At 42.9% G+C, this 144,179-nt stretch overlaps 1 protein-coding gene, 2 non-coding genes and 1 pseudogene across 3 annotated transcripts; 3 read left to right on the top strand and 1 right to left on the bottom strand.

Annotated features, from left to right (window-relative positions):
• The first annotated feature begins 37,704 nt into the window (after positions 1-37,704).
• LOC150009292 (small nucleolar RNA SNORA44) lies at positions 37,705-37,835 on the top strand. The gene has a single exon (XR_016511557.1). It is a non-coding gene; the product is annotated as a small nucleolar RNA SNORA44 (small nucleolar RNA).
• A 10,669-nt stretch (positions 37,836-48,504) lies between these two features.
• HAPSTR1 (HUWE1 associated protein modifying stress responses) lies at positions 48,505-73,463 on the top strand. The gene is made up of 4 exons (XM_090277024.1): positions 48,505-48,910; positions 49,469-49,549; positions 58,923-59,198; positions 71,085-73,463. Exons 1-4 carry the CDS (start codon positions 48,685-48,687, stop codon positions 71,327-71,329), a joined length of 828 nt encoding a protein of 275 aa, XP_090133150.1. The 5' UTR covers positions 48,505-48,684; the 3' UTR covers positions 71,330-73,463.
• Positions 73,464-97,938: 24,475 nt separating this feature from the next.
• LOC150009290 (mitochondrial import inner membrane translocase subunit TIM14 pseudogene) lies at positions 97,939-98,307 on the bottom strand (annotated as a pseudogene).
• A 39,753-nt stretch (positions 98,308-138,060) lies between these two features.
• On the top strand, positions 138,061-138,207 carry LOC150009289 (small nucleolar RNA SNORA57). Its single transcript, XR_016511543.1, has one exon. It is a non-coding gene; the product is annotated as a small nucleolar RNA SNORA57 (small nucleolar RNA).
• Positions 138,208-144,179: the final 5,972 nt, after the last annotated feature.

The following is a 144,179-nucleotide window of genomic DNA, read 5'->3' as shown; positions in this document are numbered from 1 at the left end:
TATGATGTGACTTGGTGTGGTCCTCTTTGGGCCTAGCTTGTTTGGGACTCTCTGTGCTTCCTGGACTTGTATGTTCATTTCTTTTGCCCAATTCGGTAAGTTTTCCTTCATTATTTTTTCACATAAGCTTTCAATTTCCTGATCATCCTCTTCTCCTTCTGGCACCCCTATGATTTGGATGTTGGTACATTTAAAGGTGTCTCAGAAGTTCCTAAGCCTCTCCTCATTTTTTCAATTCTTGTTTCTTCATTTTGGACTGGTTGACTGTTTATTTGTTCCTTATGTTCCAAATCATTTATTTGACCCCAGTTTCCTTTTCTTCACCATTGGTTTTGTGTGAATTTTCTTTTATTTCACTTAGCATAGCCTTCACTTCTTCCCTTATGTTTTTGCTGTACTCAAGCATATCTGTCAAGGCCCTGAGCATCTTTATTACCAGTGTTTTAAATTCTTCATCTGTTAGGTTCGCTATCTCCTCATCACTTAGTTCTCCCAGTGGAACCTTGATCTGTTCCCTCTTTTGGGCCATACTTCTCTGTCTCCTCATCTTGACAGGCTCCTGTGATTATTTGCCTCTGTGTCTTAGGTAGAGCTGTCACACCTGTTATGTTAAAGTTGGGGACCCTTAGATTTTCATCATACAGGGCGATCTGTTTCACCACGTTGTGATGCTGTATGTGAGGGAGGGGTCAGAAAGGGAACAATGCCACTTGCTCAGCATTTGCCCCTTTTCCAGGCACTTCTTGCTCTTTCGTATGAGACTGGTGCCTCTCCAGCTGTTGCCCTGGCTGTCGTTCCTGGAATAGGTGGGTCTGCAGAAGTTCTAGGACTGTGGAGGCCCTTTAAACAAGCAGACTCTGCTGAGAGACCAGCAGTTTCTGCCTCTGCCCTAACTGCCACTGGTCTGTACAGTCAGAAGCAGTGAGGCTTGATTTTCCGCAGCGCTGGGACCATGGGCTGCACGGTTTGGTCAGGAGCTGGAATGCTCCCCAGGTGTCCTTCCCAACTTTTAAAAATGTGTAACTGTGCTTTCCACTGGCCTGCCACTACCGCGGCTGCTGCCACCACCACCCTGCATTGTCTCTGCCCTGGTTCCGCCCCTCTTACCTGTCTGGATGAGTATTTCTTCTTTATATCTTTGCTTGTTGGACTTCCATGCATCTTGATTTTCTAGAACTTCTTGTTGTCTCTAGTTTTGTGGTAGTTGTATTTCTTCTTAGCTGTGGAGGGAGACCCAGCGTATCTGTCTACACCTCCATCTTGGCTGGAAGTCCAGTATTTCTTCTTTATATCTTTGTTTGTTGGACTTCCATGCAGTTCGATTTTCTGGAACTTCTCCTCATTTTGACAGGCTTCTGTGTTTGTTTGTCTCCAGTTTTGAGGTAGTTGTATTTCTTCTTAGTTGTGGAGGAAGATGCAGCGTGTCTGTCTAGGCCTCCATCTTGGCCAGAAGTCCAGATACGGTTTTTGTTCACATCTACATCTACATAAAGATAAAGAGAAATAATTCCTATAGGCAAGACCCACTGATGGATGCTAAAACTGGTGGGCAAAAGATGAAGGACAACAGAATAGTCTTTTTTATGTTTGTGTTTATTTTTAGAATTAAATGACAGTTTTATTCAAGAGTCTTAAGATTTGCAAATTGAAGGGGGGAAAAAAAAAAGAAGACAAAACAAAACACTGCCAGGTAACACCTAGAGAGGAGAAGAGGAAAAAATGGTAACTTCACACAGTGGAAAAACTCAGCAAACACCAATTTAATTAAGAGATTGGAGTTTACATCATCAATAAAAGACATGTTGACATCATGTACCCCTGATACAATACATCGAGAAGGGCATGGCATTACTTCTGTGATGTTCATACCCTAAATGCATGATCTCGATCTAATCATGAGACTGAAAATACTCTACAAAATATCAGACCAGTACTTTCCATAGTGTCAAGCAAAGTGACAAGGAGAGACTGAGAAACTGTCATTTCCAAGAAGAGACAAAGGAGACAGGATGAGTAAATGCAATGTGGGATCTTGGATTGGATCCTGGAATAGAAAAAAGACATTGATAGAAAAACTGGTGGAATCCAAACAAACCTCGTTGTTTAGATAATAGTATTGTACCAATGGTAATTTCTAGTTTTGGTCATTGCCCTATGGTCATGCAAGGTGTTAACCTTAAAGAAAACAGGTAAGGGTAAATGGGAACTCTGGGTTGTTTTTACAAGTGCTCTATATATCTAAAATAATCTCAAAAGATTTTATTTCATTGGTCTAAATTAGGGCCTAGACATAGGGATTTTTTAAAAAAGAATCTTTTCCATGTTGTGTTTCTAATGTGCAGTCGAGATTGAGATTCTCTGTTCTAGGTACTAAATCATTATGAAAATTATTTCACAGATTACTTTTATGATTCATTTTTTAAAAGATACAGCAAGGGGATATGTCACATCAGCTCCCATAATTTGGTTTCTAGTTTGAAGTATTTTGATAAAGACAATGAACTTTAATGGAACAAGGTTATTATTACTGAGCAGTGACTGAAACTTGAGATACCGAAAAATGTGAAAATAATACTCTTAACCTTTTAAAAATACATCTGACCAACATTGCAGTTAAAAGGAAATAAAAAGAGAAGTGTCCTCAAGTGTCGCTGGTTCGATTCCCAGTCAGGGCACATTACTAGGTTGCACGTCAGGTACCCAGTTGGGGGTGTGAGTGAGAGCAGTGATGCTTCTCGCCCTCTCTTTCTCCTTTCCCCTCTCTCTAAAAATAAAATAAACAAACAAATGAATAAATTATTTTAAACAAAACAAAAAAAAGAAGTGTCCTGTCGTTTTTCCCTTTTCTTATCTATATAATCCATATAAAGATACACTGTGAATACCTCCCAAATAATGCACAATTAGCTTTACATCAGTAAAGTTCACAGTTGTTAAAAACAGTTATGTATCCTGACTGTGGTGGCATATAGATGAATCTCTACACCTGTGATAAAATTTCATAGAATGATACACACATACACAGAATGCATGTAAAAACTGGTAAAAGTGAATAAGGTTTGTAGTTTAGTGAATAGCATTATACCAATGTTAATTTCCTGGTTTTGATAATGAACTATATTCATTTATGTAAGATGTTATCATTAGGGGAAGCTGGGTAAAAGATACATGATAACTCTCTAGTATACATATTATTTTTATTTATTTTTATGATTTCTTTTCTGTTTGTCTATCTGATATATTTTTGCAACCTCCTTTAAGTCTAAAATTATATCAGAATAACAACTTTATTGAAAATGGAGATAACTGAAAAGCTACTTCGGGCATGGGAGCTCTGATATAAACAAAGAACAAATAGCAACCCTTCATTGGCTTCCCGCTGCCTTTGGAATTAAGTTCAAAGCCCTTAGGATGGCATTCAAGGCCCTTTCTGACTTAATTCTGACAACTTTTCCCAGATCATTTAGGGTCTGGAACACACAATCAAAGTGTGTCATCAGTAGACACCCTAGAAAACCCAGGTGGTGAAAAGAGAGTTTGAGTCCCTCAATGCCAATACAAGAGCTGGGCTGGGTCAGAGCATGGATCATGTACACAGCTCTTCAGACCCAAAGCTCCCTTTTATTCTTTTATTTTATTTTATATTTATTATTGTTATTTTTAATCCTCACCCAAGGATATGTTTATTGATTTTTAGAGAGAGAAGAAGGGAAAGAGAGAGAGAGACATCGATGTGAGAGAAACATTGATCAGCTGCCTCCTGCTTGTGCCCTGACCCAGGACTGAACCCACAATCTAAGTATATGCCCTGACTGGAAATCTAAGCACAAGCTTTTGGTGTAGAGGACGATACTGCAACCAAATGAGCCACCTGGCCAGGGTTATTTTATTTAATTTTTTAATTTATTGATTAGAGCGAGAGAGAGAAACATTGATTTGTTGTTCCACTTATTTATGCATTCACTGGTTGATTCTTGTATGTGCCCTGACTGAGGATCAAACTCGAAACCTTGGTATATTGGGACCATGCTCTACCAACTGAGCTACTCAGATAGGGCCCAAAGCTCCCTTTTAATACAAATACATTATAACCTCACTTTACTATACTGAACTAAAATTCATGGACAATGTAGTCTCTCTCTCCATATTTTACAAAAATGAATGCAATGCCCCAACTGTATTTTTAAAATATTTCATCAACATTGTTTTTATTTTTTTTAAAGATATTATTTATTTATCTTTAGAGATGGGGAAAGGAAGGAGAAAGAGAGGGAGAGAAACAGTGATTGCTTGTCTCTAGCATGCCCCAACTGGGGACTTGGCCTGAAACCCAGGCATGTGCCCTGACTGGGAATCAAACCTGTGACCTTCCAGTTTGCAGGCCGGCACTCAATCCAGTCAGGCACACCAGCCAGGGCTGTTTGATTTATTTAAGTATGTTTTATTGATTATGCTGTTACAGTTCTCCTGATTTTTTTTCCTTTGCCCCCGCCCCCCTGCCCAGTACCCCTTATCCCTCCAGCAATCCATCCCTGCCACTTAGTTCATGTCTGTGGGTGATGCATGTAAGTTCTTTGGCTTCAACCTTTCCTATACTGTTCTTAACATCCCATTGTCTATTTTGTTCTTACCAATTATGCTTCTTGATCCCTGCACCAGTTCCCCCTTTCTCCTCCTTTCTTCTCCTCCTTATCTAACCTTCCAAATGACCCCCATACCTATGATTCTATTCCTGTTCTGGTTGTTTGCTTAGTTTGTTTGTTTGTTTTTTTCTGTTTTGTTTCTATTTTTTAGATTCAATTGTTGATAGTTGTGTTTGTTGTCATTTTAATGTTCATAGTTTTGATCTTCTTTTTCTCAGATAAGTCCCTTTAACAAATCATATAATAATGACTTGGTGATGATGAACTCCGTTAGCTTTACCTTGTCTGGGAAGCACATTGTCTGCCCTTCCATTCTAATGATCACTTTGCTAGATAGAGTAATCTTGGTTGTAGGTCCTTGCTTTTCATCACTTTGAATACATTTTGCCAGTCCCTTCTTGCCTGCAAGTTTTCTTTTGAGAAGTCAGCTGACAGTCTTATGGGAACTCCTTTGTAGGTAACTCTGCTTTTCTCTTGCTGCTTTATCTTTATCTTTAACCTTTGTCACTTTAATTACGATGTGTCTTGGTGTGGTCCTCTTTGGGTTCAACTTGTTTGGGACTCTCTGTGTTTCCTGGACTTGTATGTCTATTTCCTTCACCAAATTAGGGAAGTTTTCTTTCATTATTTTTCAACTAAGTTTTCCATTTTTTGCCTTTCCTCTTCTCCTTCTGGCACCCCTATGATTTGGATGTTGGTACATTTAAAGTTGTCCCGGAGGTTCCTAAGTCTCTCCTCATTTTCTTCAATTCTTGTTTCTTCTTTCTGTTTCAGGTTAATGTTTATTTCTTCCTTTTGTATCAAATCATTGATTTGAATCCTGGCTTCCTTCCCATCATCGTTGCTTCCCTATGTATTTGTCTTTATTTCACTTTGTATAACCTTTACTTCTTCCTTTATTTTGTGGCCACACTCAAATTTCTTTAAGCATCCTGATCACCAGTGTTTTGAACACTGCCTTTGATAGGTTGGCTCTCTTGTTTTTGTTTTTTTGTTTTTCCCCTGGGGTTTTGCTCTGTTCTTTCATTGGGATGATATTTCTTTGCCTCCTCAATTTGGTAGACTCCCTGTGTTTGTTTCTGTGTACTGGGTAGAGCTGCTCTGATGTCTGTGTCTTGGTAGTATAGCCTAATGTAGTAGGTGTCCTGTGGGGTTCAGTAGCACAACCTTCCCTACCATCCAAGCTGGGTACTTGAGGTGTGCCCTTCGTGTGGGTTGAGTACACCTTCCTCCTGTAGTTGAGTCTTGGTTGCTGTTGGCAGATCAATGGGAGGTATTTAACCAGGCCAGTCAGCTGCAAGGACTGGCTATGACCACTGGCCGTCATCCTCCACCCTCTGTGGAGGATCAGCTTTGCCAGGACAGGATGGTGGCACTCCAGTGTCATCTGTAGCTGTCCACTGAGTGTGCTGGCCCTGGGGTTTCCTGGGTGGTGCAGACCAAGGTCAGTTATCATCTGTGTTTTGCCCAGGGCCATGCTGCCTGAGCAATAAAGCAATCTGAGATGGCTGCTACTTGTGCTGGGCTTGGAGATTTCCATTTGAAGCCAACTGTTACTAGTGCTGGGCCTGGAGCTGACTGAGGCCAGCTGTTGCTTGTTGGAGAGGATTTAAGAAGTTGTGAAGAATGAGCCAAGACCAGCCAGTCATACAGAAAAGCAGCTTGGGCGGGCCCATAAGTTGTGTGGCGTGGAGTCTCTGGAAATCTTCAAGGCAGGTCAAATAGTGTTAGCTAGGTTGATGGAGTCTCAGGTATGGCATCAGCTTGCCGGCTCTGTGGGAGCCAGGTTTAGAAAAGAGACAACGGCCTCTGCTCTCCTTGATGTCAGACACTTCGCTTTCTCCCTGTATACCACTGGTGTCTTTCAAGCTGCTACCCTGGTGCTGGAGCTCAGAGGGAGTGAGTCTGAGTAGGTGAGTCCATGTGTGGGTTCTTTAAGAGGAGCTACTTGGGGCTCCAACAGTTTCTTCCACTGACTCTGTCCATGCTGGTCTTTGCAGCCAGAAGTTGTGGGAACTTACCTCCTGGCAATGGAATTCTGGGCTCGGGGGCTGATGTGGGCCTGGGATTCCTCATTCCTGAGATATCCCTCCTGAATTTTCATCCACCACATGTGGTTGAGGGACCAGCCCTTTCCACACCTGTGCCTGTCCCACACATCTTGATGGATATGGTTTCTTTAATTCCGTAGTTGTCAAGACTTCTATTCAACTCAATTTCTGATGTTTCTGGCTGATGGTTGTTCTATACTTTAGTTGCAATTTTAATGTGGTTGTATGAAGAGGTGAGCTATGTCTGCCTACACCAACATCTTGACAGGATCCTCCAACGAACTGTATGTTTTTTTAAAGATTTATTTATTTATTTATTTATTTAGAGGGGAAGTGAGGTAGAAATAGAAGGAGAGAAACACCAATGTGTGGTTGCCTCTCCCATGCCCCCAACTGGGGACCTGGCTCACAACCCTGGCAAGAGCCCTGACTGGGAATTGAACCAGACATCCTTTGGTTCGATGACCAACACTTAATCCACTGAGCCACACCAGCCAGGGCCAACTGTATGTTTTAAAGAAAAGTAAAAGAGAGCCATTTATAATAAAAATAACATGCATTTCTATAAGTAAATGTTCTAGCACATCTGCAGGTTGGCTTTTGAACAAATAATTCACATGGGGGTTAGGGGCATAAAGTTGAAATTCTGTGTTTAAATTTTGACTCCCCCCAAAACATAATTACTACTCAAGAAGACTAAAAGAAGCAGTCAGATGCTAAACCTGCAAAGTGACAGGGGTATATTGTGTAGCTACTCGAATATCACATTTCGGGATGTGAATTTTTAAGAGGGTAGATGGCTCCTGGTAAAATTCCAAACAAAATAAAGCATGATCTTCTCAAGGTACATGGTAGCTAACTTCCTGGAATATTCAGTGTATAGGAAAATAGTACAATATAGACTTTGTGATTATACATTATAGAAGTAGGTTCAAAGCTTATCTTCTTTTTTTTTTTTTTAACCATTTTCATGAAGGTTCAATGGGAGATTTGGCAGTTGCATGGGAGCATGGGGCAATTCATTCTGTAGCACTATCCTATGCATTGCAGGACACTTAGCATCCCGGCCATTGCCTGCTTAATGTCAGTAGTTCTCCAATAATTGTGGAAACAAAGAGGGCCCATCAAATTTCCCAAATGTTCCTCTCCAGAACAACTTGCCGTTGAGGACTAGTGTTCTAGAGCTGTGCTATCCCATATGGAGGCCACTAGCCACATGTAGCTAATGTGCCCTAAAATGTGGGGAGTCTCTGAATTGAGATGTGCTGATGGTGCAAAATATACACAGGATTTAAGACTTGATGTGCAGAAAAAGGAATGTAAAATATGTCATTAAATAATTTAAAAATATATTGAAATGATAATATTTTGGATATTTGGGTCAGGTAAAATATTAACATTAACTCCACTTTTTTCTTCTTACTTTTTAAAAATGTGGCTACTAATTTACACTTGCACATATGGTGTGTCTCCTACTCCCATTGGGCAGTGCCGATCTGGACATGGCTGTGAGTGCGGAGCGCAGATGTGCAGGCGGTATGGGGCCACAGGGGTAGGGCAAGAGGAAGGCGTTTTGCCCTTTCCTAAGGCCCAAGTTTAACTACACTTATAACCACAAATCTCTCTCTCTTTTTGCTTTTCTTTTTTATTTGGGCGAAATTCACATAACGTAAAATTAACCACTTTAAAGTGAACAATTCAATGGTATTCAGTGCATTCTCAATGTCGTGCAACCACCACATCTGTTGAATTCAAAAGCTTTGAAAAAATATTTTTAAATTTATTTTTAGAGAGAGAGGAAGGGAGGGGAAAGCACTGTGAGAGAGATACATTGATTGATTGCCTCTTGTGAGGGGGATCTGGCCCGCAACCCAGGCATGTGCCCTGACTGGGAATCAAAGCAGCAACATTTTGGTTCACAGGCTGGCACCCAACCCACTGAGCCACACCATCCAGAACTGAATTCCAAAGGATTTTAATCACCTCAAAAAGAAACCTTCTACCCATTAAGCAGTTTCCCCCCATTAAACTTCTGGCAACCACAAATAATGCATTTTGTGTTTATGGCTTTAGCTATTCTGAATATTTTATATAAATAGAATCATGCAGTTTGTGGACTTTTGTGTCAGGCTTATTTCATTTAGCATAAGGTTTTCGAGGACATCCACATTGTAGAATGAAGCAGAACTTCATTCCTTTTTGTGGCAGAATAACATTTCATTGTGAGGACACAGCAGGTTTTGTTTATTCATTCATCCATTCATTTCCATCTTTCAATTATTGTGAATAATGATACTCTAAACATGCACGTACATGTATTTGTTTTCAATTATTTTGGCTATACACCTAGGAGTAGAGTTCCTGGGCCATATGGTAATTCTGTTTAACGTTTTGAGGAACCACCAAATTGATCCCACTGCAAATGTGCCATTTTCCATCCCCACCAGCAAGTCACGAGGACTCCAATTTCTCCATATCCTCACCAACATTTACTTTTTTTCCTTTTAAAAATATACATCCTAGTGGGCGTCTCACTGTGGTTTTGATGTGCAGTTCCCTCATGACTAATGATGTGGAGCATCCAACTATAGCTCTTTGACAACAAAGTTTTGCAAATCTCTTCAGGAAAGTAGGTCTTTGTCTTCCTCAAAAAGACACAAGTCTCTCCAAGGTGCTTGTTAGGAACTGAATGTTTATGTATCCCCCGCCTACAATTCATATATTGAAATCCTATTCCCCAATGTGATGGTATTAGGAGGTGGACCTTTGGGAGGTGCTGAGGTCATGAGGGTGGGTGGAGCTCCCCTCTTACCACATGGTGTCACAGCTAGAAGATGGCCACCTACAAATCAGGAAATAGGTTCTTATAAGACACCAGACCCACCAGCACCTTGATCTTGGACTTCCCAGCCTCTAGAACTGTGACAGATCAATGTTCGTTGTTGCAGCCACCCAGTGTGTGGTATTTCTTTTAATCCCTACCTAGGACACTTTTTTCATTGCTTTTGGAGAGAGTGGAGGGGAGAGAAAGGAACAACGATGTGAGAGAAAAGCATGGATTGGTTGCCTCCCAAAAGCGCTGGACTGGGATTGTAAGCCCCAGATTGGGGATCAAACTGCAACCTAGGTATAGGTATGTGCCCTGACTAGGAATCGAACCTGCAACCATTTGGTTAAGGGATGACGCTTTAACCAACTGAGCCACACCAGCCAGGGCTGGTATTTTTGTTATAGCAGCTCAAATGGCCAAAGTGCATATGGTTGCTATTCCGGCCCACTTCTTTAGTAAAAGGCAAAAGATTTATGAGATCTCCAACCCACTTCTTGTTTTCACACTTAGCTGGGAGAGAGCTGACAGTGGCGGCTGTGGGTCTGTCCACCTTGTGACTTGGGCTCAACTCTTTGCACCCACTCTGCAGGCCCTGGCCGAGAACCTGAGGTCTCCAAGGATTTAGTTTATCTATAGAAAAAGGTTGGAAGACACTTTTGCAAAGGGGAGAAGAAAAAGGAAGGAGGGAAGAAAGACTGGGGTGTCCAGAGTGGTTAGGCCTCCCAGTTCTGCAGAGGAAGCAAGGCTGTGTTTCAAAGCTGCTCAAGGATGGTTTGCAGCTCTGGGAAGGCGTCTGCAGGGTAATGTGCTATCACAGTTGATGGGGATGGTGATTATGACAAAGGGCCCATGGTGGGGTTAGCTGGGAGGCCTGCCAGGAGCCGCAGGTAGCAAACCTCTTTCCTGTGGAGATCGCCTCTCTCAGGGGATAGGCTGTCTTGACTAGGCGTACCCGCGGTGGCGTGGGAGTGTCCCACAGCAGGTAGGCATCACCATGCCATAAAATGTTGTAGAGCATGTTGTAGAGCAAAACAGGGAGCTGCGGTGGTAAAGGAGGCCTGAAAGCCGGTTGGTGAGGGAGGGGTTTGACTACACCCTAGGGATCATGGGTGGACCAAAGAGGTGCCTGAGGAGGGTCAGGTGTGCATTTCTTAAAAATGACACTGGCTGTAGTATGCAAAGTAGACAGCAGGGGGCGAGAGGAAGACAGCAGAGGTCATCTCTGGGAGTAAACCAGCAAAGATGTGTGCCCAGTCCTATACTAGATGCCTCCACAGACAAGCCCATACAAGATGTGGCCATGGCCCTCAAGGACATACAGCTATGACATGCCAGGAGACACGTGTTTATTGTTCCTGTGCAGCAGTAAGTAGAAGGGGAGTGAGTTTCACATTTGTTCCTTATTGTGACACGAATAAATAAATAGCCAAAAAACAAGGCAAATCTGTTGTAAGGGTGTTTTAGCCCCCGAGGCCAGTTGGCTGAATGTAATACGTGGTCACAGGCATTTGTTACCTAAATACCACGTGTACAATTCTCCCTTGATGGAAATATGTGTACTTATAAGGACATGACCATTTATGCCTGTTGATTCACCTCTCTGAGCTTCAGTTTCTTCATCTGTGAAATAGGATTATAAGATTATCTCCATCCTAGTACAGTTATGAGTATTAACTGAGATAATGTATACAAAGTGCTTGGCACAGTGCACACAATGTTAGTGATTATTTTATTGCTATTATTTTTTCTTGAATAAGAATATAATCCACATATGTCATTCATTATTAAGTTATTACTCAACCACATAGCTCTCTCTCCCCTGACTGTGAGTTCCCTGAGGGCAATCTGCATGTCAGTCATCTTTGTAACTACCATGCACATAAATAACTGAGGACCAGGAATGGGCATTGTGGGGCAGGGCACAAGGGAGAGCCATGTCCCTGTCCACAGTGCTGAATCTTAATGGCCTGGGTATTAATTGTGATGCTTCTTCTCCAACCCATTCACACTGTGCTGTTTTCAGAGATGCCCTCAGGAGTTCTGTACCACAGTGGCCCTGGCTCCAGCTTTCATCTCATCTCTCAGATATGTTCACGGAAACAAGACAGGTAGTAAAAAAGTGTGTACCGCATGAGCTCACTGTTTAAAAACACACAATGTGCGCACATTCATTTTTGTAGAACACGTACTATGCACACACAAATTATCCAACATGTTTAGAGAAACATATAGAACAAGCTATACCAAAGTATTAATGGTGTTTATCACATTAGGGTGGGATTGGCTTTTTGACAACCGTAGGACTGTACTTTTAAACCTATACTCTGATATTTTTTTGGTTTGTTTTAACTGTAACTTTTATTTTTGTCATAATACTTTGAAAATAATGTTTTTAAACCAGAAAATGAAGTTAATGGGGAAAAACTGTGCAATAGGGCTGAGACCCACTTGCAGAGTCCAAAGGTGAAAAGATCACCTTCATAATGAAATGTCAGCCCCTGACCTTTCAGGAGACAATGGATTTTGAAATTTTGTTATATGTGTGTATCTAAGCACCCCTGAGAGGGAAGGGACTTTAGAAACCAGAAAATCCAGCCCCCACCTCCCATTTTACAGATGAGGAAACAGACTCAGCCAGGGGAAGGGAAGAAGCCAACATTACTTGTCGAATCAGAGGCAGGTATGGCATTAGAACTCATCCTCCTGGTTTCCAAGCAAACCCTGCTTATCAGTTTCCTCAGGCTGCTGTAACAATGTGCCACAAACTGAGTGGCTCAAAACAATAGAAATTTATTTTTTTTTAAGAATTTTTATTTATTTACGTTTAGAGAGAGGGGAAGAGACGGGGAGAGGGAGAGAAATATCATTGGGTGGTTGCCTCTCATGCACCCCCAATTGGAGACCCGGCCTGCAACCTAGGCATGGGCCCTGACTGGTAATCGAACCAGTGACCCTCTGGTTCACAGGCCGGCTCTCAATCCACTAAGCCACACCAGCTGGGGCGAAATTTATTCTTTTATGGTTCTGAAGAACTGAAGTCTGAAATCAAGGTGTCCACAGGGCCATGCTCACTCTAAGGGCTCTTGGGAAGGGCCTCTTCCTGGCTTTTGGGCGTTGCCAGCAGTCCTTGGAGTTCTTTGACTTGTAGATACCTCACTAATTTCTGCCCCCCTTGTCACAGGGCTTTCTTCCTGTGTGTGTCTGTGTCTCTTTTTATGATATTCGTGATTGGATTTAGGGCCCACCTTAATCCAATATGACCTAATCTTAATTTACATCTTAATTTCATCTGCAAAGACTCAATTTCCAAATAAGGTCACATTCACAGTTACAAGGGTTTGAGACCTGAACACATTTTTCTTGGGCAGGGGACACAATTTAACCCACCACACCCTATTTCAGCCATACCAAAATGCCTCATTGTTCAATAATAACTATTACTATCCATATCTTCTAATTTTCACTGAATACTTGGCCATGTTGCAGGCACTGTACTAAGTACTTTATATGCATTATTTCATTTGGTTCTCTCTAGATTGTAGGCACTATGATTATCCTGTTTTACTGATGAGGAAACTGAGGCCCAGAGAGGTGAAGCAGTTTGGCTGGTATCTCATCCAGTTTGTGTGGCAGATTATAATTTCCTAAGATGGTCACAGCAATATTTCTAGTCCCATATGCCTTTCCAGAACCTTGTGACTCCCCATTAAGAAGCAAAATCTATTTCTTCTCCATCTGAACTTAGGCAGGACCTTGTGACTACCTCAATTAATAGGATATGGAAAAAAGTGATGCTAGGTAACTTCCAAAACTAGGTCATGACTGGTGCTGCAGCCTCCAACTGTCTCTCTCTTTCAGGATGCTTGGTCTTGGAATGCAGCCACCATGCTGTGAGGAAGCCCAAACCAACCACATGGAGAGGCCCATGAGGAGAGAAACTGAGGTCCAGTCGTGAGTGAGGGAGCCTTCAGATGACCCAGCCCCTAGCCTTCAAGTCTTCCAGCTGGGGCCCCAGGTAAGGAAAAGCAGCATTATGGCTGTTGCACTGTGTCTGAATTCCTGACCCACAGCATCTGCAAACATAATAAATTGTTGTTTTATGACACTAAGTTTGGGAGCACTTTGTGTTGCAGTCATAGCAGCTGGAGCAGCTAGGAAGTGGGAGAGTCAGGGTTGGAAATTTGGAATCCCAAGCTTTGTCCACTCACTTCCACCCTCCCCTCCTTGTTATCTGGTGAAACCCTGGTATTATCAGCAGCTAGCAGCCTCCTCTCTCCCAAGCTGGGAACCTCTGACTAGTCCTATTTGTTTGGAAAAGAAAAATCAGAATCCAAAGACAATTGTTCACAGGATGTGCCAAAGCCTCTTGGTGACAGCTGTGGTTCTTTTCACAATGTAAAGCCACCTGCCCACTTATCACTCCCCCTTACCCGTGCAAGAAAGCCAGAGGCAAACAAAAAGTAATAAGAACATCTTTCCATTCCTGTCACCCATGCTGTTTGCTCAGATCACAAAGGTTTCTTTTACAAAAGAAAAGAAAAGAAAAAAAAGGTCTCTAAAGATCTGCTAGGCCAGGCATTGCCTTTTCTGTGCCTAATTTGCCTCTGTCCGGAACAACGGGGCTCATGCCTTCCATTTTCTTTAGCGTTTTAAAAAATCGCACTTAACTTCTGGACAGGTCTAGAAGCGCATCCATGCACCTTCAGGCTGGAGAGGCAGGTTGGCCTGATGTGAATCTGTTTTGTTCATTCTAACCATGTGGATTGATGAGGACTCATTGCAAGGTGGGAAATAAAAAAAACAAAAACAAAAACAAAAACCCCAACAATCTTAACTTAAACTGTTTAAAAATAATAATAATTAAAACAAATGTACTCACTTTCACAACCAAAAGTTCTAGTGTACATAGTTTGCTTTGGTTGAGGCTGGATCAGCGGCTCAGATAATACTGCACTCCTCAGCTTTGCCTTCTTGGTGGTGTCTTCTTTTTCTGGTTCTTCTTGGGGACCCCTGGCAACTTCAGGTTCTTCATAGCACTGAACGAAATGCAGAGGACTATAGAGCTTCTCTGCCCAATAGCACTAAAGCAATCAAGGAATGGAGGCTTGCTTTCTCTGGCTGGTTGTTCATGGGTCAGGCTCTGCCCTAAGCTTATCACCCTGGCCTGGGCAATGGAGTGCACCTGTTGGCTCCCTTTAAGTCAAAGGCTGTGAATTTGACTACACAAAATATTGGTGAGAAAGGGGACACAGGGCATGTTATCATAGGAAAGAGGAGAGGATTTGGAACATAAGCAGCCACTACAGGGTGGAATTGGGGTACACTGAAAATCGTCGTCGTCGTCGTCGTCGTCGTCGGCAGCCGTCCATCTCGAGAGACGATGGCGTAGCTTCTTGAGAGTCTATCTGCACTGCCGAGAATGGCTGTGCAATCCGATTCGGGAGTGACAATCCCTGCCGCACTTGGTACAGGTGAAGGCAGATGGCTGTTGTTGCTGCTGTTGACGCTGCTTCCGCCTCGATCTTTTCTGGACCGCCTCCTCGTTGCGCGCAGCCTCTGCGCGTGACGTACCTTGCCTGACCGCGAGCCTCCAGGCTAGGCGGTCGTCTGCTTGAACTTCCCATGTGTTGAGATTGATGGAGCATTGTGTCATGTCCTTTTTGCAGATGTCTTTGAACCGCAGTTTTGGGCGCCCTGTCATCCTCTTGCCTTCTGCTAGCTCGCCATAGAGGAGGTCTTTGGGGATACGGCCTGCATCCATTCTTTTGACATGGCCGAGCCACCTGAGGCGTCTCTCGCTAAGAACTGCATGCAAACTGCTCATATTGGCTCGCTTCAGCACCTCGGTGTTGGGGACCTTATCCTGCCAGGCGACATGCAGGACGCGTCGCAGGCACCTCATGTGGAAGCTGTTGAGTTTCCTTTCGTGCCTTGCGTAGGTGGTCCACGTCTCGCTGCCATAGAGGAGAGTGCTGAGTACGCAGGCTTGGTAGATGCGCAGTCTGGTTTTCTCAGTGAGGCTGGAATTGTTCCACGCTCGCCGGTTCAGTCTGGCCATAACTGTGGCTGCCCTGGCGATTCTCCGGTTGACCTCCAAGTCGACTGACAGAGAGCTCGAGATGGTGGACCCGAGGTAAGTGAAGTCGTTGACAACCTCCAGGGTGTATCCGTCGATGGTGATGCATGGGGGAGTCCCCGTGCCTTGAGCCATAACATTCGTCTTCGTCAGGCTGATGGCTAGTCCGAACTCCTTGCATGCGTGGGAAAGGCAAGTGACTAGCTGCTGGAGTCCCTCTTCGGAGTGTGATGTCAAAGCTGCGTCGTCGGCGAAGAGCATCTCACGGATGAGCACCTCTTTGACTTTGGTCTTGGCTCGTAGACGGGCCAGGTTGTAGAGCTTGCCATCGGATCTGGTGTGAATGAAGACACCCTCGCTGCAGTCCTTAAAGGCGTATTGGAGGAGCATGGAGAAGAAGATTCCGAACAGCGTAGGCGCGAGGACGCAGCCCTGCTTTACTCCGCTGCTGACTGGGAAGGCCTCAGAGGTTGCGCCGTTGTAGGACACCGTGCTGTGCATGTTGTCGTGAAAGGACATGACCACAGCAAGCAGATGTGGTGGACAGCCAATCTTCCGTAGCAAGCTGAAGAGTCCGCTTCGACTGACCAGATCAAACGCCTTCGTGAGGTCAATAAAGGCGAGGTAGAGTGGTTTATGCTGCTCGTGACACTTCTCCTGCAGCTGGCGTAGGGAGAAGATCATGTCCACTGTTGATCGGCCAGCTCTGAAGCCACACTGGGACTCTGGGTAGACGCGGGAAGCAAGGGTCTGCAGGCGGGCAAGAGCGACCCGGGCGAATACTTTGCCGACGACGCTGAGGAGAGAGATGCCCCGGTAGTTGTTGCAGTCGCTGCGGTCTCCTTTGTTCTTGTACATGGTGATAATGTTGGCGTCTCTCATATCCTGGGGGATGTAACCCTCCTTCCAGCAGCGACAGAGTAGATGGTGGAGCGGCTGTAGCAGGACTGGTTTCCCGCTCTTTAGGATTTCTGGAGGGATTCCGTCGCTTCCTGGTGCTTTCCCACAAGCAAGGCGGTCGATGGCTTTGCCGAGCTCTGCCGCAGTAGGTGGGGTGTCTAGCTCCTCCATGACTGGTAGGTCTGGGATGGCTTTAAGAGCAGTGTCTGTTACGGTGTTCTTCGTTGCGTACAGCTCGAGGTAGTGCTCGGTCCACCGCCGCATTTGCTGTTTCTGGTCAGTGATGACCTCACCTGTCTTGGACTTAAGGGGGGCGATCTTGGAGGGGATTGGGCCTGTTGCCTTCTTGATACCCTCATACATTCCTCGTGCGTTGCCTATATCGGCGGCTTCCTGAATGCTTCTGCACAGGTTTAGCCAATAGGTGTTGGCACAGTGGCGGGCGGTCTTCTGGACTTTGTTCCTGGCAGCCCGTAGAGCTTGAAGTGTACTGGGAGTGGGCGTGACCTTGTAAGCCAGTAGGGCCTTCCTCTTAGCCTCGATCACGGGTTCCATTTCTTCCCAGTGAGCCTCGTACCAGTCAGCGTTCTTCCGGTCTTTCTTCCCCTAAGCAATAATGGCGGAGTTGTACATGGCGTCGCGGAGACGTGGCCAATTGGATTCGATAATGTCATCTGCCGCCACTCCCTCGCCGAGTGCATCTTCCATCTTGTTGATGAATTGCTGGGTCTTAACTGGGTTGCTGGCACAACTGGTGTTGATGCGTGGGCGACCCTTCATCTTGGAGTGGTGCAACCTCTTCGGCATTATGCGCACCTTGCTTACCACGAGGGCATGGTCCGTGTCGCAGTCTGCACTGTGGTAGCTGCGGGTGAGGAGGGTGCTGCCAATATCCGTTCTTCTGGTGATGACGAGGTCAAGCTGGTGCCAATGGCGGGAGCGGGGGTGCCTCCATGACACCTGGTGGATCTCTTTGCACTTGAAGAATGTGTTTGTCACGCACAGGCCGTGGTGACACAAGAGCTCAAGCAGTCGCTGACCATTCTCATTGATCTTTCCTCTCCCAAAGTTTCCAAGGCAGGTGGGCCAGGCCATGTGGTCGGCTCCTACTCTTGCGTTGAAGTCTCCAAGGAGATAGAGAGCGTTACTTCTGGGAATCTTGGATAACGCTTCGTCCAGTGCATGGTAGAACTGTTCTTTCTCTTCGGTGGTGGCGCAGAGGGTTGGGGCATACGCGCTAAGAATGCTGACTGGGCCGAAAGTTGTTGACAATCGGAGGGTAAGTAATCTCTCTGTGCCTCCTGTGGGTGGCTCTATGGAGTTAACAAGCGTGTTCTTCACAGCGAACCCAACACCGTGCTGTCTTGGTTGGTCCGGAGACTTCCCTTGCCAGTAGAAGGTGTAGTTGGTTTCTCTGATAGTTCCGTTGTCGGCCAACCGGGTCTCCTGTAGAGCCGCAATGTCGATGTTTAGTCGTGCCAGTTCCCTATCGATGACAGCGGTTTTCCTGGCACCCTTGATCCACGGAAGGTCTGCAGTAAGTCCGGGGCACATGGTCCTGATGTTCCAGCTAGCGAGGCGAAGAGCCGGAGGCTTCTTTCTTGTTGTTTGCTTGGAATTAACTGGTGCGGGTGTTTTGTGGCCCACTTTTCGAGAGGCGCCTCTCTGATCCCCACGCACCCAGTGGGGCAGGTGAGCCATGGCGAGACGGTAGCTGTCCAGTGAGGTGCGATGACCTCTCCCACCGTCAGAGGAGACCCCTGGCGCTCGTTTCCTTCGCCAATCGGATGAGCTTATAACTGGTATCTGTCTCCTCCCGTGTTGAGTCGACATCTTGCGATGACGCTGGAGTGTCCTCTCAAGTGAAACTGAAGCTACAGAGCCTGGGCAGGGTGATATGGAGGGTCTGCTGTTGCCCATGCAGCAGACCCCCCCTCTCTTCGCAGCTGAAGGGTCCAAGGGAAAGACAAAGTCAATACAGCTTGGCTTCAGGTGCGCCGCAGGAGTTGCCGGTGTTGACTACAACGTCAAACCGCCTTAGGGACTCCGGCTCCAGATTTTCTGTCGGGGTTTACTCCCTTAGCCTTTCCCCTGAAGAGGTATGCCGCAAGGCAGCGGAGGTTTTTTGGAGTCAGAGTTTTCCTTCTCTGATTTTAGAGATGTCCTTCCTCTTTCCTCCTTTACAGTCTTGAGGGCAGCATTTACAGGCTAAAATAGAAAACTGGCAGTGTAACCTTCTAAGCAGATACTACCAATACCGTGCTTGGGTATACTCACCCAACAATAAACATCTCTTAAATGTCCTCCAAGTGCCATGCCTCGAATTAGTAAATGGCAGTGCAATGGCAGCCAAACACTGAAAATAAAACTTCAATATCCACAGCTCTAATAGAATCTAACAGGTCATTCACAGAAGATAATAAAGAAATGGTCATTACAAACATTTGAAAAGATGCTTGAGCACATTGGTCATCTGGGAAATTCAAAGTAAAACATCAAATAAGATATAAATTTCCCACCTCCCCCATCCAGTGGCAACATACATCCAGTTGTAGACAATATTATAAATAGAACCACTTTAAAATGAAGCTGGAGCTGCCATCTCAAAGGAACTGCTTTGCATATCTTATGTCTCAAACCTGTGGAATGTTAAAACAGGACAAAATAACCTTTGGATTGGGCCTAAGCAACCTTGCTTCTCAAAAACACCTGTTTGTAAAGATAACAAGAAAGCAGTTATGACTACTGGACTGAAAATTAAAAACATTGTTTAGAATTAGCGTTATTCTGTTATCTTATCTGCACCACTAGAAATGCCTTCCTTCTACTGATGTAATTGTTCCCCTTCCCTTTCTTATAAATATGCATTGCCTTTGTCTTCTAATGGGAACACTATGTATTTGGGCTTCTGCCTGAATCATGCTTCCTGAATAGCTATTCCTATCGATTTCAAATAAATGCTGGTTGCCTCTCACTTAAAGACACCTTTTATTTTTAGGTTAGCTCAATGTCGAAAAGCATGTGAGGATTGAGTGCTTCTGCACTGATGATGGGGTGTAAACAGAAGAATTCTTTTGGATAGACAATCTAAACAATATTTCTCAAAGGTTTAAATTATCAATTTTAGAAATCCCTAGAAATACAAGCTATGAGTGCCCAAAGACCTATGTACAAGTGATGATATCCTCTTTTTCTGGTGTTAAAGCTTGTGATCTTTTTTTTAAAATTAGATTGAGCTAGTATTTGAAATAAGGCAGGTATGCACAGGTTACTGCTGGTGCCGTTCAGCCAAGACAACCTCATAGCAGGAGCACTCCTCAAGGTCTTACCACTGCCAGCATTCAGACATTGCTATGGCCTCAATTCTTGCATCTAGATCTGCATGGCTCTCTGGGGACTGCTGGCCTGTACCACATCTGGGGTTTCATCTAGGTCAGACCATCCCAGCCAAGAGAGCAGAGTTAGGATGAAAAAGGAGCCTGGACTATGTGGAACCCCTTGTGTCACCCCTGGCCTCACCCCAGTGAAGAGCTCAGGGGGGCCAAGAACTGAAGGAGTGAACAAGTCAGCATAGAGGAAAGCGGAAGTGATGACTCAGCTTTAGGTCATGATTTCCCTCTGCTTTCGCTTCTTAGTCAAAGGTGATGAGTCATCATTGCCTTCCTGCCTTTGATTTTCAGACTTCTCACTCATTCCAGAAGGGTGTAGGAAGTGGGTGAAGGGAAGCTCCCTGCAGTTTGAGCTGTGCCCCCAGATGGCCCCAGAGTTCAAATTTAGTGTCTGCTACTTACTAACCACAGGACTTTGGCAAATCACTCAGCCTGTATTTCCCCACCTGTATCCTGGAGATGCTAATGCCTATTTTGCTAGGTTCCTTCACCTAATCAGTATTTACTGAGCATCTCCTGTGTGCCATGCACGGGGGATGTGGTAGTAAACTAATCAGACAAACTCTCTGCCCCCATGAAGCTTATATTTTAGTGAGAAAAAACAAAAATGAACAAATAGGCACATACAATGTAATGTCAGTTGATGATAAACATAGTGAGGAAAAATTAAATGGCTGAAGAGAGGGTTAAGGGGGCTGATGGAGACAGTTCCTATTAAGTGTCTAGCATACATTCTGACACATAGTAGGACTCAATAAACAAATATGAATTCCCCTCTTTGCAGTTTAGGAAGTAAGCGCCAGATGGTTTTCAGGACTGATGGGACCTTTCCTCCGCACAGAAGTTGCAAGGTGACTCCCACACATGGTTCCCAGCCACTGGGGCAGTGAGGAGGAAAGCCGTGCAAGTGAAATATATATTTTTCATTAAGGTGAAATTCACATAACATAAAATTAACATTAACCATTTTAAAATGAAAAATTTAGTGACAATTAGTACATTCACAATGTTGTGCGACAATCACCACTATCTAGTTTCAAGACATTTTTAGCATCCCAAAAGAAAACTTTGTACAAACTAAGCAATCACTCCTCATTCTTCTCCCTCCCCAGCCCCTGACAAATGTTTGATTGCTCAGAAAAAGCAAAAAGGGTTTGGGAGTGCCAAGGCACAACAAATACATTCATTAAGCAAAATTAGTACAGGTCTTAAATTCTAGAGGTTACAAACAGCCTGGCTGAGGTCATTCATGCCTAATTATGGTGCCTAGTAATTACCTTGACTAATTAGAGCAAAGGTTTTGGAGTATGTTTCTATTCCCAGACACTGAGTCATCAGCAACCCAGAATAAATCATTTCCCTCTATTTGTGTCTTGGATCATCCACATGGAAGCACAGGCCAACCCCTCAGGGAAGTTCCAGAGGCTTCATTAATTAATATTTGGAAAACAGTATAATTTGTATATGTCAGGCCTATACAAACATGACATCAGTATGTTTTGTATGTTGGATTCATTTATTTAATTATTCAACTATGCTCCAGGTGCATTTAGTATTTATTAAGCTCTTAGTCTGAGCCAGGCCCTGAGACAAGAACTGGGGACGTAATCGTGAACAAGTGAACAAGACAGATGAGCCTCTGTCGTCATAAACTTATAGACTAGTGGTGGAGACAGATGATAAATAAGTAAAGCAACGCATGAAATAATTACAAACTCTTAAGTACTATGAAGAAAACTAATTAGAACTCTGCCACAGATAGTTGCAGGAGGGGTCTACTCTTGATAAATGATCATGGAAGTCTTCTTGAAGGAAGTGATCTTCAAGCTGAGACCTGAACTATGGGAAGGAAACAGCCAGGTAGAGTTGGTGCTCAGTATGTGCGGAAGGCATGAAAGAAAGGAAGCAAAACAGAGTGGGTGAGAGTAGTAAGTGGTAGTGACACACACAGACTTTCAGGGTTTGAATCCTGCCCTGCCACTGACTTATTGCATGCTCTTGTGCAAGTTATTTGCTATTTTATTTTTCACGCCTCAATTTCTCCATCTGTAAAATGGGAACTATAACAATACATGTTTCATGGGGCTCTCAGGAAGACTCAGTGAATTGATATTTGTGAAACACTTACAGCTCTGCCTGGCACGGATCCAGCATCACGCATACACATAAGGATCCCAGAGGCTATCGGTGCCATCGTATTCCTCACTCACCTGACCTCACTTACAGCTGCAGGGAAGATGGCTTCCAGTTCTCTCAGTGCTTCCATCTCTCCTCCTCTCCACTTAGGAGAGCTCTTCAGCTTAATCAAACACTGGCTTACCCTGGAGATGGAGGAGAGTTAAAGACCTTAGAGTTACCCCCACCCAGTGAGGATAGACCTTGGTGGCTAAATGTCTCAGGCTCTGCACCCTGCATTGGGGCTCCTCTGACCTGTACTCCACACAGTCTCTCAAGGGAGCCTCAGTGAAAGTGAGCCCCTGTTGCCCACCGAAAGAACTTGCTAGTAGTACCCTCTATTGGTTCTTCATTTTCTCTCTCATTTCAGTCGCTCTCAGCGCTTCCTGGAATCACTTCCTAGGGCTGGGATGAGGCAGGCCACATGTGTAGAGTGTAAAATTGAAAGAGGTGGCCCTGGCCAGGTAGCTCAACTGATTGGAGCATAGTCCCAATGCAGCAAAGTTGTGGGTTCCATCCCCCATTGGGGCACATACAAGAGTCAACTGGTAAGCCCTGGCTGGTCTGGCTCGGTGGCTTAAGCACTGGCCTGCAAACAAAAGGGTCGCTGGTTCGATTCCCAGTCAGGGCACATGCCTGGGTTGCGGGCCAGAACCCCAATTGGGGACGCACGAGAGGCAACCACACATTGATGTTTCTCTCCCTCTCTTTCTCCCTCCCTTTCTCTCTTTAAAGTATTAAAAAAAAAAAAAAAAGTCAACCGGTGAATGCATAAATGGGTGAAACAACAAATTGAGATATTTCTCTCTCTCTCTCTACCTTTCTCTTTCTCTCTCTACCTTTCTCTTTCTCTCTCTATTAAAAAAAAAATTAAAGAGGCAAGAGGTATAGAAGACATCTGGGCTTTAGTCTCGGAGCCATGCAAACCTTAAACAATTTTCAGCAGGCGGTGGCCTGAGCTGAGTTTTTCAAGTCCCCTCTATCCCACCTACTGCATGGAGCACAGCTTGGAATGGACTATCTATGGAAATGGACCAGTTAGGAGACGCAGAAACCTTCCAACTACTTTATAGAAACATGCGCTTTTACTCCCAAAGCAACCCCATTTTGAACACAGGAAATCTGAGATCAGAGAGATTAAGTGATATGCCCAAGGTCACAAAGCAATTACCTGTAAGGTTCTAGGTAAAATACAACAGAACATGGCATGGAACATACTTATACTAAAAAATTATTTATTGTTTATCTGAAATTCAAATTTAAGTGTGCTATACATTATATATACATATGTATATATGTATATATATATATATATATACACACACCCCCAAATCTGGCATTCCTAATTACACACCAAGCCAGGATTTTAGTCCAGGTTCTGGCTCCAAAGTCCTGGCCCTTTTCCCATACTGCCTAGACTCCAGGGCAAGGATTTGCTCTGGCTCACCTTCATATCCCTCCTCAGCACCTCACTGGGGCCTTGCCAACAGAGAGCAAGCCCCAGCTAATGTTTATTGAGTGAATAGACAGAAGGATGTGTGGTGTCAGAGAATTTGGGAGTCTTTCTGGACTCTTCCACTCATTGTAGTTTTTGAAGTTCATCCGCATTGTAGCAAGTACAATATTTCTGAAGTTTCTCAGGCTGCAGATGCTGTCCAGGGCAAAGACTGTTCTCAGAAACCCACTCCAGTGGCTAAACCAATATTTCTCTTTAAAAATATTTTTAAAATGTGTATTGATTTTAGAGAGAAAGGAAGGGTGGGAGGGAAGGAGAGAGAGAAAGAAGCATTGATTGTTTGCCTCCCGTATGTACCCTGAACCTAGGTATGTTCCCTGACCAGGAATTGAGCCCCCAACCTTTTGATTTATATGGGATGACTCTCCAACTACCTGAGTCACACTGGTCAGGGCTAAACAAGTATTTCTCTTCTCCTAACCCATTTTCTCCCCCCCAAGGACCAAGTGCCAGCTATACTAAACTTGAGGAAGAGGGAAAATGCATGGGGATATAAGGCATGAGATGCTGAAATAACCCAGTAGGTTACCACCAGATACATTTTAAATACATCTACCTCTCCTCAGGCTCCTCTGTCCTTTTCATCATAGCCCTCCTAGTCCAGAAACCACCACTTCTTGCTGTTCTCCCAGTTTCCACAAAAAACTAACGAGAAAAAATTTTATTATGGAAAATTTCCAAAAATATACGAAAGGAGGTAGAACAGAATATGAACACAATGTTAACAATTCATCAGCTCATGGCATAGTTTCATCCACTCCCCAGCCTCTGGGAATTTTAAATTCTTCCTCCCCAGGTTTCTTTTCTTTTATTTTTATTTTTTGTTTTTAACCTCAGGGACAGGATAATCTGACTTTTCATCAGTTTACCTAGCAGATGTATTGCCTTTTGTGGCATAAACTTTATTACAAGATTCCTTCAGGACTTTGCTTTTGAATCCAATGTTTAAAGACCTAAAAAAAAAAATAATAAAAAAGCCTCTCTTTTGCAAATCTCCCAAAAATCAAAAGCCTTGGCTTCCAAGATTATTATCTCTGCCATGAATTTCAAAAGACTACTTAAAAACTCTTCAAAGCCAAGAACTTAGCTTTTTGGAGCTTTCATCTTTTGAATTTGCTTGGGTCAGGCTTCTCCAAGGGTTGTATCCAGACTGATTGAGTACTCAGCCTCAGTACTTGGTTTTGTGGAGAGAAGGGTCACAGGATTTCTTTTAAAAAGGGAACAAACATAACATTGCTACGTGTGCAAAAAAAAAATTACCCATTGCTATTTTTATTGTTAAAATATAATTCTAGTGAATTTAAATGATTTCTTAGAATGTTCACAGGTGTGAGGTCAACTACCCTGTTTTCCCACGTGTTTTAATTTCTTCAAACTACAATTCCATATAAACTTTCACATGACCCTCTCTAGTTTGGGGTGGTTATTTTTTTTATTTAATGTGTCGCTCTCTTAGGGGTTTCTTCAAGAGCAGCTTCTCAGTGCTGTGCAGCAGTTGTGCACACTTGTAAACCAGTGTCCTGGATGTCACTTAAAGTTCCATGTGACTTGACAGTCCAATGCTCCTGCTTAGCCTTGCATCAACTGATTTCCTCGGTCACAAGCATTGGCATTAATGTTGAAGTTAGTCACCTGTTTTTTAAAAAGTAAGATTTTTTTCCCAGGCAATTCCACTGAAATCTCCCAATATTTTTCGACATCAAAAGTCTCTCAGAATCAGGACTCAGCCAGACAGGATAAATGAGGCCCAGACATGATACAGACAAACTGAAGGGGAAGGAAGGATGGTCAGTGGTGAGGGCCACTTGCTGAGAATAGAATTGCTGGTGTTTATCCTCACCTCACCTAACAGCTTCCCCGGTGACCCGGAATGCCACAGATGGGCTGGGTTTCCAAACGGGCAGTTTTCCTGGTGACAAAATCAGAATAGCTTGTGTGTCCTTATAACCAGAGGCAAGAACCCTTGTTCTTTTTGTAAGTGGCCCAAATGATCGCAGTTGGGTGTACCCTGATTGTTTTCTCAACCAACATTTTATTTTAGAACAATATTTTAGACTTACAAAAGAGCTGCAGAGATTTTTCTACATACCCAACACCTACTTTCCCCTATGATTTTCTGGTATTATAAACATCTTACCTTATTATTATATTTGTCACAATTAATTAACCGATATTGATATATCATTGTTAACAGTCTATACTTTGTTCAGATTTCCTTATATGTTATTGAATGCACTTTTTCTGTCTCAGAATCCCATCCAGGACATTACATTAAAATTAGGTATTATGTTTCCTTCGACTCCTCTTGGTTGTGACTATTTCCGAGACTTCCTTTGTTTTTGTTTTTTTAAGTTAATCAAATTTTTGCCATCATTGAGTGCTAACACAATTTTTTAATTTATTGACTTGAGAGAGAGAGAGAGAAACAGAAATAACAATGTGCTGTTCCACTTACTTATGCATTCATTGGTTGATTCCTGTATGTGCCCCTACCGGGGATGGAACTGAAACCCTGGGGTATTCGGATGTTGCTCTAACCAACTGAGCTACCCGGCCAGGGCCATGTTTTGTTTTTAAATTGAGATATAATTTACGTATTATAATATCTACCCTCTAAAAGTGTTGAATTTTAGTACATTCAAAAATCGTGGTATCTAAATCCATAACATTTTATTCATCTCCATAAGAAACCACATACCCATGTGGTCACTCCCCATTTTCCCCTCCTCCCAGCTACTGGCAACCACTAATCTACTTCCTGTTTTTATGGATTTGGCTATTCTAAACATTTCATAGAAGTGGAGTCACACAATTTGTGGCCTTTTATATCTGGCTTCTTTCCCTGAGCATAATGTTCTTGAGGTTCATCCACGTTGTAGCATCTATGAGAACTTCATTTGTTTTTATGGCTGAATAATATTGCATTGAATGAATAGACATATTCCATTCATTACTTGACAGATATAGCCACTTTTGGCTATTATGACTTTCTTTATAGTTTCAAGGAGTACCGCTTAGGTATTTTGTAGAATGTCCTTCAACTGGGATCTATCTGATGTGTTTCTCATGATTAAACTGGGGTTATAGGTCTAGAGAGGAAGACCAAGGAGGTAAAGTGTCCTCATCATTCATATGGAGAGTGTATGCTACTAAAATGATTTCTCACTCTTTTTTTAATCTTCACCCATGGACATGCTTACTGATTTTAGAGAGATGGGGAGGAAGAGAGAGAGAAAGAGAAACATTGATAAGTTGTCTTTTGTATATGCACCAGTTGGGGACTGAACCTGCAACCCAGGCTTGTATCTTGAACAGGAATCCAATGCACAACCTTTAGGTTTCTGGGATGACACCCAACCAACTAAGCCACACACCAGTCAGGGCAGATTTTCACCCTTGATGTGAACTTTGATCACCTGACAGAGGCAGTGTCTCCCAGGCTTCTCCACTGTTAAAGTGCCCTGATTTCAATACACAGTCACATCAATTTCCTCTTCACTTTGATCATATAGTTCTATTCTATTATTAATTTTTTGCTGCATAGATGTATTAAAAGAAAACCTAGTTTTAACTTATTTAACTTTAAATAAAGACCTTTTATTTTCTCAGATAGAAGACATTTAATTACGTAAAAAATGTCACAGGGCAGTGATTTGCAGAGTTTTTAACAAATATTTAATAACCAGTGTTGGTGAGGATGTAGAGGTGGGGTAGAAGTGAAGACGGAAGGAAATTTGGCAATTCACATCCAAAGCCTTGAAATGTGCCACCCACTTCCATCAATTCTACATTTAGAACTTTATATGAAGAAAATAAACATGTACACAAAGATTTGCCCCCCCAAAAAACAACCAAAACAAACACAAAAAACAAAAAGACCAATCAAATTTATTGTAGAATTATCTGAAGGAAATAAAAATTGAAAATAACCAGACTCCAAATAAGAATTAGCTTTAAAATGGACACAACCCCACAATCCATTGCCAAACAACCATTTAAAAGAATATAAAGACAGAAAAAGAGTATCACAATTTATTAAGTAGAAAAAAATGATTAAAAAGTACATATACAAAAAGTCTAATTTTGTAGAACAATCATATATGTTTTTGCAGAGAAAAAATAATGGAAGGATATTTATGAAAATGTTATATTTGTTTTTCAGGTGAGATACCAATTGTTTGATTGTTTCTTTCTATTTACTTGTATTTCCCTACAATTAATATGTTTTGATTTTATGATAAGAAGAATTAATTTTAATTCAAAAAAATATTTTTAAAGATTTTATTTATTTATTTTTAGAGAGAGGAGAAGGGAAGGAGAAGGAGAGAGAGAAACATCAGTGTGTGAAATATCAATTGATTGCCTCTTACACGCCCCCAGCTGGGGACCTAGCTCACAACCCAGGCATGCACCCTGATGGGGAATCCAACCAGCGACCTTTGGGTTTCCAGGCTGGTGGTGCTCAATCCACTGAGCTACACCAGCCAGGGCCTAAAAGTTATTTTTTATTTACTATATTAAATGAAGTGATTTCTGTGTGTTTAGACATTAATGTGAACTTTAGAAAGAAATCTAACAAATAATTGTCTCATTACATTAGGCCAAGCCCAGCTCTACTCTTTATAATTTGTATCAGCCATGGTCCCTACACCAAAGAAATGGCCACTCAAATTGGGTGCTTTGCAGAAAGTGCAATAAAAGGGATCATGTTTTACACTGAGGTCAGTGGCCTCTGAGTTACCACTCCTGGGTTGGAAAGGGTGAGGAGAGAGAGTGGTCATTAGAACACAGAAAGGGTAGCCCTATGGAGAGAGGGTTTAACGTAGATCCTGACGGGGACCAACCTGCTGCAACCCCACAGGGAAGGAGCTGGGGGCAATAAATACCCCAACTCATGTCCCTTCCTCCCTTTGTCCTCCTTCTTGGGTTCCCCATTGTCTGAGGCTACCAGAAATGACAGGGCATCACAGTCTTTTAATGTGGGCCCAGAGCAACATGAGGCGGGGGTCGTGGGGACCCCTGATTTATAGCTGGTCAGTCAGAAGTGCTTGGAATTAGCATCTGAAGTGGGAGGAGTCTTGTGGGACTGAGCCTTTCACCTGTGAGGTCTGACCATAATTCTAGGTAGTTAGTGTCAAAGGTGAATCGCTGTTGTCCAGCGAATTGGAGAATTGGTTGGTATGGGAAAATCCTCCACACATTTGGTCTTAGAAGTGTTCTATGGGTAGAAGCAGATATTAGGGACCACTTTGTGTCTCAATTTTTCATCTTAAAATAAGGATAAAAATACCAACCTTATTGGGGAATTGTCAGGATCAAATGAGTTAATACACACAAAGGATTTACCATAAATATTAAAACATGGAATCATATATGTGGCAGGGGATCTTTTATTAAAATGTTATTAATTTTGAGGAGCTTGGCTCTGCAACATTAACGTGAAGATAAGGGTGCTTAACTCCTGATATTGGGGTCTGCATAACTCCTCCGTGCCATTGAAATTTACACATTCTTCGATGTCTAGTTCTCTCTTTCTTCTTGGCTCTGTGAAGACACCCATTCCAGTCCTCTTGAGTTAGGCAGGGTCATATGATTAGCTGTGGCCAATGGAATATGATCAGAAGGGCTAGTCACTTCCTTCCTGAGGCAGCAAAAAGCCTCTGCAAGGTTCTCCAGGCTCATCTTCCTGTTTGTGGTGGAGGCCTGGTGTAGAGAGGGTTGAGTCACAAGACAGAAGCTGTCTGGATCCCTGAGTCACTGCGCATCATCCTGTGGTGGACAGCAGCTCTGGAGGGCCACCTGGACCCAGAGCCAGCTTTGCCTGAGCAAGAAACAAACTTTTGTGATATTCAGTCAATTAGATGTGTTTGTTACTGTTACTGTTGTTTGCTCATTCACAGCAGCACAAACGTATCCTGACTAGTGTAACATATTGAGGGACGTTTCGATAAAATAAACAGATGGTTTGTTCCAAGAATCCAGGACACAGCCCCTCACATTTTTCACCCCGGCTTTTTTCTAACAAGCTGCTGCTGCAGCTGCTGGGAAAAACCAAGGAAAACACCCTCTGTCAACTGTACCAGCATCATCATTCTATGGCCTCTGGGGAGGGAGCGATGATGCTAATTTTTTAATAAGAAAAGAAAATGGTCTTATAAAATGGTTCTGATCTGCCAGGCCACAATTACTGTGCCCTGGTTTGGGCAGAGCTGTGGAACGGGCACATATTTGTATTCCCATCATGTTTGCATCTGTTTAATGTAGTGGGCAGCCTCTAAAGGGGTCCCTAAAATCTATGCCTCTTTTTACTCACATCTTTGTGTGTGAGCTGGATTTACTGATTTGCCTCAGGTGAACAGAATACAGCAAATGATAGACCCCACATCTAAGAGTAAGTTATAAAAAAAGTGGCTTCTGTTCTGGGTGTCCTCTTTCTCTCTCTCCCTCTGCTGAAAAGAAGCCAGCTGCCAGGTTGTGAGCTACCCCAAGGAGAGTTAATTAACATAACTATTACCCAAACTGTTTTCTTTCCCAAAGGGGATTACAACCATCACAGCACCATTTATAATTCCCACCCTTCCCCTCCACCTCAGGCAATCTTTAATCTATTTTCTGTGACTATTGATTAGTTTGCATTTTTTATCATTTTATATAAAGGGAATGAATTAGAAAGCACTTTGTGGTGGGGGACGTTTGGCTTCCTTCACTCAGTATAATTATACTGAGATTCATCCATCCATGTTGTGTTGGGTACCAACAGTTATGCCATCTTATTGGTGTACCACAGGCTGTCTGTTCACCTGTTGATGGGCATTCGTGTTGCTTCCAGTTTTAGGCCATTACAGGTAGAGCTGATATGAATGTTCATGCATAAGTATGGCTTTCTTTTCTCGTTGGTAATTATGTAGGAGTGGAATGGCTGTGTCTTAACCTAAGTGTATGTGGAATTTTAACTTCTGGGCATTTATCCAAAAAATACAAAAACACTAATTCATAAGATATATGCACCCCTATGTTCATTACAGCATTATTTACGATAGTTAAGATATGAAAACAACCTGAATGTCCATCAGTGGATGAATGGATAAAGATGTGATATATGTATTAATATATAATGGAATAATACCCAGCTATAAAAAAGAATTAAATCTTGCCATTAGTGACAACATGAATGGACCTTGAGGGCATTTTGCTAAGTGAAATAAGTGAGATGGAGAAAGATAATACCATGTTATTTCACTTATATGTGAAATATAAAACAAAACAAATGAAAAAACAAAACAAAAACAAATTCATAGGTACACAGAACAAACTGGTGGTTACCAGAGGGAAACAAAACCACTGCGGGCAGTGGGAAAAAGGGGTTAAGGGAGTCAACTGTATGTTGTTATAGAGCAGGGCCCCCCAAATCCCCAGAGCCTGCAGTTGGGGGGTGGGGGGAGGTGACAGCTTTCAAGATGCCTTTGCATATCTATGGCTGGTAGCTAGTGTCTTAGTTATGCAAATGGTTTGGTTCTTCCAAGGCCCCAAGGAGATGGGAGGGGTTTTGCCCATAGAATAGTGATGAAAAGCTTATGGGCCTACGTAAAATTTTACAAGTGGCTGCAATTAGTCACCCTTCCCACTGCCTCACAGGACACAGTCAGCAGTCAGGGATTTAAAAATTAGGCAGCAGGCATTTTGGCTGGGAGAGCCACGTATTTTGCAAGGAGGCTGGGAACTCCACGTGGTTCAGAATTAAGAGCTAGAGAACACCGTGACACAGGCAAAACTTCCCCTATCAGGCTCGAATGGTTGGGGGGAGCTCCTGGCAAAACTGAACTGTGTCTGGGAAGTAGGAAAACGGTATCTCTGACGTTTCTAAAACTAGCCTGGTTTGGCAGGGAGAGGCAGAACTAAGTGTCTGTGGGTGTTTTAAAGAAAATAAGACTTAAATGGCAGAAATCTGCCATTAATCTAAATCTGTATAACTTTTAAATAAACAATTATTTTTCTTTTCACCAAATTCTGGTATTGAGAGTTATGCTTTTGGCAGCAGGCAATTGAGCCCCTCATAACTGAATAGCTCGTGGGTCCTGTTTCAATTGAGGCAGCCCGTGGGTTCTGTTACATAGTGACTGATGGTAACTAGACTTTAGGGGGTAGTCACTTTGAAATGTATACACATGTCAAATTATAATATATTGTACACCTGAAACTTACATTATGTTATACACTGCCAATTTTACCTTAATAATAATAAAAAAAACCTTGAGTTATTTTTAAAAGCGATTTACCATTTTACATTCCCACAAGCATTCTATAGGACATTTTACAGCCCTGGCACTAACACACTAAATAAATACCAGAGGTCCCAGTTATTATGACAGCTTAACCCCCAACTCCCTTTACAAATGCCCCTGGGATGGAGCAGTGATGCCACAATTGAGAATCACTAGTTCAGAAGCTCCTTTGTTCCAGTGGTAGGCAAAGATAAGCCCCCATTTAGGAATCAAGGGAGAAAAATGTATGAACCCAAATTTGTGAACTCAATTTACAGTAACCCGAAGTACAAGATGGTTACAAGAATGTGAGGTAACTGCCAGTGGTACATCTTGGCTTGACCATGCACTTTGTGGTTCTTCAGTTTCTGAAAAGACCAAAATGCTCTTATTTAAAGAACTGAAGTTTATGTGTCATGGTGGTTAGAGCCTAGAGTCAGATGATCCATTTGCTTTCTATTTTCAACTTTCTCTCTGGCCCTGTAGCCTCCCAGAGCTCCCTGGGGTAAAAATAAGTGGTGTTCGGTAACCCTGAGCTGAAAGGTGGTACTTAAGTCAAAAGTACACCTGAACTCAGCTAATTTTCACTAATCACCTACCCCAGCCATGGATCAGCCAGAGGGGAAAACATCACTATGATGCAACCACAACATGGCATTGCAGGATGCCATCCATGCTCATATAGTTTTTTGATTTCTGAAACCTTTGTCCACAGCCCCCTATTAAACTGGAGTTTGCCTCAGAATCCCCTGAATGGCTGGTTAAAACACAGATTGCCTGGTCGCACCCCTAGAGATTCTGATTTCATGTAGCTGGAAAGGTGCCTAAGAATTTTCATTTCTAATAAGTTTCCAGGTGGTGGTCATGCTGCTGGTCCAGCAGCACTCTGAGACCCACTTCCGACTGGAAGCCTCAATTTAAAGTTCAACCATGGCAGTGACCTTCAAGCAATGTCATTTTGCACCCCCCCCCAAGGGGACAAATCTTGAAATATTTTGGTTGTCATAACTGGTGTGTGTGTGGGGGAGGGTGGCTGCAACTGGCATCTAGTAGGTAGAAGCCAGGGATGTCCCACAATACACAAGACAGCCCCCAACAAGAACTTTTTGACTGCTTAATGTCAATAGTGCCAAGGTTGAAAAACCCTGAACAATAGGGGAATGCTTAATGAAATTAAAATAATATTTTCAGAGGGAATAAATATTATGTAGCCATTAGGAAGAATGCTCCTTAGACATTTTTAAAACTTTGGGAATTGTTCCTGATATGATATGAAAAGAAAAAAAAAAAAGGATAAAAAGAGTATATTCAACCTGTCAGCTATTAGATTAAATTTTCTTTATACTTTATTACATACTTGATCTTATTTCTTTTTTTTAAGATTTTATTTATTTACTTTTAGAGAGAAGGGAAGGGAGGGAGAGAAACATCAGTGTATGAGAGAAACATCAATTGGTTGCTTCTTACATGCCCCAAACCGGGACCTGGTCCACTACCCAGCATGTGCCCTGACTGGGAATCAAACTGGCAAACTTTTGGTTTCACAGGCTCATGCTCAATCCACTGAGCCACACCAGCCAGGGCTATCTTATTTCTATGCTTACTTACATATCATGTGTTTTCATTTCCTGGGATGTAAGCTCTCAGTGTACTTTTGGAGAGCGTTAAGTAGTTGGTGGACACACAAGTGGGTAGACCTGATGTCTTGGAAGTATAATCAGTGCTATGCTGGTAAATGTCTAACAACTGACTCTATGAAAAGAAAACCCCTCATTTGTAGTAATTGCCAATTTCCATGGTGAAATGACTTCCATCATGGTGATTTCAAGCTCCCTTGTGATGTCACTAAAAGAGGAGTTGGTTAAGTGTACAAAGCTGGATAGCTAAGTCCATAGGAGCCGGCACCAGCACACCACTGGGAAGAATTATATTAATAAAAAAAAGGCTGGAAGGAGAAGTGCTAAAATGTTAATGGTAAAGCAGTGGGATCATGCATATATTACAAACGATTAAGCTGCAGCTTAATAACCAAATGAATTTAAAGGGATGGCTCTTTGTCTAGTTTATGTCCTCCAAAAAAGAATGGAATAACATGGCCATTATTATGATGTGGATCTCAATTTCTGGTGTCTATCCAAATTCCAAATTCCTGACAGAGAATCAGTTGACGCAATCTTATAGCAACAGTAGTGGGAGTGGGGGAATGATGCATATAAATATTCAGGGCACAGCGGGGCATATAGTGTAGCTGTTCGGGTTCTGAACTGCGTAAAGGCAGCACATCTGGGGTGCCCATTTACATCATAGACACATATGAATTTGTATAAAAGAATGTAGGTGAGCTGGGAGGTTTTGGGCTTCTGAGTCCTGAAGCGGCAGGGGAATAACCTTCGTTATAAACCCCATGGACCAACAGTCATGTACACACTCTGGAGAACACACAGACACATGGTCCTGTTATATACACACATGAGCTCATCATTTCTCAGAGGCCCAATTCTACCCCCTCAACCCTTGTGCTGAAACTGACATGGTTGTTTCATCTGGAGGAGAAGGGCACTAGGGTATTGAGAATGCTGGTGAGACATGTAAGTCCTAGGATGTCTTCAAGTATGTAAAAATGAGGGCACGTTTGACCCTCAACCAAGACTGTTGCCCACGTGGCCACAGTAAAGTACTTAGAACAACAGAATTTGAGATATTCAAGAGAATTAAAAACATATGTTCACACAAAAACTTGTACACAAATACTCATAGCAGCCTTATTCATCATAGCCTCCAAAGTGGAAACAACCCAAATATCCATCGATGGATGAATGGATAAGCAAAATGTGGTCTATCCATACAATGGAATATTATTCAACCATAAAAAATGAAGTACTGATGTACATGCTACAACATATATAAATTTCAAAAACATTATGATCAATGAAAGAAGTCAGAGCTAAAAGGCTACTTGTTTTATGATTTCATTTCTATGAAATATCCAGAATAGCAGATCCATAGGTAGAAAGTAGAAGAGTGGTTCCCAGAGGATGGGGGTAGGAGAAACGGGTAGTGGCTTCTAATGGGCATGGGGATTCTTATAAGGGTCATGAAAATGTTCTCGAATTAGATAGTGGAGATAGTTGCCCAACATAGCGAATATACTAAAACCACTGACCTGTACACTTTAAAACAGTGGATTTAACAGTGTATGTATTATATATGAGGAAGGTGTATTTTGTTCTAGTTTGCACATAGGCTGGAAGCATATGGATTGATGGTGGTCCCCAAAAGAAGGGTTCTAGGAGTTCATCTTGGTGACCTACGCATGGGATGGTGGCAGGAGTAAGCTTCTCTTCTGGATAGACACTGTGTGGCAGAGACGGTTAGCGCCTGCTGGTATCTTCGTGGCATTCACTATACCTATGAATGTCATCCCTCTGTTAGCACCTATGGTACTTTGACTGATGCCATGCTCTGGCTGCAGAAATGTGCTGAACCTGCTCATGGGGTGGCTGGAAATGCTGGGACATTACCGTCACCCACCCAATCTCAACCAATGATAGACAGAATCCCAGCTTCCTCATTCCTGGAGATCCTTCAAGAGATTGAACCCCAGCTGCCCATTAATGCACCCTAAGTTGGCTCCTCTCCTTCCCTGCTTCCCTTCTCTGTTCTGGGGTCACTTCCCAAATCAACTACCTGCTCTCTGATCCTTGTTTCAGGTTCTGCTTCTGGGAGAACCCAACTTAGGTATTCAAAAAATTCTTTTCATAGTAGAGACATTATTTTTTTCATCAGAAAATAAACATTTTTTTCAAGTCTTGAGATATCTAAGAGCAATCACCTCATCTCTGGAAGAACATTCTGGCTGAAGGAGAGGTTGAAGGTATTTATCTAGTGCCCGCTATGTGCCAGGGACTGTTCTAGGGACTGGAGATGTAGAGATAAACAGGGCAGCAGGCAGACATGTCCTCTGCCCTTATGGAACACTCTAGTAAAGGGATATGGACAAGCAAGTAAGAAGATGAGTATATCTTGTTCATCCCAAGATTGGTAAGCACTATGAAGAGAAATCTGGGTGAAGTGGTAAAAAGTGATGCGGGTCTGATTGGCCTCGCTGGTCAGGGAGGGCTGCTTCAAGGAAGTGACATTTAAATGGAAACCTGAATGACAAGAAGGACCTGACAGAGGCTAGAACCTGTGTTGTGAGAACAGCCAAAAGTGCCTTTATTCAAGATGCAGTTTGTGGACCAGCGACCTTGGCATTGCTAGTTGCTTGTTGGAAATGCAGACTCTCAGGTCCCAGAGCAGATCAACAGAACCAGACTGCATTTGGACATGATTCCCAGGTGATTCGTGTGAGAATCACAGAGCAGTGCATCTCTGTGTGACTGCTGTTTCAGGATGCAGGCTGCAGTCAGGAGTGTGACTCTGTTATGCAGGCATCTTGCCTAATGAGAAGCTAGTTTTCTTGCGACACCTGCGTTGGCAAACAGACCTGAGCCTTTTTGTTTTCAGAGCTGTGCCACTTTTAAAACATTTTTCAGGAAAATCAAGGATTCATTTAGCAGCCAAAAGGGGGAGACATGAGAAACACAGTATATTATGAGGCGCCTTTCATGGTGATCACTATTGTGCTGAAGTGTGCCTCCAAACCAGGCTGAGTACCATTGACAAAGTTGCATCAGGGTGGGAAGGCTATAGGCAGTCTTTCTGAAAATGCATTTAATTGCCTGTGATTCACCCCTCACATGACAAGCAGGATGAGAGACTACCTTTTTAACCTGAGTACTGCATTACCTGATAACCCGCAGCAATTTGCAGCTATAGTTCCAGGCTGAGGATTAGCCATAGAAGGAATACGCTGTTATATTGGGGAAAGGTTGCATAAACAGTGGGTAAAAGCAAAGTGAAAGCACACATAAAAAAGGAAAAACCCCTCAAATCTCCCCAAACTACAGAGTACAGTATTACATTTACTTAGCACTGTGCAAATAATCATGAGCATTACATTATATAATGACTAATGAATTGTGTTCAGCTGTTGGTACAGAGACCTGACCACAGTTGCTTATATAAACCAGAGGTTTATTCCCTCTACTTAAATAAAAGTAAGTCTAGAGAAAGCCCAGAGATGTTCACAAATTCATTGGAGACTTCCTCCTTTCTGTTCCACCATCCTTAGCATATGGCTTCCTTCCTCAAGGTTACCTCATGGTCAAAGATGGCTGCTACAGCCCTTGCTATTTTGTTTGTGTTCCAAGCAACAGGAAGAAGGAAGTAGCAAGAGCAAGAGAGCATGCCAAGTCAGTTCCCCTTAAATAGCTTTCCTGGAAACCCCACCCAATGACTTCCTTTTATTATTTCATAATCCTCCCTCAATTGCAAAGGAGGCTGGGAAATGTAGTCCTTAAGCTGGGTTCATGGTCCTCTTGAATACAAGTTAGGCTCTGTTAGTAAAGAATACTTGTGGAATGGATTGGGGATGGGTGAATGTGAAAGAGGGTATGGGGGAATAAGTGGTAATGGAAAAAATATAATTAAAAATAACGTAAAAAATTAAAAAAAAAAAACTTGTGGAATGGATATGGGGAAGGGACCTGGCTAACTCTGTTATGGATATAATATTCCATTATATACTCAGTTTTGAGAAACTCTTAGGAAAATTTCTCCCATGAAATCTTAAATTCTTTGACCCTTCTGGACAAAAGTTTTTTCTATCTCACAGATAATAGAGTCGGAGTATTTCCTATTGTTTTTTAAAGCTGGTAGAATTTACTTGCCCAAGGTAAGCTTTATTTTATAAGAAGAGTAGAAGAACATAAGCCTTACAATTTCTGCTAAAAATCTCATCCTTTAAAATTTAACCATGTTTCAGCATGTTTCCAAGGGCTGTGGCTGGTTGTAGCCACGGGATCTCCAACTGCATGCGAGAGCAACCTGGAGAGACTTTGACAGCACAGGTCAGCATAATACCTGCAGCTGCCACTTGCCTTTCCTATAATATAAAAATAAAAATAAAAAATAAAAAAATAAAATTTAACCATGTTTGTGCTGTATTTTTATTTAAATAGAGTTTAGAGAGAAATGTGTCCTTCAGTTTACCAAATGAGGCAAGAGAGTTTTGACTGGGTTCAATCATAAGCTTGCCATTTCTGTCCCAGGAAAGGAAGTAAAAAGAGATAAGAACACATCTCTTTTCCCACTCGCTCCCATACTTGCCAGAACAGTCACCTTGTTGTCATTGTACAAGATGACTGTGGAAGGTGAGTGGTGGACCCTCTGGGTCTACTATCATCTCCAGGTGAGCCATGCCACCTTTAAAGTCTAAAGCTGTATGAACAGTCAAAGAATTTCACCTTCAGTAGAGAGCTGGATGCAGCATTGGTAAGATCTAGATGTCGTGGTTTTAAAATATGTCCCCAAATTCTGTGACATTCCTCCCTTCAAAAGGTGGAGCCTAATTCCCCCTTTCCCCGCTCCCTTTTGAATGTGGCCTAGACTTAGTGCCTTGCTTCAAAGGAATAGAATGTGGTCGAATGATGCTGTATAGAGTTCCGAGGCCAGATCATAAAAAGGATGGCTTCTGCCTGGTGTTGTCTCTCAGTTCACTCACTCTGAATGAAGCCAGCCAACATGTCTTGAGGACACTCAGGTAGCCTCTGGAGGACCTGGGAACTCACATCAACAGCCAGCATTAACTTGCCAGCCATGTGAGTGGTGCTATCTTGGAAGTGGATCCTCCAGCCTGAGTTAAGACTTCAGATGACTGCAGGCCTGGCCAACAACTTGATTATAACCTCATGAGAGACCTCCTATGTCAGAACACCCAACAGAGCTGCTCCTGAATTTTTGTTGTTTATTATTGTTTTATACCACTAAGTTTGGTTTGCTACACAGATAACTAATACACTGAACATTAAATATTATGAGAGGAAATAAATGGAGAGAGCTATTCCTTGGCTGGTTTCTGTCTCTAGGTTTTTGCCTCTAGGTTTCCTGAAGCCTCTCATTTGTGATTAAAATAATCAAGTGGGCCCTGGCTGATGTGGCTCAGTTGGTTGGAGCATTGGCCTGTAAACTGAAAGGTTGCAGGTTCGATTCCCAGTCAGGGTACATGCCTGGGTTGTGCTTTCAATCCCTGGTCAGGGTGCGTACGAGAGGCCACCGATCAATGTTTCTCTCTCTCTTCCTCCCTTCCCCTCTCTCTGAAATCAATAAGCATGTCCTCAGGTAAAGATAAATAAAATAATAATCAGTAAGTGGATGGTCCAGGGTAGAGGAAAAAAATCATATTTGATTCCAGAACATCTGAAAATAGCTTAGCCACCCCATGATGAGGTAATTACATGAGTACTACACTTGACGAAACAGAGGAATTTTGAAAATACAGATTCCAGAGCCCTACTTCTGGGGACCTGATTCCATAGCTTTGATTGGGCCCCAAGGACCGATATTTCTAAAAAGCCCCAGGTAATTCTGAGGAGCAACAATTCACATATTCTAGAACCATATCTAGGCTATTACAAAGCCCATTCTCCTGATTTTGGGAGAATTTTCTAGAGGAAAGCATTCTGCTCAGCTTTAGGTTAGCTATACCTCATTGTTCATTCCATCATCCCAGCTCACTGAAGGATCAGATGGTGGACTAGGAATATGCGACTTTTCAGTGATAACGTTTGGATTTTTTCCTCTCTAAGGGACCTTCTCACAGTCATCCCCTTCTTGCTGCCCTTGCTTCAGCAAGGCATGGGGATTCTGGAGACAGACTGCCTGAGCTTCTATCCTGGTTGTCTTGCCTACAGGCCATGTGGTTTTACATGAGTTATTTAACCTCTCTAAGTCTTGGTCTCCTCATCTTAAAATTGATGGATATGGATCAGGGTTTCTCAACTTCAGTACTACTGACATTTGGGCCAGATAATCCTTTGCTGTGGAGTTGTTCTGTGCATTGTAGGATGTTTAGCAGCATCCCCGGACTTACCCACTAGATTACAGTAGCACTGCCTCCCCCCTCACTATGACAACCAAACGTTCTTCATGGAGTAAAGTTGCCCCCAATTAAGAACCACTCATCTTCATTTTAACCCATTCCGGAATAAATGGAAACTTCCTGTGTTAAAAAAAAAAAAAAAAAAAAAAAAAGAACCACTCATCTAAGTCACTTAATTCTGGGCATATTGCTTACTAAATGATAATCATGATTATTTTCTCTTTTCAGATTGCAACACTAGTAGATTTAAGCAATGTTTTGTTTCCTGTGTTTTTTTAAAAGACGCTACTTGCATTTTTGTGGCAAAATAATTTTTTTAATTTAGGAAAAATGGTGAATCAAATATTATGTGAATTTTAGCTCACTTAAAAAAGGTATGTGAGCATCAGCAGCAAAAGAAAAAATAGCTAGATTGTACTATTAAAATTTCTACCTTTTGTGCTTTCAAGGATGCCATTAATAAAGCGAAGAGATAAGTCACAGAATGGGAGAACATATTTGCAAATCATATGTCTGATAAGAGACTGGTATCTAGAATATATAAGGAAATGTGAAACTCAGTAATACAAAGACAACCCAGTTAAGAAATGGGCACAGGACTTCAATGGCTGGAAGAAAAATAAATGACCAATAAGCACATAAAAAGATGCAGGCTATCAAAGGGGAAGCAGTGTGTAACTTCTGATGTTGTGTAGCAAAATGGATAAATTGTATTCTTTCCTCTGCCAAAACTTAAATGTGCAGAACTGGCCTTCTTGTATTCCACTGCAAGATAATTGGAATGCAGGACTTGACTTCATGTCAGCATTGGTCCTAAACTTGGACAGGTAATTATTAAAATATAAACAAAAACAAAACCATTGCTCTTATTTAAACATGTTTGTTCATTTGTATGCTGCTGAACCTTAAAATAAAAGATTTTTTTTGTCTTGTTCTTTGTATTGCTTTTTTTTACTTACAATATTATTTTACTTTCCTAATTGGCCCTTGAGTCTAACTTTGGCCTTTCCTGGCAGTAATTAATCTTTGAGTCCATTTTGCTGCCTCTGTGATGAATGCATGCATTATCACAGAAAAGCTACTGGTAGCATGCATTCTCTTAATATTTTGGGTCAGTAGTCAGATGAGGAAAAAGATAATTTTAACTCAATTATGTTAACAAGTAAATTTTGAATGTGGAAAGCCTTTCTAAGTCTGATGCAAAACTCAGAAGCTATAAAGTAAAATACTTGCCTACCTAAAAAAGTTTTGCAAGGCAAGAAAAATGAAAAACCATTAACAAACAAGCAAACCCACGACAACCTGGGAAGCTGGGCTAATCAAAGTACAACCACAAGGATAGACCCTTTTTCACTTATTTGATCAGCAAAGTACAAAGTATTTTATGATAACTCTCTATTGACAAGTCTGGAGAAATAGCACACTCATATTTATTGGAGGCAGTGCCCATTGCTTTGCTTTTCTGAAGGGCGTTTTGGAAGTCTCATAAAATATTTGAAGTATCTACCTTTGACCACAAAATACTACTTCTGAGGGTATATATTTGCACACGTATACATGTATACACAGGCAAGGATGTTCATTACAGCATTGTTTATAGTAACCGAAGACTGGTATGACCTAAATTCCATCAATAGGGAATCTGTTTATAATCAGTCCATACACTAAAGTATTTCAAAATATTTTAAAATAATTTTTACCCTGATGTGGTGAGATGTCCAGATTGTGTTAAGGGAAACAAATTTGTATAATAGTACAAATAAATGATCACCTTTTTATTTCCTTAAGGGGGGGCATGCATGTATACAGTTATACATATACCACATGTGACCTACACAGCTTCCAAAAATTACAAGGTATTTCTTGGAAATTGGATTGAGGAAGATCTGGAATGAGGTAAATAGAATTATTTTTACTTTTTTCCCTTATATTGTTCTGTACAATTAGAATTCTTCAGTTGAAACATGGAGTACTTTTGCAGTAATAATAATGAAACCAGTGAATACAGAAAAATACAGAGCTTTCATCAAGTGATTCTACTTTGTGAAATTCATTCAAAGGAAGTAATTGAACAAGTATGCAAAGATGAATGTATGAGGGTGATGAATATATGTTGTAGTAGTAAAACACAGAAAACAACCCAAATATCCTTTAGTAGAGAATGGTTAAATGCATTATGATGTGACCATACCCTGGAATGCTATGTGACTATTAATAAGAAGGAATGAGGCCACTATATTATTGACATGGAAAAGATGTCCTAGATATATTATATTGCAAAATGGAAACTAAAAGGTAGGTTTCACAATAAGCTATGTAATAGATTTTTATATTGAAGTGTTTACATATATATATTGTAAAGTCTGGAAGAGTTTAAAAAATGAAAGAATATGTTAATCCGTTTTTCTTGAGCCACCAGTCTCTAGTAACTTTAAATGGAGGTAAAGCTTTCAGATCTTAGCTGAAAGATGTCATATTTATATTCTTTCATACAGGGCTCCCAATTCCAAGGTTGTGAACTAATCAATGAGCACTTTCCCTTTTCACTCTTCAATCAATCTTTTAATATGGAATTATGGCTTCTTCATTGTAAATACAATATATATTTGCTAAGTTGATTCAGAAATGCTAAGAAATCTATAAATTAACTGGAAAGATGTGGCCTAATTTATATGTATTTTTTTGCAATAAAAAAGAAAAATTTATTTTATTTCATTCTTTTCTGAAAACTGTCTCATATAATTTATATCTTCTGAGTTTTTGATTTCTGAGAGTAACTCTTTGGCAATGCCTTTTGCTAACAAAGTCAACTAAGACTGCATGTACTACTTTGAAGCCTAGAGCATACTTTCCCACGATTTATCCAAATTGCCTCTTATAACAAACTCCTGAGAGAAGCCAGCAGATATCATTGTCACTGCATTCCAGATGATGAGCTTAAAACTTAGAGAAATTAAACAATGACTGAACTCAAATATAGAGTAATTAGGCAAAATTCCAAACCAGTTCTGCTTTCTCCATTACAAATTATTTCCAATGTTCATCACACCATGTGTATTTATTTGAAAATTGCAACATGGCCGGTGTGGCTCAGTGGATTGAGTGCCAGCCTGTGAACCAAAGAATCACTGGTTCAGTTCCCAGTCAGGGCACATGCCTGGGTTGCAGGCCAGGTCCCCATGGGAGAGACAACCCATTGATGAATCTCTTGCACATCGATGTTTCTCTCCCTTTCTTTCTCTGTCTCTTCCTCTCTCTCTAAAATAAGTCAATAAAATCTTTGGGGCACTTCCGGTCAAGATGGAGGAGTAGACAGACATGCTGCATCTCCCTCCACAACTAAGAAGGAATACAACTACCTTAAATCTAGAAACAACAAGGAGTTCCAGAAAATCAAACTGCGTGGAAGTCCAGCAAACAAAGATATAAAGAAGAAACACTCATCCAAATAGGTAGAAGGGGCGGAGCAGGGGCAGAGAAGACATGGCAGCAGCAGCAGGCCGGCAGAAAGTGCAGTCACATGTTTTAAAAAGTCAGGAGGGACACCTGGGGAGCATTCCCAGCTCTTCACCGGACCTACCAGCTCTTGGTCCCAGCACTGGGAAAAATCAAGCCTCATTGCTTCTGACTGTGCAGACAAGTGAGGGTTGGGGAGGAGGCAGAAACTGCCAGTCTCTAAGTAGAGTCTGCTTGTTTAAAGGGCCTCCATGGTCCTAGAACATCTGCAGACCCACGCACTCTGGGAATGATGGCCAGGGCAGCAGCTAGAGGGGCACCAGTCTGGTGCAGAAATCAGAGAGGTGCCTGGGAAAGGGGCAAGTGCTGGGCAGGTGGCATTGTTCCCTCTGGGACCCCTCCCCCACATACAGCGTCACAACGCAGTGAAATAGGTCGCTCTGTACTGACGAGTCCCTAAGGCTCCACCCCTTACAACGTAACAGGAGTGACAGCTTTACCTGGGACACGGAGGCAAACAAACACAGGAGCCTGTCAGAATGAGGAAACAGAAGTATGGCCCAAAAGGGGGAATGGATCAAGGTTCCAGTGGGAGAACTATGCGATAAGGAGATAGCCAACCTAACAGATGAGGAGACAGACAACCTAACAGACACAGAATTCAAAACACTGGTGATAAAGATGCTCACAGGCTTGACAGATATGCTTGAGTACAGAAAATCATAAAAGAAGAAGTGAAGGCTATGCTAAATGAAATGAAGGAAAATCCACACAAAACCAATGGTGAAGGGAAGGAAACTGGGGTTCAAATCAATGATTTGGAACATAAGGAAGAAAAAAATAGTCAACCAGTGCAGAATGAGGAAGCAAGAACTGAAAAAAATGAGGAAAACTTCCCAAATTTTGTGAAGGTGATAGACATACAGGTTCGGGAAGTACGGAGTGTCCTGGGCGAGCTGGACCCACAGGGGACCACGCCAGGATGCATCATGATTGAGATGCCAAAGGTGAAAAATAAAGAGAGAGTTCTGGAGGCAGCAAGAGAGAGGTGGAGAGTTGCCTACAGCGGGGTACCTATAAGACTACCAGCTGATTTCTCAGAGGACACTTTGCAGGCAGGAAGGGACTGGCAAGAAGTATTCAATGTGATGAAAGGCAATCTGCAACCAGGATTATTGTATCCAGCAAGGTTATCATTTGGAATGGAAGGGCAGATGAAGTGCTTCCCAGACAAGGTAAAGTTAAAGGAGTTCATCATCACCAAGCCATTATTATATGAAATGTCAAAGGGACTTACTTAAAAAAAAGATCAAAACTATGAACACTGAAATGACAACAAACTCACAACTATCAACAACTGAATCTAAAAAATAAGAACAAAATCCAACTAAGCAAACCAGAATAGGTATGGGGATCATTTGGAGGGTTATCAGCTGGGAGGTGGGAGGGGGAGAAATGGGGATATGGTGCAGGGATTAAGAAGCATAATTGGTTGGTACAAAATAGACAAGGGGAAGTTAAGAATAATATAGGAAAGAGTGACGCCAAAGAAGTTATATGCATGACCCATGGACATGAAGTAAGTGGGGGTGGGACTCCTGGAGGGAAGGAGGGTACTGGGCAATGGAGAGAAAAGGGGAAAAAAATTGGAACTACTGCAACAATATAATCAATAAAATATAGTTTAAAAATAAAAGAAAATTGCTATGATTTTCTGTTTTGCTCCTTTTTAATAATTAGTTGATATACAGTATTATATTAGTTTCAGGTGTATAATATAATAATTCTAACCGTTTGTGAGTACATGGATGGACCTAGAGGGTATTAGGCTAAGAGAAATAAGTCAGAAAGAGAAAGACAAATACTGTATGATCTCACTTATATGTGGAACAACAACAACAACAACAACAAAACAACCCCAAAACAAACAAGCAAAAAACCCCCCAAAATCTAATGAACAAACAAAACAAGACAGAAACAGTCTTAATGAAACAGAGAACAAACATAGTTGCCAGAGGGTAGAGTTGTAGGGGGATGGGCGAAAAGGTGAAGGGGAACCAGACCTATAAACTTCCAGTTATTAAATAACATAAGTCATGTGGATGTAATGTCCTTCACAGGGAATGGTCAATAGTATCATAATAACTTTGTATGGTGACAACTGCTATGATTTTTGAAATACAGGTCAACATTTTTTTTTTTTTTTTTTAAAGGGGAGCTCTTTCTCAGGTGCCTTGAGTGATACTTTATTGAGTGATTTTATGTACCGGTATGGTACTCAGTTCTTTCCTCATTTATTCTCATTTAATCCCGAGAGCAAACACTGAGCTTCTGTCATCAACTCCATTTATGATGCTCAGGGAACCTTAGTAATTTCCTCAAGTTTACTCGTTTAGGAAACACCTGTACAATTATTGAGAAAGCCAAATGAGATGGCACCATCTCGTCACCAGAAAGAAAATGTAATTCAGTCAAATCAGATAATTCTGGGCTCCTTAAGCCTTTTCCACTTCTGAGCCTTTGAGTTCGTGGGTCCCTTTGTCTCTTTCTTCCAGGAACCTTGTCTGTGCTTCAAGGCCCAGTGGAAAAAACAAAACAAAACAAAATGCTTCCTCCTCTGGAAAGCCCCCCCCCCCCCAGATTCCTATCAATGGGAAGTACCCCTTTATCCTCCTCACTAATCTGACACTATGTCCTCATGGCATTTAGCACATGCTGCTTTTCACTGTGGCCTCCTGTGAGCCTCATCCCACAGCCCTTGCAGGTTGGCCATGAGCACCCGCCTAGTGTTGATATGTAATAACGTTACTCAGGTTTCAAATTGCAGTTTAGAATTAAAAAAAAAAAAAAAAAATCATCTGCCAGTAGCCTGGTCTCACAGAAAATATACTAATATCCATGCAGATTAACCTTTTTTGCTGTAAATATAACTGAATATTTTTAGATTTCTTTTACTGTAATCATTATTGAAAAAATTATTTTTGTAGTATGGAATAAATTGTGCTTTTGTAGTGCCTGTACAAAGTTGGTGGGCCCTAGGCTGTGTGCCTCTAGTACTGGATGGACAAAGTTCCCTGCTTGCTGTGCCCTCCCACTTTGGTAGACCTGATGAACTTAGGGTTCCCTATAACCCCTACTTCTGTCTGGCACATCCTTTCCACCATGACCTCCATTTCTCCCTTTCTTCCTAAATCTTATTTGTTTCAGATTCAAACAGGAACAAGACTGCCAAGACTTTTGCTCTAAGAACTTACTTTTTGGTGAGAGGAGCATAAGTAAATAAACATATCAATAGCAGATCGTTCAGAGTGATACGGGGTATGAAAAAAATAAAAACAAGCGATAGGAGAGAGTGAAGACGGCCCTTTAGAGAGGCTGGTCTGTTAAGGGTTCTGGGCTTACAGGCCATTTGAGCAGAGCCCTGAGGATGGGGGAGGGGGAGAGGGGATTTCAGAGAGAGAGAACTGCTAGGACCTGAGGCAGGTAAGAGACCAGTGTCCAGGAGAACAGGAGGAAGGCCTGTGGCTGAGCAGAAGCTGAGCAGAGGCTGGCGAGAGGAAAAGAGGAGGTGGGGCCAAGTCCTGCAGGGACTTGTCGGTTTCGGTGAGGAGGTTAGATTTTATTCCAGACGTGGTGGCTTTTAAACCAAGTTTGTAGGATCGCAAGCTGGCAGCTAGTGGGAGTTGGTGCTCTAGGCCGGCTACTGTACTCCAAGCCCCCAGAGGTCTAAGGCCCCGCGCCACTGTGTAATCTAGAGGGCCAGTTTTGCCTCTGCGGTCAACGCCCATTTACGCGGCTGCTTCCTTCTCAGAACCTAAGCTTCAGGGAGAGCTCCTGACTGCTACCCCCGGCCATCCTCCGCGCGCCCAGCCCAGCAACTGGTCCGCAGCAGAGGCACGACCTCCGTTCTGCGGCAGGAATGCCAGGACGATTGCACAGGGCAGGTGAAAAGAGTGGCGGGCACAGAACTTTCGCCTTGTAAAAGGGGCCTTTCACTCGGCTTGGCCACGCGGGTTCCGGCGGGAGGAGGCGGCGGCTGGCGCGTGACGCACGCAGCCGCACGTGGCCCAGGAGTGTGCATTTTGGGACAGGTGCGGGGGCTGCTGCACTCGGGAAGGCGGAGCCGTGCACCGGCCTCAGCACTCTCTCCCGTTCCAGTTTATTCTCGGATTCGCTGGCCCGCTGCGTGGCAGCTGTGGTCTAGTCCAGAGACGGTGTCCTCAAACGGCACTGGGTGCCTGCTGGGACAGGTGGAGAGCCCCCCGCCACGCGCTGCCCCTGACAAGACATAGGCGTCTGGGTCGCCCGACAGGCCACAGGGCCCACTGGTCTGCAACCTAAATGTTTTTATTTGGGCTCCGAGGCTCAATTTGCCCATCTAAGAAATGGGACACTGAAATAAACAAGCACTCTGCACACTTGGACACAGTTCTATTCAATTTCCCCACTTTCCTTCTTCTTTTAGAAGCCCAAGTGGCCGGACTAAGCAGGCTGTCACCCACCACATCCCTCAATCCCTGCGGCGGTATGGCAGGAATCGACTTTGCGTTTCCCGGGAGTTGGAAGCGCCGTGAGACCCCGCCGGGGGTGCGGCCGTTTGGCAGGGTCACATGACTCCCGCTGGACGTCCCCGGGCTGTGGGGCAGCCAGCAAGTGCGCATGCGCTCTCCTCCCCCGCCCCCAGCTTGGGTTGGTTGGCAGGGTGCAACCACTGTTAGCCCCTCCTTTTTCTATGACTTGATCTTTCTTGACATTCACTCCCTTCCCCTCCCCCCTCCCATTGGTTGTGTGAGGTAGACAGGTCGAGGAGCCAGTTACGACGCAACATTGAGACGCCAGCACGCGGAACCAATCGGACCGGACCAATGAGAGCCTTTGGACCAGAGGCGCTCCAATCAGACAGGAGGGCTAAGCTCGAGTGGGCGGTGCTTCCTCAGTCAGCTTGTGGGCGGGGGAGGGCGGGGACCTGCAGCCGCAGAGGCGTCGACGGCGGCGGCGGCTGCGTTTTTCTGTCTTCGGTGTAGGCTCGACGGCGCTGGCAGGCCTACCGGGACGGATCGGTAGTCAGTGGCGGCTACCCTAGGCCCGGAGGGCCGCGGCGCCATGGGGCGGCGGTAGAGGGGCTCAGACGTTAGAGGCTGGGGGCGGCCGCGGTCGTCCGGCCCACAGCGAACTTCGGCGGGGCTCAAGGGTGGGGAGGCCTGGGGCGGGGGTCGTTCCGGGCAGCGCGGGGTTGTGGGGCGGGGTTCGCAGGCCGTCCGGCACCAGGAGGCCTGGGCCGCCGCGAGGAGTGCCGCCGGCCGCTGGGCCCCGTCGCCAGGCCGCTCGACGACGACGCTCCCGCGGGAGACTAGCCTGAGGAGGACGCGGCGGCGGCGGCGGCGAGGCCGCGGGAGGCCGCGGAGGATGGAGGAGCGGAAGGAAGAGAGCGAGGCGGAGATCCAGGAGCATGGACCCGAGCACTGGTTCTCCAAGTGGGAGCGGCAGTGTTTGGCCGAGGCCGAGCAGGACGAGCAGCTACCCCCGGAGCTGCAGGAGGAGGCGGCGGCCGGGGCGCAGCCCGAGCACAAGCAGCAGAAGCTATGGCACCTCTTCCAGAACTCGGCCACCGCTGTGGCCCAGCTCTACAAAGGTGAGGGCTGCCGCCGCCATCTTGCCGCCGCCGCCGCCGCCTCGGGCCTGACCCTCGGCCGAGAGCCCCGGAGCGGCTTGCCCGGCTCCGGCCGCCGCCCCGCCGCCCCCTCCTCACAAGATGGCGGCGCGGGAAGCCGGTCCTCGGGGGAGGTCTGGGGCCGGCGCGGGGGGGTGTCTTATTTGGGGGCCGGCCCACTTGAGTCTGTCAGATCCCCAGACCCGGCTGCCGGGCGCCCCCAGGCCTGGGAGGGCAGGGGAGGAGCCCCTAGTCACAAAATGGCGAAGGGAGGAGGCAGGGCCTTTCCTATTGTGCTTGAAGGCGGCCTCGGGGCGGGGACTCAGAAGGGGGCACTCCTTGGGCTGCAGCTCGGTCTCGGTCTGCACTACAGAGCCCCGTGGCTGCCTTTTCCACGCTGCCGCGACCCCTTTCTTGCCTTCTTCCCTGTCACTGGGATCCCGAAACCCATGAACAAAATGGCGAAACCTAATATGGCCGTGCCGGCGTGATTGACACTCAAATAAAATTTCTTTCTCTTTCTCTTTACCACTCTTTCAGACCGAGTGTGTCAGCAGCCAGGACTTTCTCTCTGGGTTCCCTTCCAAAACGCAGCCACCGCTGTCACCAACCTCTACAAAGGTAAAGATAACCTTGCTGCATTGCTGATTAAGGGGAAGGGCATCCTGCGTCAGGGTTTAGGCCCCGTGCTCTAGTTGCGTTGGCCACCTTTACCCGGACCTAGACTGCCGGAGTGGTCCTCCTCCTGAATCCAACCACCAACCCCAAATATTTTGTACCTTGGAAACTCCGGTGGTGGTCTGGGTAGCTAGATCAGAATTTTCAGCTGGAGGCGATGTTGACCTCCTCACGCCCCCCACCCTGGGTACATTTGTAATGTCTGGGCATTTTTGAGTGTCATCGCTGATGGGGGAGCTCTGAATATCTTGTACCGCGCAAAACCGTCCTCACCCCCACGCCCCAAGTGTCAATAGTGCCGAGGTCGAGAATCCCTGAACTGAGACTGGGTAAAAGGAGCTTCTCTTTGGAAAAGACACCTAAGGGAAGAGTTCATGGTTTTGTGCCACAGCGAGGTGGGGGGTGGGGAGACTTGTAAGCACTTCGTGGAAAGGAATCTTGAGAGAGGCAGTTTAGAGCATGATAGTGCCTTGCACTAAAGTGCGTTGAAAAGCAGCTAATTGAAATAGTCTGTGTCCGCTTTAATGTGTTGCTCTTCACTAGCAACTTCAAATACTCGTCTTAAAAATTAACTTTATACTTTATCTGCTTGCACGTTGTTGGCAGGAAATCTGTGGTCCAAGTGTGAGTAGAGTTGTGTTTTATGGTAATGCCTTTCTGGACTTAAATTTCCCCCCTCTCTGATGACAGGAAGATAGGTTAAGTAAATATTCTTGCCCATTGTGCTCTTTTAGTGATGATTGGTTGAGATTTTGTTCCATACTGACTGAAGATTTGGAAATTTGGGTTTGATACTTTCTGGGGAGTGGCGGTGGGGCAAGGTTCCTATGGAAAAAGGATTTGATTTTGACTGTTAGTCTTGATAAATATGTAATAAAATGCTTTCAAACTTCTGGTAGCTGCTGATGACAGTAGTGGAACTTAAGTGCATTTCAAAATTATCAAAATAGGCTGTGGAGTGATTCTTAGATTCTTATTCTTGTGTAAGAATGTGCAAATGATGGGAGCATTCTATGAGAAAAATATTCTTACTCTGAGATTTCTTGGTTAGAATTTAATTTTAAGGAATGAGGAACTAATGGTTCAGGCGTACCAGGAAAAGGGAAACATAATAAATGGTGCCCTAGTGGGCAACTTTGATTTTATGTGGTTGAGTTCCTTAAATCGACTCCTGAGTAGTTTGCTTTAACATCTATCAGTGCTTGAGGGTCTTGAGCATTCTCTGGAATGGCTTTTGGTTTTATCCAGACAGAATTTTGAAATTAGACATAGAACTCTTTTTTTTAAAAAATAAAAACAACACTCATTTCATGGAGTATAACTTACATGCAATGAAATGAGACTTTTAAGATGTAAGCTAAGTTTGACAGCCATCTACTGTTAAGAAATAAACCATATCTCCCTACCCTAGCCCTTAGCAAGTACTGATGTGATTGTTGTGTATATGGTTTTTCCTGTTTCCATAATTTCATAAATAGAACCTTACAGTATGTAGCCTTTTGTGTCTGGCTTCTTTCACTTTCCCTTAATGTTCTGAGATTGATCCATTTAGTTCACATTGCATGCATTAATAAATAGCTTAGTGCCTTTTTTTGCAGAGTAGCGTTCTGTTGTATGGTGGTACCATGGATTATTCATTTGCTTATTGCAATTGCTGTTTGCCGAAAGGGGAAGGCAACACTTTTTTACTGCCTTCTACGTGCCAGGCTCTTTGTCTAGGTCATACAAAAATAAGAATGTTCTCTGGCTTTTTTTGGTCAGTTTTTGGTGCTTTTGTGTACGAGGTTGTTATCCCTTTAGGACTAAACTGGCAGTTTTCTTCAGTGCTAATTCTTCATGTAAAGAGATGCGCTCAGAAGCTGAACTTTGAAATTTCTGGTTACTTGATTTGAAAATGTTGCTTATAATTTACTAGTTTTCTTTGTTCAGGAAACATAATGAGAAGCATTTATTTTTTTTTAGACATCACATGAGGTTCTTGCATTATTGCAATTGGTGGATGTTAGACTGAACTACTCTTAATTTGTATTTTTTGTTTTTAAGTGCATTTTTACCTGATAGAAAAGGTAAGTTGCGTTTTGTGGCATTTGGTAGTGTAGCAACATTTTTTTAAATCTGATTTAAGGAGAGTATCCATCGTGCTCTTCAGTTAAATTCTTCCTCCTTTTCAGGATGTGGTCTTCAGAGAACACAGTTCAACTACCAGAACAATTGGATAACTTAAATATTGCCAGTAAACTTGGCAAAGCAGTGTCACAGACATATGCAGTATTAGTAGTGATAAGTTTCAATCAGAATGTTCTCAGTTCTGATTCATACTTAAATGTAGATTACAAGGGGGGAGTATTTGTGGGGAATCCCTTTAAGTGGGCAGTGCTCCTGTATTTTGTTATTATTAAGCACTTAATATAGCAAGCTAAAAATGGCTCATTTTGCAGCCTGGGGATGTCTTGGCACATTCACCAACTTCTTGATGATCTCTAAATGAGCACATTGGAAGGCCAGAATTGAGGCACAAGCTTAAGAGAAGGGTCCCTTTTGATTGCCATGGCCTTCTGAAAAATGGAACATTCAGTTGCTTGGGTAGGAATGTATCTGGAAGGGTTTGGAGGAAAGTGAGTTGGGTTGGCCCCTCAGTGTGGACAGAACTCAACAAAATGGAGTGAATGGTTCCTTTTACTTAACAAAGAAGGGGAAGAAAAATCCTGATTGCTGATTCTTGTTTTTTTTTATTGATTTGATAGCCCTAAAGAGGGTGATGTTTGTTCAATATTCAGTCATATTGTGTCTTCCTTGCTTAGTGTAGTACATTTTTTGATGTCCGCAACTAAAGAAGGGAGTGAAAAGTTACTGAGGTGGTTTTAATGTAGCGCAGCTTGATACTTACCTGGGAAAGACTTGGCCAAGCCTGTGTTTGCTGCTTAAATCTACCACCCACCTGCCACATTTCCTTGGGTGACAGGTTTCCAGTGTGTTTCTTGACCCTTAATTAGGAAAGTACAAATTCTTCTTATCTAATTCAAATTCCTCCTGCTTGGGGCTACTTGCTCAATAGAGGTTGGACTGGTTGTCCTCTAGGACAAGGCCGTTCTAGGGAGCCTCACATGGTTAGACTTAGGTAGATGCTGGTCCCTATCTCTTCAGCAGCCCCTATGAACCAGTGTTTGATCTTACCCCGCAGAGCCACTTTGTTTCTCTGAGCTCGTTAATATTTTTCTTAATTCCTTTTATTAATGATGTGCCTCCTTTGTTTGTCCCTTCACATTTTAAAACTGCTTCTGAAACTTAAGTTGTATGCTAAGTTCTGTCACATGTAGACAGCTTTCTCTTGGTATTGTTTATGTTAAAGGTTTATGTTAAATATGTTTTTGGTCTCTCAGTGAACAGCGTTTGCCTCAGGGCACATCTGTACTCAAGTAGTTATTGCAGATGGCCAACATCTTTATGGAGTCTACTGCTGGTTATCTGAGTTCAGACTTGAGACTGTTACTACATAGTTTATTGTTTGTCTACAGTTTTTTTCTCGTGCTGGAATAAGCTTTGTGGTGTGTACTTCCCTTCCTCATTTTCCCCTAAATGTAAATAAAAGTTTCACATGAGAAAAATAGTGTGATGCATTTAAGTCCTTATTTTTGAGACATCTTGGTAGCAAATTCTGTTTATAATAATGTCTCACTTCATTGGGCCATTTTGGACCTTTCTGTAAGCTGAGAGTGAACTGAACATAGTGAAAAATTGTTGGCCAAGTGGTGAGACAAAGCAATCGCTACTTGGTGACAGATATTAGGATTTCAGTTCCTTAAAATTTCTGGAGCTCATTTGTGACTCCTTCCTGCAAAAAGACTATTATTGAACTTTTAGACTTTGTATAAGATGCTTTGGTATGGATCACAATTAGAAACTGTCTTAAGTTGTATTTAACTTATAAGGAGCAATAGTAGTCTCAATTATCCTAATATTGTCTTAAGATTCTGTCTCTAAGTTTTTATAGAAGACAGTCATTTTCTTAATTGTAACTTCTTTGTAAAAGGATGTTTTGGCTGCAAATACCAGAAAATTGCAAGTTAGTCTGGCTTCAATGGTATGGACATGGATTGGTTCCTCTAACCTGCAGGTGAGGGTGAGGTTGACTGAATTCAGTGGCTCAGGCTCCCTGGTTCTACATCTCTCTACCCTTGTCTGCTCACACATGCATGTGTAAGCTTTATCTTAAGGCTAATTTCCGTATGTTGGCGCTCACATCACTTAATGAAGCTTAGAAGAGCCCAGAAAGCTGCTTTTCCCAGGAGCTACTAGCAAATGACTTTACAGTATCTTGGCCAGAATTGGGTCACATAACGCAGAACCAGTATCATAGTCATGGTTTGGGGTTGTGCAGATTAATTTAGGACTAAACCACATGTTCCACTCCTTGAGAAAATGTGCGGAGGCTTCTCCCAGAGCTGTCCAAACAAAAAAACTTGGAGGACCTTTAGGAAAGGAAGGAGGATCAGATGGATGCCAGGAAACTGTGGCTGCAGTGATTCTTCCTTGGTTCCTGTCCTTTGTTTTGTGTGGAAGGTGAAGATTAAGTAAATGTCCAGGTAGCTTTAAGTTAGTGCCTGGTGGATACTGCCTCATTAGGGAATACATAGTTATTTTCTCAAAAACAATTGGAAAACCATTTTATTTTAGCTATGACTCAGATCTTTGTTTATGATGAAACATTTTAAATATGTATTTCTTCCTCCCTGTGGCAGAATTGTTGGTTAGTATAGGTACAATTCTGTTTTGTAGTCATTAGTATTCCTTAGAAGTGTTACTTTGATACAGTGGTGTGCTCTTCTGGTTTGTAGATCCTTTAAGAGAATGGGAATTGACTTCTCTATTGTTGAAGAAATACCTTGTATAGTAGGAACTCTGCCACTTATCCAACTCAGGGCAGTCCCTTTGAACCTCAATTTCAGTTCCTTTTTTATGAAATTGGGATGTCTGCTCTATCTGATTGATATAAGGTTTTTGTAACAGAAAAACTAAATAGTGAAATCTGATTAATTTTGTCTGTACCAAGACCACATCTTGCATTTGGTCTTGACCTCAGAAATGATTATTTACCAAGTGCCCCCTGCCAGTCGTGGGAGGATTAGACTTCGATTAATCCTGTGAATTAAATTTGTTACTTATATAAAAACATTTTTTAAAAAATAAAAAACATGGATGTCTACTGTGACTGGCATGAACCAGTGGTTCTTGAGTGAGGAAATGAATGTTATTAAAGGATAAATTGACATTTTGTCATGCTCTTGGGGTGTGCCTAACATTCAAGCTTATGGCCCTTTACCACATGACTTTGGTGTCCGTAAGATAGTGTCGAGCCTAAGACTCACCTACTGTTTCTGTGTTGCCCTTCTAGAATTTCGGTGTCCCTTGTCAGGGGTTCAGATTATTCAAAGCAGTCTTCAGCTGAGAACCTTTAGGAGGCCATCCTTCTGTGTTAGCTGGACACTAAATTAACCTGTGATTATGTTAAAAGCTAGTCTAGTCATGTCCAAGATTCTCCAATAAGCATTTAGGTTTCTCCTTAGTTCAAGGCATGGCAGGAGGTTTTTTTATTTTCAACCAGGTAACTATTTAAAGTCCTAAACGTAGGACTGAATTTTAAATGCTTTAGTGTCAACATGAGATTTTTCTCTTCAGTAGAATAATTGAGATGTGATTTATCTGGGTGGTAAAGTAATTGCATTTGGCTTTTCAGGATATGCTGTTAATGGTACAAGTTTTGCCTAGGCAGTGTGAAATCATGTACCTGAAGACTAAATACTACATCTGCTTTTCTTCTACAGTACCTTTTAGTATGTAAAAGTCAGTGTTCATGAAGTGCCTAATTTTTAGTGTGCTCTTGGTTGGATCTGTTATTGAGTGTTGTGCAGAATTTTTGAGTTGAAATGATTGGTCATTTGCATACAATGTAAAAGAGGTTCACAACTAATTATGTAACTCTTCCATTTAAACTAGTATTGAGTTTTCCAACTTTGTTCAAATCTTTAATTAAATCATCAGCCCCTTGCAGATCTAATTGAGACTTCCTTGTGCCCTCAATTAGAACAAACCAAAACTATGCCAAGCTCTTCCTTCCCTGGATTATCAGTTTCTTTCAACCATCACCTTATGGAACCTCTTACCTTTGACTCTGGAGGGTTGTGTGAGGTTTAGCTTCTCTTGTTATCTGGTTTGCCAGGTGTACGTTTCCAAGCCTGCTTCAGGGTTGTTTCTTATATCCTTTTCATGCTTCCAACTTTTTTCCCTTTAATAGTGTATTTCCAGTTCTGGGCCTACCTCCATTTGCTTCTTTAAAAATGAAATTTTGTTAGCTATTCTTTTTGGAAACAGAAACTTCTCCAAAATGAGCTTGATTACAACAGTTTTTTTTAGGTGTAGGGCGGGTTTGTAAAAACCTGGTTGCTTCTAGGTTCATAATTTTACCTTTCTCCTCCCTTCCATGGTCAGTCCCATGGGATGGGCTTCCTTTTCTTGATGACTTGAATTCTTTTAAAATGCTTCCAGTTCTTCAGACCACTTACGGTCTAGATATAGCTGTTTATCTACCCCTCTTAAGGCTAGCTTCATCTAACTAAGTCTTTAAGACTGAGGTGGAAGAGTGCTGTATTGTCCTCTTAAATGCAGTTTACCTCTAAAATGGAGTTCATGCTTCCTTTGTTTATGTGAAATGAGAAATCAGAAGACATTGATTCATGTAATTTGGCTGTTATTCTGGTAGTGAGATACTGGAGAAATCACTATTCCGGAGCTGCTTTAAAAAATTTTTTTATAAAAATTTTTTTAGAGAGAGAGGAAGGGAAGGAGAAAGAGGGGGAGAGGGATATCAATGATGTGCAAAAGAAACATCGATTGGTTGCCTTGGCCTGCAATCCAGGCATATGCCCTTAGCAGGAATCGAACAAGTGACCCTTGCAGTTCGCAGGCTGGCACTTGATCCTGAGCCATACCAGCCAGGGTGGCTGAGCTGCTTTTTATATCTATAAAATCAGAATAATCTACTATTTTAACATTGTGATGGAGTTTTAATATTTTTAAGAGTGCTTCCATGGGCAACTTCCAGTTTTATTTTTAATTTTTTAGTAATAAGGTCTGGTCATCTGCCAAGGAATAGGTTCTCATAATAATGTTTGTTTGTATTGCCCCCTGCCATGTTTTTAAATAATACAAATTTATATAGTTTGGAAGCCTCTGATGTCTGAATTTCTTGTGTTTCTGGGACACAACTCTACATTGATTATTGCTCCTCCTTTCAGAGTCTATCTTTGTAGCACACAAGGAATTTTTAAAAAATTCAAGGCCAGAAGAAGTAATAGTTGATTCTTTGTGTTACACAAAAATTACTGCTTTGCCCTGGCTGCTGTGGCTCAGTGGATTGAGTGCTGGCCTATGAATCTAAAGATCACTGGTTCGATTCCCAGTCAGGGCACATGCCTGGGTTGTGGGCCAGGTCCCCAGTTGGGGGCATGGGAGAGGCAACCGACTGATCTTTCTCTCCCTCTCTTTGTCCCTCCCTTCCCCTCTCTCTAAAAATAAATAAATAAGGTCTTAAAAAAAAAATCTTTTGAATTATTGCTTTTACAAAAGGTCCAGGGATAAAGGAACTATCTTTAATTTTATTAAAGATATACTGGTGATTTTCTTCTAGTTTAGCAGCTCAACTAAAAATAAATTGCAGCTCTGACCAATGTGGGCTGGTTGGGTGCTGTTCGGCAAAGGGAAAAGTACTCTCTTGATTTCCGAAGATCAGGGCACATACCTGGGTTGCAGGTTAGGTCCCCAGTTGGTGCAGAGGCAAGAGGGCAACTGATAGATGTTTCTCTCCCTCTTGTTCTCCCTCCTTTCCCTTCTGTCTAAAAACAAATAAAATCTTACGAAGAAATTGCAGTGACTTAAATTTCAACTGTATAAAACCACTAAAGGGCAGGAGTCGTTTTACTGAAAACTTGGGTTTAGTATATATGGAGGAAGTGCAGAGATTTTAAGGCAAGGTCTTTTGGGGTTGGAATGGTTATGATTTATTGAAAACTGTTGGGAACTGGAAGCAGAATGAAAATACAGTATTCCCTCACTTATCGTGGGTATTACGTTCTAGAGCGCCCTGCGATAGGTGAAACTCTGCGAAGTATGAACCTTACATTTATTTTAGTATTTATATTTTAAGGCTTTATAAACCCTTCCCTCACACTTATAAACTGTTCCCAGTCCCTTATTAACCTTTCCCACTCCCTTCTTAACCTTTCCCACTCCCTTCTTAACCTTTTCCATATTTTATAAACACTACTTATGTTCTTAAACATACTCTACACTCTTAAACCTACGTAACTTTAACAACATATGTATACAGTACTGCAAAATCCCGCGATATAGTCAAAAATCCGTGATAAATAATTAAATATAATATTTTTAAAAATCCCGCGATAGTGAGGCCGCGATAAGTGAATTGTGACATAGAGAGGGACTGCTGTATATCTAGCTAAATGAGTGAAACTTTATTTTCACTATGCTGTTAGGTTTTGTTGAATAGTCTATCAATTAATTTTCCCGTATTTCTAAATGTTTGCTGCTACTTTCATTGTGTTCCTCCAGTTAGCGCTGAGCCTGTCAGTAGGAGTGCATCTCCGAAATAACATGGTAAATGCTGCTTGTAAGTGTGGCCCGAGTGAAATGCAAAACTTTAGTCATCTGTTGAAAGATGTTCCTATTTAGATTCATTAGAGTAACCTTTTCTGAAGGAGAGTAGTACAGCTTAGTGGACAAGAATCACAGACAAGCAAAATTCTAGTTATTATATGTGTGTGTGTGTGTGTGACCTTGGTGAAGTTACTTAATGCTTGTTCAATATCTGCTTCCTCATATACAGTAAGGGGGCAGTGGTACCGCTTTCAAGATAATTGTATTACTTTTTCTCAGGTGAAGCTGAATATACATAGTAATAAACATTTAATAATTTACCCATTGTTAGCATTATTAAACAAGTTAGTTTAATTAGATTATTATAGCAAACTTTTAAGGAAAGAGCTTTTTGAAAATGGAAATTTGGCTAACTATAGTCTCTATTTACATTTTTTAAGAAGAAAGGAAAAGCTCTAGGATTATTTGATGTGCTAACTGAATTTAGAACATTATGATTAAATATCAGTTGTAATACTTGAAACACGAAACATTAAACTGAATAATCTATTCAGAGATTACCGATAGACTTAGAAAACCCCATACGTCATGATAATCATTTTTGGTTAACTAGTAAAATGATTTTCTTACTCTTTTTTTCTAACAGAAAGCGTGGATACCCATCAGCGAAGTTTTGATATTGGAATTCAGATTGGCTATCAACGACGCAACAAGGATGTGTTGGCTTGGGTTAAAAAGCGCAGAAGAACTATTCGTAGAGAAGATTTGATCAGCTTTCTATGTGGGAAAGTTCCTCCACCACGAAACTCTAGAGCTCCCCCAAGACTGACTGTAGTGTCCCCTAACCGAGCTACTTCAACGGAAACTAGCTCATCTGTAGAGACTGATTTGCAACCCTTCCGGGAAGCCATAGCTCTGCATGGTAAAGCCGTTTAAACATATTTCTTTGGAAAATGGTTAAGAGTGTGCCTGTGGATCCACTTTCACGTTTAGGTTTAGGTCCAGATATATTGTCTGTTTTTTGTTGATTATAGTAACTACTTGCTCTAGAAATGTTTAAAATAGAATGTAAGCTAACAACATATATGGGCAATTTTTGAATGTTAGTCCATTCTAAAAAATGTTTTCAGAAAGTTAGTTTGAGCTTACTGATTTTACAGTAACACAGTCTTTTGCAGCACTGATTAGAATTTATTGTTTTACTCTTAAAATGTACATGTTTTCTTATGCTTTTGAGTCAAAGGAAGTTCTTGTGTTTTAAGCCTTCTACCACATTAATGATTGCCTGGAGGAACCTGGTCAGTGACAGGCAAGTAAGGCAGGTAATTGTTGGGCTAGCTCTCATGGGAACTCCCTTTGAACACCCTAAGTTATTGCATGTGCCTGTAGAGGATGAGAATTGATGACCCAGTGGGAGTGGACAGATGGAAGAATAATGGACTTTATGTTTATTGTCCCTTAGGTCCTTGCTTTGATAGTTAGGACTGTCAAAACAGGTCTGTCACAATCTCCCCAGTCCAGACCTTGCCATAAAAAGGCATTCTTGGCTGAGGGGTTTAAGTATTATTGGAAAAGCCTGGAGTATGTAGTCCGTGAGTCTGTTGTTTGTTCTCTAATACAGACTTTCAAATAAAACTGGGGGAAATACTTCTATAGGACAACATTTTAAAATAACAAAATAATAAGACATGGTTGAAACCAAGGTGCAAACATGGATTGTGCCAGTGACTTAAGTAATATAGAAGTGATCAGTGAGTTAGGTCATGAGTCCTATTAAAAGTTAACATTTGGGCCGTAGTGTAGGTAATCTAAAGCAAAGTAACCTGGTAAAAAACAAGTGGAATAATATACAAAGGGCTTCTCTATCCTTGCAACCTTAATGCTTATATTGATTCTTGTTCTCTCTGGCAAGCCTCAATTCTTTCCCTTAAAACCAGAACACGAGGTTTAAAAAAGTACTTGTTTTTTTCCCCTCCTGATTGTGACTTTATGATAAGTTAAAAATACAACAACATTTATTGCAAGAAACTCCATAATGTATGGATGCAGTCGTTACTTAAGACTGCTTGCTCTTTTCTAATATAGTGGAATAGTTAACGCCATCAGAACTTTTGAAACTCAGGCAAAAAAACAGACTAATCTGTTCCTGTTGAATTAATGAGTTTAACATCTTTTATCATTAAGTTTGGAAAATTTACTAGAAGTACACATGGTTTGTCAGGTTAATTTTAAGCATGGTGGTTTTGATGTAGTTGTCTTAAGTATTCTGCTTATCTTACCATCAAGTGGATTTATGACTCATTCCATACTTTTGTTAAAGTGTCTTTTTCTATATTGTGCTATACTATGCTTCAGAAGATAGTCTTAAGAAACAAATGCCACTCATTTGAAATTTTAATGCAGTTATATATATTGGTGGGCAAAGTAGGTTTACAGTTGTTCATGTGGAAAACAATACAATTATTAATAATACAAGAATAAACTGTTTTGTGTACTCACAACTGTAAACATACTTTTTTCCCAGTTGTACAAAGGGCAAGCCAGCCCCTCCCCCAAACAACTACTATATCTTCCACCGCCGCTTACATTTTCTTAAATTGAACCTGTTCAACTTGTGGTTTATTATTTTCCAGAACTTTGGGAGTTTCAACGATGATGTAATTTTAGGAAGGGATTCTTTATAATTTTAATTTATGTTTAAATTGTGAGGGTTTAAATAAGTTTACTTACAAAGCTGTGCAGAAAAATAATCTTTCCCTTCAATAAATTTACCAAGTAGTGCCAATCCAGAATATATTGGAGACTCTGTGTACTCTTATTCCTAGGGTTCATGCACCAAATTCATGTATTAAAATTATGTGTTGTGGTGAAGTAATAGGGCCCCTTGAAAGAGTATACAGAAACAATTATACGGAGTTTTGTGTTCTAGTGGTTTTAGAGAACATCAGTATATTGGGAATGCTAGTCTGCCTTGAGTGTTTAAAGTAATTGGAATGATTTTAATGGTAGGGCATTGTTAACCAAATTGTAATGCAGCTTAATGACTAACTTTGTAACAAGGTGTCCTCATGATCTGTTTTATTGAATAGTAAATGGAAAATTGTTCAGATGATCTTTTAAAATGTATTTTGGAACATCTTAATTAGAGCACATTTGTCAGAATTTGGTTTAGCATATAATTGGATTAGCCAAATATATGAAATGTTGAGGTCACAATGAAGTTCTTGGAGTTCTACATTGCAGGAAGATTTAAATTTATGACATTTTGGAGTGCAAGAGCGGACATAGGAAAAGAATTGGTATGTTGAGGCGGAGACTACTTGAGTTTTATTATCAAAGCAAACATGATTGTAGGAGGTCACGTTGATTATTCTTCCCCACACATCTTATATCCTGTCTGTTTTATAAGAGGACAATTACCTTATAGGTTTTTCTTTTATCAGCTCCTAAATTCTTACCTGCACCAAAAGCACCCAAAAATACCTAAAATATGCCCTTTATTTGAAGAAAATGGCAGATGTAAAATACTTGTAGAATATTTCATGTAGACGTGAGGCTGTGATGAGTAATATCCTCTCTGATCAATATTCTCATCAGCTTTACACTTCAGATTCACAGTTTCAATCAAAAGTATGTCAGTTAATGGTTACCGGTTTCAATAAAAAATGTCAGTTAAGGGTTTTTGAGGCTTAACGAATATAATCCATTGCTTTATTTTGGCACTTACTCTCTGTCCATGAGATCTGGTTATCTGCATATTAAACTCAGAGCTAAGTCAAAGAAACGTTAAGCATATACTAAATTGATTTCTGTCCTTTCCCTTTTGGTCTTTGTCTTAAGAACGTTATTGAAAATTTACTGAGCGCTGAATTGATACTTGTCACTCATTTTATATAAACAGATTTCAGATAGACCAAAATCATTTGGACCTTTTGTGGTTCTCTGCCTTTCTCATCATCCCTCTTTCAGTCATCCTTTCTCTTGTAGAGATTTTCTTTTTCTTCTTAGGCCTTTCCACTGACTTGAAAATACTTCGAGGGCCATCTCAGTATTAATTTCCAAAATTTGTACTTCTTTTTTAGACCTTTCTGCTGACTATCAGTAAGTGTGGCCCCATGATCTTTGGTGACATCTCCACCAGGTGTCCCACAGGCATTTGTCTCACACAGATTTCAAACTGGACTCATCCTTCTAGCCTCAGCTCTAACAAACACATGTTTTTTCCTCATTTAACCACATAGCAGACATGTACACGGCAGATTCTGTGCAGTCACTGGGAATGTATAAACGAATGCTTTCTTTTCTGTTGAGGCCAACACAGACTTCGATAATAATTTAATGTCTTAAGTGTTGTATGTTTTAAGTTATTCTGGGGGCAGAAAGGGACATTTCATAGTGCATCTTGACTGTGGGTTCAGAAAAGGCTCTCTGGAGGAGGTGAGCCCTGGGCTCCAGGGATAATTTTCCTGCTCTTGTTTCCCAGTCCTGAGTACCCATTTGCCACTCTGTATTTCCTGGGGCCATTGGAGTGATCTTTTTGGTCTCTGTACTTAAGTGAAAAATAACCTTTGTTTCTCTATGTCCTATAGGGTGAAGTCAGAACTCAGGATTGCATTGCAAGACTCTTAGGACTTGGTCTCAACCTTGAGTCTCGTATCTTAGCCATACTGTTTAATCTATTGAATATATGACTCTTTTCTAAGGTTTTTCACACTGCCTGTTTATTCTTTCAGATTGATTAAAAGTCTCTTCTGTGATGAAGCTTTCCTTCAGTTTTCCCCATTTTCTCAGTCCTTCCTTGAACTGTACATCTTCTCTTCCAGTTGAATTGTTTCCATGGCTCTTCCTTCCAGTAGACTGGGGCTACATTAGGGCAGGGGCCTTGTCTTAACATTCTGGCTTTAACAGAGCCTGGCATAGATGTGTTCTGAGTCTTAACACTGTTTCAGAGGTCTGGATGCAGCACAGTGTGGGCAGAGAACTTTTAGAAAGAGTTGAGGGATACAATCCCTAGATGACAACAATAAAGGTATACTGTAAAGAGTACACCTTAGGAGTGCTACAAAATAAACCTAAATTAGAAAAACTGAAACTTGGAGTGGGTCCTGAGGATGATTCACAATAAGTGCACTGTTTTAGTGTTTACTTGGTGTCAGCATCCTGCTAAGCAGGGTCTACTTTAATCCTCACATTTACCTTGGGTCATTGCCATTTTATCAATGAAGAAAGGCTTATTTGGCTCAAATGGAAGAGATCAGTAAGTAGAATAGATACTCTAGATTTGTGTGGCTCCTAAATGCATGCTCTTAACCACTGTGCCTTTGTACATTTGGGGTTCCTCTACCCCTTTGCCTTGGTGTAGGGCTTGGGGGTGGTGGGATGGTATAGGTCTCTAGGCTTATTTTTCTAATCTGAAGACATCAGAAAATACATGAGTTTTGTTATCTTTCTAGTGTTCTCCCCATAAGGGAATGTGGATAAGTAGGCTTGAAGATGAGTATCTTGTTACCTGCTGTATTTCTGTTTTACTTTAGTAAGAAAGAGTATTTAAGCTTTTTTATAAGCTACTTTCCTAGTATGACCTTGGGCAAGATGGTTAGTGTTGCCAAGGCAGTCTCCTCTGTGAAAGATGATACTCTTTGTTTATAAGGTGATACAGTAAATGAGAAACTATGGAAAGTACCTCTTCTCCTGGGTAATTCTATGTCCTATGAGTGCTCTCTTTGCCCCTGGATGCAAAATAGACCTGGAGCTCCAGTGGCCTTGGAGGATAGGATGCCTTTTCCCCTCCCTTTTTAGTAAGGGTGGCTTTTTAAAATTGTAACTATTTATATTATTTCCTAAGATCTTGAACTTCTTTCTTGTTGATATACATCGGTGAGGCTGGTGATGTTCTCTTTCTACTGTATGGAGAGAGATTTTTAGTTGGCTTGCCCAAATTAGTGCTTGTCTGGAAAAGCCTTAATTTGAAACCTGGTGTCTTCATTCTCACTTCTGTTTGTCATCATGGAGATTTAGGTGAAAGGGTCCAGAGTGAGAACGGGACATGCAATCATGGAGGGGAAGATGGAAACCTGAATGGAAGAGGAAGAAGCAGGATGCCAAGTCAGACTTCACTCATTTGATAACTTTATTCAAAGTCTTGTTTTCTCACTCAAATCCTCTCATAGGTGGTCTTAGGTTTCTAGCCCTGGTTCAAAGGGTTCTGTAAAAGTCAGACTGTTTTAGTTACAAAAGTCATTTTGATCACATTCTTGACTGCTGTGCTAGGAACTGACCCTACTAGGTCTGGGTTGACCCTCTGTAAAATTCATTAGTTTAAACCTAAAGGCCTCTAGTGTCTGGTGGGAACCATTGCTGTTACTGACATTTGGTTTTAAGTGTTACCTTCCTTAATTTTAAGTTCCATGTCTAAAACAAGTGTAAAAAGACAGTAGGCTACTGCATTTGCTAGTGTAAGTGCTGAAAAGGACTTAGGCAAACATAGGCAGTCTAGCATATAATATGACACTGGAGAATTTCAAAAAGGAATTTTTTTTTTTTAAGAACTTTGTCGGTTAAAACAGCTACTGAGGGTTGAAGTCTAAAGTCTTTCTTCTTGGTTTGATAACTTAAAATTTTTTTTAAAAAACTGGATGGAGTGTTATAAATTCTGACTTTGGCATTTAAAATCCTGTGGAAGGTGTAGTCATTTAAAAATAAAGTCTGTTATTCTGTATGTAGCCTTTCCTGTTCCCAATTTGTACTGAACACAGTAAATACCAAGCGCTCTTAAAGGCTAGTGGTAGGAGCAGGTGATACGAAGATGAATCGAATAATATCAAGGAGTTTCTAGCCTAATAGAATTACATTAGACAGTTTGAAGTTTATAAACTCAGGCAATCAGATTGAGGGACAGTGCCATCGCCTTAGGAAATAATAGGCTCGATTTCTGGCCTTTTTTTTTTTTTTTTTTTTTTTTTTTTCCTTTTCGCCTAACAGTTTTTCTCTGGGCCATGTGGAGATTGTTATTCTCTTAAATTTGTTTGACAACTTCTGGGACCTGGAGAAACTACATATAGGGCTTTATAAGAAAAATGAAATCATTTGAAATCATCTTCAAGGGTATAAGGTCAGACAGAAAAAATGTAAGGCAAATTCCTAATTTGTCATACTCAACACCAACAACTGATAACCTTCTTCCCCTAGAGTTTATGGAAAGCTGTGATTCTTGGCAGCCTGAGCCACAGTAGGATTTTCTTTCTCTTTTGAGCACAGGCTTTTTGCAGCTCTTCTTATTTTGTCATTTCATTACTCTTTGGCCAGTGTGCACTAGAGTGATAGTAGAAGTTAATAAATTTTGGTGAGAACAAATCTTCCTGGTAAAATTTCTTAGTTGAAGTCTGGTACATTTAAGAAGAAATTTAAGTAATTGTGCTTGGTTATCTTTCTCTCCCCCTTCCCTATTTTCATCCCTTACACTTATAAAGCTAAATATTTAGACACCCATTTTGACAGTTTAACACAAAAAATTAGGTTAAGTGGTCTTAAACTGATGATATGTTATAAAAAGAAACTCCTTTGAATTATCTGTTGCAGAGGACTAATTGGAATTGACTTGTTGGGGGATTTCTTTCCATCCACCTTTCAAAATCTCTTTGCCTCTTGCTCACACTCCTAGCACAGTGTGTGGAACAAGTAGATTCTTGATAAATGCTTCAATGTTGTGGTCTGCATCTTCCTGAATAACAGCACTGTCAAGAATTATTTACCAGTAAAATGTTTTAAAAACTTACTTGGAAATTAAGATGTAAGAGATTAATGTACCAAAGCAGTCTCATTTCTGAATTGCTTAAAATTGATTATTTCAAAGGGTATTCTTTAAAAGTCCTCTGAAGACTGGAATTTCTGAATTATGCAGTTTGTTTAGACCAGCTTCTGAGAACAAGAACAATTAAGGCAATTTAAAATAGCATTAAAATTTTTGATGAAGAAATTTCAAGGTTATGTGTTCGCTGCTGAACTTTCTGCAGGGTGTAGGACTTGAAGCTTCTAACATCAATGATACAAAATTATTTTGAACTTGCAATGAAATTTTGTTAGACTTCTTTTTTCATTGAGGTGTTTAAAGGAGTCCATGTAGCATAACCATGCCTCAAAGCCAGTTTATTCACCTGGTACTTATTTTAAAATCCATTGGTAGTTATGAAGGAGTTTAACATTTGAATTTAAATTTTTTACTAGTTTTCTGATTTATAAATACTAATTTCTTGGGAAATATGAAAATTTCCGAAGAGTAAAAATTCAGTATCTTGTTATCTAACTATACAAAGATAACCGCAGTTAAATGTTTGGTGAATTTTCTTCCAGACTCTTTTCAATGTGTAAACATTAAAATTATTTTATAGTTGAGTTCATACTGCATATATGGTACTGTTATCTTGCTTTTTTTCATTTTAACGTGAGCATTTTCCCCATGGCATTAAAACTGTCTTTGAAAAATTGAAAGCATTTTGGGCTGTAAGCATAACTGAAAATGTTTTCTTGGTTTGACACATGTATCTTTGTAATTGGTTTGATATAGTGTGCTTTGCTTCAATAAAAGTTCAGTATTACAATTTACAGATTGGGGTGGGGAGTGGTATCTACTTCAAATTACCAAAATCTTCCTAGTAGAATATCTTTTTCAATGCTTGAACTCCTCCTGGTGCATTTAAAACACCATATACACACACATGTGCTTCTTGATTGAAACCTCAGAACACAACTTTGTGAAAAGGGAGGGTAATCCATTTGAATAGTGCAATTCATTTCAAATTCAAGAATACCAATTTCTTAGGGGTCAGGCAGGTTGTTAATCACTTTGTTCAAGTTGTGTGGATTTCAAACCCCCCTTTCTACTGGAGATTAGAAAACTGGTGGAGCAGATCTGCAGGGAATCCTGAACATGTGCTGATTGGATCAACCAATAATCTGCTTTCTTCTCCAGAGATAGCTCTCTGTTCTCACAGGGCTGGGGGTGGGGGATCAGGTGGATTGCAAAAGTAGAAAGTAAGAGAGTGTAGATATGGCTTCCAGGCCAGGGGCTGCTGTGGGGAGGAAGGAGGTGGATTGGTTCTACATTTGGTCTTTCTCTGCCTGTATGTGACCTGACTGTGTTGGTAAGCTGGAATCACGTGTAATCTTAAACAGGATTTTCTTACTACACTAAGCATTAACTTGGTATGAAATAATAGTTTTGTGCTGTTTTTAACGATTTACCATGTAACCTAGATTCTTATAAACTGGACTTGTAACTTTGTTTTAGCTCCAGTGGGAGCTTTTTTTTTTTCCCTTTCTCCAAAGTATTATTAAATTCTCCTGATCTTTTTTTCTCACTCCTTCACTGATCATTTAAAATGGATGCGGAAACTTTAAGACTGATGAAGTTTATCTTGTATTAAGCAATTGAGACTTTTCTGTCTAATCATACTACTTGTTCTATTGCTTTTGTCATTGATATTTCCATAGCCCTTTTGAAAAAGTGTGTTTTGGGTAGAAATTAAGTTGTATGCCCTTGGGCTGTACAACTTCATTTTTAGTTCTGAAGCATGTTTAGATCCTCTGTACTTGTATAGGCCTGACTGTTCATGTGGCTTAGTAAGGTTTCCTAAAGCATCTTCTGGTAGCTGTCATTGGTTTATTAAATAAAATTTGGGCTGTTTACACATTTTTTGGTTGTTAATCTTAATTTTTTTTTTTTTTTGACACTTGAAAAATCTTTGGGGAAGATTAGATAGTTAAACTTTGGGGAAAAAAGCCTCACTGCTGAGAGTAGGTAATAAATAGGTAGTGTTGCACACTGTAATTTTACTTTAGCTCTCAAGCTAAACCCCACATCATACATCCAACAAAAGATTGTGATTTTACAGAAGTTAAATTTTCAAATTGGTCAAATTGATGTTTATTGTCATCTTTTTCATGGAAAATGGCAGTGTTGTGCCCGTTCACTTTGGTGTGACTTAGGAACCTTGGGTGTTTGTCTTTAGGTCTTAAAACTTCTGCTGTGGAACCTCCTGCCTTATGAGGGGCATTGGGGTGGTGTTTCTTGAGGTGTGTTGTTCTTTTTTTTTTGGTGGTTTCAAATGATAAAGGGCATCATGAGTTTAATTATTGAAGCAGCCCAGTTTATTGCTGAAGGTCCAAATTATGAAACCTGTGTTATGAAATAAGTATGAAAAGGTTATTGTTTAAAGTATGTGGACACCTTTCAGTATGTTGCCAGCTTTGAGATTAGCAAGGAAGGCACAGATCTCTCAAGGAGTTTACAGACTTGGTGAAGAACAAAAAAAAATGCCAGCAATTTGGGAATAAGCTACATTGTTAACTTGATGGCAGAGCTTTAAGTGAAGGGAGCCAGTTTATTTTCTGGTGTTAGGTTAATAAACATTAACAGCTTTGGATTTCAGTGGGTTTCAAAATATTGGATAGGACTTTGAAGCATTACTATTACTATTTTTTCAGAATTCAGTGAATGCTCTGTGCCAGGCACCATGTTAAATGCATTAGGTAGAGATGAAAAGATCGTTTAGGGAGAGTCGAATGATTGTACTGTGCTATTACATAAAAATGAGCCTGAGATGCTGCTTTTCCTTCCTTTTTTTATTTTTAATAACCCTGTTTGGGCCAGGGAAGATGGAGTGCAGTTCTTTCTGAAAATGTTAAGTTTGGATGTGCAATAGTCGGAAGCTGCTTTCCCTTTTTAAAATTAAAAAAAAAAAACTGGGCTAGGGAAGGAGCCCAGTTCTTTTTGAGTATGTTAAGTGTGAGATGTCCAACAGGCAGAAAAATGGATAGTACTTAATTTGTAAAAAATATGGGGTAAGCAAAGGGGTCAAGGCTGTCAGCCTGGGTGATACCAACCTGTTGGGCAGAAGAGACACCCCCAAAGGCCACAAAGGAAGGAGTGGAGAGTGAAACAGGAGGGAAGAGGAGCCAGCAAGAGACTAAACAGGAGAAGTAGGAGGACTGAGGGGAGGAATCAGTGGGGAACAAATGTTAGAAGAAAGCGCTGGCCCCATTTTAAGGAACTGCAAATTATTTGATACATGTAGTCATGATTAAGTCTTATGTGGGGAATGAAGAAGGCAGGACGGGAGGAGGGTAACTGTTCAGAAAATGGGGCCTAAAGGCAGGCCAGGCCCTAGATCCTAAAGTCTTCATGCTAAATGTAGGTTTTAAGGGGGGCTAGAATCTGCTTGAGTTAGTCCAAGCTTTACTAGCTATGTGACCTTGGGTGGCTTAATCTTAATTTTTTATCTACAAAATGGAGGTAATAGAGATGTTATAGGGTTATTTTGAGGAAGGAATCGAAAAGTTTTTAATGTGCTGGACACAGGGAATACTCCAATATTAGTACTTGTACTTTATTTTTTTAATAGGTACTAGCCTTGGAAAGGTGTGCAGAGCTTAAAAGGGACACGATCAGCTTTTGTCTGGCCATCAGTGGGAAGGGTGGATGCATTTTCTACAGGGAGAGCAGTGAGGGGACAGGTTGGTTAGCAGTTTAGAAGAGGTGTAGACTGCAGAACATCATCAGCATATGGTTGAGGCTGTGGGTTTGAGAATGTTCAGAGTATTTGTAGAGTGAGAACAATGTCTAAGGGAATTTAATATATTTGATATGGTAGGAAGCAGAATTATTTTCAACTTAATGTTTACATTTGAATCATATTTACAGAGTATAAAATTAGAAAAAATGGGCTCCTATGAAACCAACTTCTGATAAACTTATTTTAAATACTATTTGGAAACATTGATTATACTAGATCATGTTATATAAATTTAACCAATAAAATCCCTGTGTGAGGCTAGAATAGCAAAAGGAGAAATACATGAGAAGGAACATCCATTGTCAGTGATGTTAGGTTTTTAAATTCAGTGCTCTGGTTTATGTTTCCTTGCCTCACTCATTCCTTTTACAGGTTTATCCTGAACATTTAGGAGTGGGGACACATTTGCACTCTTAACTGTTCAAGAGTGTAAGGAATGGATTGTTCAGCAATGAATGCTGGATCTATTCTGGGTAATTACTTATCATGCAAGCAAAGCAGCAGGATATTTTATGCCATCCATGCCCTCCTCCCTTTTCTAAAGGATTATAGATACCACTGAGTTAGGCTGTTCTAAAGCAGTGGCATGGGGGCGGGTGGGGGTGAGAGTGGGGGCAGACATATCTACTAAATAGAGTCCAGACCTTGGGTGATCAGGCAGCCCAATTTGTCTAGGGCAGATTCATTTTGTACTTGGTGTGCCAGCATAATTTATAGTAGTGACCTTTTTGAGGGGTTTGATAGTGTGCAGTTTTGGATGGTAAATTATAAAGTCACCTTATCTAGAGGGGTTGTTGGAACAAGCCTACTCAGGCCTGGAAGTGATCGCTTGTTCCTGTATGTTATATGAGTACACACCCACACTCACTCACACCCACAGACACATCAGAAGGATCTGTCAGAATGGTGACTTTTGATAACCAAAATTGTTTTAAAAAGTACCTTCTGTCTTCAGCTGTAAATTGCATACAGTACCAAGCTAAGAGGTAGGTGGGAGTATTTCATGATCTATTTGTAAACCTAGCACGGTATTGTAGAAATCGGTAGTATTACCAATAAAGCATCTCATATCAAAGCCAGACTATTCCTCTTTCCAGAATAAAGCTTAACTGCTCCCTGGGGACCCCTTACAAAGAAAATAGACATCCTTTGACACTGACAACATTGAAAGTAAAGTGGATTGCTTTCAAGAGCGTTGAATAATTGAGCAACTCTAAAACCTTTTTTCTTCTTCCTAGGTCTTAGTGGTGCAATGGCTAGTATAAGCGTGCGTTCGAGTACCCCAGGCTCTCCTACACATGTAAGCAGTGGATCGAATGCTAGTCGAAGGAGAAATGGACTCCATGATGTCGATTTGAACACTTTCATATCAGAAGAAATGGCACTCCACTTGGACAATGGTGGAACTAGAAAGCGTACCTCAGCCCAGTGTGGCGATGTCATTACAGACTCACCAACCCATAAACGCAACAGAATGATCTAAACTGAAAACATTTTCACACCCACCATGCTGCTTGAAAGCCACTTGATCCTCAGCATATACTATTATTGCAAAGGAAACATGAGGCCATCTTCCCTTGTTCACTGTTTAAGACAAGTGAATTCTATAGTGGTTGCCATAAATGGAAGTTCTAGGTATTTACAGTAGATGCCTCTTGTAACTATGGCTTTCTTAAAACTATAATCCTAGCAGAGGACATCAGATATTGTGTAGTCGTTAGCAAGATCATCATAGGCAAACATATATCCGTTCCAAGGCTAAAAGTGACCTTAACTGTATTTATTCTCAAAGGGAAAGGAAATATCAGATGTTTATTTGGTTATAGAATGCTTTTTAAAAAAAATTTCCTGCTGTGTTGAGTATTTTGCTTCAACAGTATTGCCAGGTTCTTAAAATTGTCTAAAACATGATTTGGCTTCCTTGTCAAATCTGCAGGCTTCCATTTTTCCACAGCAGCACTGTATCACGCACCTGGTTTCTATACAGTAACAGTGTGCAACTTCTAAATATCAAACTGTGCCCTATTTTTAGTTTTCAAAGCAGTTGCTAGTTCTGGTGATTGTGTGATGTAAAGAGGTGCTATGATGGTCATGCAATTAATACTTAATATTGAATCAATACACAGAACTTTATTGGATTCACTTTGTGTGTGTTAGTGCTCTAAAAGTAGCAATATTAAATCGTCCCCAGATTAACCCTGTAGGCTTCAACTCCAGTTTTAAGACAAGTACTGCTTTCCATGCAGGGTACTATCCTAATGGTAAATGTAAACATAGACTGTACTCAAGATGGCCTAAAGTAGAGAGGTCATGAACTTTGAGATTGGGCTTCCTCTTTGGTATTCATGAGGGGAGATGGATGGTGGGAGGGCAGGTATTCCAGTCTTTCTGTTCTGTTTTCCATTTCTCATGATTGCCCTACTTTGTGCAGTTTCTATTGGAATGGGTGGCAGGTAAGAAAAGATCTTTTGTTTGCTTATGATGTGATTACAACTTAAATAGCAAAACCCGACTCTTCAATCCCTCTCTTAAAAAGTGCAGTTTGGAATCTCATTCTGGAAAAGATGGAATCGCATGGAGGTTCTCTAGATGTTAGGTGACCTAAATATAAATTCCCACTATATTCCTCTTTTGGGTAAATATAAGACCTCTTGTAGCTACATGTTTTAGAGCATGTTTCATCTTCATTTTTAATATCTTGAACTGAATGATAGTTTTTTTAGGTGAAGAACTGATGTCAGCCTGCCAGGTACTGTAATTTATTCTATCATATTATTATATAATATATATCAAGTAGGACAGTGAAAAATGTTTCCTTGCAAATTTGTAGTCCAGTATGTTACTTTCTATTTTTATCCTTAAAAGACCATTGCAAATCCAATGTAAGGATTTTTTCAGTAATTTACTCACAGCACTTTGTTAAAGTTTCCAATTTCTTCAGCCACTTAATAATATCTTTATGTGAAGAAACTTTGCTAAGTTAGCCATAATATTCATTGACTGGGTGGGAAGTTAATGGAATGTTAGAAATGTGTGAACTGAAGTTCTGTAATCGTTATATATACAACCTTTATTTAAGTCAGTTTCATACTAAAACTAGGAATGAAAGGTGAGATATTTCTAAATTTTGGCAAAAGTGGATCATTTTTATTTCAATGTTATAGCAGGAAGAATTACAGCAATCTTACTATTTTACCTGTATGACGAATACTTTCAAGCTGCCCTTTGGACTATACTAAGAAATGCAGTTGAAGTTATCTGTATTTTTCTGTCATTGTAAATTTAGATTCTGGAATTGGGGTTTGGTGGTGTGATGTGTTGCTCACAAGTGGCCAGAACTCCTACTCCTAAAGAATTTTCGAGATTGAGGAACACATATTAATCTCCCTTTTATACCTTGGTTCTAGTTCCTCTTTCCAAGTTGAGTGGCAATTTTGGGGGGTTGTTTTTGTTTTTAGTTGGTGCTCTGATGCTTAATTTCAGTACCCTCTACTCTCAATTGTCAAATTTTGATAAAACATGTGCCATTTTCTTTGGTAAGAGAAAGCAGGTCTTACTGTCTGCCAGAACACAATTTATATGCCTTATTGGCTCCATTAAACTTTTTGAAAACTTTAGCATTCGTTACTTTTTTTCCATTGTATTTAATCATCTGTGACCCCCTTCTTCCTTTTCCATCCCATTGTTCTCTCCTGTGCCTCCTGAGCACAGATTAACCCTGAGACCTAAAATTAGAAAGGGAAATGATTTGTTTTAGGAAAAGTTAGTTCTGACTGCTAGATTTTTGAACTCTTCTTTGTACCAGTTTAGATGCAAAACAAATCATGGAAGATTGTGTATTTGAGGTACCTTTTTCAAATAACATGGGTTTTTTTTCAGTCTCGAGAACATTGTAGGCTGAATTTTTGAAACTTACACTTTGCTTTTGTGGAACAGAATCTCTTTTCATCTTAAGGTAGATTTTTTGATTCTTTTAGACATCATAGCTCATTAGTTCTGTTCCTGTCATCCTAACTTGGCATGAGTGGGCTGAAGTCATTCTTAAACTGCAGTTTTTCTGAGCATGTCTGAAGCATTAAAAACTCAATTATTATGTCTGGTATTTTACAGAGCAAAATTAATGGAAAATATTTGGCTTAATCTAAAGTCCTACAGTCAAATTCTTTAATGTGGTTTACCCATCTGGAGTAGTGGTACACACCTTAAATCATTCAATGAATAAATAATTTTTAAAAAAAGCAAAAAGTTATGGGGCTTGTCTGCAGTTTTGTTGTAATCAAATGAAGTCCAGGCTTTCAAAGAAGAACTAGGCTTCTGCATTTTTTTCCCCTAAGGGCTGTTGGAACTCATTAAACTTGAGTAACTGTGGCTTTGGGCCTTATGGTTTCCTTAGAGCAGTGAAGGCTGGCTGGCCTCCTGTATAGTAAGGGGATGGCCAGAGCCTGACCATGAGAGTGAACTGCCTTCATTGCAGTGAAAAAGCAAGATGCCAAGAGATCATTGGAAATGGGGCCATTAGTTGGGGACAGGGATGGCACAGTTAGTTTCAGAAAATTAATGAACAAATCATTACATTTTGTGCATAATTACTGCCTAGAGTTTTTGAAAGGTTTTGCACTATGTTAGTAAATTAATCTCATTGCATTTTATTTTATACAATTGTCACTTTGTCTATTAGGTTGATTACTTAAGTGTCTAGTGATAAGGTTAGAAATCTTCAGAAATATATTTTATTCTCTTGGAATGTAGTGACTTGGAAGGTTCCTCCAGACAAGGTAAAAACAAACAAACAAAACCCTTGCTTTTTAAAGTTGAAAGAAATTAAGACTCATTAGTTAAAGAAGATTGTTCTGATCAGATGTTTATAGTGCCCGACCCCCAACCCCCAGCTCCTTTGAAAGCTATTACAACTTTGATTAGCTCAGGTGACCTTAGCACCTAAGGCTAGCTTCCAGATTCCACACTGGAATGTTTCTGGGGTGGGGGTGTGTTATGTTTTAGTGAGGAGAGTATTTTGGCTATTCTGTGTGTTGGACTGAGGCATATGACGTAGTGAGATCCAGAGTTATACTTCCTATAATGGGACCTGCATGTTCTCTGTCAAGTTAAGCAGATAGCAGCAGCCTTTGACATGAGAGGGTTTTGAAGGTCAACACAAATTTGTAGCTCTCAGCAAAACTGGGAAGTTTCATTGATACTATTCCAAGTTTCCAGTGGCCCCTCATTTTATTTGTATGGAATTAATGCTTTAAAGGACATCTAAAACTGCAAAAATAAAGCTGCATAACAGCATAATTTATACAGATATTTCTGCATCAGAATATATATGGTGATGTTTTATGACCAAATAATATGCCATTGTATGTGTGGGCCTTTATGGGAGTATTTCACAGTGGTGAATATTCTAGTTTCTTTAGGTTTCTGTAAGATAAGTTTCTGCAGGTGAAATTGCTGGGATTCATATTTAGAATTGTATGTCAAGTATTATAGTTAAATTAAAAAAATGTTTATTGATTTTAGAGGAGAGAGAGAAAAACATCAATGTGAGAGAAACGTTGATTGGTTGCCTCCCATATGGGTGATGATCAAGCCTGCAATCCAGGCATGTGTCCTGACTGGGAATTGAACTGCCAATCTTTTGGTGTATGGGCTGGTGCTCCCACCAACTGAGCTACACTGGCAAGGGCCGGAGGAATTAATATTTAAGATATTGGTGGGTAATAACAGAGTACCTTCTGTAAGGAATGGTTAACACCACTATGAATGTGGTGGCAAGAGTGCCTTTTCCCCTGTGTCTTAGCCATTGTTGGCTCTCTATACTACTTGCAGGCAGAAGTGAGCTTACCATTTTCATATGCTTTTTGCCCTGTCATAAAGAGATAGAATCTTTGCTTGAAATTACGTGGTTTTGAATGCTAACTCCACCACTTACTATGTGTTGGAACCTGGGCCTCTCTGGGTTCAGTTCTGTCATCTGGGAAATAGGTATAATATGAAAAAAATTACATGAAGCTTAGTGACTTGAATTCCATGGGTAATTTATATGTATGTTATCTGCCTTATCAATGGAGCCCCTGAGGACTCTGGAATGGCTGCTACTTCTAAAAAATGTTCCATTGGAAAAATTAATACACATGAATTTCTGTAAAGAAAAGTGTCAGATATTAGTATGAAGGCCCTTTAACCTTGTCCTCTGCCTTCACCCTCTTCAAAGGTAAAAACAATAGTTTTGGAGAGTGACCTTCCAAATTGTTTTCTGTATTTATATCATGTATGTAGCCATTAAAATATGCTGGCTGACTAGTGGTAATTTGGGAATTAGTGCTAGATAATACACTTAGGGAGATGTAAGCATTATGGGAGATGGGAACTTTGAAGCTCCAGTCTTGAAAATAGGCTGATTTCACTGTGTTCTGGTGCCGTTTGAAACCAGAGGGGTGGTAGGTACCAAACACAGTGACGCTTCTGTGCTGTGAAGGCTTGTCTACATGGGAGTGAGATAAAAGGGGGCTTGAAGAAATGTTCAGTTTTCATGAAAAGCCCCTATTTTTCCTCGAGGGCCCTCAGCTGTCAAGAAGCAGGTTGTGGTGGTTAAGAGCGGGACTTCTGGGGTGGATGAGGTGTAGGGGTCCCTGCCTCATGTCTGCTGAGACAAAGGTGCCTGGGATGACAGCTGGCACACAGTGAGCACTTACGTCAGTCATTAAATGTCAGCTTATCATCCACTGGCAGGATAAAATCCCCTCCTCAGAGTGGGGCTGGTGCTCTCCTGGGGTCCACGCTAGCCAGCTTTCCCCATTTCCTTTCCCCTCCAGTTCTGTGTTCTCAACTAGTATGCACAGAATCAGAAAGTGCCCAGTCTCTGGGACCTCTTGCGGTGTGACTAGGCACCAGTATTTTTCCAGCTTCTCCAGCAGAGAACCACTGTCCAAGGACCTCCGGTGCATTCTGCAGAGAAATCTGAGGGGTCTGTTGCTTTGGCTCTTTCCAGATTTTTCTTGGGCCAATGACTCTGGGCTTCCTCGGCTGGCCCAGAGTCTTGAGGGCTGCTGGTGCTGTCAGAGGCCTGTGCCCCTCCCCTTGGGCTGCCTTCCCACCTGGCTTCAGTTTCCTCAGGCTTTGAGGAAATTGATATGACCAGGGCATGGGGCAGTGTGTCTTCAGGCTTGTGATCTGGCATGGGGCAGCAGGCAACATGTTTCTAGGCTTGGCGGGAAGAAGCACACCCACAAGGCCTCAGGGTGTGGTGAATGCTGGCTCCCCAGAAGAGTCTCCTGCATCGGCGGGGCTGTCACTGCGGTAAAGGTTTAAAATACAGGTTCCTGGACTCCCCATTTACAAATACTAAACCCAAAGGTCTGAGGGTAGGGGTAGGATATCTTTTCTTTTTCCTTTTTTTTTTTTTTTAAAGCCAATTAAAGAATTAAACAAAAATCTTAAGTCCTACCATCTGGTTACCTCTTTACATATTAAAAATTACATTGATAATAAATATATGCACTTTGGGGAACATTGTTCAGAAGGGTTCAAGGTGAAAAGTGTTCCTGAGCAGTCTCCTGGTGGATGTCATGTATACAGGTGAGCCTGGAGTTGGGCTGGCCACTATGAGGGGAGCAGGCCCGAGGGTGAGGTGAACACAGACACACCAAAAACGGGAAGAGCCTTGGTTCTTTAGCATATCTGTCCCTGCATTGACTCCACTTGGAATCCTGTTACAAGGAGGAGTAGTTCCAAAAGAACGGGGTGGGGTGCATCCACCCACATCCCTACACACCCCACATCTCTATACCTTGTCAAGAACTCCGAGGTACACTTTAAAACGACTTACATGGACCTATGTAAGCTTTCCTGAAAATCCACAGAACGAGTCATGTATGCTGAACTGCACTTTGGTTTTCAGTTTAAGTAGTTGGAGCTCTTTCCCTGACCAGCCTATACAGATCTGCATCTTTTAATGTTATGAATATTGTCATGAACAAGGTCTGAAGATTCAGAGAGCTCACTCTGCTATCAGGTAGGTACTGTTGTCTTCATTTACCAAAGGACCAGATTTATGTTTCGGTGCCTGGCTTTGTGGCCACTGCCCTTGTGGGGTGGGGCGTGCCATGGGCTCCTGTGGCTCTGCCGCTGTTCCTGGGCGCTGGAGAGGACCGTCATTATGAGGTGTCACTATCTAACCCATCCTGGCAAGTTCTTTAGCCATTGCCTCAGTTTCCTCACCTGTAAAGAGGGTTATTTGTGAGGCTGGAATGAGATAATGTTCTAAGGGCACCTGGATCAGGGTGAGCACTACATTTTTTTTTTTGTACTCCTCACCCGAGGACTTTTAATTGCTTTTTAGAGAAACATCGATTGCTTTCTGTACATGCTCAGACTGGGGGTCAAACCTGCAACCCTTTGGTTGTGGTTATAGGACAGTGCTCCAGCTAACTGAGCCACACTGGCCAGGGCGAGCCCAGAATTCTTAATTTTGGCTACAAGAAAGTGGCAACAAGATGATAATCCGTTTTTCCAAGGGGACATTGAAGTGGTTGCACAGTTGTCCCCAGGCTGGTAAGTGGTGACTCAGGTTGGAGGCAATCCTCAGGCAAAAAGAGGGTGCTGAGGTGTGGGGGGTGTCACCAGGAATAGCCTTGGTGACATTCCCTACACCAGAAAGGTCTGTTCCAGGCATCGCACAGCCACATGCAACAATGAGGAAACGTGGGCTCCTGTGAAGGTGCCTGGGATCCCACAGCAAGGTGATGAGAGCAGCCCAGGTGGAATCCTGTTTTAAGGGCACTCCTGACTCACCTCTGAGTCTACCGTGCAGAGGACTTCTGGCTGTGGGAGCCAGAGCAAAGACATCCCTGGGTGTGGGAAGCTGCCAGTTGAGTCACTGAACAGACAAGTGTTACATCCTTGCAGGGGCTCCCAGCCCAGCAGTAGGGGAGGCCCCTGAAGGCAGGGGAGGTCCGTTAATTCCAGGTGCTGTCGGAAGCTGGGGAGGACTAGGGCCTGGGCCATGTCAGCTGTCACCCCAGCTGGCACTCTCAGTGGGTGTCAGAAATGAGGTTTTCCTGTACTGGGCATGACCCTGCAGGGTCTGGGGACCAGCCATCCCACTGAACCATCCACAAGTTTAAAAGTTTTAGAAATACTGTGAAATTCTTTTGGTTTATGTCTACCCCTGGGGTGCTCTTCTGCCCACTTTTTCAAAAGGCTGTCCACTTTAATTTTTTTAAATTCTCACCTGAGGAGGATGTGTGTATTGATTTTGGAGAGAGAGAGGGAGAGATACTGGTTGCCTCCTGTATGTGCCCTGACTGGGGATCGACCCCAGAACCTAGGTACATGCCCTGACTGGGGACTGACCACACAACCTTTTGCTTTTTGGGATGATGCTCCAACCAACCGAGCTGCCTGGCTGGGGTTACTTTGTGGTTTGTCTTCCATATTGTCTCCTTGGACCATCCCTTCCTGCATTTTTCTCTCTCATGTCTTGTGACTTTACGTACTGTACTTTTGGTCAATCTTTTCCGGAGTCTGCGTGGTGTTCACTCTTCAACCTGTTGTGTTTGTCACCTAGTAGACATACAGTAAATAGTTTTTGAAGGGATGAGAGGACCCCGTTTTACAGATGAGGAGAAAGGCACTGAAAGGTTCGGGGGATGGCCAAACCAGGATCTGAACCCAGATCTGTGGCTTCACACTCAAGAGGATTGTGGAGTGTGGGTAGTAAGACTTAAGGCCAGTTACCTTAGCCTGAGCCTCAGTTTGCTCATCTGAGAAGTAAGAATGACAAAATAACTGCCTCAGGGTTGGCAGCACATAAATCACTTAGCTGGCTTGAGTGTGTGTTCAACAACCTCTGTTTTGGGGCCTAGCCAGTGACCAGAAGATGCCCATGTTACCTGCTTGCTCTGGTCAACGCAGATGAACTTGCATTGAGTTTGAGACTTTGTCTAGGTGCACGCCAGTTGGTGGTGCAAGTAGATGCTGAAATCTTTGTTTCCCCATCTACATATAAGTCAATTGTGCACCCCACAAAGGCCTGACCTCCACAGGGGACCATATGTTTGGCCTTGAGAGCCTGCCTCAGGCAGGGAGCCCTGAATTCCGCCGTGACTCACTTCCTGTTTGGGCCTGGAATTTGGAAGACAGAAATATGTCAGAGTCAGTGCCATGGAAATGGCTGGATCTGCCCACCAAAGCCTTAAAGGAGTAGTTTTCTCAGGACAAAGCTTGTCATGGGGGCAGTTACTGGTAAAGATCAGGGTGTTGATAAATGGGTCCAGAGACCCAGAGTCAAGGTTTGAACCCGAGGAGTCTGCAGCCAGGCACTGCTGTCCTCTTGCCCTAAGGAACACCTTTCCCCCCATGCCCAATCCAGTTGCTAGGCCGTTTTGGAAGGACCCACACTGCCAGGCCTTACTCTCTAATCTTGTTGAATTCACTGCCTGGTCTGGGCCTTACCTGCTTCTATCAAGTTGGATAACAATATCCCAGGCAGATTATGAAAACTCCCTGTGAGGGATGAGGGGAGGGGGTCAGATACATGACAAACTGGCAGCCCTGAGATGACAGTGAATTGCAGAATGCACATCCATTTAAGGACACCAAATTTCATGTGTTCAAAGAGACCCTGTTGGCCCAACCAGCACATTCTATGTCTGAGGCTGACTTCGGCATCTCCATTCAGAACACCTAGAAGAATGTAGTAGCTGCCTTTCCAGGCTCCTTCAGAACCAGTAATGGCAGCTTTCTGGGCCTCACCTTACCCACTTCTAAAATGGGCCCTCGTCCATCGTGGATTTGGGGTCATCAGGGAACTATCACTTGCAAATACTCTCAGAATTTAGACCCTGCTCCCCCACCCTCCAACTTTCCATTCCCAGACTGTTATCAGATGGCGTTCTGGTGGTGCCTTGGGCCTGCCCATCAGAGCTTTGCCTCAGAAGTCCCTTTTCACATCCCTGTTGTGGTTATAGTCCTTCCTTTAGCCTTTGGCAGGAGACGAAACCATGGCTGTGGGCAAAGCAGGCTCTGGCTTCTCTGGGAGACAAACAGGAAGTCCTCCAAGGTGCAGGAATTTATGTAATGCCCATTTCTCAACTGTCTTGAGTGCTTTGCATGCAAATCCCATTGCATGGTAACCCCTGAGGCATGTTTGCGTATGTGCCTGTTTTGCCAGTGGAGAAGCTGCTGCTCAGAGAGGTTGGCTGTCTTGTCTGGAGGTGTCCAGCTGGGACTCAAACTTCAGATTTTGTATGTCTAAAACTTGTACTCTATTCTGTGTGACTTTGATTTCCTGATCAAGGCACCATGCTTGTTTCCCTGGAACTTTTGATCCACTGGGAAGTGTGATATTCGTATCATTTATGTGTTTAACTTTGCTTTTTATTCATTTCAGTTAAATGGTGTTGTTTTGTGATTTAAGCATAAAAGAAAAAATGGCTTCTTTTTCCACTCATAGTTTTTCTTCAGTATAAAAATGGAATTTTAAAAATTAAAGTGGTGGGTTTAGAATATTAAAGCACATTATTAAAAAACAAAAAACTAAAAAACAAACAGCCCTGGCTGGTGTGGCTCAGTGGATTGAGTGCTGGCCTGTGAAACAAAGGGTTGCCCATTCAATTCCCAGTCAGGGCGCATGCCTGGGTAGCAGGCCAGATCCCCAATTGGGGGTATGTGAGAGGCAACCACACATTGATGTTTATCTCCTTCTTCCCTTCCCCTAAAAGTTAATACATAAAATATTTAAAAAAATAAATAAATAAAAGCCCTGGCTGCTGTGGCTCAGTAGATTAAATGCCGACCTGAGAACTGAAAGGTCACGGGTTCGATTCTCAGTCAGGACACACACCTGGGTTGTGGGCTGGGTTCTCGGATGGGGTTGTGTGAGAGGCAACTAATTGATATATCTCTTGGACATTGATGTTTCTCTCCCTCTCTCTAAAAATAAATAGTCTTTAAAACAACAACACAGCAGGACTAAAAATAATACTGATGTGCGGTCTCTGCACATAGGCTGTTGGATTTGCATCCTGGCTCTACCACTGATGAGTTCTGTGACCTTGAGCAAACCTACTTAGGCTTTTGGTGCCTCAGTTTCCTCATCTGTAAGATGTGGATAATGATAGTTTATATTTTGAATTGTTATGAGGCTGATATGAATATACTTAATATTTATAAAGTTAGAATAGCATTTGCCATATAATAGGCATTATATAATTGTTTCATAGTAAAGTAGGTAAATACCATGTGGAAAGCATCCTCACCTATAATAGAACTAATATTGAAGATGGCAGAAAATACTTAGTATTTTTGGCATCTTATGCTGTTATTTCAAGAAAGGTAAAAATGCAACTGAAACACAATAAAAGATTTGTGCAGTGTATGGAGAAGGTGCTGTGACTGATCAAATGTGTCAAAAGTGATTTGGGAAGTTTCCTGCTGGAGCTTTCTCACCAGGACGGTGCTCCATGGTCAGGTAGACCAGTTGAAGTTGACAGCAATCAAATCAAGACATTAATTGAGAACAATCAACATTATAGCATGCAGGAAATAGCCAACATACTCAAAATACCTAAATCAATAAAGGTATTAGTAAAAATGAAAAATGTGTTTTATTTTACGGAATAAAACCACACAAACTTTTTGGCCAACCCAATATAAGTGTGAGATTTCAAGATACCAAGAAGTGGAAATTCTGGGTCAAAGCATTTGTACATTTAAAAGTTTGATAGATTGTCCACCTACCATTGTAAAAGGCCAATTTATAACATCTACCAACGATGTCTGCAAATACCATTTTTTTCTCTCCACACTTGAGTGTTGATTATTTCCACATTAACTTGTAGTTGAGTTTATACTTACAATAAAAGACCAAAGGAATTTTTTGAAACAAATGAGAAGTATTTAGGTTCAGCTGAAAATTCACTAAGAATAGTTGAGGAAATTTTGAAATAAGTTAAAAATTAAAATATAAAAGCAATAATTTAAAGTTAGGCATTAGCACCAATAGTAAAACAGGCTATTTCATCAGGAAATAGCACAAAATGGCAGGGAAGGGATGAATTAGTCAACAAGTGGTATCAGGAAAATTGACTACTTGGGGGAAAAAAATGTTTCCGGATTAAAGAGTTAGATGTAAAACATTAAAAATTGGAGGAAAATATGTATTTATATATAAGCATAAAGGACCAATGTAAATAAAATTGAACGGAAAAATGTAGTATGACAAATATACTATATACATGCAGTGGGGAGAAAGTTATTTATATATGAAAGTAATATGTCAAAAAGAAAAGACGAAAAGGGAGATTTCATAAGCAGAAATACAAACAATATATGAATAAAAGTTTCAAACTTTGTGAAATTCAGATTTTCAGAAGAGACTGGTTTTTTAAAAACATTTTATTCAGAGAGAGAGAGAGGAAGGGGGAGAGAAATATTGATTTGTTGCTCCACTTACTCTAGGCATCCATTGATCGCTTCTTACATGTGACCTGATGGGGGATTGAACCCAAAACCTTGGTGTATGGGGACCAGGAGCATGCTCTAACCAACTGGACTACGGGTCTGAGTGTTCCAGAAGTGTGATCGTGCTGGGGCAGGTTGGGCGACTGGAGGCCCCTGCCCACCCTGCCTTCCCTCTTGCTCCCTGGACCTTCAGCCGGCTCTGCTTCTGGTTGGGCACTGCCATCTAGAGGCTTTTGGCCCACAGGGTAGCCGTCCTTGCGGCCTCTGAGACAGGGCTCCAGCCCTAGGGAGGGCTGCTTGTTTTTTGGAAGCACCTGAGAAAACCAGCGCTAGCAATACCCTTCAACAAGCCTCATGTCAAGAAACCTGTGGGTTAGTATTTCTTAAAATGTGGTGTTTGAACCTGAATTCCTGTCAGCTCGTGGGAGACTTAATCGTAAAGATCCAGGGCACACTTTCCCTTCAGGGAGCATCCCCGTCAGTGTCTCCCCTTTCCCCCTCTTCCTTCCCCACAGGCCCGCATCTCCTAAACTCTAAGGGTCCCCGGGAGACTTACAGCCAGAGGAGCAGCCAGGTGGGGGCGGGCATCAGTTTGTGCTGGGCTAACCCGCCAACCTGTCTCCAAGGCCCCCCTTTTACTGACTTTCCATTGAGCTGACAGCAGGCCCACCTTGACTCTCTACTTTTGCTTCTTTTAAGTCCTTCCTTGTTTCACTATTCCCAACTTTAATAAACGTACTCTTAAATTTAAAAAAGTAAAGGATTCAGGACCCATCCCAAGCCCCCTGAATCAGACCTTGCTGGGGGAAGCAGGGTTGCTGAATACCTAGAATTTTGCCATGCTCCCAGGTGATTCTCATAGTTATAAATTGATGGGAGTGGGTGCTTGGCACAGAGAAACATACGTATAGGTAAATTTTAGGAGGCTTTCTGTACGTTAAGACTTTTTTTAAGAGCAGCTTTCGGGTCACAGCAAAATTGCCAGGAGATATGGAGATTGTTCCTATACCCTTGCCCCAACACAAGCCCAGTCTCCCACATTTTCAGCATCCCCCACCACAGTGGTACATTTGTTAAAACCGATGAACCTATACTGACACATTATTATCACCCAATACCCATGGTTCACATTAGGGTTCACACTTGGTGTTAAACAGTCTATGGGTTTGGACACACGTTAATGACATGGGTCTATCATTAATAGTTTTTTTTTTTTTCATTTTCAAAAAGTTATCAATTTTTAGAGAGGCGAAGGAGGAAGAAAGAGGGAGAGAAACATCAGTGTATGAGAGATACATCAGTTGGTTGCCTCTCACACACCACCGACTGGGGACCTGGACCGCAACCAGCCATGTGCCCTGATTGGGAATCAAACCAGCGACCTTTTGGTTCATAGGCCGACATGCAATGCACTGAGCCACACCAGCCAGGGCTAATTATAGATGTTGCCCTAAGTATCCTCTGTGCTACACCTATTCATTCCTTCTTCTGTCACAATCCCTGGCAACCCCTGATGTTTCTACTATCTCCAAACTTTTACAAACTTTTCCAGAATGCCATATAGTTGGAATCATACAGTATGTAGCCTTTTCAGACTGGCTTCTTTCACTTAGTAATATGCAGTAAGTTCCTCCATATCTTCTCGTGGCTTAATAGCTCATTTCTTTTTAGTGCTGAGTAATATTCCCTTGTCTGAGTGTACTACAGTTTATGACTAAAGCTGTTGGAATAATTTATGAGCAGGTTTTTGTGGGGACATAGTGCTTAGCTCCTTTGAGTGAATATCAAGGAGCCAGATTGCTGAAATATATGGTATGAGCATATTTTAGTCATAAGAATCTGCCAGGCTGTCTTCCAAACGGGTGTATCATTTTGCATTCCCACTAGCAATGAGTGAGTTTCTATTGCTTCACATCCCCACCAGCACCTAATACCAGATTTCGACCTTTCTAGTAGGTGTGTAGTGGTATATCACTGTTAAAATTTGCATTTCCTAGTGACCTGTGGTGTGGAGCATCTTTTCATGTGCTTATTTGCCATCTTTATATCTTCTTTGGTGCGGTGTCTGTTCAGGTTGTTGGCTCATTTTTAATTAGGTGGTTTGTTCCTTATTGTTGAATTTTGAGAGCTCTTTGTATATTTTGGATAACAGTCCTTTATCGCACATATCTTTTACAAATATTTTCTCCTAGTCTGTGGCTTATCTTTGAATTCTCTTAACATTTTCTTTCATAGGGCAGAAGTTTTTAATTTTAATGAAGTCCATCTTATCACTACTTTCTTTCATGGACTGTGCCTTTGGTGTTGTATGTAAAAAGTCATTGCTATACCCAAGGTCACCTGTCTACATTTCTTCTGTTATCTTCTGGGAGTTTTATAATTTTATATTTTAAGTTTAGATCTGCCGTCCATTTTGGGTTAATTTCTGTGAAGTGTGTAAGGTGCTGCTTCCATGCCCTGCATGGAGGGGGAAGGCTGATCTGCTGCCCGCACCCGCTCTGGGTATGAGCAGGGCTGGCCCCTTCACCCACATTCCCCAGAGGAGGAGGAAGCCTCATTTTTGTTAATTTGCACATTATTTTCTATCAGAGATAGCTGTACTTTTAAACATTTTTATTTGATCAAATAAGCAGTGATTTGGGTTTAAAAGCAAAATTCTAAATGCTCTGTTTTTGTATAATTTCTCTCTTTTGAGCAACATACAGAAGTTAATAATACCTTACTGATGCAAGGTGCATGAGAAAAAATATCAGAAAAGACGATTTTGTAAGTCCTAGCTCATCACCTATTAATGCTGTGACCTTGGTTGAGTTACTGTCTCCTAAGTTTTCTCATCTGTAAAAGAGGGTTAGCAATAGATCTTACCTGTGACAAAGACTGCTTGTTATCGCTGAAGATCCTTTCTCCCCTGAGTTTTAGCTGGGATACATGGCTACACCAGATAATGACTCTGTTTCTCAACCTCCCTTATGGCTATGTAGAGCCACGTGGCCAAGTTCTGGCCAATGGGACAGAGGTAAAAGTGGTTTGGGAAACTTTCCTTCTCTCCTCTCCTCCCTCTCAGCTGGATTGCAGGTGTAATGGCTGGAGATGGAGCAGCCATGTGGAACAGGAGGACTGGAGAATGGAGGGCATACCTAATAGACCAATAGAAAGAACAAAGTTGTTTCCTTGATACCAAGGAGTTGCCACACCACTCCTGGAACACTTTATATCAGATTTTTATGTCACAGAAAAGTAAACTTCTACCTTATTGAGGCCCCTGTCATTTTGGGTCTCTGTTCACTTGTAACTTAACTTAGTTCTAATAAATGCATGACCTCATAAATATCTTGGGAAGATTAAGCGAGATGCTGAGTACAGCCTGTTTATCACAATAGCTAGCACATTAAAAACACTCAGTAAATGTTAGCTTCTTCTTAGTAGCTTCTCTAACATCTGATTATAATAACTGTCCCTCATCCTCAAAGAGAATTCTAGAGGGGAATCCTACAAAGAAGAAGTATCAAGATCATGTTAACTTTCTATTTTTTGGTTCCAAACAGTTACAAAAAAAAAAAAAAAGAAAACACTATTATCATACATAACTAATTCATCTAGAAATGATTTCATTTGAGCTCTTTTGTTCTCCTGTTGACTAGTGTAGGCTGACAAAGCTCAGCCTTACACATTTGCATGGTATTTTAACTGGAAAATAAGTCATCCGTTCTTTTAAATAGCTGTGTTTATAAACACAAGCTCAATTGTTCTACATTTGAAACCCAGCCTTTCAAAACAATTCAGGTGCATTCTTCTCCTTGGCTTTTTCCGTTTGAAAAAACATGTTGGAATGTTTTCAAGGAGTCAATGGCTCCAGCCCAACTTTGTGCTTTGTATTGTTTGGAAGGTCCATTTGTCAAATATTCAATATCCAATTAACGTTTGTTGACACAATAGTTTCTAAGACCTCTTTTAGCTCTCAAGTTCTCTTTGATTCTGTAGAACATTGGCAGTCCAGAGAATGCAAACCTTGATTCCTAAGGAATCCTAAGGTAAAAACACCGAAGACAGTAAAACTGAAGAAGGAAAATTGTTACAAGGTTTACTATCAATGAATGAAAAGAAAAAGACAGTAAACATTCTTTAATGTTTAAGAAACATTCTGAGCAACAACACTTAAGAGGGAGAGAGCACCCCAATACTACTCTACATTGATACCATTAAAAAACCAGTAAGTACTAATATTTTTATTATGATGTAAGGCAGTACTTTGCATGTTAACTCAATTTTACAGTAAATATATATGTATATATTTTTTGTAGAACTGTGGAGCAACTACTGTAGAGGCAGTTCCAACTTAAAAATGGGTCTTATATTAAGAGCCCATTGAATTATTTGATATGTAAATTGGAAAATATTTCGTTGGTATAAAATACTAAAATGATAACATCCCCAGCTAGCCCAACAGGCCCATTTAAACCAAATAGTAGCCAAATTATACATTTATAAATGTAGTTTGAATTCTGGGATCCAGGAGAATCATTAGCTTCATTTATTGAGATAACCTTTTATTTTTAAGTTAAGAAAAAAAAATTAAGTCCCCCTTATTCTTGATTTACATCTGATTATTTTTTTAGGCTAATTTGTATCAAGGGTTAGTTGCCCTTCCCTGAAAGATAGATACTGAAATCCTTTTAATCTGCTTGATAAGGCAACCATTTCTATTTATGAAAAAAATTTTGGTTGTTATTAAAGCATATGTGGTATTTGGGCAAAAATAAAATCTAAAAAGTTATGACCCACCTGGCACATGTGATTAGACACCTTGTCCTATGCCTTGTTGGGAGACCTTGGAGGATTTGGGAGGAGATGAGTGGATCAAGGAATAAAAACCAAGAGGATTTCTTAGAACAGTTTATCCAGTCAGGATTCAAGAAGAGAATTGAAGTTCAAATAGAAGAGTGCCTTGCCTCATGGATCAAGAATTGAGTTGGCTGTTGGCATTGGTATGATATCAGCATGAATGCCCTTGGTGGCCACTTCTTTCCTTCACTTTCCTCAGCACCCAGATTTGTTTGGGTATTCACGGTACCAGTTTGCTAGGGCTGCTGCAACAAAGTGCCACAACCTGGGCGGCTGAAACAACAAAGTTTTTCCCATAGTTCAAGGTGCCAACAGAGCTGGTTCCTTCAGAGGAAAGTGAGGGAAAATCCTTTCCATGCTGCTTGCGTTTCTGGTAGCCGCAGGCACTCCTTGGCTTGTAGACGGATGGTTGTCTTCTTGTGTCTTTACATCATCTTCTCTTTGTGCACAGCTTTATGTTCAAATTTCCTCTTTTTATAAGGACACCAGTCCTCTTGGATTAGGACCCACCCTAATGGCCTCATTTTATGGTGATTGCTTCTGTAAAGGCTCTATCTCCAAAAATGGTCATGTTCGGGGGTTGTGGGACTCAGGACTTAACATCTTTCTTGAAGGGGAGCCCAATTTAACCCATAACATCCACCCTCCTCATAGGAGGTTTCACAACGAGTGCAGTCAGCTAGACTCTGACTGTCCATAGTCCACCCTGAGTCTCGCTAGAGCTCAGTAGTGAGCAATGTGAAAGGGGAGCTGCTGATGGCATGTGACTCTTTTGAAGTGGTTAGTGTGGGGATCTTTGAAGGACCTTCGGATGAATCTAGATGGCTCCCATTCCAGGTGAGCAGGCCGAGGACAAGGAATCTGCTTATAGTTCCCTGGATTTTGGGGGCAGAACAGGATTCTGGGGAAAGACTTTGCCTGGGAGGCTGCACAGCCTTGTGCTTGAGAAGGATGCACTCAGGGTCACCTGCCTGAGCTGGAATCTGGCTCTTGAACGCACTAGCTACATGACCTTGAACAGGTCACAACACCTCTGTGTACCTCAGTTTCGTCATGTGTAAAGTAGTGCTACAAATGGTACCTACCTCATAGGATTAGAAGAGGGGATGTGCATAGGGCGCTTAGCACTGTGTCTGCCACTCAGAACCTGTTTACTAAGGGTTAGTGGATCATTGTCCATCTCAGGGCCATTCTCCAAGGGTTTGTGATGACTCTTGTCCTGCAGTCCCTGTCCAGCCCAGGCATGGGGGAGCTTGGACTTGTAGTCAGGTGTGTCCATGTTGGAATCCTGGCTTCTCTGCTTCCTGGATGTGCGGTCTTGGGCGACTGACTTGCTTCAGGTCTCCATGTCTCAGTCTCCCATTGTTAAATGGGGGGAATGCTATTTCTGTTACAGAACCTCTGGGCTGCTCCAATTGAGACAAACCCACGGGCTGTTTAGTTAGGGGCCCAATTGCCTGCTGCCAAAATTATAACTCTCAATACCAGAGTTTAGTGAAAAGAAAAAGAATTGTTTATTTAACAGTTACATAGATCTAATTATTTGCGGATTTCTGCTTTTAAGTCTTATGTTCTTTAAAACACCCATAAACACATATTTTTGCCTCCTCCTACCAAACCAGGCTAGTTTTAGAAAAGTTAGAGATACCGTTTCCCTACTTTCTAAACACAGTTCAGCTTTACCAGTAGCTGCCAATCATCCAATTCTGATTGGGGAGACCTCATCTGTGTTAAGGTGCTCGCCAGCTTTTAATCCAGAACCTTGTGGATTCTTAGCCTCCTTGTAAACTGCATGGTTAGTCCTTTGTAATCCACATGGAGAGCCTTTCTTTTCAAAGCAGCAAGGTACGTCCCTTCCTTAAAACTGCATCGTCAGTTCTCGTTAAATCCGCATGGTCTGCCAGGTTAAAAATGTCTGCCCCTCATTTTTAAATCGCTGACCGAGTCCTGTGACGAAGTGGGCACGGCAACCAGTTCTGACCATTCACAGACCCTCACGCAGGCTCTGTGTGCCTTTTCCATACAGTCCCACGGTCCAAGCTCCCTCCCGTCTACCTGAGACCTTGGATGTATTAAAGCCATTTTGCATAACAAAGACACTAGCCACCAGCCTCAGGCATGTGGAGGCATCCTGAAAGCTGCTCCCTTCTCCCCATCCCCCAGCCACAAATTCTGGGGTTTTTTTTGGACACCTCTGTTTCTGTAACATTTCTAATCATAGAGACTCATTGTGAGGCTTACAGACCATTCATGCATTCAGCAAATACTTATTGTGATCCTTTACTACAGGAATCTATCTAGCGATAAACATCAAACAAATTAATAAGGGAATTACTTAACAGAAGGATGTGAATGCTATAGGAAAAAAACAGCAGAGAATGGGAAAGGTGGAAAGGGAAAGAGAGGAAGTAACAATTTTATAAAGGGACATTTGAGTAGGATGTGACGGGGAGTAAACCATGATGGCAGGGACAGTGCAAAGGCCCTGGGCTAGCAGTGATCCTGGTAGGCTTGATGGACAGTACTGGAGTCAGTGTGGCTGGAGAAGAGCAGGGGAGTGGGGAGAGAGGACAGAGAGGGCCAGAGGGTGCTGGAAGGACCTTGGCTTTACAAAGAGGTCAAGTTTAGCATTGGATACATTCCACACTGATTTTCTGGGCACCATCTTTGTCCCAGGAACTATGCTGGCTGTTGGGAATAGTTCAGGCCTCAAAGAACTCAGCCCTGCACCTGGGGACTATTGGGGGTTTGTGAATAAGCTTTCTGGGGAGTCTCTGGGGCTGTATATGTATGGGTCTGCTTAATTTGTGACCAGAAACATAATCTGAAAGCCTTTGGAAGCAGAACAAATACACCCTTTTATCAAAACATGGAGGCAGCTAGAATGCACATCTTGACTTTTGGTATATGCTAATCAACCTGGCCCTGGATTTAGCCTTTCCCAAGGATATGCTGATGGACTTAGCAGTTTCCAAAGGATATGCTGATGGACTGAAACAATTCCTAGGGGAAATGTTAATGGACCTAGCCCAATATTGTGTGTGTGTGTGTTTAGCAATGAGATGTAAATAAGCTACTGAGTATGTCGATAAGCAAACTCACCCTCACCAAAATGTGTGGTTGACAAGTACAAAAAGGTGCCTGCAGAAGTGCAGGTGGGACTCCTACGGGTCCATGAGGAGGACCGGGAGGGAGTTTCCCATTCCCCTTGCTCCCACAGGCCCTTGAGTTGGTCTGGGAGCTGCCTCTCCCCTCTTTTTCCCTCAATAAACCCACTGCCTAATCCCACAGTGGTCTCTGGGTGTTCTCAGAGCAAGGCTGCCCTGACATCTTTCAACATGCAGTGGCTTGTTTATTAAAAATGATTATATATATTTTTTCTAAGGGTGACTGAAGTCCCACCTTGCCTGGGGCTATTTTTCTACTATCCCCCACTGGTGGCTGAATTTGGTTAATTTGTCTTTTCCTGCAGGCTCCAGGTAGAGCTCCGTCAGCCTTTGGGATGATACAGATAATATTGTTACAGAACCCCTGGGCTGCTCTAGTTGAAACAGAACCCACGGGCTGTTTAGTTAGGGGCCCAACAGCCCCCCGCCAAAATTATAACTCTCAATATAGATTTAGTTATTTGCGGATTTCTGTTAAGTCTTATGTTCTTTAAAACACCCACAAACACATATCCTTGCCTCCCCACTACCAAACCAGGCTAGTTTTAGGAAAGTCAGAGAAACCGTTTCCCTACTTTCCAAACACAGTTCAGCTTTACCAGCAGCTGCCAATCATTCAATCTGATTGGGGAGGTCCTTTCTGTGCTGTGGTGCCCTCCAGCTCTCAATGCAGAACCGCCTGGATTCTCAGCCTCCTTGCAAACTGCCGTCTTCCTGCAAACCGCATGGATCTTCTCTCCTTCTCTTAAAGCAGCAGCCTGGAGACCCCTTCTCGAAGCCACATGGAGAAGGCCCCTTCACCAAGCCACGTGGAGGGACCACGCGAGAGACCGGGCGAGGGGGTGGGGGGGGGAGTCCACAGCTGCTTATATATCCCTGACTGTGTCCTCTGCCAGTGGGCGTTGCAAACAGTTCTGACGATTCACAGAACCTTACATAGGCTCTGTGTGCTTTCTCCATACCGCCCCTGGTTCAAGACTCCTCCCATCTACCTGAGGCCTTGGATTCATTAAAGCCATTTTGCATAAAAAAAGACACTAGCCACCAGCCTCAGGCATGTGGAGGCATTCCAAAAGCTGCTTCCTTCTCCCCATCCCCCAGCCCCAAGCTCTGGGGATTTTTGGACTCCCCTGTTTCTGTAACATCAATACCACAGTTTAGTGACAACAAAAATAATTATTTAATAGTTATATAGATTTAGGTTAACCCTGGCTGGTTTGGCTCAGTGGATTGAGCGTCGGCCTGCGAGCTAAGTGTCGCTGGTTCGATCTTCCAGTCAGGGCACATCAGAGAAGGAAAACTCTGACTCCAAAAAACCTCCGCTGCCTTGCGGCATACCTCTTCAGGGGAAAGGCTAAGGGAGTAAACCCCGACAGAAAATCCGGAGCCGGAGTCCCTAAGGCGGTTTGACGTTGTAGTCAACACCGGCAACTTCTGCGGCGCACCTGAAGCCAAGCTGTATTGACTCCGTCTTTCCCTTGGACCCTTCAGCTGCGAAGAGAGGGGGGGTCTGCTGCATGGGCAACAGCAGACCCTCCATATCACCCTGCCCAGGCTCTGTAGCTTCAGCTTCACTGGAGAGGACACTCCAGCGTCATCGCAAGATGTCGATTCAACACGGGAGGAGACAGATACCGTGTCACTCCCGAGTTGGACTGCACAGCCATTCTCGGAGGTGCAGATAGACTCTTAAGAAGCTACACCATCGTCTCTCGAGACAGACGGCTGCCGACGAGATTTAGGTTATTTGCGGATTTCTGCCGTTAGGTCTTATTTCCTTAAAACACCCACAAACACATAGCTCTGCCTCCCCTTACCAAACCAGGCCAGTTTTAGAAAAGTTAGAGACACCGTTTCCCTACTTCCTAGATACAGTTCAGCTTTACCGGTAGCTGCCAATCATTCAATTCTGATTGGGGGAGGTCTTGTCTGTGTTAAGGGACTTGCCAGCTTTTAATCCAGAACCACGTTGATTCTCAGCCTCCTTGTAAACTGCATGGAGTTCTCCCTTCTCAAAGCTGCATGGTCAGACCCCTACTTTTCAAAGCAGCATGGTGTGTGTCCCCAGTTAAAATGTCTGCTGCTTATTTTTAAATCCCTGACTGTGTCCTGTGAATGTAGAGAGCATGGAACCCAGTTCTGACCATTCACAGAACCTCACGCAGGCTCTGTGTGCTCGTTCCATACCATTCCCCGGTCCCAGACCCCTCCCATCTTCCCAGGCCTTGGATGCATCAAACATTTGCATAACCAAGACACTAGCCACTAGCCTCAGGCATGTGAAGGCATCCTGAAAGCTGCTCCATTCTCCCCATCCCCCAGCCGCAAGCTCTGGGGGTTTTTGGACACCCCCTTTCTGTAACAATATATTGTTTCAAAGCACAGGCAATGTTACTGTTATTTAAATCTTTAAAATGTTAGTCTATTAAATTTGGAACTTGAATCAGATGGGGCCTCCAAGTGGATTCTTCCACCCTCCTCTCTCCATTCTTCCTTCCCCATCCTTCCCTATACTTCTTCCCATTTCTTCTCGCCATTCCTTCCTTCCATTTCTCCTCCCTATCCCTCCTTTCTCCTCCCTCCTCCCTCCTTCCCCCTCCGCCCTTCCCTTCTCTTCTCTCCTACCTCCAAGTTTCTTCCTGGTTTTTTAGCTTCAGATGATGCCAGTTCCTGTGTCTGTGTCTCTGTGTCATTCTGTGTCTGTGCTGCATCTGTCTCCACTTCAGCAATACTGAAATTGGAGTTGGATACTCTTCTGTTGTTGGGGACTGGCCTGTGCACTGCAGGATATTTAACAGCATCCCTGGCCTCCACCCATTAGGTGCTAGTAGCACCCTCTCCCCAGTTGTGATGGCAAAATGTCTTCAGACATCCCCAAATGTCTCCTGGGGGACAGTTTTTTGGACCTGCTGGTCTGTCCCCTTCATCTCTGTGTCTCTTTCATTAACTCCATCTCTCTGTGTCTCTGGTCATCATGAGCCAGTAATGGGGGCTGAACAGTCTTCCAAGCTGGGAAGCCAGACTGTAGCCCTTCCCCCACGCCCTGTGCTCTGCCCCCTCCATCAATGGGGGTTGGGCCATGAGCTGGGAGGAGCGGAGGGGTGAGAACTTGGAGCAGGCAACTAGTATGGGCCTTGGGGCACCTGAAGAGTCATGGCAGGGTGGGGCTGGGCCTGTTAAAGCCGGAGCTTGCTGGGTGTAACACCAGCCTCTGGTGATCCATTTCAGACCCATTTTTTTTGGGGGGGGGGAGGGGTGGGGGGGCTCTGGATAAATGCAAGTGATAATGGCCTGTTGTCTTTGGCTGGGACTCTAAAAGTTGCCTCAGCATTGAGTTACTATTGTATACCATGGGCTTTCCCATCTCTACTGGATCAAATTTGTGAACAGTAAGTGCCAAGGGTTTCCTGAATTCTCAGTGGCCTGAGCTCTGGCAATGTCCTACTCAGGGGGTTGATGTAGCTGGGGCAGAGGCAGATTAAGGTTGGTTGAGGCCTCGGGTGCAGAAGAAAATATTGGGCCCCTTAAAAAAAAGAGAGAAACAGGGAAAATAAAAATACATGTTTTTGCGGGGCTCTTCAGAAGTCGGGGCCCAGGGCCCGCGCCTGGTGCGCCCGCCGTTAAATCCGCCTCTGAGCTGAGGTTAGTCACTTCTAAATTCTGAGCTATTAGGCAAACCCTGCTGTCCAGAAACCAGAGTGTGGCCTGTTCTCTGTCCAGGACGTGCACACACTCTCACTGCTGACCGCGTTTCCAAAGTGCGGTTCCCTCAGTGAACTCCCATGTTTGGCCCCAACTCTTCTCCAGGTGGACTGTGAAGTGCTGCCCCAACTAGCCCCCAGCTGGGAGAGCCTTCTGTCAGTCCTCTCCTTTCCCTGAACAACGGAGGGAGGGGGCTACAGCAGGTGCGGAAGGCTGCAGAATGGCAGAATGTGGACCCAGAACAGCTGTGTGATCTTGAGCAAGTCACTTCACCTCTCTGAGCCTCTGTTTCCTCTTCTATAAAATAGGGATAACACCACCCAATGGCATATGTATCTTATATGACACCCACAATGGATCTTTTTTTTTTACAGCTTTATTCAGATATAATTCACATACCATATACTTCACCCACTGAAAGTACAATTTGATTTTTTTGCATATTACAGTATTCATTTAAAAATTTGTGTTAAAATATATATCACATAAAATTCACCATTTTGACCATTTTTATGTGTACAGATCAGTGGTGTTAATTACATTAGCGCTTTCTTTTCTCTACCACAAAATGATCTGTGATAGTCATGAGAACCCTGAGAAAGAAGATACCTACTAACAAGGCCTCCTGGTGGTTAACTGGGCTCAAATTTTAAAACAACAGAGCCTAAAAGTCATTTCTACACAGGGGCATCTCAGGCAAGCTGCAGTTTAGGGAGAAGCCAGCACTGAGCTACCTGCTTTACACTGAACTGCCAGCTTGCACTGTGTTTCTGCCATCTGAGCCAACTCATCTGAAGGAGTTCCTGGAATCCTGTTTCAATTAGGCTTTTCCCATCCAATTAGAGCTGAGCAGCTATATTACCTCCCCACCTCCCACCCCCAACATCCCACTGACTAATCAGTGCAGCTGCATTCTGACCAATCAGGAAAGTGCCTTTTGGACCCATCATACTGCAAGGATTTGGAGTCTTCGTTTACATGAGGATGGGCCAGTTGGGGACCAAGGGTGGGACTTCTGTCTATATAAGCCAGCCCCTGTCTGGCTCTGGGAGAACACCTGACCTTTCCATTGAAGACTGAGGACTGTTTTCCCAGCTGAGCTGAAACACTGAAAATGTCTCAGGAGAGCAGAGCTGTGTAGCCTTGGAAGGGCTGGGCCCTAAGGCTGCCTGTCACAATTGAGCCGTTTTGCACTGAATAAAGTTTTGTTCACTGCACCCCAAATTGGGGATTCCTGTTGGTGCTGATATTGTGTCAACAACCAGACTTTTGTTTAAGAGTTGCTAACAGTCATGAATATCTTGATTTGTTTTTTTGTTTTAAAACAAATGATTGACTAAACCAAGCATATATTTTTTTAAAGATGTATTGAAATTCAGTAAAATGTTTCATGTGTGAACTAGAATTTGCACTTACAAAACAAAAATAATATACCTCACAGGTCCCACCACGTCTGCCCTAACCTGTAAACATCAAATTTCAAGATTTAGTGTGCTGACAGAATGACAGAAGGCAGTGACTTCAGCTCTGTGTCCTCATCACAGTGCCTTTCTTGTCTATGTTGACTCTCCTGTCTGCACTTAGGGCCACTAAGCAGTGAAGGAGAGTTGGGCTCTCAAACTGCACACAGAGGGAGCACAAATGATGCTCAGGGATCTAGGAATTTACCCTCAAAACAAGTGCTGGCTGTGTGGCTGGGTGTTCTCAGAATGAACTTCTGTGTAGGATACAACGGTTATTAAAGGATAAGTAATACAAACGTACTGACTTGAAGTTTCCATATATATTATTAAAACTCAAGTCAAAGCAACTGTTTAGGACTTAAACCAATGAGAGATATTTTTGGGGAAGAGGATTGCATGGTTCCCATAGTGATAACAAGAAGCGGTCCAGCTTGTGATCGAATTTATTCTTAAGTTCTGCCTACAAGATGCAACCCCTGACTGCCTGCTGCAGGTGGATCATGCCCTACACCCCTCTGTGCTGTGGATTGAGGATTAGTGGTTATGTGCAGGAAGCACCCAGCACCCTCCCCATGTGCAGTGGGCATTTGATGCAAAACTGATGTCTCTGTCATGATCAGTATGGTCCAACTGCAACCCCTCCACAAACTGGCTGTCCCCTGATTGTTTAGGAATTTTTCTTTTTCTTTTTTTTAAGTTATATTTTATTGATTATGCTATTACAGTTGTCCAATTTTTCCCCTTTTGCACCCCTCCACCCAGCAGCACCCACTCCCTCACCATTGTTCATGTCCATGGATCATGTGTATAAATTCTTTGGCTGCTCCATTTCCTATACTGTACTTTACATCCCCGTGGCTATTCTGTAACTACCAATTTGTACTGTTTTTTTTTTGGTTTTGCTTTGTTTTTTGTTAATCAAGTTTTTAATGTATGAAATATGAATTCTGTTGGTGACATATACATACCTACATCAATATTTTTTAGCTCAAAGTTGTGGCTAAATTCACTTTTAAATTCACAGTTCCAAACTGAGGAGCCAGCTCCCTGTACCTTGACAACCTTTCTTTCCAATGAGACGAGTCTACTATAACAATCTGTGCTAATTCCATCATAGTATTTATCACATTGTATTTTAATTACCAGTGTATCAGTCTCCCGTTAGATTGGGGTTCCATGAGAGTGGAGACCTTCATGTTCGCTTTGCCTTGAAGTACTAAATTATTTTCTAAATGAGTAATGAACAATATTTCTGTTCAAATGGTATGTATTTACCCATAATTATTGAGTAGTAATCTCCAAATATTCTATAAATCTGACTTAAAATCCTCAAATTTAAACTTATACAGGGCTTTGACTTAGTTTGTGCTAAATCATTTAAAAAATGTGTAGCTTTGGGACATTTTCTAAAAAGCTAGTAATTGTATGCATAACTAATAAGAACTGAAAATTCATTATACATTTACTTTCCATTTTTTAGCTTGAATTTCTAGTAAATCTTTAGCTGCATTGACTTTGGCTGCTATATAAGGAGATCCTCCCTGTCTGGATGAATTAAAAGTGTAATACATGGATGAGCATCTCTTTATTTTTCCTTTATTGGCAGTAGGGCTTACACCTAGTATTAATGCTGCTTCCCATTTTGTCATTTTGGGTTCAAACTCACCTCTGTAATAGCCATCACCAAAGGCAGATTTTAGTAGACTTTGAAAAACTTGTTTGACTTGAGGCTCCATATGCTTCAAGGCTTGCAAAACATAATTCCCTGCTGCAAACCCTGCAGCAGCAACGGTCAGTCCAACTGCTACCACTGTACTGGCCATGGCTCGGGTTCAGCTCCGCTGCCTCCACTGAGAGCACAATTCATCCGAGCCCAGAAGCCATGGCCACCAACTCCACCTCTCTACCAGAAAGCCCCAATTTGTACTTCTTAGTCTCCTCCCATCTTCACGTTATCCACATCCTCTCCCATCTGGCAACCATCAAAACACTCTCCATATCCCTGATTCTGCCTCTACTCTTGTTTGCTTAGTTTGTTTTTTAGATTCAATTGTTGAAAGATATGTATTTATGGCCAATTTTATTGTTCGTAGTTTTGATCTTCTTTTTCTTAAATAAGTCTCTTTAACATTTCATATAATAATGGTTTGGTGCTGATGAACTCCCTTAATTTTGTCTTGTCTGGGAAGCTCTTTATCTGTCCTTCAATTCTAAATAATATTTTTAATAATAATTGGCTATAGGCCCCTGCTTTTCAAGACTTTGAATATTTCTTGCCAGTCCCTTTTAGTCTGCCTGCAAAGTTACTTTTGAGAAATCAGCTGACAGTCTTATGGGGATTCCCCTCTAGATAACTAACTTGTTTTCTCTTACTACTCTCTTTTTCTTTAACCTTTGGCATTTTAATTATGATGTGTCTTGGAGTGGGTTTCTATATTCATTTTGTTTGGAACTCTCTGGGCTTCCTGGACTTGCATGTCTCCTCTTTCTTTCACCAAATTAGGGAGGTTTTCTTTCATTATTTTTTTCAAATAGATTTTCAATTTCTTGGTCTTTCCCTTCTCCTGGTATCCCTATGATGTGACCGTTGGAATGCTTGAGGTTGTCCCAGAGGCTGGTTACACTGTCCTTGTTTTTTTTTTTTAATTCATTTTTCTTCTTGTTCTAATTGGTTGTTTTTTTGTTTCCTTATGTTCCAAATCATCGATTTGATTCCTGGCTTCATCCACTCTACTGTTGTTTCCCTGTAAATTGTTCTTTATTTCAATTAGTGTACCTTTTTTTTTGATCTATTCTTTCATTTAGGCTATGTTTCTTTGTCTCCTTATTTTGGCAGCCTCCCTGTGTTTGTGTCTATGTACTAGAGCTACGGTGACTCCCTGTCTTGGTAGCATGGCCTAATGTAGTAGGTGTCCTATAGGGTCCAGTGGCACAACCTCCCCTATCACCCAAGCTGGGTACTCGAGGTGCACCCTTCATGTGGGCTGAGTACAGCCTCCACTTGCAGTTGAGCTTCGATTACTTTTGGCAGGTCAATGGGAGGGTCATACATTTACCCAAGTCAGTCAGGTGCAAGGATTGGCTGTGACCACTGACCACCAACCTCTGCCCTCTGTGGAGGATCAGCTGTGCAGGGGCAGGGTGGTGGTGCTCCAATGGGGTCTGTAGCTGTCCACTGGGTACATAGGCTCTGGAGTTTCCTGGGTGGTGCAAGTCAAAAATCAGCCCCCACCTGTGTTCTTCCCAAGGCCACCCTGCCTGAGCTATAAAGCAACCTGAGATGGTTGCTACTTGTGCTTGGCTTAGAGGTTCCCAGACAAAGCCAAGCCGTGAATCTAGGTGGCTGCTGCTAGTGCCAGGCCCAGGGACACTTAGCAAGAGGTATGAGGATTTGGGGCTGGGGGCTTACTGAGTCCAGCTATTGCTTGTTGATAGGATTTAGGAAGTTGTAAAACATGAGCCAAGACTAGCCATTCATATTTTGGGTGGGCCCGTAAGTTGAGTGGGACAGACTCTCAGGAGTTCTCCAGGGCAGGGCAAACAGTGTTAGCCAGATTGATGGAGTCTCAGATATGGCACCTGTCTACTGGCTCTGTGGCTCTGTGGTTCTGTGTCTCTGTCAGGGGGAGGGTTCAGGAAAGGAACAATGGCCTCTGCCTGCCTTTCTGTCTGAAAGAAAGCTGTCCCTCAGTTCCCACCTTGATGTCAGACACTTCAGTTCCTCCTGTATGCCACTGGTGCCTTTCAAGCTGCTACCCTGGTGCTGGAACTTGGAGGGAATGAGTCTGAGTAAGTCTGTGTGTAGGTTAAGAGGGAATGCTTGGGATTCAAGCAGTTTCTTCCACCAACTCAATTCCTGATAATTTCTGCTGCCAGAAGTTGGGGGGACTTATTTTCCAGGCACTGAAACCTTGGGCTAGGGGGCCTGGTGTGGGGCTGGGGCTCCTTGCTTCCAAGATATCCCTCCTGAATTTTTATCCACCACATGTGGATGTAGGACCAGCACATTATGTATCTCCGGTCCTCCTACCCATCTGTATGGATGTGGTTTCTTTAATTCTGTAGTTGCCAGACTTCCATTTAACTGAATTTCTTGTGGTGCTGAGTGTAGGGAACAAGGGAGCTGGTGACTCTCAAACCAGTAGGAAACAATTAACAGCTAAGACCAACTGTAATTGAATCATGAATCAGAGGGTCAGCCTCTGAGTCAACAGAAAAACTAAGAAAAAATACAAGTATACAAGTCAAGAAATGACATTCCGCAGCTCATCACAAATGTCTCTGAGATCAAAGAGCGGAAGATATTCATCACCAAACACAGGGAAATGGGAAATAGAGCAAGACAACTCAACAAACTAGTTAGAGAATCTTCAAGGGAGAGCTAGAGACAGACCTGTCACCTGATCACCCTTAGACAATCGCACTAGATTGTAAACTCTGGAGTACCCAGTTAATGGAGAAACTTAGGATAAAACCAGTTTGCTTTTTCCACTTTGGTGTGCCCGCCTTTAGCTATGCACCTGTTCTGCAGAACTGTGAATAAATGCCTCACTTTGCTGCTAAAGCCCTGTGTCCCAGTGTTTTACTGTGAGTGTTTCTCACGTAAGTGATGGTTGTTCCATGTTTTAGTTGTAATTTTGATGTGGTTGTGTGAGGAGATGAGCTGTACTTCCTTATGCTGCCATCTTACTTGGAAGTGGACTTGGAATTTTTCTAATTGTAGGTGTGGCTCTCATTCAAGCATAAACCGTTGTGTCCCTCTGAAAGCTTCCTCCAGAAGGAATATGGAATTTCACCAATTGCACTTGATGCTGTTTTTTTATGGAATTTTCTGGGGAAGAAAGAGTAACTCACATTGCTCTGAGCTTTCTGTTTAGGAGGTATCAGTTGGAGCTTGCACAAGGCGCTCTTTTTATTAAAATCCTTAGAGTACATTCCACTCATGGAGTGTCCACATGCTACAGACAGTACTGGAATAGCTAGGAATTTAAAGATGGGCTGGGACAGCGCCATGGGAGCTGGAGGCTCCAGTCTTAGTTCTGTCCTAGAGTAACACTGGATGAAACCCTGACGGTCCTCCGATGCCTCCCCTGCCTTCCTCCCCTCCCCTGCGCCAGAGCGGTGCTTTACATCATCCTTGCAGTATAGTCATCAGGTATACACTGGCCTGCCTTCCATCTGTGTCACACTTCATTTCAGGATGAAGACACTGTGGTTAAGTGCGGAGGTATCTGGATCTCCCATGCAAATTTTTCAGCTCCCACATCCTTCTGGGGCACCCCAAATTTGGACATCTGGGCTCCTGTGAATTGTGTATGTGCGTATATGTGGGTTCCTGGTATCTCTCACGTGGTACCTGTCAGGCCAGTTTCTCCAGCTGTTTCCTGCCCCTTGGTCGTCAGAAATCTGAAGTCAGTTTTGTCTGAGGTCTGTTCGGGGAGTTCTTGTTGGACCCTCGCTTGGGCTCTGTATCAGCTTTCCAGGGCTGCTGTAACAAAAGACCACAAATGGAGCGGCTTAAAACAACAGGAATTGATTCTTTCACAGTTCCGGAGGTTAGAAGTCTGAAATCATGGTGTCTGCAGGGTTGATTCCCTCTGTGGACTCTGAAGGAGAATCTGTTCCCTGCCTCTCTTCCTGACTTTTGGTTGGTGCCAGCAATCTTAGGCATTCCTTGTGTTACTGGGGGTCCAATGTTTTGAGTCCGTCTGCTTGTGCACACTGATCCAAAGAGATGCAATTTGCAGTATGGAAAGACAAATAATTTAATATTGAATTGGCCAATCTGGAGATGGGGAGCTAATGATTAAGATCTGACTCCTTGATGGTGTGTAGGTTATAGATTATACGGGGCAAAATCACAAGACACTGTGGGTTAGGGGTCAGGGTTGTGCTGGGAGCTGATTGGTTGGAAGTGAGGTAAATAATTCCTTCAAGTCTTGAGAACAGCTCTGAGGTCTGCTCTGGCATTCCTCTGTGCCGTCTCATGGGAAAGTAGCCAGGAGGTCGTTCTATCTTAGGGTTCAGGAGCTGAAACATAACTTAGGTCAAGATGTTATCTTCAACGTAAACAACAGAGCAGGGAATGACTGAGGAGGGAGTGGGCGGAACAGGGGAGAGCAGTGGGGGGAAATGAGACAACTGTAATAGAAAAACAAACAAAAAAAAGATGTTATCTTTAGGCTGCTAGAAGTCCCAACCATATGACCATTGGTCAGGTCCGGGCTACTGCCTTGGGGATTGCTGAAGAGCTGGGTCTCTGAGGGGCATAGAGAGAGAGAGACATGTGAGTTATAGAGCTAGGATTTAAAACTGAATTTAATTGAAGTCATAAGGGCCATTGGTTTCACTTGGCTTACAGCTACCTCGCTCCATCTCCTTATGTGTCTGTGTTCAAATTTCCTTCTTCTTATGAAGACACCAGCCCTTGGATTCAGTCCCCTTCCCAATTCAGTATGACCTCATCTTAACTATTGCATTAAAGATGCTATTGCCAAATCAGGGCACATTCTGAGGTTCCAGGTGGACATGAATTTTTGGGGGACATTTCAACCCATGATTGCTCTCATCTCTTCCTGACCCTCACCCCAAACTTCTTGGTGACACATCAGGGCATAGGACCCTGATGAGACATCTTCCCAGAAGGGTTGTCCAGATCCAGTGGTGCACAGGACCCAGTGATGGAAGCCTGAGGACTGAGTGGTGACCACTCATTGGGGGAGGAGTCCAGGGCTGGGATGGGAACCCAGCCAGGGAGTTGGAGACACTTTTTCACGTGGCTGTTGCTTGTGATGGTAGAGAGAGAGGGAGAGAGCAAGGGCAGGGGGTGCTTAGACATACAGCTGGGCAGAATCCAATACCAGAATGTTCTCTGCAAGAAGGTAGTTTTCTGTTCAGATCTGGAGCTGGGGTGGCTGGAGGAGTGCTTCAATTAAATCAGCTGAGGTTGCAGTGGTGCAGAAGTACGGCCTCTCAACCTGGAGGGTGACAGAGGGGTGGGGAAGGGAGAGTGCAAAATTTAAATTATATTTTATTGTCTATGCTATTGCAGTTGTCCCAAGTTTTCCCCTTCTGTCCCCTTCCACTCAGAACCCCCACTCCCTCAGGCAATCCCCACACTGTTGTCCATGCTCACGGGTCATGCGTATATAATATATTTTTTGGGTACTATATTTTCTGTGCTGTACTTTATGACCCCCTGACTATTCTGTAACTACCAATTTTTACTTCTTAATCCCCTCACCTTTTCACCCATTGTCCTACCCCCTCCCATCTGGCAACCATCTAAATGTTCTCTGTATCTATGATTCTGTTTCTGTTCTGCTTGTTCATTTATTTTGTTTTTTAGATTAAGCCATTGATAGATATGTATTTATTGCCATTTTATTGTTCATATTTTTGATCTTCTTCTTCTTCTTAAACAAGACCCTTTAACGTTTCATATAATACCGGTTTGGTGATAATAAACTCCTTAAGCTTTCTCTTGTCTGGGAAGCTCTTCATCTGTCCTTCAATTTGAAATGATAGCTTTGTTGGGTAGAGTAATCTTGATTGTAGATCCTTGCTTTTTATTGCTTTGAATATTTCTTGCCAATTCGTTCTAGACTGCAAAGTTTCTTCTAAGAAATCAGCTGACACTAGGTAACCAACTGCTGTTCTCTTGCTGCTTTTAAGATTCTCTCTTTATCTTTAATCTTTGGCATTTTAATGATTATGTGTCTTGGTGTGGTCCTCTTTGGGTCTAGATTGTTTGGGACTCTCTGTGCTTCCTGGACTTCTTGTATGTCTATTTTCTTCACCAAATTAGGGAAGTTTTCGGTCATTATTTTTTAAAACAATTTTTCAACTTTAACATTATTTTTTAAAATGATTTTTTAGTTTAAAATAAGTTTTCAAGTTTTCTGTTTTCTCTCCTCCTTCTGGTATGCCCATGATGCAAATGTTGGTATGCTTGAAGTTGTCCAAGAGCTTCTTACATTATCCTCATTTTTTTGGATTCTGTTTTCTTCTTGTTCTGATTGTGTGTTTTTGCTTCCTTATATTTTAAATCATTGATTTGATTCTTGACTAACTGAAATTAAAAACAAGTTACAGAGACTCAACAGATAGGTGATCCTGAAAAGCTTTTCATGAAGACAAGCACTTGCCTCTGCACAGGCCAGAGTTGGGGCTGAGGGTGAAGTATGGTAACTCACAGAGTATGGAGGAGCTTGGGAAGGAGCAGGTGGGGGTGGAGTCGCTTTTGAATAAAGTCCTCAGGACCCTCCTCACCACCCTGCTTCATTCCCATTACCCTGGTGACAGCAGTGATAAATCCTGTTCACTGAAATCTGGGCACCTGGAGGCTGGAGGATCCCACTCAGTCATGCTGGGCCCAGCTCCAGCCATTATCAGCCAGCCCCTCTCAGTGGACTCTGAGCCTTCTCACCTCCTTGCAATCCCTCCTGTCCCTTAAGGTGGACCCCCTAGGGCAGAGGAGTCAGGTGACACACTTGCCCTAACACTGTGTTATGGGCTAAGCTGTGTCCCACCTCTTCAGTTCACATGTTGAAGTCCTAACCCTTAGTACCTCAGAACATGACTGTATTTGGAGGTGGGGTCTTTAAAGAGGTGATTAGGTTAAAATGAGGTCATTGGTATGGGCCTTAATCCAATCTGACTGGTGACCTTATAGAGAGAAAATTTGAACATAGACACACATAGAGGGAGAACACCATGGAAACATGAAGATGGTTGTCTACAAGCCAAGGAGAGAAGCCTCAGAGGAAGTCAACATGCCAACACCTCCATCTCAGTCTTCCAGCCTCTGGAAACATGAGGGTAAATTTCTGCTGTTGGAGCCCCTAGTGCCTCGCAGACTAACTCCCACTCCCACTCTGCCCCAGAAGGTTGGGGTCAGCTTCCCAGGACTCAGCACTCATCCCTGTGGTTGTTTCCACGTTTTACTTCTTTAAACACACTGCTCGCTGTCTTTTCCAAATGAGGCCTTTTCTGACAGCTCGATATATAAAACAGAAAAGCAACATTGTTCCATTTGACTGATGCAATGGGAGGAGCTGCCTGGCTCCACTATTTTGAGGTTCTTTTTCTCACCCAACCCCTGTCAGTCCTTGGTGCTTTCCATACAGGAGAGCTTACGAACCACCGCACTGGAGGGTTGGTTATACACTTGCTGTAGAAGAGCCACCATTCTGGGGCTGGCAGGAGTAACTCCCACAGAAAAGTCATTCAATCTGCCACTTCCTTCTTTCTTGGTATATACTATTATGTCCAGCATTTCATTATTATAGAGAATTTATCTGCTGAACTGATTCCCAATCAAATGTTAGGAGACAGTCTAGGATGGAACACTGGATTTGTAGTCAGATGACAGGGTTCAAGTCTCTCCTCTACCACTTTCTAGCTGAGAACCCTAGTAAGTCACCTGATCTGGAAGAGCCACAGTTTTCTCATTGGTAAGGTGGAATAGATGCTTAGATTGTGGGTTTAGAAACAACCTAGGGGACTAGAATAAATGTGAGTTTTAAAGTCAGACAGGTGTGAATGTGAACCCAGCTCTGCCGCCTCTTAGCTGCGTGGTCTTGGGTAAGTTGATTGACCTCTCTGAGCCTCAATTTCCTCACCTGCAACATGTGGGCAAGAAGGGCAGCCTATAGGGCTGTCCTGGAGATTAAAGAGGTCATGAATGTAGAGTGCCTCACATGGAAATTGACATATAGTAGATGCTCAGCTAAAGCTAGTCCTCTCTTAACTCCTTTTTTTTCCTGGTAGATCATGGATTGGTACACTTTTTCTGGAAAGAAAGAGAGTAAATATTTTAGGCTTTGGATTTACTGAGATGCTGAATGTCTATGTATCTCTCAGAGATACAGTTGTGGAAATTAGGTAGGAATATACATTTGAAAGAGTAGACATGTTGCAGGTAGTCAAGGTAGTTTTGGTAAGACTGAAGCCCCTTCCGGGGGATTTGGCATTTTACAAGAGGAGGCAGGGAGAACTGCCGACCCTGGGGGGCAGAGACCTTGGAAATTCTGTGCTTCTGGCAGCACGGGCTTGCCATTCCAAACTTAGCCAGCAGGGGGAGCTCAGGGACCACTTTCCTTAGGGTGTCTGCAATCTGGAAGTCTTGTCGGCTTTGCCCTACCAGGAGATGGGAGGTTTGGGGAGATGGCCCAGATGACCTCCAAGTGTCTCTCCTGCCCATTTAATCTAGGCAGTTTTCTGTCAGAGGAAGGCACAGGATGAGCTGCCCCGAGCTAGCTGGCAGCAGCCGGAGCTCGGGAGAGCAGCCCCCTGTCCTCAGAGATGGAATAAAATGAAAATGCAGCCCATGTTGCAGGTGCCTGTCATCCTAAAGGTTTAGTGTGTTCCCTTTATCATTCCTTTTGGTTAGTATGTATGTGTTTATAGAGGGATTAATGCGGGAAAACTCCTCAGGGCTTTCTTTAATTTAAGGCAGGCCCCTTAAGTACATGACAAATGCCGGCAGAAAAAAATGGACAGATGGGGCTTGGCTTGGGCACTGAGGACACACAAATGACACTCTTTTAGTCTTTAAAACCTCAAAGAAGCTGTGAAGCGAGACTGTCGGACTGCCTCCAGTGGCTGCCTGCATTTGGCTTGATGAACCTGGTCCCATCTGAGACTGCCCACCGGTGTAGGGCAGTGTTTGCAAAGCATGGACTCCAGACCTGCAGCATTAGCATCACTGGGGGCTGCTTAAAAATGCATGTTCTGGGACCCTAGTCAAGGCCCCCTGAATCCAACACTGCAGTTGGGGCCAGCAATGGGCCTCTTATAAGTTCTCCAAGTGACTTTGATGCATGCTCAGGTGGGAGACTTGCTGGTGTCCTACAGCTAGCTGTTTTCAATCTTGGCTGCACATTGAGATCACTTGGCTTTTTAAAGCCCTGATGAGGGGACCATCCCTAGACCAGTTATGTCAGGCCTCCTGGGGTTGGGACTAGCATCTATGGGTTTTTGGAGCTCCCCAGGTGATTCCAATATAGCCAAGGTCAAGTCCACTGGTGTAGTGGAAAGTGGTTTGGGGGTTAGCCAGACCCAGGTTTGAATCTCAGCTTTATCACTTGCTAGCTGTTTGACCTGGGCAAGGCAAATCACTTCTCTGACCCACAGCTCCTCTTTTGTAGAATTGAGGTAATCTTTCCTCTCTTGCAGAATTGTTTAAAGGTGAAACAAATGATGGAGCTAGAACAATATCTGGCATCCATTGGGGGTTCAACACATGATAGCTCCCTTTCCTGCTCCCTTTTCTTGGACTGTGGGGTTTTCCAGTGCAGGAAAATCTCACATATTTTTTTTTGCATCTCCAGGGAATAAGCGATCCCTTGGATACACCCATCTCTGGGAGAGAGCTGGGGAAGTGGGCATCTGAGATGCTTAGCTACCGGATTTGTTACCTGATGGTTTTGCTGGGACAGGCTAGAGTGACCTTTCTACTTTGTCTTAACACAGGTCAGCCCTGTCTGTTTAAGTTAAAGACCACAGTTCTCTTGACCTTTAGAAATCTATCCTGATAAAAACAAAAGGGTCAGTATGTTAGGATATGTGTGCAAAGATATTTATTGTTGTGTTGTTTGCCCTGGGAATAATTGGAAACATAACTTTACCAATAGGTACATAATATAATAAATTGAGGTACATTTAGTATTATGGCATAACACGAACCATTAAAAAGGATTAGAGCCTTGGCTGGTGTGGCTCAGTGGATTAAATGCTGGTCTGTGAACAGAAAGGTTGCTGGTTCGATTCCCAGTCAGGGCACAAGCCTGGGTTGTGGGCCAGGTTCCCAGTTGGGGATGCACAAGAGGCATCCAATTGATGTATCTCTTGCACCTTGATGTTGCTCTCTCTTACCCTCTCTCTAAAAGTAAATAAATATAATCTTTAAAAAAAAGAATTAGATAGATTTATAGTTATTGATCTAAGAGATGGGCTATATGTTGTTAAGTGAAAAAGCAAATTGCTGGTTCATGCCTGTGATGTGATTTTTTTTTTAGGACAAAGAGCCTCCATATTATGTGTGTACTCACTTGTGTGTGTGTGTGTGTGAGAATAAAGCAAAACATGGAAGAATATACTCCAGGCTGTTTGAATTAGTTACCTTATGGGACTGAAGAGAGAAACAAACTCATTTATTTACTCATTTCTTTATGTATATTCTCACCCATTCTTTTGTTCATTCACTCTTCCATTTAACAAATATTTATTTAAGGTCTGCTCTGCATCAGGTATTGTATCCCTGATGATACAGCCATGAACAAAACAGACCAAGTCTTTGCTTTCATGCAGCTAGTGACCAAATGTCCCGGTCTGCCTGGAACCATCTTGATTTTAGCATTGAAGTTCCATTATCACAGGACACTGCTTTGTCCTATGCAAACAAGGATGGGTGTTCACCCGGTGGAGCTTCATTCAGCATGGGGAAGACAGATAAATAAATATTAGAGTCGTCGTCGGCAGCCGTCCGTCTCGAGAGACGATGGTGTAGCTTCTTAAGAGTCTATCTGCACTGCCGAGAATGGCTGTGCAGTCCAACTCGGGAGTGACACGGTATCTGTCTCCTCCCGTGTTGAATCGACATCTTGTGATGACGCTGGAGTGTCCTCTCCAGTGAAGCTAAAGCTACAGAGCCTGGGCAGGGTGATATGGAGGGTCTGCTGTTGCCCATGCAGCAGACCCCCCTCTCTTCGCAGCTGAAGGGTCCAAGGGAAAGACGGAGTCAATACAGCTTGGCTTCAGGTGCGCCGCAGGAGTTGCCGGTGTTGACTACAACGTCAAACCGCCTTAGGGACTCCGGCTCCGGATTTTCTGTCGGGGTTTACTCCCTTAGCCTTTCCCCTGAAGAGGTATGCCGCAAGGCAGCGGAGGTTTTTTGGAATCAGAGTTTTCCTCCTCTGATGTGCCCTGACTGGAAGATCGAACCAGCGACACTTAGCTCGCAGGCCGACGCTCAATCCACTGAGCCAAACCAGCCAGGGTATTTTGGTGGTTAAAGAGCTGCCTTGGAGCTCTTCCAATTATCTTACAGTGAGACTATTCCTCCTGCCAGTGCTGAGGTCCTCCTTTAAGTTCTGATTGGCTGTCAGTGACGGAAGGGTGCCCTGAGCATTCTGGCTGCCCCAGGGGTCATTGGCCAGCTCTATGTTCTGCTGAGTCAGCAGTGTGGGACCTAATTTGTTAATTAAGAGTAGATGGTGAGCTGTCCTCATATTTTGATTAACCTAATGGCCTTCCCAGCACGGCTCGGATTCAGCCATAGATAGCACTGCAACTTTTAATGAAATGATTTGAAGGGCCATTAGGAGGCATTTCCCGTCATGTGGCTGCTCATTTACACTGGTAACCACTTCGCAGCTGAGCAGGCCAGAGTCACGGCTCCAAGGAACACCTGGTTTTTGGTTTTGAGGCATGACTCTTAATCTTTTAGTCATGCTTGAGGGATTGATGGTCATTTCAGCTTTAACCCAATTTGCTCTGCATTGGAAGATCATCCAGGAGAATACGCATTACAGGCTCAGAGGCTGTAGAGATGTTGTCGCTGGACTGTCCATGCCTCCTTGGTCCCAGATAATGGCTTTCCTTTCTGGCCTGTGCATGGCTGGAAGTGCTGGGGAGATGTTATGAGTTAAATTGTGTCCCGTCCAAAAGACATTGAAGTCCTAAGCCCCAAAAGTAACTCGCACACAAATTTTTCTCTCAGAGTCTCCTTCTGAGACAAGTCACATGTGCACATGTGTGTGTGTGTATGTGTGTGCACTGTGTAGTGGTAAGGCCTTGATCACAATCCCTGGCATGCAGGAAATATCACTTCACGCTCGTATTGAACCCTCAGCTCATTGGCTGGTAGACTGTCACCTTCAACTGGGGGGCGGTCCCGTCTGGCCCTTCTCCCTAAGTTGTGTCTAAATTCTAACAGATGGGGCTATCATGATCCTAGGCCGCATGGATGCTGGCTGTGGACTACCACCTTTCCAGGCTGAGATGCTCTTGTTTGTCTCTGGTCCTTAGTATCTGTCTCATTAAAGTTAACATGGCATCTTTCTGGCCCAGCTCTGACTCAGCTACTGGGGGGACCATCCTTAGATGTTCTGCCACCACACGCCGGGGCCCACGGGACAACCTGAGCTCCCTTCAGGAGCAGGACATGCTGTTCCTATGTGCCAGGTAGGTGCTGTCCTTCCTTCAGAGGATGGAGCTGCCCCTGGGCTGTGGGGTGGCCGTGTGTGCTGTACATGTTTCTCCACTGTCTACTCCCATGTCCCTGCTTTTCTCCTTCTGGTGATCCTGGCCAGGACTGACATTCCTGGGTGCAGTCATGGCTGGGAGACCCCTGGGGCAGGAAGAAAAAATTCCTCCCTTGGGCGTATCATGGGGCTCAGGATCCTCTGAATTTAAAAGTTACATTAGTAATATACAAGTGCATGAAAAACTCCAATTAACACAGAAACATTCAGAGTCAAAAGCAAAAGCTCCCCTTCACCTTGTGTCTTGATAATATTTTCCTTTTCAGACCATTACAGTCGAACTTCCGTTCTCGAATGTCTCCGATCTTGGACAATTTGTTTCTCGACCAAGTTGTTCATGGAAAACATGTCTCAGTTGTGGAACAAAACTTGGGTTCTCAACCTGACACCCTGCGTGCTGACACCTGTGTGGTCAGTCATGCATCTCTCAGGCAACAGAAAAAGGAGAGAATGTGCAAGTATGGGTATGATTGTTTTCCAACAAATCGCTTCTTGAACAGCCTTCTGGAACAGATTAAGTTCAAGAATCAAGGTTCCACTGTGTATAAGTATGGATATAGATATAGATATAGACACAGATAGATATACAGTCAAACCTTGAACAGCATGGGGATTAGAGGCACTGACATTCCTTGCGTCAAAAATCCACCTGTAACTTTTGACTCCCCTAAACTTAACGACTAATAGCTTACTATTGAGTGGAAGTCTTACCGGTAACATAAACAACTGATTAACATATATTTTGCCTGTTGTGTGTATTATATACTGTATTCTTAGATAAAGAGGAAAGAAATTGTTATTCAAAAAATTATAAGAAAGAGAAAATACATTTACAGTATTTATTGAAGGAGCTCTGTGGATAAGTGGACCTGTGCAGTTCAAACCCATGTTATTCACGGTCATGACAGCTATAGACAGATGTAGCTGTAGATACTGTAGGTAGCTATAGCTATGGATTCAATATGGATATAGATATATATATATGTATATAAAGACATAGATGCAGATAGAGGCATAGATATATCTATATCTGTAAGTATAAATAGATATAGATAGCATATTTAAAAATATACCTGTCATTGTGCCGTGTGGTTTGATGACTGTTATTACTAGATGATAGCCTTGGAGGTTTTCTGAAACAAGAACATCAATGCCCACCTCATTCTTTTTAACCAGTCCCCTGTTAACTGGAAATCATGTTGGCCCCATTTCTTTTGATCTTTTCCACACAATGCTGCAACAACCATACTTGAACAAACACTTAGATCTTTATTATGTATTTGTGCAAGTGTTCCTGTAGGACGGCTTCCTGGAAGTTGAACTCCTGAATTCAAAGGTAAACAGATTTCAAATTTGGGGAGATACTGTCAAATTGCCCTCCAAAAATGTTGTTCCAATTTGTGCTCCCTGAGTAATTTAATTAGAATATTAACAAGGACTGTAGACTCATGATGTACTTTAAGCTGAGGACATGGGACAGATAAGTGAATGTAAGAAGGTTATTAAGGAGCAAGCATGTCTAGAACAGTTTCCACTCGGCAATGCTTTGTTTATTGTTTTTGTGCATGCATTTGAAAGAAAAAACAAGCTGGCTTTCTTTAATATTTTATCATTTAAAATCCCTCTGGAAGATACAAGGCTTTCCATCATGGCCATGAAAAACATGACCTGGATAACTGCTGGTCCCTAAGGGATGAAAGACAGGGGCAGTCACCTCAGACTCTGTGGTCCATGGAGCCTTGTAGCTTGAAGCAGTACTGCCCCGACCCGGGGGGATACCACTCACTTCGAGTTACATGACTCTTGAAATGGCTTGTTTTGCACCAGTAGCTGACTGATACAGAGCTTGTTTCCTGTGCTCTCATCACCCATTTGTATTTACCCCCAAACACATTTATTAAGAAAGACGATACTGACCTGTTTACTTCTCTAAAATCTTTACCAGGCTGTATATTCAGAGTGGCAGAAATTATAATTATAATTTGTGCTTCACCTAACTTCTACCTGGTACCTGACGGGAGCCCATCAAGTGCTGATTGCATGGTAGGTGAGTGAATAAAGGAAACAATCAATGAGCATATGTTGCCCCAGTTCCTCGGCTGCCCTTGGATCTTCCAAATGACATTTTCTTTCTTTCTGTTTGAAAAATTACTCTCATTTTAGCCAAAGTCAATTTGTATTATCTTTCAAAACTAACGTGTAAAAAACCCAAACCTTAATGAATACATACAAGTTCACTGCTTTGTTTACTGAGCTCTTCCCCTTGCCTTTGGTTTATTTCATATTTACAACCGTCTTGTGATGCATCATTTCTTTCCCTTTATCATGAGGACCTGAGGATCGGAGGGGCCCATGACTTGCTCTTGTCTCCTCAGCTAGCAGGTGGCCTGAAGGAGACTTACATCTGTGTCTCTACCTCCTGGTCCAGGGTCTTCCTTGAGCCACCTCCCTTCCCATGGGTCCCCTCACTGAGATGATCTGGGGTCCTTCTCCGGGAATGCACATGTAGTGTTTGAGCCTGGTCTGCTCTCCAAGAATGTGTCTTTGTCCCCTGGGGAGCAGGAGAATAGAGTGTCACTTTTTTTTTTTTTTTTTTTTTGCAGTCAGGAAGACATTAATGAAAAATGAGCCATCAGTGAAATTGATTTCAAAGATTTATGCATTCTCTGTGACTAACAAGCCTGCACCTGTTCACTTGACACCCTTTAACAGCTCCCTTCTCACCCCCTCCCGCCTTTTAAAAATTCCCCTCCTTCCCTGAAGGCACCTGGTTGGCACACTGAGCAGTTAAATAAATGTACAGTGGGATGGAGACACAGCTTATTAATTAAAAATGCCATGATGCCACCTCACAGCCATGAAGAGATGAGCCAAGCTGAGCGAAAGGAGTTACTGTTGAGGAAACACTGGCTGGATTTTTAGGTGCCGTGCAGAGGGGCCTGGTGTGATAGGACAGCTACCTCTGCCTGTCATCATCTTCTCTTCTGTCCTCTCACCCCTCAGCCTCAGGATGGATACCCTTGCTGGATAAATAGATGCACAGTGAGAGGGTCAGCTTCCCTTCCACCCTGACCACTGACATTGGGTCCAGCACTTCCCTCTCCATGCCACTGACCCCAAACCTAGTCATCATTGCCTTGTGCACTTTGAGGGGTGGACGTCTCCAAGGGTTGACTCTGTGAGCCCTTTCTGGTTGGGAGCTCTCAGAGGCTGGAAGCTTGCCCACTGGACTTTGTAAAAAGCCACAGAGAAATCCAGAATTTGGATCTCTCACAGCTGGGCTTCTTTGGACATGGCCCCCTCTTACTGACCAGCCTCATGTCTGCACGCTTCAGCCCCAGATCCCTCCTTTCAGTCACATGCAAGTATTTCTAGATCTGAGAATGTACTAGACTCTTTCTCATCTTCTAGTCTTTGTATTATCATTTTGGTCTGAGGCATATTACCCATGCACCCTCTTTTAAAAACCTTTAAAAAATTGAAGTCTCACATACATGCCATGTGTGTAAAGTGTACACATCTTAGAATGTAGCTTGATGAATGCTAAATACGTGTAAACCTGTGTAACCACCACGAAGTTCAGGATGTGAACTATTTCCAGTTACCCCAGAAAGTTCTCTACCCTGAAAAGAGCCACCATTCCAACTTCTGTCACCGTTGATTAGTTCTTGTTTTTGACCTTCATAGAAATGGAATCATACAACATGTCTTCTCCAGGACTTCGGCTTCACTCATCATTATGTCTGTGAGATGAATCCATGCCATCCATGTTTGTCTTATTGCTGTGTGACATTCCATTGTAACACTCAACCACATCTATTTATCATTTTCTTGTTGATGGATATTTACAGTTTTTTCCAGTTTGGGGCTAAAACCAATAAAGCTGCTATAAATATTCTTGTGTATGTCTTTTGTGAGATTAAATGGATGCATTTCTATAGGATATTAACCTAGGAGTGGAACTTACAGGTTATAAGGTAGGTCTGTGTTTAACATTGTAAGAAATTTATAGACAGTTTTTCTAAAGTGCCTTATCAATTTAGACTCCCACCAGCAATGTATGAGAATTCCAGTTGCTCCACATTTTTGTCAACACTTGGAATTGTTCGTCTTTTTAGTTCTAGCCATTTTGCTGGGAAGATAGTAGTCCTTCCTCCTTTTACTGGCTTATTTATTATTCATCCTTCAGATGTCAGCTCAGAACTCATCTGTATTAGTCAGCTTGGGATGCTATAACAAAACATAGTAGACTGGGTGGCTCAAAATACATACATTAATTTTTTTAGAGTTCTGGAGGCTGGAATTCTGAGATCAGAGCCTGCATGGTCTGAGCCCTCTTCATAGCTTGCAGACGGCTATCTTCTTGTTGTGTGCTCACGTGACCTTTAATCGAGCATGAATGTGGAAAGAGATTTTCTCTCTACCTCCTTCTCTTCTTCCCTCTTATAAAGACACTAATCCTGTCACAGGGTCCCGACCCTCATGACCTCATTTAAACCTAATTACCTCACAAAGGCTCCACCTCCAAATGCCATCACATTGTGGGTAATGCTTCAACATATGAATTTTGGCAGGGACACAGAATTTCAGTGAATAACAGCTTCCCTGACCCCTTAGCCTGTAGTTCCCCAATACCCACCCCATTACAACTTTGTGCTGAAATATTGTTGTTTATGGAAATCCTCAAGGGCAGGGGCTATGTTTTGTTGATTAGCACAAAACCTGGCATGTGATATGTGTTCAGTAGCCTACTGACACCCATGCCCATATTCTCTGCCTTCTAGTCTATGACAATGAGAGATATTTCCATACTCCTAACTAAGGTCTTGGACTCTAGGTCTCAGAGCATGCTCCTCTCAGAGCATTTTTTCTATAGCTATCCCTTTCATCTTACATTGATGAATTTCTCTTTTCTCCCAGAGCATTTTCATCAGTATCATGCTGGAATACAGCTCACCCAAAAGGACATAAATGGTGTCAGCCATACTCTAATTTCTATGATTCCACATCCATTTTCAGCTGAAATCCCATTTCCTCTTTTTTCCCCTGGCATGTCTTCTCAAAAGAAATGCTTATCTTCACAGTCTCTACTTCCTCACCTCTTTTCCTCTCTGTAACCCACTCCAGTCAAGCTTTGACCTTCCTGAAATGGGCCTTCCCCTTGCTAAAGACAGTGGTTAATTCCCTGTCTTCATCTTATTAGGACAGCAGCATGTGACATTTGATCATTCTCCTCTTCTGGACACAGCTTTTTCTCTAGGCCGCCAAGACACTACATTCTCCTGATTTTCTGCCTTCAGTGTGGCCACTTTTGCTTGATCTCTCTCTCTCTCTCTCTCTTTTTGTGTGCTGACTCTCCTTTCTTATCATATCTTTAAATATGGGCATTCCCCAGACCCTGTACTCAGCCCTCTGGTTACATCTACTCTCTTCATCACCTCACCCTGTCCCATGTCTTTAAATCCCATCTACATACTCTTGACTCCTAAACTTGATCCCCAATTGAATTCAATTGCTTCTTTCACTTCAGAGTCTAATCAGCCTCTGAAAATGGCCCAAACAGGATTTTAGATTCTTCATTTTGCCCCACTCTTGCCCTACAAGCCATGCCTGCAGCTGAAAAAGATGCTACTCATAAAGCTGCATAGGTCCCAAAGCTAGAAGTCATCCTTGATTTCTCTCTCTTGTCATTCAAACCCAGTCAATTAGCAAGTCCTTTTGGGTCTTCCTACAACAAAATATACCTGGGTTGCCACTACTCAGAACACTGCCTTTACTGCTACCACAAGGAGGCCAGGTGATGATGGAGGCAGAGATGGAAGTGATGTGGCTGCAGGCCAAGAAATACCAAGGATTGCTGATGGCCACCACGAACTAGGAGAAGGCAAAGAAAGATTCTTTCCTAAAGCCTTCAGAGGGAAGATGGCCCTACTGACACTTTGATGTTAGACTTTTAGCCTCCAGGTGAGACAATAAAGTTCTGTTATTTAAAGCTACTCAGTTTGTACAATTTCCAATCCCAGGTCCACCACGAACTAGTTGTGCCATGGGGAAGGTACCCAACTTCTTTTTTTTTTAAAGTATATTTTATTGATTATGCTGTTACAGTCATGCCAATTTCTTTTCCCTTTGCTCCCCTCTGTCCATTTACTCCCCTACCTTCCAGCAATCCCACTCCCCTTAGTTCATGTCCATGGGTCATGCATATAAGTTCTTTGGCTTCACCTTTTCCTATACTATTCTTAAAATCCCCTTGTCTATTTTGAGTCTGCCAATTATGCTTCTTAATGCCTGCATCATTTCCACATTTCTCCCCCTTCCCCCTCTTAGCTGATAACCCTCTAAACGATCCCCATACCTATGTTTCTGTTCCTCTTATGGTTGTTTGCTTAGTTTGTTATTGTTTTTATTTTTTAGAGTCTGTTGTTGATAGTTATGAGTTTGTTGTCATTTTAATGTTCATAGTTTTAATCCTCTTTTCTTACATAAGTCCCTTTAACATTTCATATAATAATGGCTTAGTGATGATGAACTCCTTTAGCTTTACCTTGTCTGGGAAGCACTTTTTCTGCCCTTCCATTCTAAATGATAGCTTTGCTTGATAGAGTAATTTTGGTTGTAGGTCCTTGTTTCTCATTACTTTGAATACTTCTTGCCAGTCCCTTCTTGCCTGTAAAGTTTCTTTTGATAAATCAGCTGATAGTCTTATAGGTACCCCTTTGTAGGTAACTCTGCTTTTTTCTTGCTGCTTTTAAGATTCTCTCTTCATCTTTAACTTTTGGCATTTAAATTATGATGTGTCTTGGTGTGATCTTTAGGTGTAGCTTGTTTGGTACTCTCTGTGCTTCTTGGACTTGTATGTCCATTTCATTTGCCAAATTAGGGAAGTTTTCTTCGTTATTTTTTTCACATAAGTTTTCAATTTCTTGCTCTTTCTCTTGTCTTTCTGGCACTCCTATGATTCAGATGTTGGCACGTTTAAAGTTGTCCCAGAGGTTCCTGTACCTCTCTTCATTAAAAAAAAATCTTGTTTCTTCATTCTGTACTAGTTAACTGTTCATTTATTCCTTATATTTCAAACCATCGATTGGAACCCTGGCTTCCTTTCCTTCATGTGAATTTTCCTTTGTTTCTCTTAGCGTAGCCTTCATTTCTTCCCTGTCATACTTAATCTTGTCTGTCAAGTCTATGAACAGCTTTATCACCAGTGTTTTGAACTCTCTGTCTATTAGGTAGGCTATCTCCTCCTCACTTAGTTCTCCAGCTGGAACCTTGATCTATTCCCTCTTTTGGGCCGTACTTCTCTGTCTCCTCAACTTGACCAACTCCTATTTTTACCTCTGTGTCTTAGGTAGAGCTGTTGCTCCTGTTACGTTGTAAGGGGCAGAGCCTTAGGTATTCATCAGTGCAGGGGCAACTAGTTTCACCATGTTGGGGCACTGTATGTGGGGGAAGGGTCTGAGAGGGAACAATGTCACCTGCTCAGCACTCCCCCCTTTTCCTCTAAACAACAGAACTCTGCTGAGGGACTAACAGTTTCCTCTGTCACCACAACCCTCACTGGTTTTCACAGTCAGAAGCAATGTGGCTTTATTTTCTCCTGGCACTGAAACCATGAACTACCCAGTCCGGTCTGGGGCTGGGACAGTTCCTCGGTTTTCCTTCCCAACCTTTATAATGTGTGGCTGCGCTTTCTACCAGGTAGCCCCAGCCATTGCGCTGCCCCCCACCTCCGGTGCCACCACTGCTGCTGCTGCTGCTGCTGGTGCCGCTGGTGTCACCACACTGCATCTTCTCTGCCCTGGCTCTGCCTCTCCTATCTGTCTGGATGAGTATTTCTTCTTTATTTCTTGGTTGGACTTCCCTTCAGTTTGATTTTCTGTTACTTCTGATTTAAAAAAAAAGTTTCGAGGTAGATGTATTCCTTATTAATTGTGAAGGGAGATGCAGCATGCCTACCTACACCTCCATCTTGGCTGGAAGTCCAGTACCCAACTTCCTTATCTAAAAAAAGTTTGTATTTATTTTATTTTTAGAGAGAGGGAAAAGGATGGAAACAAGGAGAGAAACATCGTGTGTGGCTGCCTCTCGCATACCCCCAACTGGGAACCTGGCCCACAACCCAGGCATGTGCCCTGACTGGGAATCAAACTGGTGACCCTTTGGTTCATAGGTCATCACTCAACCCTCTGAGCCACACCAGTCAGGGCCCCAACTTCTTTGTGCCTTGTATTATTAAACTGTAAAATGGGATGATGATGATAATAGGGCCTGTCTCACAAAGTTGTTGTGGGGCTAAAATAAGCTAATATGTGCCTGGCACATAGTAAGATGTGTACATTTCTGTTATTGCTAGTTAGCTTTGGAATAACACAGACAGAGTGTCAATCCCAGATCCAAAATGTATTAGATGTATGACCTTGGACAAGTCTCAGAGCTTCAGTCTCCTCTTCTGAAAAGAGGAAATAACCATACAATTTTATAGGATTGCAGTAACAATGAAAACAGATTAATATAATTAAGGAGGCATGGTAGGTACTCAAGAAATATTACTCCTTTCCAAACACATGAGTGGGCTGAATTCTAAAAATGTGTTTGAAGGCACGTGTTTGGAACTAGAAATGCCTTTTCCAATAGAAGCCAGGCTCAGGTGGACTGGTAGTGTCCCGAGATAGCCTGTTACATTCTGTTTTTAAGGTTGAGAACATTTTCATTGTAAAATATTTCAAATTTTCAGAAAAGTATGGGAAATAATATGACACTCATGTACCCACCCTCTGAAATTAACAGATGTTAACATTTTGTCATATTTGCTTCCTTTACCAGATGAAGGAAATATTACAGTTACAGCTAAGACAAAGCTATTCAGTCAAGAATGTAGTTGAATTCTGGCTCTGAGGAGTGGTTCTGTGCCACTGGGGGGACTGGGGACACCGACATGAATCAGTGAGTTCCTGGCTTTTGCAGGCTCGAAGACTAGTGGGGAGGTGGTGTCGTGAACAGACAGTTGTCAGAGCAGTGGGATGCACAAGAGCAATAGTGATGGCGAGGAGCATGGGCAGTAAGAGAAGGTTTCCTGGAGGAAGGGACATCTGAGTTGTACTTTGAAAAATTAAGTAGAATTTTGTTGGGTGGATTAAGGGTCAAACAGGCTTTCCAGGTGGAGGAAACAGCATATGTGATGGCAGGGAGGTGGAAAAGCATATGCGAACTGAGATTATGGTGTTCAGATTCTCATGTGCAACTTCTGCTTGACATTTTGAACTGTGAGATGTTGTTATGTGGTTCCTATGGCTTCCTTACCAAATTACCCAGTAGCTTAAAACAGCAGTAATGTATGGTCTCACGGTTCTGGTGGCTAGAAGTCAAAGTCAAGATGTCAGCAGGGACATTCTCCCTCTGCAAGCTTTAGGGCAGCAGTCCCCAACATTTTTGGCTCCAGGGACCGGTCCCCTGGAAGACAATTTTTCCTCGGACATGGTGAGGGCTGGGGGTCAAGACAGGAGGCAGAGCTCAGGTGGTAATGCTCAGTCACCTGCCACTCAACTCCTGCTGTGTAGCCCGGTTCCTAACAGGCCAGGACTGATGCCAGTTGGGGACCCCTGCTCTAGGGGGAATCCTTCTTTGCTGTTTCCTAGCTTCTGATGGTGACCAGCAATCCTTGGTATTCCTGCCTGTAGGTGCATCACTCCAATCTGTGCCTCCACCATCTCCAGGCCAGCTTTCCTCTGTGTGTGTTTGTGTCTCTTCTTCTCTTCTGATGAGGACACCAGTCATAATAGACTAAGAGCCCACCACACTGCCATATGACCTCATCTTACTTTAATGAATTATATATGCAAGGAGGTCAAGCATTTTCTCCATGCCTTGGGTACATAGGAACACTTGTATGTGCACATGTATACATGCATGTAAATATATATTTTATAAATTTGGCTTCTGCTCTGTTCTAAATGTCACCATTCTAGTTTGTAGCACAGGGAGACATCTGTTGTCCTCCTAAGTTTCAAGAGTATGAATTCTTGCTCTGACTTTGTACTGATTTTTTAAAAAAAGAAATTCCCTCTGTGGATTTTGCCAAGCCATGCCAAGGAATTTGATGGATTATTGGACGTTTTGGGGAGTCAGCGCAGTTAATCCAATATTTCCTGGGCATCTGCTAGGTGCCACAGGATTAAGCTGTGGCTGATTCCTTTGTGCCATTTTTAAGTGGCTGTTTGATGAGTATTCCAGGTGTCAGAAAGACCTACCATTCATAAAAATGGGCTTGAGGTATGACCTGAAAGTAAGTGAGGGCCAAGTGTGGGCGTATGCTTTCTGAGCATGTATGGGCCTGGGAAAGTGTACATTAAAGACAGGTAAATGTGGGGTATTGAATCAAGCATCTGAAACTGCCAGAACCTAAGGATCACCTGGGGAAAGCAGAGTCACTGAACTGTTTTGGGGAGGCAGGGTAAGCAGGCTTAGGGGTGGAATAATTTCAGTGGGCTCTGGGGCACAGGGGCTGCCCCTGGTTGTCTGGTACCTGGCCCTGGGGTGATTCAGGCAAGGGGACAGTGGTCAGAGCGAGTGTAAGAACTTGATAAAGGAGGTGGTTGGGATGGGCTCTGGATTGGTTGGTTTGCACAGAAAATGTGTGCTTTTGGGTGAGTCCTCTGCCACCCTCGGAAATCAATTAACCCTGGGAGAAGCAGTCCCTCCTTTGTCAGCAACGCTCCAAGGTTCCAACGCACTGAAAATATAGAATGAAAAAAGACGCAATTAATATAGAAACCAATTCTTTTGAGTACAGAACCACACTTTTTTCTACTACACCAATCTATCCTTATCAGAGACCAGGAGATACTTTCTTGAGACCTAGAAGAAAGAAGCACCGCTATTTTTTTTCTATGAAAAATTATTTCCTCTTTCCAGAGTGTGTATACCTTTCTCTTTCTGCATCATTCTCTCCCTGCCATCACTTTCTATATGTTATCCAACACATGAACTCTCTCTCTGCTGGACCCAGCCTGGGTAAATGTCAAGTCTCTGATTAAAAAACATAATATGCTGGCCGGATGCACCACAACAGTAGTGATGAACAGACAGGAGGATATTAAAACTCTTGAGTTCTTTGCTGCATCTCACTCTTTCCTAGGGCTGGAGCTGAGGCTGGAAATACTGCAATATTAACTCTTTCAGGTCTGTGGTCAGCAGGACTCCAGAAATCAGATCAGGGGACTTTCTTTGCCAGGTGCTCAGAGGCAAGCCCCAGAGACTGTCTGTCCTGCTGTGCGTCCTTGGGAACCTTTTCATTCCTCCCAGGTTTGGCTGAGCAGCAGAGAAAAGGCAGAGAAAACTAACAGAAATGACAGCCTGTGTTAGAAGAGTCAGCACTTTTACATCAATTCTGTCCTATGACTGCGAGTTGGGTGGTAATAATGAGAATAACAGCTTAACATTTATGTAGCTTTTATTACGTGCCAGGCTCTGTGCTAAGCACTTTCTGTGCATCATTTATTTAACTCTCACAGTGATTCTATGCAGTAGGCATGATGTTGTCTCCAGTGTATGGAAGTGGAAACTGACAGAGGAACATGCAAGTAGCAATTGCTGGAGCCATGATTCAAAGCCTGGCAGGCTGACATGGGACCTGAGCTCTGAGTGTCATTTAACAGATGAAGAACCAAGACTAACAGAATAAGTCATTAATTTTCTTAAAGCCGTGGTTGTTATCCAGGGGTGGTTTTGACCCAACTGGGGACATTTGGCAATGTCAGGAGGAATTTTGGTTGTCACAACTGGGCAGAGGGTGGTGGATGCTACTGGCATCCAGTGTGTGGAGGCCAGGGATGAGCTAAGATCCTACAGTGCACAGGATAGCCTCCACCATACAGAATGGTCCGACTTAGAGCCAAGCCAAGACCTGAGTTCTGAACTCCAGATGCCTAGTACAGTGCTCATCCCATCATTCCAAGCAAAGGTGGTCAGTTGTTAGCCTTTGTTTGTGCCGATACAAGTTACTGACTCTCCATGAACGAGTGTTTCCTGTGACTGCCAGGCTTTGAATGGTGATGAGGATGAGGATGATGACGGTTATGATAGTGATGATGGTGGTTATAATGACGATGGCAACAATTATATGATGATTCCTCCTGGAGGTTAGGGAGGGGAAGGCCAGGGGCGGGGACGTAAAATGTGGAGGGCTCGACCAAGAAAGAGCATAGCCCTTCGGCTATGGCTCCTGAGCTTTCCCATGGGTGATCTGTGTCTTCCTCTCTGTGATCTTCCTCACTCAAATGCAGACATCACCTTTTCCCCTGGCTCAAGAATTTGCAATATATCCTAAGCCAGTGGCACCTGGTCTTTGATGAGTCTCTTGCACAGCTGAGGGGTTGTGGGCTGGAAAGCACCATGTGCTCACCCAGTTAAATTTTCTACTGCATTCATGTTAATAGGAGACACTTGGCTCTGAGTGCAGTTGTGGGGGCGGTACCCAAGGAATGAAGGCTGATTGCAGTTCAGAGAGCTGGGAGGGGGGGCAAGGATCTTGGAGGGGGCTCCACTTTCTCACTCTAGGCTTCAATTTAATCCTCTATGAAATGAAGGATTAGAATTAGTAATTCTGAAGATACTCTCCTGTCTCCTGCCTGTTTTGCTCTGATATTTTATATCAGTCTGCTGCCCCACCCCATCATCCTGGTCTTGGAATTAGTAATCATTAGAACGTAGCATGGCTCCTTCTGGTGACAGGGAACTCAGTACCTTACAGGACACCTGTTGTGGTATAGCAGTGAGCTTTGCTATTGTTGATGATGGTGACAGTAACAGTTTTGTGGGATGCTGAGCACTTTGTCAGTGCTCTTACCTCCTGGCCACACAGCAACACATGGTGGGAGCTAGAATGGGTCCCACTTTACAGATGATGATGTCAAGGCTGAGAAAGGTCCTGAAACCTACCCATGAGTGCACAATAAGGAAATATCAGAGTCAGGACCTTAACTTTAGCTTGTTTGACTAAAACCCTGGTGTTCATTTAAGTGAGTTAATTGCAGGACACAGGTACCCAAGTGGGTAACTGATAGAGATTAAGGTAGGTCCCAGCATCCTTGGAGAATGACATTGTCTTTGGTGGGTGGCAGCAGCAGGTGGAGAAGGCAGGGTCTTGCTGCAAAACTACTGAGTAACTCTGACTGAGAACTTGTTGGGTGCCAGGTACCATGCTAAGCACCCTGTGGACTCAAATTTTATTTAATTTCCTCAACCTCACCATGATGCAGGTACCATTATTTATAACCTTGTCTTCCTATGCTTCCAAATAGCTTCCTATGGCTGTGGTGAACAAAAGCCATAAACTCAGGGACTTAAAACAACATAAATGCATTATCTTATAGTTCTGGAGGCTGGAATTCTGAAATGGTCTCACTGGACTAAAATCAAGGTGGTGACAGGCCTGTGTTCCTCCTGGAGGCTTTACGGGAGGATCTATTTCTTGGCCTTTGCACCTTCTAGAGGCTGCCTGCATTCCTTGGCTCATGGTCCCTGCCTCCATCTTCAAAGCCAGCAGAGTAGCATCTTCAAATCTCTCTCTTCTCTGACCTCTGCTTCTTCCTCCTCTGACTCTGACCCTCCTGCCTCCCTTTTATAAGGATCCTTGTGATTCACTGGGCCATGTGGATAATCCAGGATAATCTCTCCATCTCAAGATCCTTAATCTATTTACATTTGCAAAGTCTCTTTTGCCTTATAAGGTAATATATCTTTGGGGGCTATTTTTCTGTCTACCACACCCATTTTACAGGTTAGGTGACTTGCTCAGGGCTGCACAGATGGTAGGTGGGGACTGTAGGAACTGGGGTTCAGATCAAGTCAGTCTCATAACCACCTCGCTCCCAGGAAGGCTGTGTTCACGGAGCAATACCTTCACTTAATGTGCCAGTTGGGTGGGAACAAAGTGGGTATTTCTGAATGGACACTCTCCTATTTGGATATAATGGTGGGACCCAAGGGCCATTCATTCGAGTCATTCCTAATGTATTTACTGAGGCTACTACTATGTGTGACAGATGGATATATTGGTGAACAAAACAGACAAAGATCCTTCCACTGTGGACTTTACTTTAGAGAGGGGACACCAGGTCATTAACCAAATAAGCAAATCACCTAGTAATGTAACAGAACCTCTGGGCTGCTCCGATTGAAACAGAACCCACAGGCCATTTAGTTAGGTGCCCAATGGTCTGCCGCCAGAATTACAACTCTTAGTACTAGAGTTTAGTGAAAAGAAAAATAACTGTTTATTTAACAGTTAAATAGATTTAGATTATTTGCGGATTTCTGCTGTTGAGTCTTATGTTCTTTAAAATACCCACAAACATAGTTCTGCCTCCCCCTACCAAACCAGGCCAGCCTTAGAAAAGTCGGAAACACCGTTTCCCTACTTCCTAGGCACAGCTCAGCTTTACCAGTAGCTGCCAGTCACTCAAATCTGATTGGGGAGGTCCTTTCTGTGTGGTGCCCTCCAGCTTTTAATGCAGAACCGTGTGGATTCTCAGCCTCCTTGTAAACTGCCCTCTTCCTACAAACCGCATGGATCTCCTCTCCTTCTCAAAACTGCATGGCGAGAGCCTCTTAAAGCAGACTGGAGAGCCCTCTCAAAACCGCATGGAGAACTCAGCTTCTCAAAATTGCATGGAGAAGGCCCCTTCACCAAGCCGCATGGAGGGAGTGAGAGAGAGAGAGCAACCTGGAGAACCCCCTCCTCCAAACCACATGGAGGGAGAGAGAGAGCCTGAGCTAAAATGTCTGTCGCTGCTTATATATCCCTGACTGCGTCCTCTGATGCAGTGGGTGTAGCTACCAGTTCTGACCATTCACAGAACCCTACACAGGCTCTGTAGGCTCCTTCCACACCATCTCACAGTTTAAGACTCCTCCCATCTTCTTGGGTCTTGGAAGTATCAAAGTCATTTTGCATAACAAAGACACCAGCAACTAGCCCCAGGCATGCAAAGGCTTCTTAAAAGCTGCTTCCTTTTCCCATCCCCCAGCTGCAAACTCTGGGGTTTGTTTTTGGACACCCCTGTTTCTGTAACAGTAAGGCAGAAGGTGATGGGTTCTGGGGTGAGTGCCTGGGAATGCGGTGAGCTCTCCTGACTGGTGGGTTCTGTTAGGAGCCTGGGGTGGGCTATGCCTTCAGAAGCCCCCTGGCTTCCTGGCAGAGAACTGGGGCTGTTGCCACATCTTGGCTATCATGAGCCAGGTGGCTCTAGAGGGAGCAGATAACTCTGACAGGGCCCAAGACAGATGCACCCATTTGTTTGGGGAGGGCTGGAAACTGCCGACGTTTATAACTGTCAGCAGCAGCTGCCACTAAACAGCAGTTTTGCCGAGGCCGTTTCTGGGAAAAGGAGAAAAATGGTGACAATAGCTGCCTCTCCCTCTTCACAGAGGCAAGTGCTGGGTACCCAGAAACTTCTAGAAGAGCTGGTACTTTATGACTTTGACTTTGCAAATGACAAGAGAGACGGGTACAAAGAAGATATATTTTCTTGGTTCTAGACACATTGGGTCTGACTTCATACGAAAATGTCTTGCCTTTTCTAAAAAGACCCTTCAGAAAAGTTTGGGCTTTGGAATTGGAGAGATCTGAGTTTGAATCCTGTCTCTGCCATGGGTGCTGAGCAGCTTCCTTACTGTCTCTGAGCCTCAGTCTCCCCATCTACAGTGTGAGGAAGAAACTACCATATTTCACAGGGTGTGTGGAGGGCTGGTGGGGTGGTGGCCTTGGGAACTCTCTGAGGTGGTAGCCTTTAAGCTGAGCCTGTAGGAGGAGGAGGAGCTGGCCAGGGGAAGCCGGAGGAAGGGTGGGGCATTTTACAGAGAAAAATCTCACCAGCAAGAAACAATCAGGGTGTTCTAGAAGGAGCAGAGTGGCAGAGTTGGGGAGTGGAGTGAGGGAGGGGGAGAGTGGAGATTGGTGGGGCCTTGTGGGTTGAGATGACGAATTTAGTTCATGGTCTAAGTGCAGAAGATGTTAGGAGAGTTTGGAGAGTTTTAAGCAGAGGAGCGTTGTTGGCTGCTTTAGGAATTAAAAGGTCACTCTGGGGGAGCTGTGTGAGAGTGGAGGATTCCCTTGATGAGCTCCGGCTGGTGCCCTTGGGGACCCACGAAGATGAGGCTGGAGTTGGGAGGAGGGGGTTTGGTCTTTGGGCAGGAGTGGGAAGCCCACTGCAGCTTCCAGGAGGAATGAAGGCATCACCTGCTAACTCCCGAGCTGCTGGGAGGGCCAAGCCTTCCTACCAACAGGAAGTCGGAGCTGGGGCTCAGACCCAGACTGGGCACCTGCAGACGACTCCTGGGCCCTCCCAGCAGCAGAGTCACGTGCCTCATCTACCGTGGTCATGTCTGCCTGCCGGAACCTTCCTCACCAATTCTATTTTTGCTCCTCTTGGCAGCTCTGTGGAAATTAAAAGGCTATTTGCAGTGACTAATGTTGCTAATTCTGATCAAACAATTTAACATTCATCCTTCATCATATCAGAGACCCACTAGGGAACAGAATTAACACATCATTTGTAGCAATTTCTATGAGAGTTGGTGGAAAACAAAAAAGACATTAAAATTGGTCTCAATTCAAATTGCTGCTCATTAAACTGCCTCCTTTAAAATAGCCCATCTTGATCTATACAAGAGGTCTCCATCTGTTCCAGCTTAGGAACCCAGAGGAGGAACCTGACAAGCTGGCTGCTTGCTGGCTCTATGGTGCTGGAAACTTGGGAGTGATGGGGTAATGCATCCTACTGTCTTCTACTGCCCCGGCACCTCTTCTAGCTCCAACCCCAGATCCAGCTGCCTTTGAGTCCCTTGAGAGGGGATGTGGTTCCCATTTCAAAGAGTTGAAGTTCAGAAAGCCACATACTATAAAAAGAATCAAGCTCCCCAGTGTTACCCAAACTTGAGTCATTCTCAACCACCTATGTATTTTTGCCATATCCATAGTCATGTTCAATTATTTACTTACTATAAAGCCAACTCATTTAATAAGCTTATAACATATATAATATAAAAATTTCATATATAATATATTAACATATATAATATATACAACACATTATATATTATATACAACACACATTGCATATTATATAATATATGTTAAAGTTTTATAACATATAATATATTACATTTAAATTCGTCGTCGGCAGCCGTCCGTCTCGAGAGACGATGGTGTAGCTTCTTCAGAGTCTATCTGCACCGCCAAGAATGGCTGTGCAGTCCGACTCGGGAGTGACATGGTATCTGTCTCCTCCCGTGTTGAATCGACATCTTGCGATGACGCTGAAGCTACAGAGCCTGGGCAGGGTAATATGGAGGGTCTGCTGTTGCCCATGCAGCAGACCCCCCCTCTCTTCGCAGCTGAAGGGTCCAAGGGAAAGACGGAGTCGATACAGCTTGGGTTCAGGTGCGCCGCAGGAGTTGCCGGTGTTGACTACAACGTCAAACCGCCTTAGGGACTCCGGCTCCGGATTTTCTGTCGGGGTTTACTCCCTTAGCCTTTCCCCTGAAGAGGTATGCCGCAAGGCAGCGGAGGTTTTTTGGAGTCAGAGTTTTCCTTCTCTGATGTACCCTGACTGGAAGATCGAACCAGCGACACTTAGCTCGCAGGCCGACGCTCAATCCACTGAGCTAAACCAGCCAGGGCAGACATTTAAATTAATATATTATTAATACTATTATATAACATTTATATGTTATATGTTAAATTAATATTAATTTAGTTTTAAACAGGAAACTTTATAACACTATTGTAAATGGAAAACCAAAATTACAACAAAAAATAAATGTTGAATGTAAAAGAATGATTTAAAAACATTTGACAGAAACTAACACAAAATAAAATTGAATGTAAACTGTATTTGAAAGTTAAAATTAAAAAAACAAGCCCTGGCTGGGGTGGCTCAATGGAGTGAGCACTGGCCTGTGAACCAACCAGTCACCAGTTCGAATCCCAGTCAGGGCACATGCCTGGGTTGTGGGCCAAGTCCCCCAGTTGGGGGCTCCCAAAAGGCAACCACACATTAATGTTTCTCTCCTTCTCTCCTTTCCTTCCCCTCTCTTTAAAAATAAGTAAAATCTTTACAAATAGAAAGATAAAAATTAGTTTACATAAAAGTCTAAATTTAAAAAAAATTAAAAAACAAAACAACAACAAAAAACCCACTTTCACCACTTGGGCTTTGTTCTACATAAGGTTCTGCTTGTGTGTGTCTGGTAAAATGCATGTGAGAAATGGGCAAACAATTAAAAAGCAATTACTGTAGATACATATTTGCAAATCTTCTGACCATTAGATAGATGCGAATAAGTTAAAAAGAGACTTGCCAGCTGAAAAACAAAAGCTTACATGTAACAACAACAAAAACAAAATAAATACAATGGGAAAGAAAACAATAGATCAAATTCTAATTGGATACATTTGTGGATTTACACAATTTATGGAGACTGAGAGGCAGAACACGGCTTCTTCCGGGGAACCAGGGAAAGCCTCCCAGAGGAGGTGACATACCATTCCAGTAACTAACTCCTTGGGGTCCCAAGAGAGGCTTCAGCCAGTAGAATCTTAAAAGATTTAATTGATATTTCTGGATTTCATATCCCCAGTCCCTGCAATTACCCAGTACTACCTACCTGGGGCAAGTGCGTGCGTGCGTGTGTATGTGCATGTGTGTGTGTGTGTGAGAGAGAGAGAGAGAGAGGGAGAGAGAGAGAGAACACTTTGACATAGATTTTATAAGCCCCATTATTAGGACATCATCTCCAGACTTCTCTCAAGTCTACCCTTCCCATCACCACGACAACTCACAAAACAAAAAGGGCAGAAGGAAAGATTTTTGATCTTATCTTGTCTGGGGCTTTGTCACACCCTTTGATATTTCCTGAGACCCAGCATCTTAGGGAAGTTCAGCCTTGTGTGTTTGTGTTGAATATCTTGGGTTACCTGGAATTTATTCCATGCGGTACTGGTTTCTATCAGAGAGGTGTGGGAAATAACTAAAAATTCTAAAGCAATTAACTGGAAATCGTAGGAAAACCATTATGCAAATTTTGGCAGATATATTTCCAAGATGGCTGCTACAGTATCTCCTGTCCCACCTGCTATGCTAGACCCTTACCAGCCCCATCAAGAGTTGTAGTCTCTGTCCCCTCCTTTTGAATCTGGATAGGCTTTGGTGTCTGTCTTGACCCACTGAATATGGCAGAAGTTATGAGATATGACTTCTGAGGTCAGGTCATAAAAATTCTAAGCAATTTCCCTTATGCTCACTTGGAAACCAGTTACGGTGCAGTGAGGAAGCCCAAGCCTCCTGTGGAGAGGGACAGAGGTCCCAAGCTCACAGTCCTTGCTGAGGTCCCAGCTGGTAGACAGCTGCCACTTGCCAGTCATGGGAGTCATGTCCAGCCCTTAATCTACTGTTACATAGGACAGAGAGGAGCTGCTCCTGTTGAGCTCTACCCAGATTATATACTTGTGATTAAAACAAATAATTAATGTTGTTTTAAGTCACTAAGTTTTGGAGTGGTTTGTTACCTAGCAATAGATAACCCAAACAAAATGAATGTCCCAATAAGATGATTTTTGCTTTGTGGGGGCAGCATGCTCACCAATCTTCTACCGCTTCATGTGCACTTCCAATTCTGTTTTAAAATTTAAGTCCTCCTTATGATCCTTAGTAGAGTGCAACACTGACATCTAAGCAAAGACTTGAAAAAATGAATTCAGATGAAGAGAGGTAGGGAAGGCATTGAAGAGACAGGAGCTGCCTGGGCAAGGCATTTAGTAGGTACAGGGTACTACAAGCAGTTAGGTGCCTCTGAAATACAAGAGGAAGGAATAGTGAAATAGGGGACAAGGATGGACTGGCCAGTAGGGGCCACATCCTGGAGAACCTGTTGGGACTCATGACTTGTTCCCAATCATATAGTAAGCCCACGTGGGACTGGTTTCTAATTTTGGGCTCCCTGACCACAGCTCAGAATCTTATTCCCTGTTTCCAGTTCCAGGGTAAACTGCCCTTGCTGGCAGTTTTCTTTTAAAAGCCTGAAGATTTTGAGTAAGATAAGTAGGGCCCTCATCCAGTGTAATATCTGAGACCTCAGGCTCTAAAGTCCAAATGCCAGGTTCCTGCTGGGTTGACCAGATGACATACAGCTTCTCTGGATCTCTGATTTTCTCATTTCTAAAACAGCGGTGTCAAGAATAGTATGCCTATTGTGAGACTGTTTTGCAGATTCAATAATTTAATTAACATAAAACATTTAGCATGTAATAAGTGCCCAGTAGATGAAGCTCTTACAACATCTGAAAATGGAAGGGGTTGGAGAAGTCAGGGAGGGTGGACACAGTGAATCCAATGAAACTTAAAGGAAACCCTGTGAATTGAGAACAAAAAGATTTTCTGATCTTCCCAAGAAGATGTCTTTCCAGATCAGTGACACATTTTAGAGTTGATATGAGGTGAACAATAGACTTGCAAGTAGGAAATGCAATGTCACGCTCCTGATGTAAGGAAAATGCTCACAATGAAAACAATGGGACACAGGACTTAAGCAGTAAACTAGGCATTTCTTTATTCACGGATTTGCAAGTCCGAGCGCAGCCTAACAAAGGGCGCTCGTAGAAGCTCAGAGCAGGCCGCTTTTATCCTAAGGTGAGTAAACCTGCCTTTCCTCCTCCTCCCCTTCCTCTCCATTTTTCCCTGCTGGATACTCCGGAGTCACAATCTAACGTGATTGACTAAATCAACTAAGGGTCCTTATCTCGCTGACCATGCATAGTTCCCAGGTGATAAATATTCCATGATGGATGCCCCTCACACTCGGTTAACTCTGATTGTTTATGTCTCCAGACTCATTTCCTCTTGAAAGTTTTCTCAACCTGCTTATCACATTTTTCCAGGTCATGAATATTATGCCCTTTACACTCTGGGTTAACTCTGACTGTTTCACAGGTGATAAATTTCCTTAACTCGGACTATCTGTCTCTAGCCCCTCTTGAAAGTTTTCTTAACCTGCTTATCACATTTCTCTTTTGCCGCTAATGATTTCTTACCAGTTTGAGTGTCACTTTTATCTGTCCCTCACACTGAGAAAGAGACTGCCTGTGAAGGAGGTGGGTGGAAGAATGTGCTTGATTATTTAATTGAGGTTAAACATGCTACCTGGGGCTAAGACATCCTTCCAGACCCCTGGGTCACCCCAGGAGAGTGACCCCTGGGGAGATCTGTGTTTCTAGGTTTCTCTCTTAAAGCTTCCTTAATGGACTCTTTAATGGACTTCCATTGCTTGGGAAGTGGGATGGGATCTTTCTGCATAAAAGTAGAGGTGTGATGTCTAGTTCATTCCCTGCAGGGAAAGGGATGTGTCCTCCAGTGATGAGAATAGAAACCAGGACAGGAGACTTTCATTAACCCTTCCATTGGTTCTCTACTCACTGACGTAATGGGGGGAGGGATAAATGTGTAAGGGAATGACTGAATGAATGAATGAGTGAGTGATCAGGTGAGCTAATGAATGAATGAGTTAGCATGTGAGCGAGCTAGTAAACAACATTGGTGAACCCCTATTGTCACTCCACTCCAAGTCCTCTTCGGTTTTCTCTGTTTTACCACAACAGCCTGACTCTGTTTGGACATTTCCCAGAGTGAGGCTTGATCAGGTGTAGGTTACAGAATACAGGTAGGGCACAGGTAGGTTATTTGGGAAGTGATCCCAGGAAGCAGCAGTGAGGGCACTGGATGAGTAAGACAGGGAAGGGAGAAAAGACCACAGAATGGGTGAATGTTTTGAGCTGGTTAAATGCTATGAGCATTATCCCTGGCTGTTGTAGCTGAGTGGGTTGAGTGCAGGCCTGAGAACCAAAGCATTGCCAGTTCAATTCCCAGTCAGGGCACTTTCCTGGGTTGTGTGCCAGGTCCCCAGTTGGGGGTGTGCGAGAGGCAACCACACATTGATGTTTCTCTCTTTCTCCCTCCCTTCCCCTCTCTCTAAAAATAAATAAAATCTTTTAAAAGAATGCTATGAGCATTAAAGCTTCGTCTTGCTGGGGGTTCTTGGGGGAACTGTGTAGTACGCACCTTAGAAATGACTCACTAAAGTATGGGAGGCATCTCCCATTGGTTGAGGGTTGCCCCCGGTGCATTGACTCCACCTCACCTCCAGGATGTGTGGCTCCCCTTGGGCAGAAAGGAGAGCAACATCTCCATGCACCACGAGGTGTGGTGTTTACCTATCACAGCTTGGCTGAAATCAGATGGGCCCAGAGAAGGTGGTACATACAGGACAAGGCTCCATCAGCCCCGGCTTTCATTTCCCTGCTGTTCCTCTCTTACCTCTGCTCCAGGTAACTGGGTACATTCTCAGCCCATCAGTCTGATATTTGATCATGTAAATCCCCACCCTACCCCGTGATTTCAAATGTTTTCTCTTAGGATAAAGACAAAGTTACTTGAAAGGATCTGCATGGACCTTTGTGGTCTGGCATGGGCCTACCTCTCCAGCCTCATCCTGTACACAGCTTCCTCCTTGCTCTCTGCACTCCAGATACACTGGCCTTTCTAAAAAAATATTTTATTTATTTATTTTTAGAGAGAGGATGCCTCTCAACCGGAGACCTAGCCTGCAACCCAGGCATATGTCCTGCCTGGGAATCGAACCTGTGAACTTTTAGTTCACAGGCTGGCACTCAATCCACAGAGCCACACCAGCCAGGGCTACACTGGTTTTTTTGCAAATCCCCACCCTTGCCAAGTGCTTGTCCTGCTTCAGGACCTTTGCATATGTGAGAGACGCTCACGATAAAAACACCGGGACACAGGACTTTAGTAGTAACCGAGGCAGTTGTTTACTCACAGATCTGCAGCTCTGGGCACAGCCAAATCAAAGGTGCGCGCCAACACATGGAGCAGGCTGTTTTTATCCTAATGTGAGTAACCCCCTCCTTCGCCCTCCCCCTCCTTCTCCGTTTTTCCATGCTGCATACTCTGGAGTTACAATCTAATGCAATTAGCTAAATTAACTGAGAGTGATAATTAAGTAAGGGTGATTTGGTTATAGGTCTGTCCCCAGCTCTTCTTTAAAATTTCCCTAACTTGTTTGCTGGGCTGTCTAGCTACATTTTTCTATTTCCCTGTGTTTGGTGATAAATATCTCCCCCCTTTGATCTCAGAGGCAGGCATTTGTGCTGAGCTGTGGAATGTCCCTTCCTGACTTTTAACTGTGCTAATACTGTTAACTGGCTCAGAGACCTCCTAATTCAAGATTACACTTGTCCTTTGCTGCTAATTATTTTCCACTAGTTTGAGAGTCACCAGTTTTTCTGCCCCTCACACACATGCCCCACTCTTTGTGCCAAATGGTCTCTGGCCCAGTTAACTCCTCCTTATCTTTGAGGTCTCATTTCAAGTGTCACTTCCTCCAGGAAGTCTTCCTCGACAAAGTCCGCTTCCTATATTTACCTGTTCACATAGTTCCCATGCCTTTCTTTCAGAATCTTGCAATGGTTGTGATTTTAAGTCCTTCTGTGAAAACTTTTGATTAACATGTGTCCCCTACTGTGCCATAAGCTCCAGGAAGGTAGGGACTGTGTTTATTTCTGCTTATTCCTGTTACCCTAGTACAAATCTTACAAATCCCAGTGCCTGGCATACAATAGGCAGTCAACTCTTTGTGAAATGGGGGTGTGAGGTCCTTCTCCCTGATTCCTCCAGGTTAGATTTGGCCTTGCTGCCAGCCTTCCTTCGAAAGTCTCAATGACAAGATATGCTTCTTAAGCTCCAACTTTGCTGTTAGTGCAACATAAACAGCCCCAGGTTATATAGCTACTCGAGTTTAAGTTCCGTTTTTGTCTTTCAGTGGCTGAGTGACATTGGCAGGGGCCCGCCCCTTCGCACATGGCTACCTCATCTAGAGATAGAGGTGGAACTTGGCTTCAGGTCTGTGTAAGGGCTCCGGGAGGCACATGGCCCCCACCCACCACAGGCCACTTCCCTTACAGCTGCTTGCTCCATCTTCTGTCCCTAGGACCTCAGCTGCAGAGAGAAAAGCAGAAGGTTGGCAGGGCTCAGGGGATGTGCTTGGGGATGCTAAGGGGCTAGGTTTTCAGCATGTTCTCTTTTCACTCCCTCTCCATGGCTGTTGACTGTTGCAAAACCTGCAATTTTTAGATTTTTAAAAAATATCACTACTCTATTAGCCAACACCTTTTGTAGGTCATCTAACCCAGGCCACTCTGGGGGATGCTCACTGGGGCTGTGGAACCAGAACCAAGGCCTGGCTCTCATGGAAGAGGCCAGTCCCTGGGGCCTGAGAGCTGATGGGCACTGAGTCCTGAAATGCTTGTGATGTTTCATCTGGCTCCCGTAGGCTGGGAACCCTAGACAACAACAAAGAAATGGCTGTGGAAGGAAACCTTTGAAGGAATTTGTTCGTTCAACAAATACCGATAGAGTTTCTACCCTGAAGGGGAGTGGCTTTGGTGTTCTGCTGTGTATTCCTGGTGTGGGCCTGGCATGCGGTAAGTAGGTGCTCGCTGAATATGTGCTGAAGGATGGAATGCATTTTGCAATGATTGGCAAGGGACATTGTTTCTCTAAACTTCAGTTCTTCATCTCAGAGATGAAGAAAACAGGCATTATAATAGCCTGTTTCCATGGGATTATGAGGAGATGCTGCAAATACCAGGAAGAACTGGCACACCACAAATCCTCTCCAAGTGGTGGCTTTGCCTATGACAGGGATTTGAAATCTGCCCTGCTTGGCAGCAGAAAAACTATTTCCATCTGGAATTGTATTGTACCTGTACCTCATTCCTTCTGTAGCCAATAATCCAAATAGTTATTTCTCTTCCCTAATTATATTTATTTGCTTTTCTCTCTCTTTTTTGATTATATAAGTTGAGATATTAGACTTGTTGGCTTTGAAGGTTGAATTCCCTTCTAATTATAAGAACAAGGGCTCTTTCTTCCATTAGTCCTAATGGAAATTAGCTGTGTAAATCTCCCAGCTTTGGGGTAAATCTCTAGATCTCCAGTGGCATTACTGAATGCAGGCTTTGAAAGGAAATTGGTGGGCAGCTCTCACCTGGGTGGAGGCCAGTGTTGCAGTTTTGGAGTTGGGGAGCTATTATTTTGACTCCAGTAATGAGCTGTACGACCTGGGGCAGCCACCTCACCTCGTGGTGTTGGTTTCTTAATCTGTAAAATGGGCCTAGTAATATTTGCCTGGTGGTGTTAGCATGTGATTTCACACTGTGCTAAGATTATGGGGTATGGAGATGGATTCTCTTCATATGACAGCAGCTTCCCTTCTTCTTCTTTTTTTTTTTTAATGTATTTTATTTTATTTTTTAGAGACAAGGGAAGGGAGAGAGAAAGAGAGGGAGAGAAACATCAACTTGTGGTTGCCTCTCCTGCACCCCCAACCGGACACCTAGATACAATGCAGGCATGTGCCCTGACTGGGAATAGAACTGGCGGCCCTTTGATTTGCAGGCCAGCACTCAATCCACTGAACCACACCAGCCAGGGCACAGCTTCCTTTCTTAATCCACCTGTCATAGGCTGCCTTCCTGTGATGCCACACACCCGGAGAGGGTGACTCTCCTGGACATTCAGTTGTGTCCTGTGCAGTCTGCTATTAGGACCGCCAGAAGGAGACAAAAAATTGTATGACACTTTTCCTAGATCCTCTTCCCCCAGCATGTTTGGGTGGATAGATATGGGCGGTGATTTCTGGGCTGACTCAGACCTGTAGGCCTTCTCTGTCACTTTCCCTAGGTGTCTGCCCATGGACATCTTTTTTCATGACATAGTGATTGTCCCAGAAGATAAGCCAGCCCTTCAAGGACACATCTGAGAGATGGCTGCCTGGGACAAACAGCTCATCCCTTATTTTTCAGCTCCCAGCAAAACACAGAAGGGAGAGAAGCCTCAGTTCTGAAGCAGAGTGGGAGGAGGAGGAGGGGTGGTGGGCATGGCCAGTGTGGTGGGTGTGGTGGAAGAGAGTGATTTGATAATTCCTACCTTCCACAGGTTAACTATGAGGCAACAGGGATGCTGCATAATTTCTCCACACATAAGTTTTCCATCTACAGTCTTCTGGAGGATATCAGGCCCTGGCCACATCTTTAGACCTTGAAAGAGAGGCAGGGGGAGTGAGGAGATCTCAGTCACCAGTCAGAGCCCAGGGGAGTTTTGACATCTTGACTCTGTGGCCCCTCACCTTCAATGCCATTTCCATAGTCTCTGTGGAAGAAACATTGCCTGTCACAGGATCCCAGCTACTGCCTTCTGAGTGTGGCCGCAAGTCCTCCCCATCATCCAGGCCTCCAGAATAGCCAGAGGGCAGAGGTGGGTAGGAATGGGCAGAGAGGACTGGGAGAGAAGGATACCTATCCCTCCAAAGCCTTTCCTCCAGTACTTGACAGAGGTGCCCTCAGGGGTACCTGGGCTCAAGTTCTAAGGAGCCTATCTGTTGTGGTCTCCACTCTGCATCTTGATGGCCTGGTTGATGCCTTATCCTGGGTTTGAAGATGGTGTGTGTGTGTGTACACAAAAAGGAGAGAGAGGAGGGAGAGAATGATCTACAGAGGAGGACAAGAGAGAATAAAGAAGTCAATTAAAAGGTGGGCAGATGACTTGAATAGACACTTCTCCAAGGAAGACATATAGTTGGCCAATAGACATATGAAAAAAATGCTCAACATCACTTATCAACAGAGAAATACAAATCAAAACCATAATGAGATACCACCTCATACCTGTCAGAATGGCCATCATCAATAAATCAACAACCTACAACTGTTGGCAAGGATGTAGAGAACAGGGAACCCTAGTGCACTGTTGGTGGGAATGCAGACTAGTGCAGCCACTGTGGAAAGCAGTATGGAGATAAGTGAAAAAATTAAAAATGGACCTGCCTATGATCCAGTGATTCCACTTCTGGGAATATGTCCAAAGAAACCCACAACACTAATTGAGAAGAATATATGCACCCCTATGTTCATTGCAACATTATTTACAATATCCAAGAGAGGAAGGCACCCCAAGTGCCCATCAATAGATGAGTGGATAGAAAAAACTGTGGTACATTTACACAATGAAATGCTGCTGGGCTATAAAAAACAAACAAACAAAAAACCCTACCTTTTGTAACAGCATGAGTGGACCTAGAGGGTATTATGCTAAGTGAACTAAGCCAGATGGAAAAAGACAAATACCATATGATTTCACTTACACGTATATGTGGAATCTTAAGAACAAAATAAACAATTCTCTTTTTCTTGGCAGGGTTGGGCATGAGGCACTGGTTCCTGGAATATAGGCAGGCAGAGGGAAAGGCTCCTGACCCCTCAGTGTCATGTCTTTGGTGCTGATGGTTTCTAGTCCACGGGTTCTATCCTCAAGTGCTGGGAAAAAGAAAAAAAAAAAAGAACAAAATAAACAATATAGAATAGACTCATACAGAGAACAGACTGATGTTTGACAGAGGGGAGGGGATTAGAGGGCTGGGCAAAAAAGGTGAAGGGATTAAGAAGTATAAATTGGCAGTTACAGAACAGTCACAGGGATGTAAATTACAGCACAGCGAATATAGCCAGTAATATCATAATAACTATGCACTGTGCCAGGTGAGTATTGGAATTAGCAGGGGGACCACTCTGTGAAGTACATGATTGTCTAATCACTATGCTGTACACCCAAAACTAATACAGAATAATATTGAATGTAAACTAAAATTGAAAAATAATATTAGAAAAAAAGTAGGAGTGAATAAATGAGGGGAGAAAATGATAAAAGGAGGAAGGTGAAGGAAGGGAAGAGAGAAAACAGAAAAAGCATTCCTTTCTTTGCTGTGTTCCTCCCCTGCTTCTTACCAAGGAAGAGGAACCTGTCCCACTCTCTGGACTATTTGTCAGCTACACACCTGGTCTTTCACTTTCTATGGGAGGGAGTGTAGGTGGTGGAACCTAGTCATTGCTATTCTGTTCAGGAAGCTGGACACTGCAGGCTCATCTCAAAATAAATCCACTGGGCTCAAAGCCAAGCAATGAGCAGCCCAGTAACCCTGGTTAGGACACTGGCCTAGGAACACAAGGAGACTCCTGGGCTTGGTTCTTGGATCATAGAGCTAGGGGGGCGGGGGGAGGCAAGGCTGAGCAGGGGGCCTCATTCTCGCTTGCTGCACCATTCATGCCCAGCTGACCTTTCCTGCAGCTCCCTGTGAGAGGAAATAGGGATGTAATGATGCCCAAGTCTTGGTGGGGTTCTGAGCATGAACTTCCTGCAGCCTGTTCCTGGGCTGCAGAAGCCTGTGCCAGATCAGGACACGGCCTTTAACTAACCTGGCATGGAAGCCAGCTGCTCTGGGAGAAATACAACTGCCTTCATCTTGAGCAGGCTTGGAGGTTCAGGAGCCAGTCCAGTACCAAGGGAAGAGTGGGATCTAGAGTCAGGCACAGTGGTGGCACTTTCCAGCTCTGACTGTCCCTTAAACTCTCCAGGTCCCTGTTTTTTCATTTGTCAGATGGAGGTGATCATAGTAAAATTGCATTTGCCAACATTTATGGAATATTTATTGTCCCAAATGCATTAGGACATTATCGCTAACTTATTCTCATAACAGACTTCTAGTTTTCTATTTCTGGGAAACTTAGCGGCTTAAAAAGTCAGTTGATCATTGTCTCTTACACTTCTGTGGCTTGGCTGGGCTCAGCTGGGTGGTTCCAGCTTGGGGTTGCTCATGCAGTGATGGCTCAGATGCAGCGGGGAAGGCCAGACCTGTTCCTAGGTGCTCCTGGCCTCTATCTCTATGGAATCTTAGCCTTCAGGACCCCTCCTCATGACTCAGGCTTCTCACAGCATGTGGGGGTTTATTCGTTTTTGTTGTTGCTGTAAAGAATGACAATAAATTTAGTAGCTTAAAAGGTCTCCTTTAATTATGTGGCAGTCAGGAGGCCAGGTGTGGTATGGCTCAATGACTATTTTGCTTATAGTCTTGATACAGAGAGATCAGATTAAGATCACTGGTGAGAAGTAGGAGGGGTCATAGAAGGAGTTTTCTGAGGCCATGGAAGGCAGTCTAGGATGGGATTGGCTGAGAAGATGAATGAATGCCTTGGCCCATGAGTTTTTCTGGCTCCTGAGCTGGCTCTCTCTCAGTCTTGGGCTCTGGCTCTGACTCTGGCTCTCAGGCTCTTCTTCCTCGAGAATGCCTGGATGATTGTGCTGCAGCTGCCTGCATTTCCAAATGGATGATATTTTGTATGGAAGGAACTCCTGGCACAGCCAAGGATCAGGCTGGCCTGACAGAGGGTGGCAGGTTTATTCTTTGGGAGTTCTAGAGGGGACAGGCTCTGAAGCAGAAGCCTGCCATTCTTCTGGAATTGTGTAGCTTTTGTATATTAGGTTGTTTTAGTTTGTAAACTAACCTTACAGAAATAAGATAATTAAAACTAATAGGGGGACATCATAGAACTCAGCTGTTAGAGTTTAGCCTTAATTGATAGGTTTAAGAGATTAAAGCTGTGACTTGATAGGCTTACATGACTACTTTTGAATAAAGATTCTTTTCCTTTATCACCAAATCTTTGCCTCTGGAGTTTTGCCTACAGAGTGGCAGCGGGCCGCAGGACCCCAACTGCTGTTCAGTAACAGTCTCACAAGGTCAAAAATCAAGGTTCTTTATTGAATGAATGAATGAATGAGTGTTTAGATCCAATTGCCTGCTGAGAATGGCTGTTCCTTGGTGAATAGTACCATCACTTTGATGGCTATTTTGACCACAGGTGTCTTTTGTTTGGTTACCTAGGTTGCTGATTCATTAGCAGAGATCCACAATGTCCTTTTTTTTTTTTTTCTACTCTGAGCTAGCCTCGTGCCTTTAGGTTGCAAAAACTTTGGCAACATATTTTTTTTACATATATTTTGGTTCCTTGAACACATTTTCTAAAATGTTGGTTGTTTCATTAATTTCTCAGTGGAGTAATCATAATCATAAAGACAGATATCATTTATGGAGTTTCTACTATGTTCTAAGTGCTTTAGACTGATCATCTCATTTAATCTCTTTAACAGTCCTGTGTGATAGCACAAGGATCCCAATAGTAATAATAATGATGATGACAACAACAATAATGGCAGTAACAGCAACAGCTGATAGTTATTGAGTGTAAGTGCTGGCCCCTGTTCCCTGTGACATATGCACTATGATTATCCTGTGCCTGTATACTGAATCCCAGAGACTTCTCTGTGCTCTTGCCCTCCTAAAGGAGATGGCAGTGTTTTGCAGAAAGAGAACAGGCCCATCCTCCTTCTATCTTCCCAGAAGGCTGGAGAAGGCCTGTCGCCCTGTGCCTCAAATTGAAGGGTATAAAGGAAGCTCACTCAGTCCTGCAGGGCAGCCCTGGGATAGTGCCTATGCTGATCAGTGGTTTCCAAGGCTTGGGAGTAGATTGCTCAGAATATACTGTATAATATAAGCCAAGTGGTCTTACTTCCAGCCAAGATGGAGGCGTAGACAGACACGCTGTGTCTCCCTCCACAACTAAGAAGGAATACAACTACCTCAAAACTAGAAACAACCAGAAGTTCCAGAAAATAAAACTGCATGGAAGTCCAGCAAACAAAGGTATAAAGAAGAAATACTCATCCAGACAGGAGCGACAGCTCTACCTGGGACGTGGAGGCAAACAAACACAGGAGCCTGTCAGAATGAGGAGACAGAGAAGTAGGGCCCAAAAGGGGGAACGAATCAAGGTTCCAGTGGGAGCACTAAGCGATGAGGAGATAGCCAACATAACAGATGCAGAATTCAAAACACTGGTGATAAAGATGCTCACAGGATTGACAGATATACTTGAGTATGGTAAACACATAAGAGAAGAAGTGACGGCTATGCTAAGTGAAATGCAGGAAAATCCACACAAAACCAATGGTGAAGGGAAGGAAACCGGGATACAAATCAATGATTTGGAACTTAAGGAAGAAAAAAACTTTGAATCAGTGCAGAACGAGGAAGCAAGTATTGAAAAAAATGAGGAAAACTTCCCAAATTTTGTGAAGGAGATGGACATACAGGTCTGGGAAGCATGGAGGGCCCCAGGCAAGCTGGACCCAGAGGGGACCACACCAGGACGCATCATGACTGAGATGCCAAAGGTGAAAGATAAAGACAGAATCCTGGGGGCAGCAAGAGAGAGGCGGAGAGTTGCCTATAGGGACATGCCTATAGGACTATCAGCTGATTTCTCAGATGACACTTTGCAGACAGGAAGACACTGGCAAGCAGTATTCAATGTGATGAAAGGCAACCTGCAATCAGGATTATTGTATCCAGCAAGGCTATCATTTGGAATGGAAGGGCAGATGAAGTTCTTCCCAGACAAGGTAAAGCTAAAGGAGTTCCTCACCACCAAACCATTATTATATGAAATGTCAAAGGGACTTACTTAAGAAAAAGGAGATCAAAACTATGAACACTAAAATGACAACAAACTCACAAGTATCAACAACTGAATCTAAAAAATAAAAACAAAATCCAACTAAGCAAACCAGAATAGGAACAGAATCATAAGTATGGGGATCATTTGGAGGGTTATCAGCTGGGAGTGGGAAGGGGGAGAATGGGGAAATGGTGCAGGGATTAAGAAGCATAATTGGTTGGTACAAAATAGACAGGGGGAAGTTAAGAATAATATGGAAAAGGGTGCAGCCAAAGAACGTATATGCACGACCCATGGACATGAACTAAGGGGCGTGTGATTGCTGGAGTGAATGGGGGTACTGGGCAGAGGGGAGCAAAGGGGAAAAAATTGGAACTACTGTAACAACATAATCAATAAAATATACTTAAGAGGGCTGGCAAAAAAAAAAAAAAAGAAAAGCCAAATGGTCTTGACACATTAATCTTTGTGTTCTCAACACTTGGGATTGGAGGTCACTTGGGGGCTTTTGGGAGAGATGCTGTTTTTTCGTATCCTTCATTTACAGCACCCTGCCAGGTCCTACTCCTAGCTCTGCTATCCCCCAAGAAGACAGCAAGTCAAAGACTGCCTCCCAACCCCTCCAATCCTAAGGTGACACCTGGGCTTGGTATTGGGGTGGGGGGAAGGGTTATTTCCTCTTCCCTGGCCCATTTCATTCCATTTAACAACAAAACACTCTTGCTTCAACACTAACTTTTGAACAAAACAAGAGGTAAACTGCTAATGTTTCTATCTTATGACAATTATTCTTTCCATTTCTCTGCCTTACCTCCCACTCTTAGCTCAGGTAATAAGAAAACTCAACTTGTATTGAGCACACCCTATTTGCCCCCCAGATAGGCACACAGATCCTGGAGCCTGGCTGAGTGTAGATCCGGGCTCTGCCTCTTAGTAGCTGTGGGACTCTTGGCAAGTTACTGATCCTCTCTGAGCCTCAGTTTCCTCATCCATAACATGGGGTAACAACATCACCAACCTCATGGTTGTCATGAAGATGAAATGAGAGAGGAAGCAAAGCTTGAGCTTGGCAGCTGGCAAGGAGCCGGAAGCCAGGAGCTGATGTCCATAGATGGAGGCTCTTGGTACATGGTAGCTCCTGTCCCCTCACTTAAGCCTCTCCTCACTCCCCACTGAGTCTGCTCCACCTTGTCCTCTGAATCTCAGTTTGAACAGGACTTCTCATGGAAGCCCTCCCTGCCCTTGCAGTCTCAGCTACCCTCTTTCATTTCTCTCTTCTGCACAGAAGTCATGTCATTTTGCAAGGTTGCACTCTTTGGTGCAACTATCTAATTAATACTTCTTGACTTCCAGCCAAGATGGAGGCTTAGACTGACACGCTCTGTCTCCCTCCACAACTAAGTAGGAATACAACTACCTCAAAACCAAAGATAACCAGAAATTCCAGAAAATAAAACTACATGGAAGCCCAACGTATGAAGTTATAAACCAGCGGTTCACATCTGGACGGATAGGAGGAGCAAAATCGGAATCGGGAAGGAAAGGGTGGGCTGTGCTGTTTGCGGTAGCAGCGGGGATAGCGGCAGGACTTCGAGAAACACCAGGGGAGCAATCCCGGCTGCAGTCGAGACCCGGCAGCTTGTGATTCCAATGCTGGGGAAGGCAGACCCCCCATTGCCTCGGACAGTGAGGCCATGGGGAAGGAGCCTCCCGATCTCTCAGCAGAGAGTACCAGCAGGAATCCATCTTGGAACCCTGCCCCCACACAAACCGCCACAGAGCTGTGAAAAAGGTCACCACTCGCGGAGTAGTGATGAGTGCACAGGGCTCCACTCCCTACAGCCCACGCAGGAGGCAAAGGTAAACAGAAAGCTGTCAGGATGAAGCAGACCATGATTGAAATCCCGGTGACACGAAGCTCACCAGGCAGCACATGAGGGACCTAACC

Source organism: Furipterus horrens, unplaced genomic scaffold (assembly GCF_987537825.1).
Source record: "Furipterus horrens unplaced genomic scaffold, mFurHor1.1.pri manual_scaffold_5, whole genome shotgun sequence".
NCBI classification, from domain to species: domain Eukaryota; kingdom Metazoa; phylum Chordata; class Mammalia; order Chiroptera; family Furipteridae; genus Furipterus; species Furipterus horrens.
Note: the sequence above shows the minus strand (reverse complement) of the source record. Positions and strands in the feature narration are given on the sequence as shown.

Excerpts from the sequence above, each read along its gene's own strand:
- HAPSTR1 (XM_090277024.1), top strand. The coding sequence starts at position 48,685 with ATGGAGGAGCGGAAGGAAGAGAGCGAGGCGGAGATCCAGGAGCATGGA. Across the intron at positions 49,550-58,922 it reads TGTCACCAACCTCTACAAAG|AAAGCGTGGATACCCATCAG; the intron begins GTAAAGATAACC and ends TTTTTCTAACAG. Across the intron at positions 59,199-71,084 it reads GGAAGCCATAGCTCTGCATG|GTCTTAGTGGTGCAATGGCT; the intron begins GTAAAGCCGTTT and ends TCTTCTTCCTAG.